Source organism: Xiphophorus couchianus, chromosome 9 (genome assembly GCF_001444195.1).
Source record: "Xiphophorus couchianus chromosome 9, X_couchianus-1.0, whole genome shotgun sequence".
Lineage (NCBI taxonomy): Eukaryota > Metazoa > Chordata > Actinopteri > Cyprinodontiformes > Poeciliidae > Xiphophorus > Xiphophorus couchianus.
This window is the reverse complement of record NC_040236.1, coordinates 11966074-12085346: the sequence shown is the minus strand read 5'-3', so window position 1 is coordinate 12085346 and position 119273 is coordinate 11966074. Positions and strand designations below refer to the sequence as shown.

General features: G+C 37.9%; 2 protein-coding genes across 2 annotated transcripts; one reads left to right on the top strand and one right to left on the bottom strand.

Annotated features, from left to right (window-relative positions):
• The first annotated feature begins 24243 nt into the window (after positions 1-24243).
• fbn2b (fibrillin 2b) lies at positions 24244-97683 on the top strand. Its single transcript, XM_028027679.1, has 65 exons — positions 24244-24374; positions 31659-31964; positions 38002-38084; positions 38199-38297; positions 45736-45831; positions 46474-46569; positions 55977-56174; positions 60041-60166; positions 64289-64414; positions 69669-69821; positions 70761-71006; positions 71123-71266; positions 71441-71560; positions 71656-71781; positions 71874-71996; positions 73192-73467; positions 73553-73606; positions 73691-73816; positions 75023-75148; positions 75304-75423; positions 76629-76766; positions 78557-78607; positions 78770-78895; positions 78987-79214; positions 79320-79445; positions 79554-79682; positions 79780-79905; positions 80049-80174; positions 80304-80426; positions 80517-80642; positions 80853-80978; positions 81518-81640; positions 81798-81920; positions 82320-82445; positions 82532-82654; positions 82988-83110; positions 83818-83979; positions 84069-84137; positions 84234-84359; positions 84450-84575; positions 84667-84816; positions 84917-84988; positions 85088-85213; positions 86039-86164; positions 86972-87097; positions 87184-87300; positions 87610-87738; positions 87834-87953; positions 88509-88634; positions 88721-88873; positions 88967-89032; positions 89127-89252; positions 89509-89628; positions 89711-89833; positions 89948-90079; positions 90611-90736; positions 90957-91163; positions 91541-91666; positions 91813-91935; positions 92123-92239; positions 92349-92477; positions 92685-92804; positions 93117-93348; positions 93442-93595; positions 94212-97683. Exons 2-65 carry the CDS (start codon positions 31786-31788, stop codon positions 94587-94589), a joined length of 8667 nt encoding a protein of 2888 aa, XP_027883480.1. The 5' UTR covers positions 24244-24374; positions 31659-31785; the 3' UTR covers positions 94590-97683.
• A 678-nt stretch (positions 97684-98361) lies between these two features.
• Positions 98362-116996, bottom strand: LOC114150406 (cortexin-1-like). The gene is made up of 2 exons (XM_028026778.1): positions 116886-116996; positions 98362-101366 (listed from the first exon to the last, which is right to left on the bottom strand). The coding sequence occupies exon 2, from the start codon at positions 100442-100444 to the stop codon at positions 100040-100042; it is 405 nt and encodes a 134-aa protein (XP_027882579.1). The 5' UTR covers positions 100445-101366; positions 116886-116996; the 3' UTR covers positions 98362-100039.
• Between the last annotated feature and the right edge of the window lie 2277 nt (positions 116997-119273).

The following is a 119273-nucleotide window of genomic DNA, read 5'->3' as shown; positions in this document are numbered from 1 at the left end:
TAATTAGAGCTTCTTCTTTTTTACCCCTCTTGTCTTAAAACAACAGCATGCTTCTAAAGAGATAAGAATAATGTTAAGAATGTAAGAATATGAAACCCAGCTGGAAACCCAGTTGGTTTATAGTTTTGTTCTAGACAGAGATGACCATTCATAGAGCTGCATGTCCTTCCAAGAACAACTGCAGCACAACAAAAAAGTTGTGGAATAAAGAATGGGGTCAAAAATTTTCATTCTTTTGTCTGGGATAACAATAACACAGCCGGGATGTGAGGAATATGCGCAGGGATCCAGCCAGAAGCAGAAACGGTCACGTTTCAGCAAGTGCAAAGGAGAGGTTTCTTCAATAAACACAAATCTACTCTGGAATCCAAAACCAACTTATACTCACATCACACTAGTTTCTTCTTCACAAGGGAAAACATTTCCACAATTTTTTTTTTGCACCATAAGTAGACCCATGCTTTGGTGTACAATTAGTTTGCCTTTCACTGTTCTCAACATTCCTTGTCCTCTCTTTGCCTTGCAGAAACACTGGAGCTGTCAACACTGCAGGGCCTATGTTTCCTGTTCCCTCAAGAACGACTGGACTCTGAGATCATTTTTTTCTGTTTTTAATTTTATTCCATCATCCTCAAATAATCTCCTTAAGGAGAATTTATTGCCCGTATAATACCATATTATTTTGGCTGCTTGTGTTGCAATAGGATGTCTCCAGACACCCAGAGTCAGTCTTCTCAACACTGCAGCTAAAAGCTCCAAAATAACATGGCATCCTTGTTCTAACACTCTAACTGAGACAAAGCAAAAACAAGGTGCTTTGCCTCATTTAGTAACAAATTTATCGGTGAAAATGTTGCTTTCTGGGTCTTTTCATGACCAAATAGTTGATCGTTCGCTAGTATTAACTAATTGTATATCTATCCACCAGAGGGCACCAGATATCTCAGTATTCCCGGAAGTTGGTCAATGGGATAGTTAAGAAGTTAATAGAGTATGCAATTACGCAATGTAACAGTGCTCATCCCATAAAAACAAGGTTTTTGGTTCAACACTCATCCCCACTGCTGTCAGTTACAATACACATAATTTAATGAGCTTGTATAATGCAGTTAATTGCGTGAGCCTTTTGTGTCTTTTTGGTTTTCACAGTCACTTCAGGAAAGCCTTTAGTTATTCTTGGAAAAAGCATCATAGCCTATGATTCACAGGCAAGCTGATCATCGTCTTTGATGTTTATGTTTGAGTTCATTTGAACAAGAAGGATAAGCAGAAGTGAAACCAGAGAGGCTGTATGCTGAAAAGTAATGTGCGTTTGTTACTTCAGATTTGGAAAAAATAAATCATTAGCTGCATAGGGTCTAATAACAATATAATGCCTTACTTTAAATGTTCTGTGTATTGAGCAACAAGACTGCTTTATGAAGTGTTGCACAGAAAAATGTGCTCAATCCTTTATGACTTGGAAGTCAAAGGAGTTCTGATATCAACATGTGCTACTTCGGCTGCACAGAGGACAAGACTGGTAAGGACTGTTGCTTCACAGAAAGAAGGTCCAAGTTGTGGCGTTTATACGGTCTCTCTGATAATTATAGGACAGGAGGTCTTTGTCCACATGATTCAGTTAGCATGCCTGGCTATGTGGCTCTGGATGCACTGGGAACCTGCCCATGTGGTACCACACCTCTTGTCTGTTGATGTCAGCCACCTGCACTAAGTGGTTGTGAAATCTGGAATGAAAGAAACATCTCACACCTAAAGAAGGCTAAAGTTCTGAATTTTAGCTTTCTCAGTCGGTAAGACGTTGCTTTGAAGGTGTAATTTTTAAACATGAAGAAAACACTCCAACAAGTTATATATAACAAGGCAAGGCAACGTCATTTATGTAGTATCATTCTTACACTAGGTTCTTCAAAGAGCTTGTAAGGAAAGAGAAATGAACAAAAATATTCTGGACTATCTTAACAGGAGAGCTTAATATGTCAAGAAAGAAACATTAAAATCCAAAATTGTGCAAAATTATCCCTGATATGTAATTTTGTCATTAAAACCACAAACTGTGATGTATTTTTTAAATCAAAGTTTCATGTCATACAGATGCTATTTTCATAGCAACTCACATAAAAAGTAAGTTGCTTTGGATTTTGTTTAAAGTTAGAATTAAAGTAGCTGAATGCAAATGCACACCATCTTACTACTCTGTTTATATGAAGCACATGAGTTTGCCAGAGTGCAGAAGTGTGTAACTGGAGAAAAACAATCCCCTCCTTTCTCCAAGGGGGTAAATATTTCTTGACCTCCAAAAGTCAGCAAGTTTAAATGTGAAGTATGAAGTCAGCCACAAAGCCTCCATCACCCATCTGTTTATAGCTTTAATTAACAGGCAAACTTTAAGTTAAATGGAGGCTATGTCATCAAGGTGTGTCAGTCTGAACATTTTCTATGTGGGTCAAAGGAGGTCTCCAACAGAACCAGGCGAGACTCAAGCCAAGACACTGGTCCCCTGAGGATGTTTAAAGGGTTTATTGGTCAGGAAAGAAAAGACGATTTCCTAACAATAAAACATTTCCTTAAGAATTTTAATTTGGCTCTGCAGGTGTATTAATCACATCAGAGTATGGAAACAATATTGTCTCTTTGAACAATAAAGACACACACACACACACACGCACCCCCACACGCAAAACATTTGCAATAAAGACAACAAGAAACAGAAGAAGGAAATCCCACATAATTTGAAACATGTTTTCAGCAGGACATTAAAAAACAAAGAAAAACTACAAAGAAGATCTAATGAAATCCTGCCTTTATCAAATATAAAGGGCTGTAGATGTGACATTGCCAAAATGTTTAGATGTATATTTTTTAAGAAAATCCACATATGATTTATACATCATCCTCTACTTTAGGTTTAAATGTATTTGTCTAAGTTTTTTTTTTTGTTTGTTTTTGTTTTAAAACCTTTCTTATATTCCTGGAATCATGTCCACAGTCGGTTAATCAGCTGTCTCTGCAAGAGTTTATTTAAGTCATGGCTGCTGTATTAGAATAGAATATGCAAATGCTTTATCAGCATCAGAGCTTTGCAGTATACATGGTGTCTGAGAGTTGCAACATTAGTACCATGGTGTTTATCTGCATGTCCAAAATCATCTGGCTCAGATGCTAAGCTAATTATTTACTATGCTGGATTAAATGTATACATGCATTATAGTTATCTTAACAGAATCCTACTCTATTGAAATAAAGGGAGACAAGCAACTAATATGAAAGTTTGGATGATAGGAAAAGATAGTAGCAGGAGAAAAATAACCCATGGGGAGAACATGCAACCTCATCATGTCTAAAAACACTTTAACCAAATGGTAATCCAACTTTACCTTGATCTTTACCTAAATCTATGCCACAAACCACTAGGATTATTGTACAGCAAAGTTTTACCATCTTACCATTTTCTTATTTCACTTTGTGGATCAGTGAAGATTGATTAGATTGCTAATTACAGTTTAAAGTGATGGTTTGTGTAGAGCAATGAAACTCATTTTAGTCTCTGACAACCTCAACAAAATAGTTGAATTAAAGAGGAAGCCAAGAAGTTTCATTGTGTGCAAAAAAAAAAAAATCTAATCCTCAGAGGAGGCGCAGGACTAAAGCGTGTGACCTATCCAGTCACAGCTTCGAGTTTCAGCCTCTGCTGCATGTCTTTCCCCTCTCTTCCAACCTGTTGTCCTGTTTTCTCATTATCCAATAGAGGCCAGTAGAATAGAAAAAAAATCCAATTTAAGTCCGACATGTTCTCAAGCAAATATTTGGAGACTGTACTAACAGCGTTAAAACATTTTTTTAAACAAAAGTCTCTGGGAAGGGAAACCAGGTGAAGTTAAGACAGATCTTTCCAACTCATCCAGCTAGCAGTGCATCTTACTAATGATCTGTTTTTGCTAGTATTTTGGGTAAAAGTCAGAAATTTACAAGTGTTCTTTTTTATTCCATTTTTTAGCATCACCAGCTACATCTCTGTACATCACATGTTCTGATAAGGCTTGTTTTTGTCAGACTAAAAGTAGCTTTTTAAAATTATAACCTTTAAGAAGATTCAGACATACTTTTATGTATGTATGTCTGAAAAGACTTTTTTTCTAGTGGTCTGATTCAGTAACCCACTCTTCTACGAAATGTACTCTGAAGTTTTCATTGGTTGTTAGTGGAAAATTGTCATAATTAATAGAAATAAAGTCTGAAGACATCAGAGTGTGTAATTAATCTATACTATCTGTTCCACTTAGTGAATATGAAATATGAAATAGCTGACTTGAGTTAAAATTTAAAATGAACGTATTGGATTGAAGTCAAAGTTAGTTTATGGTTCATGTATTATTTCCTGATTCTGTTCTGTGAACTGAAATTGAAGTTTCACACACCTGGAAACCTTCATCACCTAGAAATCAAGAACAGCATTGGCTTTGGCCTCTCTGTTTTGTCACCTCCATAACATGCAATAATGTTCAGACTTTCTGCCACAAAATTGTTGAATGTCGGAGAGATACGCTCCTTTCTGAAGAGGCTGCAGCTCAAACCACCAACTCTCTGGCCGAGAAGCAAGCGTCTGAGACTCATCTGCCAACACATTAATCATTCTCACTGTTTTTCATTTCATTTCATTCCACTTGGCACAAGCAGCCTGGAATAGGACATAAATACTTAAAAATAAATTACAATGGGAAATTTCCATCAAAATAATTTGTTGGATCCTGAAACTTCTGTTTGTTTTACAGCATTGTTCATAATTAACAGTCCCCAGATCAAAGATCAAAGATCTGATGTGTTCAGATCTTTGTAACCGTCCAAAGATCTGAACACATCGTTACCAAGGGGCAACGATGTGTTCAAATGCCTTAAAGTAAATGCCTGTTGTACAGACATGGTGACTGAACGATCCTACGTTTTGCTGCAGTTCTCTTAAACTTCAGATTTTTATTTCTTTTCTCTTCTGAAAAAACCTGTCTTCTGTCTCATCATTGCAGTGCTTATAAAATGTTTAATTCCTGCATTGACTGTAGATGTAGGCATTCAAAATGATGTTCAATACTGGAATAGTTTTCCCATTTTGAATAGAAAATATATTTATAATTACCTTTCAAATTTGCTACATAGTGATTTCAAGAGATGGAAAGGTGGAAAGAAATTGCATTTACTTTTGTCTGTCATATAAAACCCCCAATGACCATTAATTTGTGCAGATGTAAGTTTAAAAAATATTTTTTTCAGGGTAAAGAAAAATGTTGCACTTTCTTTTTTAGTACGTTCGGCTTGTATAATCACTACAAAAGAGTTAGTAACATTTTCCTCATGAAATATGTGACTCCGAAATGTGAAAATGTGGCTTGCTGAATTGTTTTCAGTGGTTATGGCAGCATTGAGTGAACTACTATCTGGATTTGAGTCCACAGGGTACCACACGCGGCTTATTGTTATTTAGCTTTTTTCACAGGATTTGTTGACAATAAAGTAAATATAGGATATTGCCAGCCTGAAAAACAGACTGAAAATGTAAAACTCCTCTCCAGTTAAGCAGGAGTTTTGTAATTTTACACACTTTCTCATATACATTAAACTCGCTATTTTAAAAATAGACAAAAACACACACATTTAACCTGTGTAACCATCCAAAGATCTTCCATTTGTCCCTTTTGGTCTGTCAACAACTGACTTGGCTCCAGACTGTTTGCATAAATGTCTGAAGAAACATTTAAAAGATAACTCCCTTTGATAACCTCCTCTCCGGCCTTTTGAGTCCTTGATCTGACCGTCCCCGTCCCCTTGGTTTTGCAGGTCAGGGCGTGCACATCTGTCTCTTCTCTCCTCGGCTTCTCATTGTCTTCTCCTGACATCATCGAATTACACCCAGCTTCACATCTTTCATCGTCACTTTGCTAATGATTATCATTATCATACCAGCAGCCTGTACAGATGCATCATATTTGGCTGACTTCCTTTCCAGCTCCTCAGCTGGAAAAGCCTACTTTCAGCAGAGGAGCGTGGAACAAAGGATGGGATGGTGTTTGGAGGAACATATTTGGAGTCTGGTGGAAAATCATTGTAATTTTTTGCAGCTAAATGCCCTGAGGAGCAACATTGGTCACCTGGGGACTATGGTCACTTATCGCACTTGACCTTCTCTGGTCACCATTTTGAAAATAAGCCTTATCTGATTACGATTATCAGACGTCTCTATTGCCACAGCACCTATCTCTGTAATGTCTCCTCACCAGATGCTGTATTCATTTCTTTTCCCGCCACCTAACAAAGAATTTTACGTTATCTCGTGTCATTAGTTCTGCCTATTGCTCGGGATGGTAATTACTAACCTCTCTATGTGAGAGGAAAGATCCCTCCAGAGCAAAACTCTTATCAAGCATCAGCAGCAACAGCCAGGAATGTGTTGAAGATTGTAGAAAGTGTTTTCACAGCCTGGGGTGGGGTTGCTGTGGCAATCCATACACTACAGGTTGAATGATTTCTAACTTGAGATGTTCAAATCATTATAACATGAATTAGGCTCAGTATAGTTTGGATTTTAGGAGATAAAAACAAGAAAGGTGTTTTTATTTGGATTAGCCACATACGTTTTGGATGAACTTGTAGATTTTTGAGCAAATCAGGTTTTCGTATGACTGAGTGGAATGATCAGAAACTTTTGAAATTAAACTAAACGTCTAAGATTATGACCTGGCTAGCTGAGGAACAAATTCAGGTTTTTGTTAAATATTTATATTTTAACTATTTAAAAAAAACTATACATGAAGTCACAAATTGTTTTTTCTACTTCTCTCCCATTTAAACACACATCTGGCAGCTTTTAAAGAAAATACTCCAGTATGGATGACTCATTGTTTGCAGGCTTTTCCCTGTCTTTTCAGTGTTAATTTCCTCTCCTAACCATAACCAATGACACATGTCTTTTATTTTTTTAAGGCTTTTCATTTGTCATGGTTTATAGAAATTACAAGTGTAATTATTTGACTCTTAAAATGCAGCTATGTGGACACTGCTTGTATTTTAAAAAATAAATCCATCTATTACTGGATAGTCAGAGTGTGAAATGGTGCGTTACAAATAAACCTCACTCGCCTTGCCCTCCGTCTCAAAACATTTTCAGGCTTGATAACATTTTTCTTAATTGGCAGCATCTTCCTGGTAACTTTGACCAGTTTCCCATCCCTGTTGGACAGAAGCATCCCTACAGCATGGCACTGCCACTACCATGGGGGTACTATTGCAGGCCAAACTTTATTTTATTTATATAGCTTCTTTTTTTAACATGAATAATTTTCCTCATATTCACAATTATATAGTACTTTGTATTGGTCGAAGGCACAACATCCTATTACAAGTTATACATTTTTCTAGCTGCAGCTCCTAAAATGTGGAAACAATCAAAGCACAAGACAAACACATGTACATATTCACAGCTGTATGTCTACAACCCCGCAGTCATTTTCTGCATAGCTGGTTGTTCTCTTCAATCTCTGCCGATTTTTTATTAGTTTAATAAAACTATAAGCCCTCTTAAAACCGAAGATTTGGAGTGGATTCTGGGTCTGTAACATTTTCTAGTTCAGCAGTAGATCAATAGTAGTAGAAGTTAGTCAATTAGTGGTTAAGAAAAAAAATGCAAAAATGCATGAGCAGCAACTCACAGCGAAAGTGAAATTTTACCTTCTGTCAGCTTTAGGGTTTGAAGCTGTAAAGGATAAGGTCTTTTTCCTCATTTATTAAGTTAAACAAAAGCTAAAAAAATTACCTTCATCCTTATAGGTAAAAAAAAAAAAGTGACCCTGAAGGGTTTTTTATGTGTTTATATACACTGCTTCTGTAATTGGGACCAGAACCTACTAATTTTATCAGGACAGTTTGGCTTCAAAAAGGCAATTAAAAAGCTGGAAATGACTGTGATAGGTGACAAAGCGAATGATATAGGATTGTTTTTTCACTGTTTAATGAGACTTACACAAAACAGAGAAACTAGACAGCTGTTACAGGCCCAGCCTCTCCCTAGGAGGGGCGGTAGAGAGCAATGAGTAGGAGCACGGAGAAGAAGAAGAGTGAAGCGCGTTAGCTGTTAGAGACTCGAGCGGTGGAGTGGTTGTGGTTGTCCTGTTTTGCCAAGAAGAGAAATAAAGTTCAACAAGTTCTTCATCTGCCTCCTCCTTGTTTTGCCGCCAGCAGAGCAGAGCCTATGAGCTTGTTACCAGCAAACGAGCCGAAATAGACACCAGCCTGTTCTGGACTTACCAAGGTAACACAGCAAAAACTCAACACTGTTGTTTTAGAGAAACAAAAGCAACCAAGTACAAGAACCACTGAGGTTAGAGATTGCAACCATTTCACAAGCTGCCGCATAAACAGGTTGTTTACTCATATGGCAAACATGTCAGCTAACAAGTTTATTTACACATCATGCACTGTCATTTGCTCTCAGTTCATTTCAATATTTACTCTTACCATTTTAAGGTCTTGACTACAGAGACATCTGGCTTACTCAATGCTTATTTGCACAAGTGTCTTGCATTTCCTTGGTTTCTCAATATCTCTTAGCAGTTAACCTTTCAATATGCAAATGTTGATTACATCTTCAAGAGGTTTGTAAAATTCTTCTATATGTTCATTAATGAATTATTAATTTTCATGAATAATTCATTAAATTAATGAAAATTAATTTTCATTAATTGATAATGTAATATCGTTGTGTCTTTCATGTTTTCCTTTTTCGTTTTCAAAGCTACGTCCTTCCAGTCTTCAATGCTCCCAACCCCTGCTGTGTCCAAAGGTTCACTGATCTCTTTCAGGAATTTGCCCTGCATTCTCAGAGTTGGGACTCCTGGCTGTAAATCACATGTTTAGCATTAAGGTATGGCCATAGTGAACACTAACAGACTGGAGGGACCATACGCAGTCTTAGTTGCATTCCTCCAGTTGTAATTTGTTCCACAAACCCGTTGTTTTGCATCGCTGTACCATCCTCTTCACTCTAGTATCAATATTGCTCTTTCCAAGTAAAACTAAGCTGCAATAAGCCTTTGGATTTACCCTCAAAGAGTTTATGAAGTGCCCAGATGCTTAAGAAGATTTTATAGAAAGCCTTAAACATACTTCCTCATTGAAACCACCCACTTCCACTGTCATCTTAGCACCTCTTTTGCATCCAGTTAACATTAGTTAAACACTTAGGGATACGTTTTCTTGCTCTTAAGTATCTGTTTCAAAGGTGTGTCCAACAACTTTGAAGGAGTAAAAGATCGTCCAACCACAAAAACAAAAAACTAACAGCACAGCAGCCTTGGAGGCTCTTTTAAGTGTTCACAGAGTCTGACTGAATGACACTCACAAAGCACCAAATATTGACTCTTCAGTGGCTTAGTGTTGGGCTGAAAGACCAAACAGCTGGACTGCCACAGCTCCATTTTTCATCGTGACAGCCCCTCCCCTCCTGCCCTCCAGGCTCCGTCTGCTTGTGTGCCTACAGAACTGCTTTCTCCATGTGGGGGGCCCTCGACACATCAAAGGAGCCCAACGTTGGAGAGTTGGTGGGGTGACAAGCAGCTACGGCCCAGCTGAGCAGGACCGCACTTGTCTATGAAGGGAAAAACATGGCAGGGACCGTCGGCGAGGAACAAATTCCTAGGTAGAAAGTCAGTGATTGATGCAAGTGAAAATAAACATATTCTGGGTATTCACATTCCCATGGCTAACAATGTTGGAGTTCTTTTAATATTAATGAAAAAAATATATCAAAAAATAATTTAAATAAAAATGTGTCAACTCATCTTGGAAGAAAAATGCAGCTTTTAAAGTAAGTTATAAAATAATCAAGACATGGACTTTAAAGGAATGTATCTTTTTTATAGAAGCAAATAATAAAACCTCCATTATTTTCTGGATTTCCAAATTAATGGGCACCATGGTTTTGTCGTTTCCATTTTAACTTTCCCATTCCATGTTGCGGGAATGGGAAAGTTCATAAAAGGAACAATTAGGAGAGTGTTAAATGTTCCCAGCAACTTCATCTAAGAGACATTACATTTGTTTTAAATATATCAGCTATAGCTCTGGTTCCACAGGAATCATTTAGCTAGTTGAACTTCAAAATTAGTTATCTCAAAATTAGAAAAAGACTGGACAAATGCTTTGTTGGAAGGTGGTATAAAAGCTATTTTTCTTCTAAAAAATATCTTCCTTCCAAACCTAAGTATGAAAATGCTTCCATTCTTTCTGATTAGGCCACATTACATGAAAATCAAACACAAGAATTAGGCAAAACGCCTCATTGCAACTCTCAAGCAGAGCAGTGGAGGAATGTTGACATGCGATTGTTTTGCAGTTACAGGATTTTGGCACATTGCAATCAGTGAAAACTGATGCAATCATTCCTACAGCTGAAACTTGGACAAAATTAGGTCAGGAAACAACACAATGATACAAACCACTACCTCATCAGCAGTTCTGAATCAAACAATGACAGAATAACAGAGGCTGCAGACTTAGTGGAGCAATAGGATATTTGGACAACTGTGCAAACTGTCTTTGTTTTTAATATAAATCTACATCAATGACATTTGCTTTCATAAACAAGTTTGTCTATGTTAAAATAGGATTTAAACAGAAGTAGTTTATACTTTTGTCAGATGAAAGATAAAGTAGAGCTTTTTTGCGAGCAAACAGGATCTTTTTGCATGTGAGATAACAATCTGAAGTGAAAGAACAATATCAAATCTAAAATTTAAGCATGAACACAATGAGTTTTATTCCAAAATAAGAAAAGTTGACTTTTTTTGTATTACAGAAGTAAATGTCCATGCTTCAAAGTTCCAATAACTCATCCAGAACAGTCTGTCCGTGTCTCCAGTTCTTGTTCAGAGCTAAGCTTACTAGTAACAGAACATCTCAATTACAATCATTACGTGTGGCAAATTTTGAGTATTTGGATAGCTCAAAGAAGAAAAAAATGGAAGAAAATTGAAAACTGTGGAAAACTAGAAGTGACAAAACTTGGCTCGATTTTGGCACAGGATAAATGTCTAAAGGAAACGAAACGGAGAGCAGAGAACATTGCGGATCACTTGATAGTTTCAAGCCAAACTGTCTTTAGGAAGAAAGAAGATGTCTGTGGCCTCAGCTTTGCATTGAGTTTATGTATGTGCAAGCAAACATATGTGATGGAGTCGGCTGTTAACTTGTGTACATAAGCAGCCCAGAGTGTGAAAACTGACTCACCAACTCCTCAGATCTTCCCACTTGTTGCTACACATGTTCAACTCTGTGTTTCTGCTCCAAACCTCTGTCTTATATTGGTCTGCGTAAAACTCCTGGGTGGTCCGTTGATATGCAGCTTTAATAAGGCTCAGAGCGCACATGCAAGTCTTATTGCGAGGGGAGTTTGACTCTAAACAAATGTAGCAGACTGGCAAAGCTTGAGTTTCTCATAATTTGGGTCTTAGCTGAATGATTTTGTTTTAAACTCAGTTTATGTTGTGTTTATACTTATAGAAGCATACGTTCTCAACATTTGAAAAGATTTAATTACTTAAAATAAGCATTTCATAGGAGCCTCCTCTTGTTCTTGTAAGTTTTGGTGAACATAGGCAAACGAGATGCCTTCACACATTTTTGCTCAGAGTCTTCTAACAGGGAAAGAGGGCAGTTTGTAGTTAGACTGCTGGTTGGACATCCTGTTCTTTCATTTGCCAATTACAACTGAGATCATGGTTCACACTGCCTGAAGGAAGTACAGCTAAGTTCAGTCTTTTGGATTGGATAAAGCCAGTTTTTCACTGTATGTTGTGCAGACAGTGAGCAAACACTAAAACTGAAACAGAGAATTTGTCAGCAGCAAATCATAAGCACATTAATTTGTTTGAACCCCTTACTGAATAAATATATGGTACCTTCCTAAAATAATGGCCAGTGATTTTATGGCAAAAGTGAGTTTAGCAAAAAAAAAAAAATTCCTTCCTCTTCGTTTTTTCAAAAATATGTTTTAGGCCTAAAAAAAAAGACTTAGGTCATTATTTTAGGAATGTAACAATATTTATGTGTTTTGTAGGTTTTAAATTAAGTACAAATGATTATATTATTAAATTGAGATTGTTCATTTTAATTCAGCACATTTAGGTTGTGTTAGCTACTTTTCAACCTAACAAAATTGGTTATAATTTGGCAAAACTCAAACAGCAGCAAAGAACTTCCAAGATCATCTTGAACACGAGTGGTCTATTTTTTAAAGTATTTATAACTCTTGAGTTTTTTGGGTTTTTTTTACAATTGGCGATGGTACTGATAGCATCATGCTGTGTGGACGCTTCTCTTTGGCAGGCAAGGAGTGTGTCACACCTTGTGTCATTACCGTGCATTATTTTAGGTTAGTCCTCTTGTAAAACACCAACATCTGGAACAGTGCAAAGGTTATAAATACTTATTAAAAGAAATGTGCAATTCCAAAAGCATTACTGGTACTTAATTTCCATGTTGCTAAGATTAAAAAGAAGTTGCTTAAGGTGACCTCAAAATAATGAAGTCTGATTGTTTGAAAGAAAAACATAATGAAATCAGGCTTCATCTAAATTTTTGAAAAGAACCATAGAGCAGCTCAGTTCACCAAAGCTTCTATTGGCACCTTCAAATAACACAGTCCAGTGCAATAAGGCCTCATGACAAAAATCATTTTGACAGCAAGACCATGACTCACTTTTTCTCATATAAAACCCCCTTTCTTGCTAATGTTATCCCCGCTCCAGGCTGTTACACAGAGAAAATATTGCCACTAACTGCAAAAGCTCAAACTGTGTTCTCTCATCAGCTTTTTCAGGAAGATGTTGAAAAGGATTATTTGAGGAAGCAAATGAGGCAAAAATTCGAAAGCTTATGGTTCAAATGAGGCAAATTAAGAGAAGCGTTGCACTCCAACTCTTAACAGAGTGCTCGGCCAGTTTTCATGAAGCAGAATGAAATATTTTATTTATATATTTTAAGTATTTTACGGATAATCTCACTGCAAATTTTAATCTGATTAAACATCAGAAAAGGGTGAATAACAACTTCTCTTCTGTAGCCATAAGAAATTTATTGTGCAATAACTTGCAAACATATAGAATGGAGATAAAAAAAAAGTTCAAGCATTCTCAGTAAAAAGTAACCAGCCTCCACCCTTGCTATTTTGAAATCTTAAAAACAATATAAGAGACTAAGTTTACAATTAAGCAGTTTGTTAAGCCAACTTTAGCTGAAACAATTTGAACTGATAACCTTCGATTGTATGAGCAGGGAAAGTCTTCAAGTCAGTAGAGTCAAAATGTCTTTTGCATAGCTGGGGAAGTATCCACTCAGTACATCTAGGATAGAGAAAAGAGATCTTGGGTATCTGATCAGGTCTTAAAGGAGTGGTGTTATGTGTTTTCCAGGCACATAGAGCCATTTTAAAGCAAAGTCAAGATACCATGTTACCTTCAGCTGCAATAAAAATGCTGTACATATCAAATATGACTTAAAAGAAACGTTACTTTGCAATTTAACATCTTTAAATTGGGTATAAAGACATTAAACCCCAATAACACAAAGCTCCAATAAGAAACTTTGTGACAATAGGTGGCATTTTCTGAGAGAAAGCGTTTAGGCACCCCTGAATGGTTGCTACGGGAGATTAAAAGATTTCTCAAATGTGAATGAAAGAATCAAAACTATACTCCAGGTACGTTTATAATGAGGAAACAATATTAAAACATGATATAGAGACCAAAAAGATTGAATTTACATAACACTGCTCCTTTAACAAATAAGATGAAAATCAGACAACAGCTCCAATGTTGGTAGGAAATGAACTGAGAATTAGGTGTTTTTATCAATACTAGAGAATAAATCTGTTTCTTCTCTAGCTTTGTCTTTACCAGAATCTTGAACAGATTCAAAATGAATGGATGAAGATGGTTGAGAAAATGATAGAAGTAAGATTTTAGCTGTAATTTTTTACATATAACTCTGAATCACTGGTGTAGCAAAGTTTTTTACATGGCCAAGAGGGATTATGCATGTAGAAGTAAAAGAACTAGACCAAAATAACTGCATTTCATGTCTTTATATAACATTTGTGTCATATTAAATGTCTCAAAAAAAGACATTGGATATGTATCCTTTAGGTCATTTTTAATTTTATGCACAATCTTTGACTCCTGCGTTTGCCATAGCCTATAAAAAACAGAAAAACAGTCGCATTTGCATTTGTTGTTTGATATGTTTTACATTTTACATTTGTCATTGCTTCATATAGCGAGAAGACGGAGAATCTCAGGCTGGAAAGGAACAACTGTGTTTTCTAAAATGCCAGAATTTTTAGACCAATAACTACGACATTTCAGATATTTTAAAAAGTCATAGATCATCTTTGTGGTTTATACTGTAAATTTTTCCCTGGCGGACCCATGGTGCAGCATGGAGCAGCCGTATGGGAAATTTAGCTAAGAATGTGAAGAAAAGCTGCTGCTCTCCACCCTCTGCCGCTACACCTCCTCCATTGCAGTCAACTTTACAGTTGGAACAAGAAATGACCTCACCTCGTCCAAGTCTCAGCTCCCCCAAGGTTTGAACAGGAAACATTGAGAGCACAGCCCCCGCCCAACCCCTCGCACCCGCTGCTGCAAGAGAAAACAGGAGCATTACTGAACTTTATGGCGCTCAGACACTTTAAACACGATTTTTGGGAAAACGGAACAGCCACTAGTGTGAAGACAAAACGTATAATTCGTGGTGCATCAGCTAGCATGAGTTAATCATTAGTCTGAGCTGCTGTTGTGAGTTTTCAGCCTATGAATTCCAGCCGTTGTTTGGATTCCTCTCAGAAGGAATGTTTTATGCTCCTTTGAAAATACAAAAGACTTTGCACACATCTGAAAGCCATTAGGCCCCTTACACTGTTCGAAAGCAGCCTGAGGATTCTTTCCTTTTCACGTGGAATCGCTCCACATTTACATTTGCTGTCCTTTTCTTGTCATTTCTTTCTTTTGTGTGTGTGTGTGTGTGTGTGTTTGAGTGGGAGCAACCTTTGTCTTTGCTGTTACAAGGGATATGGGATTTCACAAGCATATCCAAAAATTCGACTCCACGGCCCACTGAAACCAAGCTCTTTCAAGAGCTAGCCACAAATCAAACTCAATCCACACCACTCTTCACTGTATGTTTTAACAGTCATTTAACCATTTCCAAGCAGGCTGTGCAGAGTTGCAGACTGCTGCATCACTGGGGACCAACATCACGTGTATGTCTGCCTTCTTCATCACTTGGTTTCCAAAAGAAAAAAAGAAGCTGTGGACATGTGAAGCAAATCTTTCCTCCTCATCATCATCCTCTGCAGGTTAACCTTGCAAACACACCGATGTACTCATGCTTCATGAGATCACATCTTCTCATACCCCCGTGAACACTGACATCCTTTGTTTCTGCCCTTGTTGGACCTACATTCCACTCCCGCTGCATCATTGCGTTAGCACAGCTGCACAGGGCCTGCTTTAAAGAGAAGAAAGAAAAAAAACACTGCTCAAGGAACGGTGAGGCAAGAAATAACCGGCTTGTAATCAAGGAATTAGCGCAGGGTGTGCCTATCTAAGCTATCTAATCAGTTTGTCAGGCTACAAGTGTTTTTTTTTCTGTGTCTGGGTATGCAGAGCTGACAACATGCTTCCATTCGTGCAGTTAAAATCATCACTGGCCCACAAGATTCCCAGATAAGATCATCCAAAGTCAGTCACACTCCACCCTGACCGTACTGACCCACACCACAAACCATCGGAGGATGATGACATTCTTAAATCAACTTGAAAACGCTGAGCTCCTTCTTACCACAACCCAATTATCTATATGCAGGCCATGCTTCAATGAGGCTAGCCTCTTTAAAACACAATACGAGCCAAAGCAACTGATAGGAAACTCATCTTTCACAATTGGAACCATAAAACTTAATGAGTCACAACCAAACTCCTTGAATTTATTGAATCCCTCCAAAGCTCCACATCCTATTATTGTCTTACTTGATGAAGGGCAAGAAAACTTCAAAAACAATTTGGTTTCCTTTACAAAGACTGAAGCACAGCTTGTTTTTCTCTTACAGAACAAATGCAAAGTCCTGCCGAGTATTTCTAGAAATAGGTTGTAATGGAGAGTGTACCAATCCTTTCAATTCTAAGATATCATAGTCTCAGATGATAGCTTAGATTTCAGTCTCTCAAAAATCACGCATTTGTTTGTCTGCCTTTCACAGGAAGATTCTGGAAACATTTTTTGATAGGACCAAGACCCTCTGTCATTAGTCTTCACTTGTCAGACCAATGAATATTGGGTTTGCCCTTCATTGCTCTTTTTGTCACCGGGAAAGATTAAGACAATGAAAATAAAATACAGAAATATGAAAAGTATCAAAATAAATGAATGGGTGAAATCTGGACAGAGTTTTTAAGCTTAATTACAAATTCTTCATATGGTTTCAATTTGTGAAACCTGAAACAAAATAATTGACACTGAGTGGTTTCTCAAAAATAAAGTCAATGACCCTTTTGACACATACTCATATTCACACAAGCTGTAGGAGGAGGTTCATAAAAGCAAACCACATTATACATCATAAGTCAGTAAACACTGTTTGGTTGTAGAAGAAACTAAATAAAAAGAAAAAAGAGGGCATTCTCCTTTTTTAATGTTAAAGACAAATGTCTTTATTTTTTTCTTCAAGACCTAATTTTTTGTTGTAGTGTGCACAATAATATGAAAAAGTTTAATGACAGTTACATTTTTACTAGCTCACTTGCATAATTATTCCAGTCTGTTTTTCAGAAGCTGGATTCTGCAGAAACAGTTTTTAAAGCTTCATAATGATCTACTGGTTTCTGCTGATGCTGAGAATTACTCTGTGCTTCTGCTACTTCAGTGTTTGATACTGTAAAATATACTTCCTACCTAGAAGCATTAGATTCCCCACAAGTTAAAGAAATTGTTGCTCCAGTATTGTTTGAATTTTATAAACTTTCCTTTGCAGGTATAATGCAACCTTTTAGTATCATCTCAAACAATTTTTATGCCAGCAATATTCGGATCTACGTATGTTTCTTAAACGACATTGCAAAATGAATTACTAATGAAAATTTGTACAAGGGCATGAATTCTTTGCATTGCACCAAGACAGAAAACAACATTTTGCACATTTAACATTTTTTAACAAATGCTTATGATCAGGTTAGAATGACACTTTTGTTCTTGTGGTTAGGGGACTTCAAGATTACATGTATCTGTGATTTTTACAAAAGCTAAAAAGCAATGAGCAATAAAAATAAATGACTTACAAATGTCTGCATATAATGATTAGTTTCAGGCAGAGACCAATGCATGTTAAATGTTACTGCAAATTTAAACAGCTCATAAAAACCAGACATATTTATTGCATTTCTGTCAACGTATATATTATGTAGACAAGTCAAACTTGTGACCGAAGCAAATCTTTATTGGATCATACTTTGGGGAACATTAACATTTGGCTCTTAAATTATGTGGAGTTTTTGTGAATGTACCCAAATAGAAAGGTACTGACTGCTGATTAAAGCTATTTAAATCTCATCTGAGTCAAAACCTAGATATGCACTGATTTATCCTTGTGGGCAGCTTTACATGACCAGTGAATCTCTCTTTGCTGGGAGGTTAGCTGGAGCACTTACAAAGAATTGACTCAAAATCTCTCCTTTTCCATTTTGAGACAAATCAGACATTAATTTAACCCATTAAATTCTCAATAACTAACAAAAAGATTGGTCCCCCTTAATTTGTCAAATGGAACGAAGGACAAATACTTAAATGAATCTTTAGACGGGAAGAATGAGTAAAAATGGCTTATGGTTTTGAAGAATGAAGGATGAAAGAGGGAAGGAGATCCCTTTGGGTTGATGATGATGTCATGAAGTGTAACAGAAGATAAAATAGAAAAGTTGCTGTGAACAATTAATATTGATGAACCTTGTGAAATTGACAATATGGGTGGAAGCTTCTCAGCTAATTTAATAGCTAAGACAATATTGTTGTGTTTTGATGATTGTGTTTATCCAAATTTGTAGAAAAACTTTAAGACAATATCTTTGTGTTTTGATGAATGTGTTTATCCAGCTTTGTAGAAAAAATTTAAAAATTGATCCATTGGCGGGCAAAAATTTTTTTATTGAACTTTTGATGGAGCAAAATAGCCTGCAAAAGCAGACCCAGAAGTATCTTACTGATTTTAAAAAAATTATTAAAAGGAGCTGTGCTTGAACAAAGCAGTACTTTGACCTAAAGTGCATTTATTGTGACATGTATAAAAACTGATACTCAGCACTGACTGCTCTTACTGATGATTGATTAAGACAAATTGACAGAAAACTTCTGATTGGAGTGGCATTTTTTGAGTTTAATGCAGCTTTTGATATTGATGATCACAAACTTTTACTGAGGACGATTTTTATCAAAGAGCATTTCTAAAGTATTCAAAAGAAAATGCATCTTGGAAAGCTGAAATACCAAGTAAAATACTACTTGACACACTGTTGGCTCATTATTGCAAAGCAGTCAATTCAGGAGCACTGTTCATTTTCCTTAGTCTTGCTGATTCGTTGTTTCCCCAAAAACAGAGACGAGGAAGAGTGTTTATATTGGCTCCTGTGGCCATGCCAAGACAGTTTCCACTGTGTGTATTACTGCACTGATTAATAAATCATTAGAACAGGCAGTTATGCTCAAGGAGGTCTGCAACCTCCCATGAATACCAGAATTAATACCAGCCAGAATTAAGCCAGGAAGCTATTAATGGATACACAAAGGATGTGGTGATGCTACTACTCACCAGGTAACATTTGACAAAACATTAGTGGGGATCTATGTGTATGTATAAATTGTTTGCATGTAAAAAAAAAAGTAAAAGAAAAGAAAACAACTTATTGGGTTAATTGTGCACCCAATTAATAATCAAAAGATAATTTAACTTGTAAGTTCCAATTCTTGGAACTTACAAGTTAAATTAACTTGTAATTCTTGCACTATCAATAGAGAAAAATTGTTAAAAAATCCAAAATAAAATACATCTGAGGATGAGTGTATGCAAACGTCTGTCTGGCACTGTGAGTGTGTGCTCATGTGAGGACAATTCAAACCTCATCTGGTTTCTGTTCTGCTGTGAAGTTTTTCACACCATCTGAATGAGACTCCCACATTTATGCTCCTCTTGGACAAGACAAAAAGAAACTAATGTCATTTAGGCGGTGTAAAACAAAAATCTTCATCTTGTCATCATAAGCCCATGAAATCACAATGATGTTGTATGCAAGTCTCAGTAGGACTGTTTTTCATGAATAGAATGAGAGACTGATAGTAAACATGACAGTGTCTGGTTTTTAAAGTGCATGCTTGAATCTTTGTGCCATAAATTGTCTTGAACCCATTCTCATTACATCTTCTCTATAAAATTCTTGACTAAAAAAAACATCTTAGGCTCCAGACACGTACTGTATGTGTTCACAAACGTATGAACAGAAAATAAGTGAGAAACAGAAAGCAATGAGAAAAATGTGAAGAGAGGGCTGGTAAAAGTACTTTTTGCCTAAGCTCTGAAAGTAAAATACAGTCCAGATGACTGTCTGGCAAAATGTAAGCTTTGCCAGGCAATCATCGAGCGTCAGTGAAAGCACCTCTGCCTCTAAAGCTTGATGAATGCATGGCGAAATGTGGTTCTGTTTAGAGGGAGGAGGGAGGAACTGCTTGGAAGGATATGGAAGAGAAAAAAAATGAGACACACACACACACAATCCTAAAGGATTTTGGATTAAATGGGGTCTACTTCTTTCTTGTTATCCATGCATGGTATCAATGTGAGACTCCACAAGAACTCCTGCAGCTCACCACAAATCATTCTGCATGACTTTGCTTCATGTCACGGTTCCACAGCAGACTGATCCCCGCTACAACAAATTCTGAAATAGGATGATAAAAGTTGTAAGTTATAGAGTGAGGTGGTATGCTCAAATCATTTCAAGGCACAAATCAGCAAAACAAAATTCAAATTTCTAAAATCATGTGAATCATCTTTCCCAAAAAACTAAAGCTTTTTCCATCAAAGAATATCTTGTGAGAATCAAGGCAGAAATTAAGGTAATTTCATCTCAGGGAAACTGAATAATGGATTGATTGGGGTACATTCAGATCAAAGATTAAAAACAAAAGCATCACACATATGGTTGCAATTTCCATCATTTAATGAAAACAAAGTACAGATTTAACAACAGAACTTCTCATTCTCTTAAAAGCTTATGAGTGCACGTCACGGGAAATAAAATAAGAGATATCTATGCAGCTTCCTTCTGATCTACCTAATGCCTGATGGTGTAAAAAAAGTATTTATTACCCTGTCTGTCAGTCCCTGTGTGAAAAGGCAGGAGACGTACCCTTGTATAATGACTCAGATCATCCTCCTCCAAAGAGATTGTGGTGACAAACATGGTCTCCTTGTCCTGAACACCGGTGTTTGTTTACAGGTTCCTTTAGGACTCAGTGAAGCTTGTCACGCATGGCAGAAAAAAAGGAAAAACAAACTCAGTGAAAAGTTCTGCATCAGAGCACTGTTTGCTTTTTACACAGTAAAAATAATTGTATTTTTTACTTATATTCCTTTCTGTAAAGAGAGAGTCATATTTCATAGTTTCTTTCCATGAAGTGCTATCTAACCATAAATTACACAAAAATTGAAACCAAACATCATCGAAAAAATACAACAAACCTTAAAGCAAAAGTAAACTGAGACTAATTTCTAGTGAAGATTTGCAGAAGGACTGCTCAGAGACATAACAATGAAATGGTGTAAGTGAACAAAAGGCATAGAGAAAACAACCACCCATGAAAACACAAAGAAATACAGCCAGCAAAAAAATCACAAACACACCCACACAGACAAACAGTAAGTACAAACACAGAAAAGGAAGACATACAGACTCAACAAAGACAAGAGCATTCTTCAAGCAAATGCAACATATCAAAAAAGAGACTAGAAGGATAGCAAAAGAAAGCAACACAGCCTCAAGCAATGACCATGTTGTTGGCAAAAGAGACGCCAAGCTTTCCAAAAGACCACACTCAAAGTGATTTATGTTGTAGCTTTAAGAGAACAGAAAACAAACTAACAGAAAACACTCACACCAACTTTTTTCTACCCTGCCAACTCTGTTTAGGTGGCAAATTGCTGCAGGGACTTGGAACAGATGGTAGATTAATAATCCAGGAAAAAACTACATCTTAATGCTCGCCCTAAGACTGAATCAGTCATTTTATTATCTCCTAGGACTTTCCCAAATGGGTTGTTGTTTTCAGAAACACCAGGGACATTTTCTGAAAGGAATCAGAACAGACCAAAAATTTTATTTTCACACCCCCAGATTTCTAAGTGGCACGAATCATGGAGTATGCCCCAATAAAGCCTCAACGCTGGGTTACAAGTAAAGATGGCAAAAAAAACAAGAACGGCAAATAGCAAAGCGCAAGTGGAGTGTTATATGCGTATTGACAATTAAGTTGAGCTTCTTCTGTATTTCAGGTATAAACAAGAAGACAAACATGTAATCCACTTCTGTTGCTGTTGTGTTTGATGGGTTTATATTTTTAGGTCAGGTTAGAGGTTGGGATAAAAATGTAGTTGTTTTTACAAAAGAGTCTCTTTTTTTGTCTACATGAATAAATAAGGTTGAAATTGTCACTCTAGAACCGGTTTATTTAAAATAATAATAAAAATAAGAAATTGGGCCCTGAAAAATATTTTTCCTGTGTGGACATGAGGCAAAAATGCCTAATAGGGGGAAATAAACTTTCTCATGAGCCTTAATGGGACTTTTAGGTATACCAGTATTGGCAGCTAAACTGAGAAAAAAAACATTACCTTCAGTCTAAACCATTTTTTCACACATTCTACATCTCACTGTGACATTAAATCAGACCAACATGACAAAATAAAGGCACCACATTCATCTCTTCCAATACTTATGCAAAAGTATAAGCAGCATGGAAATGTCCATTCATCTTACAGTTCAAGAAAGAAATGACAAATAATGAAAAACATGTTTTGAAATGCTTGTATCAACTACAAAACAAAAGCAGAAGATACTGGCTGAAGCTGGTAAGGGAGTGAAATGAAAACAACTTAATTTTTGTAGACTCAGGTTAAATTGTTTGGATATAATTACTGTGATTTGGAGGAAAAGGATGAACATTGTAAGCCTGAGAACACCATCCAAACTGAAGCATGGCGATGAAAGCATCATGTTTTGGACTGACACATTTTCCAAAATAGATAAAAAATATGAGGAAAGAACATGAAGTGAACATACTGAAGCAGCATCTCATGACATGCCAGAAAGTTAACGTTTAGACAAATTAGGACATTTACCATTAGTTACAAAGTGGCTTCAGGACAACCAAGTTAATGTCTTGGATTACATAACAAAGACCTGATCTCTGGAGAATTTGTAGATAGAGCAGGACAGGTGTGTGAAAGTAAGACTGCCCACAAACATGCCAAAGTTACACCAGTTATGGAGTTATGGAATGGGCCATAACTCCAGCAAACTATTGTAAGAAGATTGTGGAAGGAAACTGAAAATGGCTGATTCAGGTCAAAGAGTTTAAAAGGCAATTCTGTCACTGAGGAAATCCAATTTCTGATCCTGAAGAAACTAACACAAAGTAAAAACTAGACAAATTCTCTCATTTTTGTAACATTTAGAAAATATTCATATAATTTTGGTAATCCTTATGGATCTTAAACAAGCAAAGTTTATTCTGATTTAATGTAAAAAAAAACATATGCTAAATCATATTTCTTTGCTTTAAAATCAGCATAATAATCCAAGTAATTAGTGTTCACAATTTGGGTCAATGAGATGGTAAAAGCCTACTAAGATGTGTGATTACGTGTCATCCACCCACAAGAAGTTTCATAGTTATTTTAATTTAATTACAGGTCATAATCTGTTACATTATTTCATTCTGGCCCAATATGGGATCAGAACCATTGCCTACATACCACAAAGTTTAAACATGCATTAAAACTGTACATTTTTATAATTATTTCAATCATTCATGAAAATACCCAAAGCAAAGATAAGTAAACTGAGTCATTTAAAAACATGGATACTTAAATTGTTGTACAAAAGAGTGCACTCAGACTGGATGGAGAGTGTTTGTAAGCAACAAATATCTCCAAAGGTTCTCAATTGGATTCGTGTGAAAGCCGTTCACACACGCAACTATGCAAAACTATTACACATGATCCAAACCAGTCTAATGGAGCTCTGGTTGTATGTTTGGAACAATGGTTCTGCTGGAAAGCAAGTCTTGTCTCCTATTTCAACAGTTTTGCACTTTTTAGCATTTTACCTTTCTTCAGACCATCTCCATAATGCTGCTCACGTTGTGATGCTGCTACTGCCATGTTTCACTATCATGATAGGGTGTTCAAGGTTAGTTTTCTGACACCTAGCATATTGCAAAGTTTCAGCTTGTTCTAGCTATTTCACATTATTCAGCCCCTGTTCTGGAAGGGAGGACAGCCAGCAATGAGAGGCGAGATAATTTTTAATCTGGAACTTTCCACTCTTCTAGACTTGCAGCAGGATCTGAGATGTGCCCAGCTGTCTTCTCTCATATACCATCCAGATGGCCACTTTCTCAATGTTAGCTTCCAATCAGCTGTAGAGGTAACAAAGCACAAGGATGTGTCAGTCGCACCAATCACTGCAGGGTCCAGGCAGTAAACAGCAGGAATGTTTGAACAAGAGAAAGCACATTTAACTGTGAAATTAGGATTTACACTCCTACCAACTGAACAAAATCAACCATGCTTTAAAAATGAATCTTAATTTCCATGCTTTAGTGGTAATTGATATGACCTGAAGGTTATTTACATTACCACACTGTTATCTCATCACTCATTTCGCCTGAAGGTGAGTTTTTTTTCCCCCTTACCTCCGGCTTGATGATAGTGAAGCCATGTGAGCCACAGTGGGTTTCGCTGCTTGGCCCCTTGTTATAACAACTCCAGGAGTCTTGAGGAATGTGGGTTTGTCCTGCAGTCCTTTACTACCCCCCTCCTCTGCCTCTGTCTCGCTCTGTGTCCCCTCCCCTCGCAGAAACCGGGCAATTCCTTCACTTTTTTTTTTTTTTTTTTTTTTTTTTGCCTTTTCCCCTCACAAGCCCCACAGTTCAATATTCCACTCTGGGGCTCATATCCCGTTTCAAATTGCCGGGCTCCTCGACGCTGAGGCACTTCGAACTGTTGCAAGGTATTTGTTTCTTTATTAATCTTACCATTTGGATGTGAAAGTGCTTTGTTTGAGACCTTTGTTTCAGGAACCCCGTTGTTTTGTGGCGATTATCCGCTCACGCACGACTGCTTTCAAGATTAGGACCAAAGACCCAGATTAGGATGCGCAGAAGCTGCGGAAAGTTTAATGTTTGACGCCTGCGAGTTATACTTTTTATTGCTTGCTACGGAAAGACGTAGAAAACGCGTTCACATTTCAGCTGCTTAAATGTATATATAATTTTTGTTTTTAGTGTCATGGCTATCTTTCAAGGATTTTTTCAGACATTTTCTTCTGTGTGGGAATATCTTGTGTTTTATTGAGTTGGAGAAGATGTTGCGCTTTTCTTCATTCATGGAGTTCGGCAGGCATTGTCAGATTTTTTTTATTTTACAATATTTTGTCAGCTTTCTGCAGCAGAAACTTTTTCTGACTCATATAGTTTTTTTGTGTGTGTAGCAAATGATTCGCTTATCTCTCCCTGATTTTTTGTTTGAGGTTGTCTGCATCTCATACATCCGAACCACTGATCCAACATTAAATGTTGGGAGATGGACAGAGAAAATAGCTTTGCTGCAACAATGCTCATTAAGGACGGATCCTTTCCCTGCCTTAATTTGACAGTAGTTCTCCTCAATCGGGTCATTGATCATGCATTTCTTTTGTTCGGCTCTGATCCCGCCTCCATATAACGTCCTGACTGCAAGCTGAAGCATTTGTCTCAGATTTGAGGGGATTTAGAGATAACTTTCACTTGTAGAGGAAGCATTAGGAGAGGCAGCACAGACCACCTCAAAGTTTTGATTTCGACTTACATTTATTAAGTATTATTAAATTACTGCAGAAATCTGAATTATAATTATGGTCACTTCTAATTTTTTATGCTTTACTATAAAATGCCGTGCTAATCTAGTCGCTGTGCTTTAGTCCAGCCACATATGTGGTATAGGCTCCTGATGGAGGGGTGGGGGGGTGGGGGGGGTATGGAGTTTGGATGTACTGAGGTTGTATATCATCAGGGGCCCACATTGTGCTGCGGGGAGAGGGGAGAAAAAAAACACTTCATGGCTTCCAGTGCAGCTGGACCAATAATGTCTTTCATTTTAATGTAAGATGTTAAAATTTAAGACATAATGCAGTTTAGTTAGGGTTGTAAAACAATACATTTACAGGCTTTAGAGGACAAATAAAAGTCTTCTCTGGCTTGTTTGGGTACAGTCCAACAATTTACTTCGCTGATTTCAACTATTTTCAGTTTGTGAAGGTTTGGATCAAAAATAATGGAACAGACTAAAGATGGCCATATGGCTTTTATAGTCAATAAAGATATGAGCCAGATGAGAACAAAGTGACACTTTTTGACACCCGTGAAAATATTGTGTGTGGTAGAAAACTAACAATCTGAACAAACACCACAATGAAACATGGCGGTGGTGGCATCATGATGTGGGGATGCTTTTATTTAGCTGGAAAAGAGAATTTGGGTTTAGTTGATGGGATGATAAACGGAACTAATACTGGAAGAAAGTCTGCAAAATCTTTGACTGTGGCAGAGGTTCACTTTCCAACATGACGATGACTCTACCTACACCCAGAGCTTCAGGGAGTGGTTTAGAGTAAAACATCTGAATACATTAGAGTGGCCCAATCAAAGTTTAAACCTAAATCCAAATGAGAATCTGTAGCCAGACTTTGAAGCATTTGATCTCAAGCCATTCTGAATGAACTTGAGGTGATTTGAAAATAATTAGTGTGTAGATTTTCAAAGCTGATGGAAAATGCTCAGATGTTATTATAGCAAAACGTGGTCCTTCAAAGTCTTGACTGAGGGGAACTGAATACAAATGTAAGCAAAAAAGGTTAAATCCCAGTCCTGGATTTTCACTCCATGTCACCATTGTTTTCTTCTCTGTGTTGGTTTGTTACATAGACTAGAAATAAATTCAGAAACTGAGGCTTTATGAAGCACATAAACTCTAAATGTAACTCAATAAATTGGTTTCTCAAATATACTTTAAATTGTTGTTGGTTATTTATGAATCACCTGGGTGAAATTAATTAAGATAAATGAAGTTGGTTTTATTTTTATAGTGCCTGATGACAATTGATATATATTTACCCAACACAGGAGAAGCAGCTCCAGTCCATGTAAAATCCAATATGGTTCATGTTCCATTCAGATGCATCCAGTTCACTAGATTCCAGTTAGATTTATCCAAATAAAGTCATATTAATCAAATTATAATATTATACAATTGAATCAATTTAGCCATTTAATGGGTCTTGTTAAAAAGTTATCTATAAAAACTCAGGTGGTTACTTTAAAGCAAACCCTCATCCTGAACAAACGTCGGTGGACAGAAAAAATAATCTTAGTTGTTGACTTTACCGTAAATTGCTTGACATCTTTGCCCCAGTTAATCTTTCTGGCTCTGCATTTAGTTCCCTGCTTTCCATCATTTTCAGTTATATAATAATATAGTAATATTTTTTTCTAACCAAATGACTTTTTTGCTTTATGCAGCCTATTTTGCAGTTTATTTAGTTATTTAAGTATAAATAACTAAATAGACTGATTGTACCAAAGCTTTGAGGAGGTAATGGGAATAGCATGGATTGCATAAATGTTTTATTGTTTTATAGATATTAGGGGCCCAAATTTTTAACCATAAAAAATAAAATTTAAGAGAGAAAAGTCTGTTGGACGGATTTAGCAACTTGGCGAATGTCCTGTAATAGATGGTGCAAACTGAACTGTGCTCAGAATCGACTATTTAGTGAGGACAAATGTTATGGCAGCCCATAAAATGTAAAAATAGAACCAAGCAAATTGCATGTTGTTTAATGGAGGTCGGAATCATGTCTTTGCAGTCCGACGTTTCTTGACAGACTAACGATGTATTATTCCAGATAGAGAGGAGATCCAACACTCTGCGGAGACTTGAGGAGACTCTCCTAAATACAAGTTCTGGACCCGTCATTATGCAATTTAAGAATCCTAAGTGAAACTTATGTTGAAGTTTTCCATTTTTAGAAAGCTTTTATGCACCTCTTGAATCGTAATTCTGAGAAAAAAATCATCCATACAGAAGCAATGATGGGATGTAATTTTAAATTAAGGATGATAGCAGCTGGTGAAGAACTAGTGTAGATTATTATTACCTTGTTTGACTGAAGGAAGTGGCTCCAGTGGTTTACTGCTAGAATGTGATACTTATTAAGACATTCCCCTGCTCCCAATCATTTCTGTCTGACCATAAATGAAGATTTGTTTCGGCCTACATTCTAGTTTAAATCCATTTATACTCTTAATATGGTTAGAATAAGGGACTCTTCATTATCTTCAGACTGTTGCAGATTTTAAAACCTTGATTTATTCAATGATCGGAAAGCAGCAGTAGTGTTTTTTGTCTGAGTTTTACACTGAGTAATATTTTTTTCTAACCAAATGGCTTCTTTGTTTTTTGCAGCCTAAAGTTGTTTTATTGAAACAGATTAAAACAAATTTAAAAATCTTATTAGTTTCAGGGGAAACGCAAACTGGAACACACCACAAAGTTATTTTACTTTTTTACTGTTGGTTACCGTTCTGCTCTCTTGCGCTGTATATTAAGCTTGGCTATTTGTGTTAACATTTGAAAAACAATAAAAAACTGAGGATCAACATGGTGGTGTCATGGTTAGCCCTCTAGTCTCATAGCAAGAATGCTTCGAGCTCAAATATCAGTTCCCCAGGATTTTTTATTTTTATTTTTTTTGACAGATTCTTCTGTTACAATTGTGGCTTTTCTTCTGGTTTGCTGGTTTTTCCCCACAGTCCAAAAATATGCTTGTTATTTGGGAGAACACGAATGGCTCTTTCTCAGCAAAACATCCAAGAACATCTGTTTCATGACTACTTGACCTTTGGCCAATAGTTATTTTTTATTTAATCCTAGAAAACAGGACAAGTTGACGTATATAGACTATATATTCTCCCTGAATTCAGCCCAAATTGAAACTTTTGATTGGACTGGTTTTGTTGGCCCATCGGAGAAACAATTTCCCAATTTATACCCTATGTTCCCATTTCGCCCCTTTCCTCTTCCAATGTGTTCCCTTAGACAAAAATTGTATAACTTCTATGATTATTTTAATCATTGATGTCTAGTCTGGATGAGACGCCATCCATTCATTTAGGCCACTGGAAATAGACACAGAAACAACAAAAAAAATAATGTAAGCTTATAAAATAACCTGGATTTCAGTAAGCTTTTGACTGGTGTCAGAATAAACAAAACTCTGATTTTTATTAGTCTCTGAAGTGTTGACTAGTGATCAATCAAAATTCAGTAATGCAAAAAAGAAAAAGTGGACATTTATTTATTAAGAAATGTTCATTTATCCAGCTCTTATATTACCTTTTACTTATCTCTGGAAAAGAAAGTGATTTAAAAGTGAACATTGCTTTACTCAGTAACCAAGATATAATAAAACTGATGTCTTCTAGCGAGTGCTGATCACTTTGGCTGATATAAGATCAGTGAGATGCTTCTTATAGTAAGCTACCACTCCCAGGATTAACCTGAGATAGACTTGCCCCACTTCTCACTTTTAGCTGTGAGATATTTGAGGGGTTTCTGCCATGGTCAGCTCAGTTCAAGTCACTCCACAACAGGAAGGAACACGTATTCAGGAATCACCCAGGTTTTCTGGCCTAAGATGAGGATTTGGACTCTCTAGGACTTCGCTCTTAGATCTAGTTTTTCCTGGTTGTTACATTAAGCAAAAAAAGTCACATGCACACGCCAACAAATACACCCCAGTAATCAGTTGATAGAAAATAACTGATAGAAAGTAACTGTTCATTCACTCCATTAAATGAAATGTGTCTTGATGATGGAACTATGCAAAATTTAATTAAATGCCACACAGCATCAACATACAGTGCCTGCAGTCGTCACAGCTACCACATTTTATGGAGAGCATCTCTTTTCTGTCGGTCTTTCTGCCATCTTCTCTGCTTAAGACATTATTAGACTCAGGAAAAAGTTACTAACATTTTCTTATCATAGGATGTCACGTCAGGCCTAAAGTGCTTTGTGAATAGTTGATCTAACTCAGGTAAAAATTGTAGAATTTCCTTGAAATCTAAGAATTTTCCGAAAATGACTTCATAGAATCTTGCGATTCTATGAGAATACGGGCCCAGCTTTTATTCATCATGTTGGCAGCCTTTCTTCTGCTTCTTTACTAGCATATTGTTTAGATAAAGGCCAGTGTTGTCTGCTTTTCCTCTTGTAAACAAGACATATGTTTTGAATGGATGTCTCCTGCTTTGATTTTTCAATGGACAATAAAAGAAAAATCAAAAAACTAATTTAATGACTGAATAAATTGCACTTCTGCTCACACTTCTGCTTGAGGTAATTTCATTCTGATAAAAGCATGTAGTTAACAATATTTTAGTCTGTGATGTTTCAAATTCCTGCTTTCATACTTTTCACCTCAGTAAAACAAACTTTATAAGCAACTTCTTAAAAAACTATCAGCTAGACTAATTCTGATAACACGCAACAATAACACTTAAATGTAAGCGCTAAAGTAAAATTAACAAATGTTTTATCAGTCTGAAGTAAATTAAGCCAGAAACAGAATTGGTTGGTAAGTCCCCTGTCAGCTTCATCTGAGAAATGAGAATAAGACTTTAAATCTTTGGTGCAATGTTTGGGCAGATAAAAGTGTTTATTGCTTTGTGTTTTTCTCTTGTTGTGTGGTTTGGCTGGCTCTCATATTACTTTTTTATGTCCCATCAACTTGGGACTACAGATGGAAACCAGCTAAATCTGACACGTATGCTTGTTTTAGGTGTGGGTCAGCTGATCTGCACTTTCTCATTTCAAATAAACTCAAACCAGTCACATAAAAAAAAAAAAAAAACATAAACTCAAGTTATTAAAACTCTTGAAAACTGCAGTTTCATTGATAAAAAGAATGGATAAATCATAGGTTAAATAGCTCCACTTCATGATCTAAAAAAAAAATCAGAAACAGAGAGACTTAAATACTGAGGAGTTGATTGTTGACGAGATGCAGGTGGTTGATCACTTTTAGGGTGCAGCTGGGAGAAAAGACAAACAATTAAAGGCAAGATGGAAAATGATCACAGAAGTGGATTGTTCTTATTGTGGAGGAGTTGAACATGTGTTGATTTATTGTAGAAAATATATAAGAGAGAGGAAAGAAATGGAAAGGGTAAGGGGGATTTCAGTAACTTTGGATAATTTATTAGGGAAGCAGCAATCAAATGATGTAATTCAAGCACTTATTAAATATTTAAAAGATACAAAATCAGTTGAGAGGATTTAGTATGCATGTGTGTGTGAGTGTTAAAGTATGTATATTATGTAGTTATTTTTAAAGTTAGAAGATATATAGAATAAAATGACTTTCTGAATTACATCTCCGTCCAGTTGATGGCGGTAATACACTAAGTATGTAAACTGCCAGATAACACTAAAGAGGAAGAAGAAAAAGAAGACGAAGATCAAAGAAGTGGCTGAGTGGGGACTTAAATGATCGCAAACCAAAGGGACAAGCTTGATAAATAATCTAAGAGAGGTAAAAATACAAATAAAAAACAAGAAACAGAACCCAAGCATAAACTAAAAGCAAAGGAATTATTCGATAAGGCAAGACCATTTGAACAATAATGAGTACATGAAACTCATCAGAATATGGCAAGATCTAAATAACTTTTAGTGAAAACTTCCAATCCAAACAAACCAAAACCCAAACACTCCTGGATCATGACAGTGAAAACAAAAAGGAACAAAAAGCAATGTGTGTTTGCTTTAGGTAGGAGGATTATGTTTAAGCTACTTGTCATTTAGGTATGTGTTAGCTTGGCAATTGAAAAAAGATTAAATAATTAGGTTTTCAGAAAGCAGGAATTTTACCTTTGACATAGTTAACTTTAGCCTAAGTTTTTACCAACTGAGACACTTGTACACTTGATGTATCATCACTCTTTACTACCAAAATTATTCCTCAAAGCCTCATTTTACAAATAATTTGCCACCAGAGATAGGTAATGTTATATCTTATCACTTATTTACTGCTATAAACCTGTCTTCAAAAAGCTGGTAGGGGAGTTTATTTGACAGTGGGGATAAATCTGATCGCTTCAAAAGTTTTGTCTTTAACAAGAGTTGAACTCCTGGACCACAAAGTGTAAGTTTAACACTTCTGACATGTTTCATAATTTTTCCTCTTTCTTTCCAGCCCCTGCCCAGGAGTCAACGCCAGGCCCGTTCTGGATGTAGATTTGGTTCCTGGAGCTACATCATACAGAGAGAGAGCCTTAGCAAAGCAGGGGGAGCTCCAGCAGGGGGGATAGCCAGACCGACCAATGGGATCAGGGAAGCTGGCTCAGATGCTGCTGGGATGGGCGGCAGTGTGTCTCAGCGCCATGCAGGTGACCTGTGCTCAAACTGGAAGTGGACCTTACCAAGCTAACCGCTTCACCGGGAACATGGACCAGAGGGAAGCACAGCGAGTCCGGCGCCGTGGGCAGGACATCTTGAAAGGGTAAAAATTGTTGTCTTTTTCAAATCTCACATTTCCAATAGTGCACTAAACTAGCAGGAGAGATTTTTTCCCCCTCTTGACTGTCTGACCTTTTTATGGCTGTTTTTCTTCTTGGACTCAAACCGACCTCATCTTACACTCATATTCTGCTCTTGTATGCTGCAAATTACTTCTGGACTATTTTCTCATAAACAATACAACCTTAACAGGCTGCTTTACACACTGAAACCTCCACATATATTCACTGTAAATTAACATTTTCCTGGGGAAAAGGGAGAAAAGAAGAGATTCATATAGGCAGCACACCCTGATGAGTAAAACGTATTCCCCACATTCTTGTGAGTGTATGAAAAGTATTGGGTTGTTTTGGACTGCTGTTTGGAAATATTACAGGATCAGTTGTTTCACATTGATTTGAAAGGCAGACTTGGGGATACATATGAATACATATTTCAAATATTTATTATTTTATGTGTGGAAAATACTTGGTAGAAACAGGGATCACCTCTCACCACATGTGTTCTCCTCCAGCCTCTTTGTTTCTTTTCACGTCCAACTCTTTCACTTTGCGCACCGGCCTTAATCAGAGTGGTAGCAGAAAACACGTCAAAGTAGCAAAAAGTTCACATTTCCTTGGAAAACAAAGGATGTTTTTTGGAGCCAGTTTTCAGCGTCTCCATCAGTTATTCCAATCAGTATCCCATCTGTACCAGCTCAGGCTTCCCCCAGTGCCAAGCCACAGGAAATGAGGTATTTGTATCACCAGTGAGGGATATGAAAAGGGGCATTTGTTTCACGGCTGTAGGTGACAAAGCGCCCTGAAAGTAGAAGAGAGCAGAAACTGTATGAATGAATGCAAGGCAATGGGATCTTAAAACCTAGATGAAAAATCGACACACGTCTCAAAATGTTATGTTTTTGTTCTGACTTCTTATCCTATAAAGAAAGCAGGGGTGGGCAATCCGGTCCTCGAGGGCCGGTGTCCTGCAACTCTTGACTGTCTCCCTGGTCCAACACACTTGAATCCAATAGTTGAATCACCTCCTAAGTGCAGTCAAGTTCTCCAGAGTCCTGTTAATGACCTCATTATTTGACTCAGGTGTGTTGAAGTAGAGATACATCTAAAAGTTGCAGGAGACCGGCCCTCGAGGACCAGGATTGCCCACCCCTGCTATAAAGGGACATTATTATGTATATTCCAGACACATAGAGCCATTTTATAACACAATTAAGTAACTATGTAACCTTCAGTTGTTCTAAAAATGGTGTGTATATTAAACATAACTTAAAAGAAATTGAAATCTGTCTCTTTAAGAATCCGCTACTCTTTCTGACACTCTGCTTTCAGCAAGTCATCAGGCCAACATTCCTCTATTGATGGTTTGAAAACAGTTTTACCGGCGTCTCAGTGAGAAGTAGCTTGTTTAATGAGCTCTGCTCAGTTACCCCAAGTGTTTGTCTATTGCTGCTGCCACTAGTCTGAAGGAGCTGAGTGGGGGAGTTGAAGTTGTAGCGGAGTTGTAAAGTGGAAGCTTGGCTGGGGACTTTAGCTCCAAGCAGGAGGTTCTTTGAAAAGGCAGTGCTTGGTTACACTAGGGGAGATTAAATAATTCTTAATTGATTTAATCACAATTGAGAATTAAATCATTCCAGGATTGTTTCCTGGAATGATGCATGAAACAATCAAAGCAACATTCCAGGCATGTTTTCAGTGAGAAAACAATGTTATAACATGATGTAAAGCTCAAAAAACTTTACATTATGTAAAGTATAAAACTAAATTTTATATACTGCCTCTTTAAGGTGAACTAAGTTAAAGGCTTGACTTTTTGTTGACTTCTTTCTGGACTTAGACATAAATCAAAAGCAAAACTATTTTTGAAGGTTTTAGGAATAAACTTTTCTATTTAGTTCTTTTTCTGTTTATAACCAAATGACAGAAGTATTACCTGTTAAACTATGCAAATCTCTAAAGAGGGACCAATTTGGTCGCAAGTTCAACCTGATTTTGCAATAGCCTAGCCGAAGTCCAGGCCTAAATCTAATTGAGAATCTATAAGGAGGCTTAAAATGGCTGTTTTAGATGCTTTTTATTCAGTCTCCCTGAGCCTGGCTTTCGCTTTTTTTATTGGGAAAAATGGTTAAAAAATGTCAGTTTCTAGATTTGAAAAGCTGGTAGAGACAAACTGCAAAATGACTTGCAGCTGCAATTGTCATAACAAATGGTTCTAAAAAGTATAAATTCAGTGAGACTGAATGCAATTGCACACCACAACAATTTCTATTTGTAAACAACTTTGAAACCCCTGTCTTGTTTTCTTCTGCCTCACAAATATGCTCTTATTTGTGCTATTGGATCACACAATATTCCAGCAAAGTACACTGAAACCAGTGTTGCATTACAAAATGTGAACATTTTTTTTTTACCACTAATAAATATTTTCTGAACAGAATTGTTAATTGTTCTATCCTTGATGCACACATGTTTTGAAAATGACTTTGAAAATATATTACCAACACTAAAATGTTCTTTTAAAAAAAAGCATTTTTTTGTTACTGTGAGTACAATCAATCAGAAATACTTAAAGAGAAGCTCTAAATCTTCTATCATTTTATTATATTTGCTTAATGTTACTCAAATTAACCGGACAGAACCGCCCATGAACTGCTGCTCTGAGCCAAAGCACATAGGACTGAAGTGATAAATTTACTCTCAGTTTCTGTGTGAGTTATTGCCGGAAAATGATCAGCATTTCTTCAGAACTGAGTGAGATTAGTCATCTACACGTGAGTTGTTTTGTCTGACCAGAAGTCCTGAGAGAGTGGGAATCTCATTTGTAATGAATAAGTGTTTTGGCTGTTTGTTCCGCTTTGTTTAATATAAGCCAAGGTTTTCTTTCCCAGGAGTTGTTGAATTTTTATGTGGCTTGTTCTCCCCAGCTAACCATAACCCCTGCAAACCCATGCTTGTACTTTCATCTGAGGATTGCACACACGGAGGACTATCAGCAGCTCAGTATGGGTTTCTCAGGTTGTGTGTGTGGGATGTGGAGAGAGGTTGGTTTAATGATGGTCATTATTCTGACCTTGAGCTCAGCTGCAGTGTTTATTTGCTGGCTGAAAGAGCGTATTCCCTGGTGTTTCTCTGGAGCTCTGGGTCTGATACTTACTGACTCTGATTTATTGGCTCTCACAGAAGGCTGCAGGCTGGCATAAGTCCACTCTAGGGTGGTATTTGATCAGACCTCAGGCTGGCTTAATGACTTTCTGGGCTGCTTTAATCCACTAGTGATTGACTGTCTGCTTGTTAGAATGAGCGAGGAAAAGTGTGTGGCATAGGAAACTGTGTTTTTTTTCCCACCTACCTCCTTCTTGTTACTAGTTTCCTGCCAAAACAGAGAGAGAAAAAAATCCATTGTTTGATAAGATCACTTGAATATTGAGTTAAAAATATGATAAAGTCCTGCTTTTGGTGCAGCTGCCTGTGTTTTTTTTTTACTTTGCCCTTCTTGGCACTAATTTGCAAAGAACTGGCAGACAGTCAGCCCCAAAGCAGAAAATTACATTTAGTCACTGCAATCTCTTCCAGGATAATGTCACTATTCTCCTGAAGATTGGAGGAAAACCTGAGTTTACAGTAGGCCTTGTCAAATGTGATGAAGACAAAAAAAATCCACTTTTCTTTGCTTCCCTTTTTCTGTGTGTGTATGCTTACAGTTAGATTTGGGATGGCTCTGTATGAAAGTCTTATAATCTTGGATGAAAATACTATAATTTCACAAAAATCCATAACTGGTGCAATTTAGTTTACTTACAACAGCAATGAAAAAGCAAAAGCTTTCTGCTTGATAAGCAAAAAGGAAACTCTTTTCCTCCTGCAGAGAAAATATTCTAACATATGCATTCCTATTGTTATAATAATTGTATCATATGGGATTTATTTGATTCCTGAAACCCTTAAAAGGAGAAGCAAGTATAGTTAATGAATGAATTTACTGGTTTTAACTTTGACTTTTTAAAATAGATATAAGAAAAAATAAAGCAGCCATGAAAAATAGTTTCATTCCACAGAAAACCCTTTTTGTTTTTCTTTAGCAAAGTATAACAGGGTCATATTAATTAGTCAGGCTATGTGCTAAGGTAGTCCACCCTCAGTCTGTTTCTGCTGCTTGTAGCTTTTCAAATGTACTTTTAAACCAACTTTTAACAACTGAGATGTGAAAGAAAACCTTTTTTAGTATCTCTGTAAAATAATAAACTATTGAAAACTGTAACTAATAAAAACTTGAGTGTATCTTGATACCAACCACTTTTCATTAATGCCATAAATTTCAACAAGTGTAGAAATAAAAAAAGAATTTGCCATCGACTCTGTTTTTAGTCTTTAGTATGAGCAAGTCAGAGATGGATAAAAAATGTGGAGGAATGAGTGATTTCCACTGGATTTGTCTAACGTATTCATTTAAATGTGGGGTTCAGATTACATCATTGTGTCGTGTTTGTATTTATTTAGATAACTAAGGGTTGTGGAATAATACTAAAGATGTTACACAAAGCAACATAAGGTTCATCCTTAAAATAAAGTTTATTCTGCTAAGAGGATATCAATGATGATATCATTGATTAGCACAATTCCCCCATACAAACAAAAAGGAAATAAACATATAAAAACAAAGATGTGTTGATTAACCATGTGACAATCAATTGTCTGTTAGGAACCTGTGAAAAAGTATTCATCTTTCATAGATTGCATCTGGGTTATGAAGTCTAAAAGATGGCACAAATTTTACATTCTTGAACATGTAGTTTAAATATTTAGTGTGATTGAAGAAAAACATCAATGATGACTTAATAATCAATCAGTAAATGTTATTACTTTGTTGAATAAAATGTTCAGCAATGTCACAATTTTCTTCAACTTTTGTACAAAAAATGTTCAAACCTGCCTGTGAAAGACAGTCTGAAAGTCATAGAGGATAAATGGGGATCCTTTTAAAAAAAGTTACACTATATAGTTTTGTTCCACTCTAGATGTGACCAGACATTTATATGCAAAAGTCCAGTGTTAAACTATCTAAAGAAGATACAGATATTATAATATAATTCACTAGATATTAATTTACCTTTTTACGTTGCCTGTTTCTTTACTAATTTAATCTCTGAAAAAGTTAAATGTTAAATCTTCACAAATTTTATTCTTCCCTCGGGGACATAATTAATTACAATACTGAGACAGAAACTGTACACACACAATATGTGATCTGACTGGCAAACTACTTTACCATAAGGACCCTAATTTATCATACAGCTGTTCTTCAGTTCTTAGTCAGCAAAGGCAAATGATGAACCACCAAATCAAATGACCACAATTCCCCTTCATTACATGGTTTTAAAGCCACTTAGTGCCACCACATAACTGGACTGCATTCGGTTTGTTAAGCTGCTCTACTAAGCTTGGGTGTTTCGCTCAAGTAACCACAACGTCAAATCCTGCTCATTAAATGTTTGAGAGTAGTACATGATGAGGTTCTTATTCTGCCTCCAAACAAACTGATATATAAATAGTTCTGTGATTATGAATAGATGGCAAAAAAAAACAACAAACAACACGATGTTGTAAAACAGCTGCAGAGCTCAAACTGTGTTTGTCAGTGTGTGTGAGCTCAGTCAGTCATCTCTAGATGTGGTTAAGCCATTTCCTCTCAGGGAAACTTTGTGGCTAACCTGCCAGGCCAGTCGAGGGCTCCATATGCTGTGATGACTCCTACATCTGTCGGACTGGTTCAGAGTTAATTACTGTTACTCGACCAGTAACAATCACAACAGTTTTGAATGGATGTGTTGGAATATTTCCAGGAAACAGGGCAGCCAGGCATGGATACTCTTTCCTAGTTTACAAATGAAACAGGCTCATCTCTTTTCCTTCCTCTCACTCATTGTGATTTGGTGCTACAATGGTTTATAATAAACAAATAACTCATACTTATATAAGGATGTTCACAAAATATATCTGCTCTCACCTTTTCACTCCCAATAGACCCAATGTGTGTGGCTCTCGCTTCCATTCGTACTGCTGCCCAGGCTGGAAGACGCTCTCGGGAGGCAACCAGTGTATTGTTCGTAAGTTCCCTAGAATCCACATTAAATATAATTACAGCTACATGGAAAGTAAAACAACCAGTTTAATTCACTGTCCTTCATTCTCCCTGTTTTGTTTTGTTTTTTCCTCAAAAGCAATTTGCAGGAACTCATGTGGCGATGGGTTTTGCTCCAGACCCAACATGTGCACCTGTTCCAGCGGCCAGCTCTCTCCCAGCTGTGGAGGTGGAGGAGGTGAGTAATATCACAAAAACACACACAGTTACTGGAACTTAAACTTTAAACACTATCATACCAGAAAAAGCTGTTAAACTCAAGTTTCTGGTTATTCAAGCACTAATGAGGGGCACACCAGAAAAAGACTGATTTATAGCTACACCTTATTGATTATCCGAAGCTACTTCCATTTATTGGTGTAATAAGTTACAGTTAGGTTTTTAAAAAGTTGGAGTGTTATATAAATGTTTAAAATGTTTTCATAAAACCATAAAGTAATGGTACTTATCTCCTGTACAACAAGTGTAGAACCTTCTGATTAAGCAGACATAACTCAAAGACAAGGGCTCTGTGCCTATAAAGCACAGAGACAGACAATTATTTTGCAGCCAACAACATGTTGCTGTAATGGGGTAATGGTGTAAAGTCAGATCTGCATCACAGCATCGAGGTCAGTGGGTTTGTCAGAACTGAAAACCTGGCTGCTTCAGCTCCGTCTTCTGGGTTTAGTTACAGACCACTAAGGACGTCAGCTTCAAGTGCAGCAAAGTATTTTTTTTTTATAGAGTGTGGGAAATTGGCTTTAGCTTTATAAGATTACTGCAGTGTTTCCGTGTAAACAGTCATGTACTGGACATGGTGAAGACAATTGCTTGGGGAGCACGCAGATAGTGCGACATGAGGTGTGTTTAGTTTCAGAGCTTTATTCGTCCGATGTCAGCTCATCAGTCACGCCTGAGCCCAGCCAGACCTTTTACTCATGCTCACATTCCAGGAAGCCTGCAAACGCACATACTTTCATTTACTGGGATTTGTTCGCACGGATAGACACATACTTATACACCCAAATTCAAACTGACACTCACAGAAAATCTTTTGGCTGTGACCCCGATGTGTAAAAAAGGATTTTTTCTTTTCCAGCCGTATGGAAGGAGAGCTAGCAAGTGAAGACCGAAGGGGGTGGGGTGGAAAAGAACTGCTGTGATTTGGCTAAAGCCATGACCTTTGGGGGCATGACTGCCTACAGAAAGTGAAGCAATGCGTTAACTATTTGGCTTCCCTCTGCAAGGATTTGTCCATATTTGTTTGCAGATACCAGATAAAGTTTGTTGTTCTGTTATTATAAACTAAGTGAACGCTCATCTGGGTAATAGGTGCATTACAAAAACCTGATCACCAAATACTAACTGGGCTTGAACCTCCTATATGGGTCGGAAAGCTCCATGAAAGGCAAACATTATTGTTGTTTTCAGTTTCTAAGGCGTAGTTGTTCCATAGATAGGGAGATAGTTGTTTATTTTGCTGCAACAGTGTTTGTCTACTCTATCTGGCAAAAGACTGGTTAGCAGCTGCTGTTATGTTGTTGGTCAGAAACACTTTGAGAACTGCCCTCTTAGCACAATATCCATTTATACAGTATGGTTAGCTATCATATCTGTAATCTGATCTGCTGTTTATGCATTTTCTAGTGGTTTTCCACACTACATACCTATTTTGTCCAACAGTTGTGCAGTCTTGCCATAATGTCAGCAAAAGTGATTATGTGTATTGATGCTGATTGACTAGTAGAGATGGGTGGAAGTTTATCATGATATTTTGTGATAGCAAAATAAGTATTTGTAAATATATTGCCATTTTGTTTTTGTTTTGCAATAGGTTGTGTGGCTAGGACTGGATTTTGCTGCTTTCTCAGTTTTTTTTTGTTTCTATCACCACATTTTACTATCTGCTCCATGTTCAAGTACCTCATCTGCTTTCCTTTATATATATACTCCTAAAACGTGGATGTGTGGTTTCTGGTCCTATATTACCTATTTTGACATTGATATTTGTTATTTTAAGCAAAAAGGTTTGCTTTTTTATTCTTTACAATCAGCTAATCACTTTTATTAAACATGTTTATATTATTAGGACAAATTTGATAGGGCAACAGTGTTGACTGACTCAGATTTAGTAGAAAATGTTAGGTATAACACCTGCTATCAGAGTAAACACCAACATGATAACAGAAATCATCTCACCTTATCAAAGTGCCCGTCTGACATTTTATTAATGTGAAACCACAGTGTATGTAACTTTTTGTCCTAATTTATACAGATCAAAATCAAAGCAAGCTACTGAGTTTTAAGCATAGCAATCATAACATTTTGATTTGTTCATCATATAATCTTGTCTTGCAAACAAATTCTGTAATATCATCAACCTAATTTATTTGTGTTCTTTTCAGTAACAGTCTGATTGTCATTTAATCAAAAAATACACTCAGTGTTTCAAGCAAGTTGTTTATTGAAACAACCTGATGATATTGGGCATCAGCAAAGCAACATACAGTGCTTTGACCTAAACATAAATCCATCATGGTTGATAACCGCAGTGGCCTTAAATTAGACAATCTGGTCCAGCTAAGAGGTGATGGTGCAGGCATATGCTGGTAAAGTTGGTGCAAGTGAAGCTGCAGTCTTGTACTGCGATTGCTGGTACTTGCAGCAGGAGAAACAGAAAGTAGGGGTGGTAACCAAGTACTCCCAGCAGTTTGGTAGGAAAATCCCAACCTTGTGTGTTCGCACCGAAGCTTCTGATGTAGAGCACATCAGATGCCAGCGAGTTTAACGTCCTGTGATTTTTAAAGCCTGTAATTTCACCTCCACTACTTAAATTAAGCTTTGTCTTCATTCAAGTTGTTAGTCTCACTTATTGTAAAATTGTTCAAGCTATTAGAGTGAGAAAAAAGCTCATCACAGACCTGATCTCAGAGCCCTTCAATCACGACCAAAGTAGACACTTTCATTGTAGCTGTTATCCTCTAAAGAAGGTGCCAACTCCAATTTGGAGAAAGTCCCCCATTCAACATGATTAAGTGTAGTTGAAACAAATTGCAACTTTAAGTAGATTTATTTTTCCAAAGTCAAATTTTTCTGCTTTAATTACACAGTCTAATTCTGGCACCGTGGTAAGCAGGTCATTTTGAGAGCATCTTTATGTCTTGCGTCTTGCCTGTGGAATGTAGAGGTTGAAATAAATCACCAGCACATTTCTTTTTATTTTTTCTTGCTCTACATGTTGGTGAGTGTTGCTTTGCCCATAAGTCTATGATGTTTTTTTCTTTGTTCCTGGATTCTGTGCTGCTGCCAATGAACAATGCAAAACCACTTTTCTGTGGGAGACCTGACAGACTTGAAATAGAAAAGTTCACTCTTTGCCAAGCCAAGACTGCTTTACAAGAACTTGAGTCGCAATTTACGGAAATCTGTGTCACTTCCCAGATGACGAGGGTTCACTCTGCAAGTCCCCCCTCTAATAAACGCTTTCAGGACAAAGCAGCTGTGCTCAGGTTTGTGTTAGGTTGTCTTTGTAGCGTCGTCTTCCTGTAACCATAATTACAAAATCCTGACAAGGAATACTGAATGCTTAAAAACAGATGTCTTAAGAGTGACAGGCTTCCACTGGTGATTGACTGGGAGGAGCAGTGAGTCCTGGGAAAAGTAGAGGCAGAGCTTTTTAATTAGGAACCATACATCTTTAACATGATCTGTCTTCTTGACCACAAAGTAATGCTCAGTCCTTTAGATATGTGGTCCACAAACAGCTTAAGTGAATACAATACACTCCCATTTACCAGGAAAACTGATGATATCTGTGCAGTTAAGGAATAATACGACAAATAGGGGGAGTTTTTTTGTTCTTGAATGGAAAAACTTAGCTTTTAAACTTAAGACAGTATCCTATAGTTTGTTCATGTCGAAATTGAGGCAGACTTGTCTCTGTTTCCTGGGATTTATGCAAATTCAGGACAAAACACAGGCTGTAAAAAGCTCCTCGGTTTTCCAGCAGGCGCACATTCTCCCTCACTAGCCGGAGCTTCCTGTGTTACTCGGCCTGTCGTAAAAAACAACCAGATGTCATTAGCTCACCAACAACAACACCAGAACACAGAGGTGCATTGTATCAAGATAGTGATGGCACAATCCACAGCACCTTGCAAGAGTTTGTATATCCACTGAACTTTTACACAGTTTGCCATGTTAAAGACAAATATGATTGTTTTATCAGGATATTATAAAAGACCAACACAAAGTACTTCATTACGGTGAAGTGGAAGGCAAATTTTCAAGGGTGTTTTCACACCTGATTGTCTGATTTGATTACCAACCAAATTTGCAAGATTTGTTACATTTTGAGTTTGTGTGATTTGCTTTTACACTCCACTGTGTCAGACAAACCACACCCTTTGACACACCTGTTCACCTTCTCTGCTCCACTGCTTTAAGAACTACTGATGAAAACAACACAAAAGCCTCTGAAGAAGACATGAGCACAAATTTCTTCTTCACAAAATGGAGTGACGTCAGATTTTAGTGGTAGGATAATTTTTTTTTACTTTGGTGAAGGACCCCATTTTTCCCAGTAGTGCTTGACTCACGCGTTTGCTTTAGTTGTTCTTACCCAGAATGCCTTGCGCAGTAGTCTGCTTCCTGCTTTTGGAGCGGTTTCCTGCTCACTTGACATTCCCACATGAATATGAGCCGCACCAGAGTTCTGAACCAAGAACTAGGTTTTTTCATTTTTTGGAAAAATGAAAAAAGTTTGATTGAGCATTCACAACTCCCCAAACACACCGGACTTTGTCGGTAAACGTACCATCGTTCAATTAAAGTGAACTGTCTCTTGCCATCAACAGCGTGTAAATGTGCCCTTTGAGATTTCAATTTAATAATAAATAAAACTGATTATTATTAATATTGACTATGCAGGCCTGGTGAATATACCATAAAAGAAGGACAATCTGAAAAGTGTGGTGTGCATTTTTTTATTCAACCTCTAGAATTGGTACTTTGTAAAACTGCCTTGCCTTTTGCTACACTTAGTCTGACTGGTTGAATAGTTACTGTGAAAGCCAAAAGCCAGATTTTCAACTGGATAAAGGTCTAGACTTTGACTGAGCCATTCCAACATGGAAATATGACTTGATGCAAAGCATTTCACTGTAGCCCTGGCTACCTATATTTGTCATGTCGACAGATTCTTCCAACTACACTGTGAATCTCTGCAGCATCTCCAGATCATGGGCCTCTTGGCTGCTTTCTCTCATTAGTGCTCTCATTTTCCCACCTGTCAGGTAATATGGAGGTCCTCGTCTTCATAGGTAACTTCTCTGCTGTGTTTCTTGGTCTTCAGGTTGATGTTAAAACCTGTAAGGCCTTCAAATAGCAGCTTGATTTATACTGAGATTAAATCAAACACTAGTGGACTCTTTTAATAAATTGGTACTTTTAAAGGCAACTGGTTTCAATGAATTTTAATTTGCATATCAGAACAAAGAGGCGTGCCATCCAAGTGGTGGAAGGAAGAACGTTCTTTGTAAAATATTTAAAACCATATTCTTTTCCTTCTACGTTACTTTTATGCACTACTTGTTGATGGTCCATCATATAAATTTACGTTTGTGCTTGTAACATGTCAAAAAGTATAAAAAATCAAGTTGTATGCAGACTAAGATGCCGTCCTGTTGCTATTCACAGACAAGTGTCCAGCCACTTCCTTTGCCTCTTCTATTGTCGCATATCCACCTCCACTTCTGCATTTAGAGAGTATAGTTTGGACAGAAACAATCTTATTCACTTGGTCAATTTATTTCTCCATACATCCATGACCTATTTAAAAGTATGATATTTTTTATGAAGGGGAGTTTGCTCAAATTGCCCTTTTGCTTTGGAGAAGTCTTAGCTGCTGCACTTTGGTGCAGTTTTCTTCATAGTTTGTTCCACAACAGGAAAGATTTGCTATCATTCAGTGTAATTATTCTTCATGTTTCACTTTCCAGTGTATATTTCTGGCTATGAGGGAGAAAAGGGAGTCCTATTGCCATTGCCCACATGTTTTATATAAAATAGAGGACGAAACGTGAAAACAAAGCATGCTAAGTCTGGCATTATAGTGGACAAGAAATAGGGTGAGAAAGACATGAGCATGCTGACCTATAAAGTCATGCTTCTCTGGAGTCCCAAAGCACTTGCATTAATTCATCATCACTCACTGCCAGACAGAAGTAGGTCCAGCCAAGTCTGTACACACAGGCTGCCAAGTTTTTCACATGAAAATGTTTCCTGGAACTTCATCTGAATGCTTTAAACTACATGGAACAAATTAAACTGTGACTATTGTTCGGTGTTACAGTTACTCCAACATGTGCAAAATGCACGCTGGATGTGTTTTGACTCATGCAAAAAAGTTGTAACAATTTGAGCTTCCAGTAAGACAGGCACAGGTCGTCAACAGCGAGAAGCGCGCTGAGAGTCTACCCACTCTTTTACTCACGGAAGTGAGTTAAATCAAGTGGCAGATTACAGCGACTGAAATACCTCCTGCTGGCAAGTGTGCAAACTCCAAATATGTTGTTGGGCAAACTCTACTACAGAGAAGGCTTTCCTCTCTGCATGCCAGAAATGTTGAAGAGGAAAAAAGATGAAAGCAGTGCGATGGTTAAAGAGCAGAAAGACGATAGAAAGAGAGGAAATTAATGTTGTTGAGAGTGGAGCATAAAAGGTGTAGAGTACATAAGCAAAAGTGGTGGAAGGAAGAAAAATAAAGGCGCCAGAATGATAAAGAACAAAATAAATCAATGTAAGGCATTGACAACAATAAATACATTTGATGGATTTATCCTAATGGTCAACTCTCTGGGTGTCCAGAGTAGATATATGTTATATGAATGCTTGAACGTAGACATTTAACATGTCTCCAAAATACTTTAGGAATTATAAAGATTTAATAAAATGTGGGACTTTAAATTGTACAGGAACAGTTACTCCTGTATGTTTATATTATCACACTAACACTAGAAAAATCCCCATCTCAATCAGAACAAATGTCTTTTTTTTCTCTAATTTACATGTTTTCTTTCCTTTTTAAACTTTTCTATTGCTCCTAGTTTTTGTCTATTATTCCTTATGGTTTTATAGTGGCCCAATAGTAGCCTTTTTTGGTACTCTGACAAGTAACAATATTTTAACAAGGAAAATGTAAAACAAATCAGCTGTAACCTGGAGATAAAAGGCCTAAAATGCAAAGAAGATGAGTAATTGAAGCAGATTTGACTTGGCTTAAAAACAGAAATTACTCAAAAGTCAAGTTCACTGGAGCATACTTGAACAGGACTCTTTATACTTTAAGGAGTAAGTAGTAAGTAGATTGTAGCAAGTAGATTCTTGCTTCAAAAAGTCTTAAAAACCAGCTGTGTTTCCAGCTGTTGTGCTGCTTTGAATAATTCATACATTTATATTATTTTAAATCAATCTTTTAAACTACGACTAACTCCTACAGACAACAAGGTTTTGTTGTCTGAGGGATCTGCACATCATTTGAAATCCTCTGTATTGCATAAGGTAGAAAAAAAGCATCCTAACCCTCATAAGGGAGCATAAATATTTATGCTTTTGCTTGTATTTTTCTCTTACAGTTCAATCCTGTAATATCAGGTGTATGAATGGAGGCAGCTGCATGGAGGACTCCTGCTCCTGTGCAAAGGGATACACTGGGAACCACTGTGGACAGCGTGAGTATCGCTCTACACTGGCCACATACCTGCACTTATATTTATGGTTAAATCATAGTTTGGCCTGGAAGAAACATACAGATGTCATTTTAAATTCAAAAGAATCAGTTTATTATAAAGGGTTACCAACTGTTAAAATTTTTGTGAGAATCAATTTAAAGATTTAAAGATGAAATAAAAGGAATGAGAAATGAAGAAGACTGTTGCAGCTGTGCTCAAAGGTTGAATTTAAAAGAAAAATTATGTAAAGCTTCATCCAACTTTCAGCCAAAATACTTTGTTTATTCAAAGGATAAAAAACATTAATTTAGGTGAAATTATACATTCAGATGATTTGTATGCAAAAGGCATGAAACTGGAGTAGAAGGAGCTGACAAGTCAAATGTAGTGTACCCCACATTTAAAAGCAAATGTTTATTTTAAGTTTTTCTTTTATTTTGTAATAATTTAGGAATTCATGCTACATTTTAGGCCAGAGTGGAAATGTTATTTAAAAAGGAAGACATCTCCTTCCTTGATGCTTGTTTTAGTGTAACTTATTTGATGGGTTGTTTGTCAAAAGCTTTGTCTTTTAGATACAGAGGAAACTAAACCTGGCTGATATGAAACTAATGTTGAATATTTACCCTTCACCTCTGCTAGCTGTGTGTGACAGCGGCTGCCAGAATGGTGGACGCTGCATCGGGCCCAACAGATGTGCCTGCGTCTACGGTTTCACCGGTCCTCAGTGTGAGAGAGGTAAGATATTGTCATTTTAAGTTAGCATTTTAAAATGAGAGCTTCTGAGTAGATGTGGATTGCACCAAAAGAAGATTGAGTGACCCTTTCTTAGGACAACACAGTTCCTACTCACACACTCCTCTTCTTTAAAGAAAGATATCAGTCCAGGAAGGCGCTGATGTTTCCCTCTTCCTATCAGTCCAGAGAGGCGCCTGGTTCAGCTCTTTGACAGAAGCGTTGATGACTTCATAGAGTCTGCTCAGTCAGACAGTGGGTGTTTTTATCTCCTGTGTTTTGAACTGTGTGTGGTAAAAGGTGGTAGCTAAAAATGTTCCCACTGATGATACTGTTTAATTTCTGTCGGTCTCAGAGGAGAGAAAACATTACTGTCGAGAGTCATACCTGTCAGAGCTCGTCACTTTCCTCCCACTTTTACAGTTTTCTGCTTCTGCCTTCACCCTGCTGGTACGCACTTCAAGGACTCCCACTTATCTCCGTTTTTGTTTTTTCATACATTTCCCATTTCCTCTGTATGTATGTGTATGCCAGTTTATCGGCATAAAAACTGCCTAAAGCCTTTTTAGTTTCACAAACAGAAACCGGCCTTCTACACTGTCTTTTGCTTTCATCCTTATAAACTTTGCTTTAGCTACCACTTCATAAATTTCTTCTTGCTAGACATGATCACTTTCTAAACTCTTGGGTCTGATTTTCTTGGAAAATACATCATTTTAGGGTGCAAAAGCCTTAAAAATGAATAAATCCCTCCCCGTGCTACCGGCATCCCCACAGGACAGATAAAGTACAGTTTCTTTGTGGACTTGCTGAGGACATTTCCTCAAGAGAAGTGTAACAAGAGACAGAAAGAGAGTCATGAGGAAAAGGGTTAGAAAGAAAATGGATTCCCCAGCTGTGTATACAAAGCCTGAAAGTAGGAACCACAAACACTCCCCATGCTGGAGGAGCAGCGTGACCAAAAAACTGTAAGGTTGCCAAAAGGAGAATGCATAGAAATCGGTTTGTCTTTGACTGTTTCCTGTGTCGAGTATACATAGAAAGAGGGTGATTGGCAAGATTTGCCTTCACCACATCTTTATCAAACAAGCCTCAACATAACCTTATAACCTTCAATAGGGTTTGAGATCACTTTCAACATTTCTCTGGGATAACAGATAATCCATCGTTAGAGCAGAAAACATTTTACCGCATCCTTTGGAGTTCTGTCTGTAAATCATTGTTCTAAAGTTTGTGTAATTGAGGCCACGAGTCATTAAATTTACTGAATGATTCAGTGGGAAGACTTGCTGATGGGATGTGATTATGAAGGCAGTGAAAGTCGACCAGTGAGAGTGAAATGGGTGTGGGTGAATCATGGGAAGCCTTTGCATGTGTGGAAAATGTGTGATTTGTTGTTCCTGCTGACTTAGCAAGAAACATAATCTGACAAAAAAAAAAAAATCCCACGATCTCTGTGGTCCTGATGTCAGAAATCTGACAGCAAACATCAGAAATCTGACAGCAAACATAAGGTTTGTTTTTGGTTTTGGCTTAAAATCTAAACAATGTTGGATTCACTGTTGTTAATTTTAAATATACTCTATTATTTCCTTAGATTTAAGTTTTCTGTCCACTACCTTAAAAGTTATTTTTAAAGGGGACCTATTACGCAAAAATCACATTTTATAGGCTTTTGTACTTCCATTGGGGTCTCTATTGCTGATAAAAACAGCCAAGTGCAATGTTTTTTAGTGTCAGGAAAATGAGCCATTTCAAAAACCTCCTGAATGTAACACCACAATCAGCAGACACAGCCCATCACCTAACAACCTAAAATGAACTCAAGGAAATTTGGTTAGCCAAATGTCCTGGAGCCAAGTGTCCAGTGGCTGCTGGAAAAACAAGTGTGTTGTTGACTCACCGTACAGAAACCACTTACTACATCCTTGTTGGTTGTGCAGGAGGCTCTGCTTTTGCTTTTCAAAGATGTACGGCTGTATAACTGCACATCTGTTTGCAGCTATTTTCATGTGTGAGTGTAAATGTTGTGTTGGGGTGTGTGGCCAGCTGCAGATTACTTTATTTAAAGTGACAGGGAAACAGCTCATTTTGAAAGAGGCTTAAAATAAGCAGATCTGACCAGATGAAAATCTTATTATCTAGGAACAATTTTATGCAAAGTGTAATAAACATGTTTTGTATAGGTCACCATTATGTTTTTCATTCTATGATTATGAGTTTTCTGTTTGTTTTTTCATCAAATATCGGTAGTAGACTGAAGTGTCATACTTGATGTAAATGCAAAGAGGATTAAAGGTAAGCAGAGTGGAGGCAAATGAAGCTTAATACTGTAATTACATGACTTACTGAGCCAAGGATGAAGTACACAAGGAACTGATCTGTGGGAAAAAACAAGGAAAAACATGGAAAAAGTAAACGGTGAACCAGTAACAAAAGAACGTGGCAAGGAGGGGAAAGAAGAGTCTTTTACCTTCTGGGAGAGTCCATGACAACTAAGTGTAACTAATCAGGGGAATGTGGAGCAGCTTAGAAAGAGGCAGGCCAGGGATGACTGAGGTAAGGTGACTGATGAAAAGCACAGATGGAGCTGTGTTAAAACATAAAGGATCTACTAACCAAAATAAGAGTAAGTGCAAAGACACAAAGAGCAGAAATAAAGACAAAGAAACACAAAGAAATTAACCTGTAACCTGAAAAGGCATCAATGACAGCGTATCAATACTTATTAAAAATACCCCATGACACTCAAATCTTTGTGCTGGAGGCAATGATTCATGTTGTGGCTAAAAAAATAAGAACTTTAAGTTTGGAGCTTTAAATCCTCATCCTAACTACTTCACACTCAATCTGCTCCATTCATTCTCCCATCAACTGGACGTCTGTGTTACTTTAGTTTCCATCCAGTTGCAACATTAAATGAAAAAATTTATTACCCAACTATTATAACTAATGACCATATCATATGTTTGCACAATGCTTTCTGTGGAATTCAACTGATGTTGTTTAGTTCATTCCAGCTGAAATTAAGTAACGGACATTGGGAGTATATGGAGCCGCAGCAATTGGTGTCTTCCCATGTGCTTTGAAATGGTATAAAAGTTGGAGATTGTTGTCTTTTGACTCTGGATAAAAGAGAAAAGCTGGGCAGGACTCCTACACTGTTGAATGGGTAGGAAGGACTCGAGGGCAGGGACAGGTTGTTCTGTGGAAAATATCCTCCAGTGACAATTTAGTTTGAGTCAGCCACTTTGGAGCCTTGTTAAATTTGAAGTACAAGAACAGTTTTTTTTCTGTATTTAACAGTGAGTCCATGTGCAGACCTGTGCACCTAAACTTACAGGGCAATAAGAAAAGAGGATGACAATTATTAGAAGATCCTTAAGTTTCCCTTTGATTTAATCCATGTTTGATCCAAAGTGTTTTTGGATCATTCATGGTCTTGTACAGTATGTCATAGATACCTCAACATGGTATACAATAATCATAAGTCTTAAATCTTTTAGTGGAGGTCTTGAAATAACTTGATATCTTGTTGATAAATGATGGTAGGATGTAACAGGAGATCGACAGATGGACTGTAGCTTCATCTGCAGTGATATGGATGCAACTCTTGTGTGTTGAACAACCCAAGCAAAGCTCTTGATTTTCCGGTTAATTTATATTCCGACATATTTAGTCATTCACATGGCCTTTCTCCAAAGTGTGGCAGGACTCTTCCCTAAATATAAGATCTGGATGGAAAAGAAAAGCCTCAAACACCTTCAGGTGGCGTACAGGATTGTCTGAGATAAGGTGGCTTTTTCAAGATGCACCAAAAGTTGAACTTGAAGGAAGAAAAGTGTATTGATCGCATTCATTAATGGGTTAATGTTGACTGCCCTCTATGGGTATGCATACATCTCTTTTGGGCAGTAAGCTGGAGCTGCTGCATGAAGTGATGTACTGGATTTAGTCTGAGTTTCCCTCCTGCAATATTAACCCCAGCTACCTATAGGAAGCAGAAGACAATGCATGGAAAGATGAATGGAGAATTGTCTAAAAACAAGAACTTTTGAGATCTAGTTAAGGAAAATCTAATGTTATTAAACCCATTCATCTCTATTTAGATATTTTTGGTTCTGTACCTCAGAATGAGGATGATGATGTGAGCTTTCAGCTATCTTGGCTCAATAAGTTGCCCATTTTCTCTTGCTTCAGCTGAGAAAGCATAACAAAAACCTCACTCTCCTTTTGCTGGAATATGTAAAACGTCCCCTGAGCGACTGTTATTGATGGAGACTGGAGCCCATTGGCCCCCACTGCCTGGCGGAGTCTGCATCCAGTTAGGTCTGCTGTATTGTTCCACTGCTGGGGAGTGTTGGGTAAAGTTTCCCAAAACAGACTAAAATAACTGTAGATGTCAAGCTAGATTTTATAGCACAATGGATGAGGTACAGAAACAATAAGAGAGGAAGTGGAGCCTTTCAATGTGATGTAGTATCTCCAAGTAGCAACACACACAAGTTTTGTGTGTGAACCATGCAATCTGTTCGGCAGTTTGCTCAACTCTGGGGCCTTCAAATCTGCGATCTTTGCTGGATTTCTCCCACAGTTATTTCCCTCTGTAAGTGTGTGTTTATGTGTGGAGCACATTTAGTCACGTTTGACCGACTGTGTTTGCGGAGAAATAAAGAAGCGGACTCTTTTAGGAGTGATTACAGCCAAAGGAAAAGACTGATCTTAAGCCTGTTGATAATAGCACTGATAGCGCTAAGAGGGGCCGCTACGGTTGGCCAAGATGGAGATAAACATCCAGACACACATGCACACACACCCACACATAAACAAACAAGCACACATATTTGAATGATCTATGAGCAGAGGGCTCCCAGCAAAAGGCTGCGGTTAGATTTTCTTAAAGACATGATGCCCTCAGAGTAATGAAAGAATTTCCTCACAGGTGAGTAACAGTGTGACGTTCAGCCTCAGAGTAAATCCTCCAGCTGTATAAAGTCTGGGAAGGCCATCCGGCTAAAGCCACACCACACACGCACACACACCCCACCACACACACTGAGGACCTTTTACACATAGTATTTCCTCTACTTTCTTCTGACCTGTTGAACTTTGACCACAGAAAAGTATGCACAAACACAAGTGACATTGTTTTTATGTTACAATCCCATATTTAATGTCTCTTATCTTTCCAAACTTCCATCCTTTGGGAATTTATAAGTGCCCTGGCAGTTATTAATGAAAGGAAAATTATTTTTTTCCCTCCTCCTCTTGTGCTATTTCTTTTCCAGTCGTTCCCCTCCCACAGCTCAGGTCAGTGCCCAGTCTCATGAGCTGTGATCCCAAAAGCTGGACATGACTGATGGGAAAAACTTTCAGCTCTGGACAGGATTAAATATTGCCTTCTTTAGTTTTCCTCAGAGCAAAGTGTAATACACTTGTCCATGAAAACTCTGTCATACCTGAGTGAGATTCTTTGGCTCAGTTATTAAGACATGCTCATGTTTTAAAGCTGTAACCCAAAATAAACACATAAAGAGTGGGAAGACTTTCTTCAGTCTAACCACAATGTGAAGGTTAGCAATGCTGCTTATGGACTTACTGGTTGTGAATGAAAATAGAGGTATTCTTAAAAGTCACAGGCCACCACAAGCAGATTTAAGGTAAAAAGAATAATGAAGGGTCACAGGGAACAGTTTGATCTGCTCTGCAATCTGAACTCCAATTAGACCAAATTGCTTCCAGATGTTGTCAGCTGGACTAAGACAAAATGTATGGTCTCTCTCTTGTCCCAACCTGCCATAGCCTTTGCTTTCAACTGGTCCATTACTTTCACCCACATAGTCCAGGATGCTCTGCCATCTGTGCTAACGTTTTGATTAATATTGATTAATATGGATACTGGAAGGTGGGTCTTGTTTAGACTTTTGATTGGGGCTCTTAAGCTTCTTTTCACTTGCAGCTCAGTAATGCTCTGAAATATGATTTGTACTACGAGTCTGTAAAAAACTAGATCTATCTATCTATCTATCTATCTATCTATCTATCTATCTATCTATCTATCTATCTATCTATCTATCTATCTATCTATCTATCTATCTATCTATCTATCTATCTATCTATCTATCTATCTACCTACCTACCTACCTACCTACCTACCTACCTACCTATTTGTCTCCACATTAGGCACCAAGGATTAATGTCTGAGAAAGAATGTGAATACATATTTAATTTAGCACAGTTGCATGTACAGCTGACCTTGGATGCCATGTGAGGAATTTGTTTTGCTGTTTAGGATTATTAGAAGAAAGTCTGTTCATTCTCTTATCCCTCGCAATTTTAGCCAGACACTCAGGAGGAGCGTGGCAGTCATGATGGTCGGACAATGGGGAAATGATGAGGGCATCGCATCAACTTGTTAGTTCCCACAACCACACACAAAATAAAAAAAACCTTATAAAAGCGTTCGCAGGGTCAGTATGACCCTGTTGGGACTGCACACAGGGCAAGAAGGGAGGGTTAAAGAAAAATAAACGCTCATAAATAAATGCACATTTCTTTACACAAATACATCTCTTCTAGCTCATATTGAAAGAAAAATAATTATTCATTTATGTAATTTACTCTCCTTTGTATGAACAATTTAAATTTATTAAGGTAATAGTAAAAAGTGTGTTCCAATACACTAAAGCATAGTTCAAAAACCCTCCTGTTTAAAGTGATCATGGCCAATAAGTGGCCCATGTTCATTAGGAACTCCTGTCTCTCTAATATTTCATGGGGATTTGTCAATAAATCTTAGATATTATGAAATCGTGTTAACATATTGTTGCTAATTGCACATTTCTACTATAAAAATATACTTTAGGTATATCTGTCTTCTATGGAAACAATGAACAAAAGAGTTTCTCCATATTTCCTACAACAGTAATAAAACGATTATTAATGATCATTTTAGTTCACTAATGGTGAATACTTTCACAACTATACAGCTTTCTGCTTTCTGAGTTTTTATATTCTGACAATATGATCTAAACTATTGTTTCTTTTGCTTATAACATTTAATTTAACATAAACATTTAACATTTTTTTATTTTATCTAAGGAATTAAATGTTAAAAGCATTTAGTTAGGGTTAGAAAAACAAATTTGGACCAAATGACATTATAAAAATCAAACCATAAAGTTCCATATATGGTTTATTGTAAATCAAAACAAGGGGTTGTTTCATCCTAAATAGTCATTTCAAGCTTTTAGGCTTGTATGTTTTTATTAGAAGTGATAAAAAGTTGTTGCCCATTTATACTTGGGTGCATATTATAATGCAGGTATGGTTTGAATAAGTCTCCTTTCCATTGTGCCAAGCAGGTCATATGAGGCTGAAACATCAAAGAGCAGCTGACAGATAAGCAGAGTCAAAATGCAGACAGGAAGACCTAAAGTGGACAGAAATGAAGACAGATGCACGGGAAGGAGAACTGGCTTGTGACTGGTTTCTGCAGGCTCGGTTTGACCTACTTTCTTCTTTAATCCCCTTTACTCTTTTTCCCTTCCTTGCTCTTTGCCCCATCCTCAATGACCTCTTTCATATCCAGAAGGAACTAATGAGGGCAATAAGTCTAGTGAACAATTCCCATCAGACACCATCGCTGACTCTTATCTTTCCATCTCACTCTGCCTATCAGAGCTAAGCAGACTTTTGCAGCTTTGGCTAGCCAACCATGCAGTTTACCTTTCATCTCCACTGTGACAATCTAACAATCCAGTTTTTTTTTTTTTTTAATGAAGGCTATATTAAGTTTGGCGCCACACTAGAGAATTTAATAAGGCCTTCTCCCACAAGGGGAAGCCATCATTAAGCTGGGTGTGATTTGTAAGGACGAACACCGTAGCAGCTGAAATGGTTTCAGCATGAGGTAGTTATGTCTGACTTGTGAAGTGCATTTCACAAGATTGAGACAGTTTCACTCACAAGCAGCACCATTGTTAAAAGGAAAGGTGATTGTGAAGTGATATACACTTTGTTCCCTTTGTGTGCTTTCATGCAGAGAAAGAAGCAAATGTGAAAGTTTCACAACATTACATGATGTCAGGACTATATTTCCATTACTGTTATACACCCCTCTGAATGTGTGTTGGATTGAAAAGTACACAAATGCACTCTGTCAAGAGATTTATCTGAAAGATGATGATCATTTCACCCCTTTGACATTTTGTACCTTTCTGGTTTTGGTCATTTCATGACTAAAAAGGGCAGCTTTAAAACATGAGAAACACTAAAAGTAACTTCACTGTAATAAATGTGAAGTCATTTAATTTGGAAACAAAAATTGTACAGAGTCCACGTTCCTCTATGCCTTCAATACATATTACCAGCCAGCAGTAGGTCACTTAGAGTTATTGTTAGTCTTGATGAAGTGTCATAATTTGTCATATTTTAAAAGTGAGTGAGTTCAAGCAAAATAAATGGAAACAGAAAATACTATGACTGTTTATGATTCATGAAGAAACTTGCAATGGTTCTGGTTCACACTCCTGTCAAAATGTTTGTTTTTGTGACGTCTTTGATAAATAGTAACATACACTTGAACATTTCCTGGATAACTCAAATGAATAAGAAAAAAATATAAAAATACTGAATTGTAATTTGTGGCAGCACCTTCTGTCAGTACTTGGTTTCCGTCATAAGGACTGAAAAGAGCACCCCTGTAAATGCTGACATTAATGCTGTGTTTCATTAACCTCAGAAGACTGAATTTCTTGGAATATCTTCACACACGGCGTGTGTTTGGTCTTGCTGTTTATCTCCATAGCATATATGCATATCCGTCTTCCTTTTATGCAGTGAATAACCGTGGAAACATGTTCACTGATTAAAATTATACAGCTCTTCTTGCGTGACTGATTTAATAGGAAACAGTCCAACAGCAGTGCAAATAATCTGTGTATTTCTGAAGCTATCAACACTGTTATAGTACATGGTGACCATATTTGATTTTGAGGCCAGAGCTGGTGAGATTCTGACTTTCTAAGCTGAGGAAGTTCTTGTTTATTTTGGGTTTAGTTCTTAGTTAAAATCAAACATACCTTAAGTAACAACTTACTACAGAGATATTCCAACTCTATTGTTGCACTATAATCTGATTTTCAGTTTAATCTGACCAAAGTTTATAGGGTAAGATCTGAAATCACATTTTAGACATTCCCTGCAATGCAGTTACCAACTCTTACAGTACTCCTTAAGTCCTTGTCAAAGAAAAAAAGAAAGAATATCCTATTTTTAACTCAATCTGGTTTTGTTTAAAGAAATACCAGATGTGAACAAGGAAATGAATCAGTGGTTTTTCATGAAATTAACTGGATGCTACCCGAACAGTTGACTAATGCTGATTTCATGTCCCTCTTTGACCACAGACTACAGGACAGGACCATGTTTCACCCAGGTGAGCAACCAGATGTGCCAGGGTCAGCTCAGTGGAATCGTCTGCACCAAAACTCTTTGCTGCGCCACAATTGGTCGAGCATGGGGCCACCCCTGTGAGCAGTGCCCCGCCCAGCCGCACCCCTGCAGACGAGGCTTCATCCCCAACATCCGCACAGGGGCCTGCCAAGGTCTGACCTTCATGATTACACGCCTGACAAATCTTTATTTTTGACTTCCTGTCAACAACATGGGGAAAAGCACAAACATGACTGCACACTGCCACAAGGATAAACAATCCAGCTATTACTTTATCCATCATCGCTTTAGCAGAAATTCCTGCTGTATAACATCCTTCAACTCGTGTCAACAATGCTGATGGGACATGTAAACAGCCAACCTGTGATTTCCTGTTTAGATCATGTAATGTACAAACTGTTAACAGGCTGCAGGAATATGTGTTCCTGAGTTACAGTACATGCCAAAAATCACTCAGCTGGATTTTTAAAGTCAGGAATCTTTCATTCATTTAGTAAATCAAATACAGTACATAATCAATATGTGGTATGTATTAACATATGCTGACACATATAAACAGAAACAGGTATTAGTCGCTCAGAGGCACCTACCTTTTTCTCACAGCTGAGATTTCTTTTTAGTAGACCACTGAAAGTCATAGTTAGACAACAAACATGGTTTTGTAAAGTAAAAGTGACGTCACCTCATTCCTTTATGTTTGTTTGGGCTTGGAGACACAAAATTTAAACAGAAAACCACAATTACAGAGTAAAGATGGCGTATAGACGACAGGGCCTTTAAATATGTGGCTCCCAGAGCAGGACACTATAGACAATGTGTTTAGAGCTTGAACCTCCTGGGGGAATCTCCCTTTGATTTCACTTTTCTAACTCAGTAGACCTGCAAAACAGCTTTGTATACACATTTTTTTTGTTATGCTTTCATGATCTGAGGGATTTGGAGTTTATTATTGGTAATTTCAGCCTGTATGTGGCTTCTTATATTTCAGTGGTTTACTTGTGTTACTCTTTTCACTCAGCTACCTATTCTCTCACATCTGTTCCTCATCTTTGCTCACCTGTGTAACATTAGGTAATCACATTCCACAGGATAAAAATCCTTTGTTTCAGTTACTTATTGTCTGATCTTCTGTCGTCCTCAACCTGAAGACTGTTCCTGTCTTCTGAATTATTGTTAAAGTCATTTAATTGCCATGCTCCTGCTGTCCCCATCTTTGTATTTCAGTCCAAAACAACACCAATATTCTACCAAATACATTGACAGGAAAAAAAAATCTGCAGACCAGAGACTTGGTATGTCTCTCCAATAAACCATGGCCCAGACCAAGCTAAGATATAAGATTAAATTAATATATGACACATGTGGAGGTCAAGTCTCAGGTTAAATTAACCCAGCTTGCCCTTTCGTTGCCTGCATCCAACCAAGAACCACAGGTATTTATTTCCTTTTTGTTAAACAGTATTTGCTATGAATTTGTGGTATGTAAATTAAGTGAATTAAATTTAATCTTGAAATGGGGATAAAAACTTTATATCATGGTAATAAGAAAAATCTAATGTGTTTTTCTGGGGGTTTTTTTAGGTTTTACGTCCAGGGATTTAATGGTGAAACCCTTTTAAATTATTGTTCATAATACTTCAACAACACTTTTGCTCAAGTAAGTGTGGCTTTAGCCTTTAATTTGAAGTTACAAGAAAAAAATATGCAAATGTCCCACTGCAAAAAGGCAAAAATATTTGAAGAGGACACTCCATGTTGACTTCTTGGATGGATATTAGTACTGCATATTTGTATAGTCTTTTAAATAAGGTCTGCCCTGATATGTTAGAATTCAACAAAATATAAATTACAGTGATTGTCAAGGCAACAAAGTCATTTGAATTGAGGAAATATTCATTTTAGAATTTTTTTTAAATAAAGATACTAAACCCAGTATCTTTATTTACCTTTAGTCATCAAAATACATTAAACTAAACATGTTGTTTGTTGTTGCTGAGAAGTGGAAGGCAAGACAATGTATACAAGTGTTGTTTTCATTTTGTAAAGGCCAAATAATTATTACTATTACAAAAGGACTGGAAAGACCTTACTGGCAAGAACCTGTAAAATGTATTGGTAGGACTATAATGTTTGATTAATTAAAGGCTAATCTCTGTGTTTATTTGGTCATTTCTTAGTTTTTGGTATTTGAGCAGCAATCACTGGTGCGTCATGATTGTCATTAAACTGACAGCTGGAGGTTGTCCTAGCTTCATTTACATTGTATATACGTATCATTGGATGTAGTATTTGAGACTATTTCGGGTTTGCTCTAATCCATACTGGGTCAAAATTTTACATACAGACTCATATTTGCAAAATATTTGGCTGAATGTTCCTTAGCACTTTGCATATCAACTACAGTATGTTGTTCTTGTAGCCATCGGTTAGCATCAAATAGCATCTGGCTTAATTCTCTCTTGGCAGTGTCAATATGAATGGGTTTGCTTCCCAGCACAAACACCTCTTCAAAACGTAGTTGATAAACTTACCATGGGTTAGTTTTATTTGCGAAGCCAATTTTAGAAGCTTGCCATGCCAAGAAACATTTTAATGTGTTCTTGGTATCATTATCCTTTTGCAACACTAACCGCAGTTCCAACCAGCTGACTCATACTGTCACCCACAAATGAAAGAAAATTGATTAGGGAGTTCAGAAAAGTTCAGGAACCACCACTAACCACCTAGAAACCACCAAGGCTTTTGCTCTTAACTGGCGTCTCTCACGACAGTGAAGCAACTTTTTCATCATTGGAGGGGGTTGATCAAGAAACTCTTGCTCCAAAACCGACACCTTTAAGTTCAACTCAAATTTGTCCTCATGGACAAATATCTTCTGGAGAAAAGATTTACACACAGAGGAGACAAAGGTAGAGCTACTTGGCCACAATAATGAGAAATATGTTTAGAAGAGTAAAAGTGTGAGGCTTTATAATCAGAGAACACTGACATACCAAGTGTCAAAGATGGTAGTGGTAGTATCATGTTGTATACCTTACTAGATTTCAGTAAGCTAAGTAAAATGTCCTGTCTGAATAAATCACCATAAGCCTAAACATAACAGGGAGCTGAGGCCAGACTGTGTATAAATTGTAATTTATTACATAGATCATCAAACTCTCCTTTTGTTGGTGCTGCCAGGAATCTCATATGCTACACGTATGCCAGTTCATGTGACACACCCATAACTTCAGACTTTATTTTTCACAATCTGTTCTTCTGTTTCTGAATAGAAGCGTCCTTTTTTTTTTTCCTTTTTTGAGCACTTCTCCTCACATGCTTCCATACACAGGCACACACTAAAGACACCTAATCACCAGAGAGCCAAGAGCAATGTCTCTCTGGCAGCAGTACAAAGCACACATGACCATGAGTCCAAATGTACGGATTCCAGTCTGGGCTCCACATCAGGATGTTAGCCAGAAGTCACTTTCTTTTTTTTTTTCTTTCTTTCTCTCTCTTTTAGACTTTTTTGCACATAAAACCTCTTAAACACTAGACATTGCTTAAAACTGTTATAATCAATGGTGAATTCATGGTTTAGACAAATAGAAACAGGCTGTTGAAATTTTGTTTGCATGCGTACAAAATTCGTTCAAACGGCTTTTGATTGGATGGGTGAAAGCTCAGAAAGCTTAAATGCTGATCATTAACTGATGCTGAGTTGTGTGTTTCTTTGTGTGTTTCACCTTTGACGTAATCGGTAGTATCCACAGTTTAACAAGAACTTTCCCACTGGCAAATTCCTAATTCCTAATTCACAATAAAACTTTGGGGGAAAACACACCATTAAAATGTCATTTCCTGTTTAAACAATGGCTGAACTAAGTATTTTATGGACAGAGTCTAAAACCATACAGCTGGTGCCGTGGTAAAATCTTAATATTTTTGTTTGGTTTGAGTTATTTCAACATTCAAAGCTTTTTCTCCTATCTGCCATTGCCTTTTTTTCACCAATATTTGCCTCTGATTCTTTCAGATGTGGACGAGTGCCAGGCAGTGCCAGGTCTGTGTTCTGGAGGCAACTGTATCAATACTGTCGGATCATACGAATGTAAATGCCCCGCTGGTCACCGTCAAAGTGAAACCAGTCACAAATGTGAAGGTGAGTGTCAACCCAACGTTTATACATCACTCTCTATTGGGGTAAATGATGCACAAAGACACAGAACCAGAAGAAAATAGCACTCTGATCACTGAGCAGGAAATTTCATTTTCAGAGGGTTGGTTCACTAAAATAAATTAATAAAAATAATATAAAAAGATTGGTGTAAATATTTTTTGATGTTTTACTAATCAGCCAAGCGTTTAAATTTTACTACTTTAGTAGTAAGGTAGATCCTGATTTTCCTTGGATCAGCCTAACAAACCTCCATAGGGGCTTAAAATTTGATGATGTGTAAGGAGGTGAAGCAGTCCCGACGCGTGCACGCACAAACACAGGGAAGTGTCTGCACTCAGCACAGAGGGTTTCCACTGCAGCGTGTTGATTGACTGGAATTTGAACAATGCACAAGCTAAACAACCTGATAGTTTTCCAGGCAGGGGTCTCGTCTCTTGGACTGAGACTGATATGGTCTTGGTCTTCTGGGAGGATTACTGAGAGCTCTTAAACTGTTTCAGCCTTGTGATAGTTAGGCTGCTGGAAAAAGTGCAGGCCTGTACTGTATCCATGTATTAGTAATGACTTATTATCTCAATGAGACTTTTATTGGCATGCAGTACGGCTGTTCATGTTTGCTGTGAAATGATGTTTCCACCTTTAGATTCATGGGAAGCAATTAATGTGACACACTGAGTTGATTTATGTCTCTGGATAAAGGAGGAAATTGGGAGGATGACTTCTTTAAATTTGCCAGACTTTTGGTTTCAGTTGTGGCTTTGGTTTGGATGACAGTTTCCAGAGACACTGAGCTTTTGCTCAGTGAGATTTGGGTTTGGATGTGGTGATAAAATAACAACCCAAGCCTAAAACTAGTTAACAACACAAAGGAGGATACGAAACTCCTATCTTTCCTCATGAAACCAAAACATTTATGCTTCACTAGGGGATCACTAATGACTCCAAGGGTCATTAGGGCAAAGAATCAGCATGGAAACATAACAACTTCAAATGGAAATTCAGAGGCTCAGGGTCAAATGATTGCCATTACCATTTTATTCCACCCCTCTTACATTTCATACCCATAAATAAAGTCTTTGCTATCTAGTAAGTCAAATTTGCATTTTTTAGTATCTTTTTCTCACCTGTTAGATATTTTTCATAAATTTTAGGGGTACTGTTGAAAGTAAATATAAAAAAATCCATATAAAATCTATATATAATCTTTTTTATCAAATGAAACTTTTGATGTTTTTGATCAGTCAGAATTACCTAACTGATTTATTGTTGCTATTTGCTAGAGAAGTGAAAGGGATTGTTTTTTATTAATTTCTTTAAAGTCAGAAGTTTACATGAAAACAATTAAAACAATTTGGGAAAACCCAGATGATTATGTCATGGCGTTGTATGCTTTGAGTTAATTCACAACATACAGGCTAATTGGAGGCACACCTTCAGATGTGATTTAAGGCAACACATCAACATACTGATTCCTCGTGACATCATGGAGAAATCAAAATAAATTAATCAAGAAATCAAGAAGAGAATTGTGTGCAACTATAAACACCGCTGGAGAGGGAGACCTGTTCTTTGTGACAGGAATATATGTGTTATGGTGAGAAATTTGTGAATCACAGTGTAAACTTTTTTTTGGAAGTGCTGAAAAACGTAATTGCAGCATTCAAGAATACCATGATTGTTATTAAAGACTGAGTTCAATCATAGGCATCCAAGTGTTCCACTGACTGAGTAGCCAGCAAAGAACTCAAATATGACTGAAAATTGGCATAGCCTTGATTTTTACCGAACTCAAATCCTCCTGAGGAACTCTGGGGGCTTCTCAAATGTCATATTTAAAGTAAAGAGAAAATAAACCAACTCTTTGAACAAAATTTGAAAGCAGTTTCTTCATGCTTTAGTGGAAGCTGATCTTGAACAAATCATAATGGGCAAACAGACTCTGGATAAAGTGCTGTTAAAAAAAACTCTACTATTTGTCACAATACATCTAAAAGCCTCAACATGATATGTAGTTTTCAGAAAAATATAAAACATTCAAGTTCAAAACCTGTCTGGGATCGGTGACCGGAGCATTTGTTTCTCAAAGCGTTTATTCCCGACTGTAAAAGCATTTAGATTTATTGACTTCCTGGTGGGCATTGAATCATGATGCATAAAACATCCCGTGGAAGACGGCACCATTTTGTACATGACAGTAGTCATATGAAAATTAAAATAGCAAAGGTACAAAATGGCAAAGAGGAGGAAATGACCAGCAACCGCAGTGGCAGCAAGAACAGCCTTGAACAAGCAGACAGAAAACAAAAAGAAAAAGCAATCTTCAAGTTTTTTCAATTAAGTCAAATTCATTGATTGGTTTTATTAAAAAACATAGTGATTCAGCTTTTTGTACTTGATCAAAGAGTCATAATTCTGAGGATAAAATCAGCCGCAAAATAGAATAAAAACGTATATTTTCCCAACTTAAACAGCTTAGACTACAATGTAAGAATGACCCAAGTCTAGAATTATACCAAATTTCTGTTCTGTAGGGAACTAATCCAATTATTTTGATTTCAAAATGTTTTAATCTTTATTTATATTCAGAAAGCATAACTAACACAGTGATTATTTTTCTTTTGTTAATTCAACTAGTAAACATGAGAGCAGAAAGACTTCAGAGTCTTGAAAAGTTGCTAAAACAAAAGCACGGTTGTGAGATGTTTCTATGGTCGTGTTTGTGCAGGAAACCCATATTTAATGAACTTTCACTAATGATCAGACCTTCAGTCCTTTGAGGGTAAGCCTTTACAAAAATGGCTGTATTCTGCAGCCAACACACAAGGAACCTTACTTAGAGCGACTAGTGTGAAATTAGCAAGGAGTTACGATAAAGTGCGGTTAAGATGTCAATGTTGTTTGAACAACAACAGGCCACCTGTGATTTCATGGCTAAACTGCTTTTTTGCTCTGTTTGTTTCTGCTTATTCTACATTTTTCTCCAGTTTTCCATGAACACATAATGACTGAAAAGCAGCTGTTAGTGTTGACTAAGAAACACTTACCGTGAGTGAGGCTGTTACGCACACAGAGCTTCTTGTTACGTGGATACTCGCAGATTCTCAAGTACGAACTTTATACATACCAACTGATGGCTTCATTTAGTTTTAAACTGTATTCATTTCAGACAGAAAAGCGAAAACAATGTAATGTTTAATAGTCTTTTAATTACTAATGTTTTCTGTGCACACACCTTTACGAGCACTTGGCCATATTTATAACTCCCATTGACATTTATGCAGCTGACACATTTCCCCTTGTGCAGACTGACAGTCCCTCAGCACAACATTCATCCAAAGTAACGTCTGGTGCACCGTTGCTGCTTTTTGGCTGTGCTCTACCTAACTTTACGAGAAGGGCTTTACTGCACATTAAGAAGCCGATCCATACCGGCTTCACAGATAATCATGTGCCTCTTACTTTAAGTAAGAGAGACAATTAAGTGCCTTTCTCATTTTCAAGCTAAACACACGAGGCACGCTCTCAGTCTGTATTACCTCGGCATCAGTACTATAATTGTGCTCAGAGTGGCTCAGTAGCTACACAGGACACATTGTAAAAAGCCTGGAAACTTGAAACATCACGGAGCAACGAAGACCCCCTCTCAGAATAATATAAGCCAATGCCGTCATAAAGCCCACCACAGAGATGGGGCCCCTGCCAAGCACTGTGCAAACACTCACAGACTTTCAAAATGTTAGACTGTGGTATAGTTGTTTCAATAGAACAGATGTAAAAGTATTGCATATTTTTATACTTTTTGTCTGAAAATTGTTGAATCCAAATTGGTTTATTCTCCTGCAGTATGTGTGTTAATGGTTCTTTGTGACCTGAATGAAGAACATCAGCAAATGTTCTGAAATTTCTGGCTCAGAGATGTCTTGTGGTTATTTTGCAGCCAACACTCCTAACTCCTAACTGCTTTCACAATGCTTGCAATACTTACCTTTTTTTGACTTAAAAATGTTTCAATACATTTTCATTGCTGCTCTTCCTTTCAAAGTACATGAGCATTTACCCTGATGAGATGAGTGAAAGTGCTAACGATGGGACTCTGTGTTTTAGATATTGATGAGTGCAGCACCATTCCTGGAGTGTGTGATGGAGGAGAGTGCACCAACACTGCTGGTAGCTACGTCTGCACCTGTCCACGAGGCTACATCTCCAGCACAGATGGCTCCAGATGTGTGGGTGAGTCACCCGCTAAATGACGTGAGCCACACATGTGGCTGGGAACTCATCTTCACCATTTCCTGAGAACAGTTTTGATGAGCAAACCTATGATCACCATGTGCAAACACACTTGCATTCACTGTTTGGCCTTGACTTCATTAATCTACCATTATGTTAGTGCTCCTCTGACTCACACACAGCACATACTTCACTGACATCAGCAATGAAACTCCACTAGGTGCTAATGTATTCCTGCAGTTCTCCTCCATCATGGCAGCTACACTGAAACAGAGCCGGTTATTTTACAAAGCTGCTTCAAAATGGATGCTGGATATAAAATCTCATACACATCTTGTACATTTTCATCCTGAGTTCTAAACTCAATAAGCATCTTCACCTCTATCAAGAGTTTTATCAGTGTCTCCTAAGCCTGTGGAAACAGATTCTTCCAGGCTAATTTTGTCTGCAATTTCGTTAATCTAAAAGGGGGAAAGGAAAAAAAACCCAGAATAAAATAAAACATGTTTTACTTGGTCAGATTATTGTTTACTTTTATAAAACAAAAATATAAAGAAAAACATGTTGTGTTTTTTGTTATGCAGTTCTACCATCTCTGTCTGTCTCAGCTGCAGGGATAGTAAGCTTTTCTGCTCCAAAAGTGTTTCTGTCTAGCACAGACTCAGCTCTGGCCCAGGTTTTGGATGTTTGGTTATTTATCACTTTGAATCACTCCCTTAAAGAAAAGTACTGAGTGACCCTGAGAACAGGTTCAAGGAGAATGAAAAAACAAATCTAAATCTCTTAGGAACTTCACACAGAAATTGGCAAATGTAGCACAGTGACCAATGCACTGTAAGAACAAAAGAAAACATTGCAACTAAATCTTCTTTAAGAGACACCAGGCTTTGTTCTGACTTGGCTGGGTAAAACCTTTTTGATGGATTTTAAGTTTTTGGTCTGAGTCTCAGAGGTCTCCTTCTTCAAAGGGTGATGTCAGAATAGAGTGGTCAACCAATCAGAGGCAGAAGAAAGGTAATACGAGAGCTACGTCATTTTAGACAGCCAATACAACAACAGATTCTACCTCAAACAATTGATTTTGGCTAAGAGGTAGAGAGCATAGAGAGCAACCTGCCACTATAAAAATATTAACTTCTGACTTTTGTTGTCTCAATACCACTGTCTCAACCATTGTGTCAGAGACAATATTTTTCATTCAAGGTCTTGTGACATTAACAATCGATATTTTGAAGATATTGCAAACTGAAATTTTTCAGAATTTCAGAATCTCTAAAATGAAGTAAAATGAAGTTATGTGTACCCTGAAACCTTGATTTTTGATTTACCAGGCTCTATACAATTTGGCTCTCACTTAAGGTAAAAAAGATGAATCATGACAGAAAGGACTGAGACCCCGAAATGAACCAGTGTAATGTTAGGAGCTCCATCATCTGGGGAAAGCTCGTAGTACAGCCAATGATTCAGCTGAGTTGGTTCTGAATTTTCAGGATGCTCACTTGGAACCTCTCGTTGGGGTTGTCTGGGCAAATCCCTCTTGGACAATACATCAGTACAAACCCATGATATAGTGAGTGTACTATAGCTCCCTTCTGGCCAGAGGATGTCCAGGAGTTTCCTGGAATGGGCTGGACAGTGTTGAGATTGCTGGGTTTTTCTTCTGGACATGTTGCCACCAAGAAAGCAGAATGAAACATTTGGCATATATTCAGGCATTTAGACAAATGCTTATGAGCAAACAATTGAGGAAGTCAATTGTTCCACATATTGTGAAGATCTCATGAGGGCTTTTGCGTCAAGTAAGAGGTTATTTTGACACCTTGAAGTGATCTGAAGATCAGCAGATTTTGTCAACAGAGACATCTGATACCATATCCTTAAATATAACTAGGCATTCAGTATTTTAGTTTGAAAACTCCAGTTTCACTTGTACTTTCTCAGCGGAAATTTATCTGGGTAAAATATTTTTCCACCAAAAGCGTGCATCAATAAAACTAGCTATTCTCGCCAAACAAATAAATAAAAAAAACACGTTAGCTGTTTGGTTATCAATCGTTTTAATGCTGGATCTTGAACTGGTTGTGTCAACAAGTTCAAACGTATTACAAGAAACAAGGCTTATAGCTGGCAGCTGGATTTGAGCTTTTTTGGCAGTTTGATTGGAGAGTTTCCTTAACACAAGACAAAGCTCAAAATGTTTGTTAACTGAAGTTTTTTTTTCATGTGAATGTTTTATGAGAAGAGAAAAATCAGTCAGCTTTGACATAAACAGTGGAGGAGTATTTGTGATATTTTTTTTTAAAAAGCAGGAAGAAAAATTGTTGCACATTCACAGAACTTCCCAATGAAATGAGAGCTGAAGTCAAACAAAATACAGCATCTTTTCTGTATCTGATTAAGGCCTTTCATTTCTTTTTTCTTGTTTCTTTTCTTTTCCCTTAGTGGATGTATTTCTGTCACTTTGTTTCCGTCTTACTGGTCCAATCTTTCTTATTTTTAAAGCAATAAAATATTCCCTTGGTGAACATCTCAAAAGATTTACAGTAAAGTGTTGCTGTTTTAGTGGATATGAGCCCATTTCCATCTCCTTTAAGTTCTTTGTGTTGCACTTAGTCTCCAAAACTGAGACATTCTCACACTCTCCCACTGAGTTAAAGTTTTGTGCCTGTTTTTTATGTTCTCTGCTTCCTCCTCTTCATCTGTCCTCCATCTTCTTTCTTTCATGGATAACTGTAAAGCAACCAACAGAACACAAAAAAACTAAATGCATAAGCAAATGAAACAGGTATCTTTCATTATTTTTCTGTTCAAATTGACAAACAAGGTACAAATCTGTAAATGCAATTACAAACTAGATCTTTTCATTGTTCCAAACCAGCAACCCACAACAAGAGCTACAAACCACTGCAAAAGTTTTCCTACCCATTGAACTTAATCCTACAAATTACAAATGTTATGATAGAAGTGTTGCATGATTAGTTGGAAGGAAGATTATGTATTATTTTCAAAATGCTTTAACAAGAAAAAATCTATAAATTGTGTTGGTCATACCCAAAATAAGGTGCAATATACAGATGAGATCAAAATGTTTCATTTTTTACTTGCATTTGTCGCCTAAACTTGCAAAAGACTTGAACTATAACTGCAGTGAAAACCTATAAAACCTTTCTTTGAAAATCATGTGTGATTTTCCTCCCACAGTTGTGCTCCAGTTTGTGTTAAAATCCCAATAGAGTACATTGAAGTTGTTTGGCTGTAACTTGCAGACATGTAAAAAAAAATCCTCGTCTTTCTTTTTTTTTTTAAATCCTAACATAAAGAGAATAAATGAGACTGATTGATAGCTTTCTGTGTCTCTTGTTCTTGAAACAGGAAGTTTGTCCTGGCTAGGAAACCTTACTGTGTGTTTTGTGTATTCAGGGATGTTCTGCTCTCTGGTGAAGTAGGCCAGTGGGAGCCATTTCACTTTAAAGGCTGGGGAAGAGTTAGCAATGGGCACCGACAGTAATCAGACCCTTATATCCTGTCGCATGGTAAAGGCATGAATAAAGAAGATTTGTCCAGTCAGTCAGTCTGTTTAAACACCCCATCAAACGAAAGTATATACTTCTGTGATGGAGCAACAGAAGTGAGTAAAACGTAGTCTGGATCTGATTTAAGTCATCATCATCTTCATGAGAAAACCCCACACACCACAACTTCACTCACTCTGTTCCCTCTTTCCTCTGCCTTGCCTACAGCTCCGTCATTCTGTGGTTTGTGTACATGCTGGTGTATACATATGGGGGAATGCATACCTATACGTCAGTGTGCCTCTACATGCGTACGTGCGCTGCTCTATATAAGCTCCCAGACACAGCACAGCCCCTCATGTTCAATCTAATTGGCAGGAATTGCTCCATATGGAACTGATTAATTCCAGACTGCTGGCTCATTAGTGGGTTAATCGACTTGAGACCCTCCCTCCTGTCCTCATTCACTCCTCTTTTTATTTTTTCTTCTCCACTTTTGCATTTCTTTCAGCTTCCAAGTTAATACTCACATGCTCACTGCTACTCTCTCCTTTTATTTTATATGGTTATTATATTTATTGCCCAGCTGTACCAGATCACCCTCTCCATGTATGCAGGTTCACTCTCCTGTCCCACTGACCTTGACCTGGAAAGCCGTTACAAATGCAACCCCTTTTTCGGAGGCCCTTTAGATATTGGCATTTAGGCGAGGCCCCAAGCAACCATTCCTGCTGTGAGCGTATAAAAAGTCTTCCTCCTTGGGGACCATCGAGAGGGCAAGCCAGTCAAAGGACTTTTATAGTTCCAGTGGGTCTTGCTTTAGGTGTTTGAATGAATGTAACTCAATGTTCACAACATCACAGTATGCTGCAACCTCATTCATACATCTTGAACTTTTCACACTTTGTCATGTTACACCTACTTTCTACAGTGGTATCTAGAGAAACTACTTATTACCTTGCTCCACATTAACAAGAATACAGAGAAACCCCTACTAGTTTATAAATCACAGACTACTTATTCTTTAACATGGGGTTATATTTTTTAAAATTTTTTCTTCTTTTGCTCTTTCCTTTGGTTTATTGTTTTGTTGTATTTCCTCCTAATTCATGTAAAGCACTTTGAATTGCCTTGTTGCTGAAAGTGCGCTATATAAATAAAATTACTTGACCTTAGTAGCTTCACTGTAGTTTATGTGATAGGCCAACAAATTAGCACGTGATAGTGGGAAATGATACATGGTTTAAACGTTTTCTCTACAGAAAAAGTGACTGTGCATCAGTATTCAGGATTGGATTTACGTCAGTACTTTGAGTGGTCCATTCTAATACATGATTCCTAAATAAAATACATCAGCCTTTTTAATGCTATAGGACAAACTGAAAAGTTTAAAGGGGTATCAATATTTTTATAACGCACATTAAATCATGCAAAAAATAAAAACATTTTTAAACACAGCTTTTGGATTCACAGATTCTCCACCTAAAACATGTACAGTCACTGTTTATGCAGTTTATTATTAGATTTTTTAAAACCTGGAAATAGACAAATACCTTAGCAGTTACAGTCAATAATCTAAATAAAACCCAAAATTGAAGCTACCTCATACACATTCAAAAACGTTCCTTCCTTTAAATGAATGTTGTTTGTGTAGCTTTGAAATTTTTTAGATTTTCTTTGTCAGATTATGTTGTTGTCTGATTTGTAATTTTGCTGTTTAATCTTTTTCCTTTTGCTCCCAGATCAGCGTGTGGGCACCTGTTTCTCTGCTCTTGCTAATGGTCGCTGTGCTGCTGAGCTGAATGGCCAGTACACGAAAATGCAATGCTGCTGTGAAACAGGACGCTGCTGGGCTTTGGGCCAGATCCCAGAGATGTGTCCTGTCAGAGGGTCCGGTGAGTATGAACCTTTCACAGAACAGAAAACATGAATTATGCTAAGGTAATTCCAAGCAAAGGCTAGGTAACGGACAGTCCAGACTCTCTTGGACTTTCTCTATATTAGCGTTCTATGATTGGATGTTGCTACAACTGTTATCTAAAACCAAAACAGCGCTATCGTCAGCCAAATGAGAAAAGACAGTTGCAGGTTTTTTCGATCCGGAGCAAAGATTCAATCTGAAATGATGTCATGAAAGTCCAAACAAAGAAAGATGGAAAGTATTCAGTCACCCAAAATTTTGTCATTTAAACAATAATTTGAAAGTATCATTGTGCGTCAGTCTTTTACTCTCTGCTGATCAGTTACAGGAGTGTCTGTTTCACCCGTAAACTAAAATGTGTTTTCAATTATTTTAGATAAAAGATATCCTCAACTTATTTTACTTGTAAATGGAATAAACCTGTAGAAATAATATAGAATATATGGTTTATCTGTTAACAGATCAGACCATTTATTTTTCTCACAGGTAGAAAATCTCATGCCTGTTAACTCAGAACTGTTTCACAGACACTGGACAGCGCTTCAGCTTTATACAGCCAAATTTCCTCCACAGCAATGGTTTGTTGATTAGACAAGTGAAAGGCTAAATGATGTTCACAGATATCCACTGATGTGTAAATCAGTTTAAAAGTTGGTTGGAGTCGGTGAAATGGGGTAGTCTAATGTGATGTTCAAAGGGGTTGGTTGTTTAAAGTAAATTTTGATGTGACCTATTGACTAAAAAGTCACATTGTTAACATTTTTTCCTACTGATTGCCCTAAAGCAAGCTGGTTTGAATAATTGAGTACTTTGAGGATTTACATGAGCCATTTTGTTCCATGCATGAATCGAGTGAAGCAAACTGATCACAGCAAAACTCTAAATTATTGTTTGCCATCTCTTTTTCTACAAGATGAGTTCAGGCGTCTGTGTATTGTGGGTGTCCCACAAGGACTCCCTCACACCTTCCCCAATGGATACTTCCCCAGCAACAACGGAAACTACGGATTCAAGCTCCCCAGTATACCAAACGGTAACGGGAATGGAAGGCCACATACCAATGGCGGAGGGGACAGCTTTGGAGAGAATGGAGGGACCTTTGTGGGCAATGGAGGGACATTTGGAGGGAATGGAGGAGGCCTGAATCACCTGAACATAGGTGAGTCCCTTCAGTTGATTTGAATGATTATGTTTACTGAAACAAAACAGAAAGTGTGGTACCTACACAATCTTTTTTGAACGTTTATTCTTTTTTTGTGTCCGCTGTTTTCTAAGGCACCGTTTCTGTAAATGAAAGCCTTGACTTTTGCCAACATTTTACCCACCTGTGTTTAAATGGACGATGCATCCCAACACGTGGGAGCTATCGCTGCGAGTGTAACATGGGATACAAGCAGGATGTCCGCGGGGAGTGCATTGGTAAGAAACATGGCCATGCAGTTTGCACTGGAGCATAGAACCACATGTGATGCAGTGAAAGTTACAACTTTATTTCAGGCTCTACACTGCCATCTCCTGTAAGATTAAGGAACTTAATTATTGTCCTGGTTGATTATTTGTGATTTTTGCTCTGTTTTTATTATGTACTTGTAGATGTGGATGAGTGTTTGAATAACCCATGTATCAATGGCGATTGTGTCAACACACCTGGGGCGTACCACTGCAAATGTCACGAAGGATACCAGGGGACCCCTACCAAACAGGCCTGCATTGGTACATCTGAAAATGCCTTCAACATGCACAAATTCATCATAGCAGAGGCAAATGTTTCATAAACACAATTAACAGATAGTCTCACCTCTTTATAGATATTGATGAGTGTATCGTGAATGGAGTAATGTGTCGTAACGGCCGCTGCGTCAACACAGAGGGCAGCTTCCAGTGTATCTGCAATGCTGGCTTTGAGCTTACTCCGGATGGGAAGAACTGCATTGGTGAGAAAGAAGCAAATGCAGAAACATGGCTGAACTTCATATGGAAGAGGTCATTGTCATGAAAATCATCAAACTTTTATTGGTTTTGCCAGATCACGATGAGTGCGCCACTACCAACATGTGTCTCAATGGCATGTGCATCAACGAGGATGGCAGCTTTAAATGCATCTGCAAGCCGGGCTTCACTTTAGCACCCAGTGGCCGGTATTGCATCGGTATGATTTAGCATGTGTAAATTTGGTGAAATCTTAATGATCATTTATTTTTTAAAGAGATTTTGTGTATTTTTTTTAACTTCCTCACATGTTTCTAATTACCACTGTCCAAAAATAACTATACAGACAAGAAAATTAACAATTCTTTTAGGAATATGTTATGGAATTTTTCCAACTTGCTACCAGTTCATTGCATTTGTAACAAAACATGTATTTAAGAGCTTTGTTTATAAATGGATCCCAAGTTTCTTGACCAATAAAATAAATAACACGATATAAGTAAAACATAATAACAGGATATGATCCTACAATTACATTTTCTCTTAAGAAGTTTTCACAAGACATAAATATTCATTTTTAGAATTTTTCCTTTTTCAGTGTTAAGACTCTCTACACTTACGTTCACATTCAAGTCCAAAATAAAGAACTGTGTAAAAAGAAGATGAGCACAAGCTGAAAACAAATTAAAATTTGCTGAAGAACAAATGCCAATCTGGCGCATAACACAATGGCGCTGTTCAGGATAGAAAAAGGGATAGAGTCTGCAACACAACTTGATTTCACAATGTGAAGGTTTGTACTGTGATGTATTCAGAGAGGAGAAAAAAGATTGAAGGCCTAATAAACTGACACCCTAATGAAGGAATTAAATGCTCTGCAATAACCTGATATATCAGTAAAAAAAAACTACAATTCTCATTGCATTTTTGTAGACGTTGCATTTCTGCTGCAGTTCTAGCCAGCATAGTAACTTTTATGCCAACAAGTGACAGTATTGGATTTCAAATAAGACCGGTTCACCAAAAACATTTTTCATTATACAGTATTAGGTAATTCAGCGATTGTGAATGGCATGACTTCACAGATATTTAATCTTTCACCTAACAGGTTTTATCACTTCTGGAAAGAGTCAAAAGATCCTCATGAAACAAGAGAAGATGTCTGATTGCCTTCTACTTAAGCACTTAAGATCACATACCCAGCCTGTATTTTCCTTTTGAGTTTTTAACTACACTACCAGTAGCTGCCTGCTGGCTAAGTATATTGGAAGACAATTATAATAAAATTCTGATCTAAAAGTAGGTTGGGATAAAATTGTCATGACAGGTTATGAAATTAATTTATTGGCATAAATCTTTAAATACTTGGTATTTGCTTCATGATGTCCTTCTGTTGCACCCTCTCTTTCCATCAGACACTGATGAGTGTCTCACACCTGGCATCTGCATGAACGGCCGCTGCATCAACAGCGAGGGATCCTTCCGCTGCGAGTGTCCACCGGGTCTGGCCGTTGATGTTGATGGAAGAGTGTGTGTAGACACACACATGAGGACCACCTGCTACGGCACCATAAAAATGGGAACGTGCTCACGTCCGTTTCCAGGAGCAGTGACCAAGTCTGAGTGCTGCTGTGCTAACCCTGAGCATGGCTTTGGAGAGCCCTGCCAACCCTGCCCATCCAGAAACTCAGGTAGTATCTTTGTGTCAAAGTTGAGAGTAAAAAAAAAGAAAATCTGCTTATTTAAACTGTTTGCTGTTCAATGTTTCCCATTCAGCTGAGTTCCAGGCTGTATGCAGCGGTGGTATTGGTATCACAACTGATGGAAGAGGTAAGCCTTTTACATTTAGAAAAATCAATGCTTCATTCATTTTTATCTCCAACATCGTCTGAGTTACATTTGATGGTTTCTTAGACATCAATGAGTGTGCCTTGGACCCAGAAATCTGCCAGAATGGCATGTGTGAGAACCTCAGAGGAAGTTACCGCTGCATTTGCAACATTGGCTACGAGTCTGACACGAGTGGAAAGAACTGCGCCGGTGAGTCTGCGTTTGTTTTCAGAGCTTAACTTTATGGGACGTTTATAATATTTCTTCCTGTAAAGAAAGGATTCACAGATGTTTCAGGGCTGCTGTGATCATAAGTGTGCTACAAATGCTAGTAAAAGTCAAGTAGCTGTGTCTATGACTTGTATGTTTGGACATCTGCAGTGCCAGGAAAAACTATTCAAATCCCCTGAATTGTTTCTCATTTTCTGTATTTTACTGTCATTCTATCTGAGAAGCCAAAAGAAAAAATGCCTAACTTTAAAGTGGAAAGAAAAATTATGCATGTTTTTCATTGTGTCAACATAAAAGCTGCAAGCAATTCTTTGAAGTCTGTAGTTATAATGTAACTAAATATGTTTACCTGTGTGTGCACTAGCATAATATAAATGCAACAATTTTGCTCTTGCCAAAAGCATTTCAGGGGCTTCGTCCTTTTCCTTTTATGGTCTGTGGTGCACCAAAGACTAGATCCAAAACATTAAAGACTTATACTTTGGTACAGTGTTGTAGACTGGAGAAACAGTATCATGTACCATCAATAGTGAAACTTTGACTGTCTTGTGAAACTTGTAGAAATCATATTCTAAACAATTACTGAAATAAGTAAGTTCAATAAGTAATCATTGATTATGATTCAGCACTTTCTAGAGATGCTTAAAGGGCTTTCAAAAAAGCTTTAATTGCTTCAAAATATTAACATTTTGCTGCAACTTAAGTGAAAGAAACAGTGAACTTTGAATCTTTCTTTTAGAGCTCTTACCATCCATCTCAGAAGCTGTGAGTCCTTCCCCAACCATATTTGTCTCTATCCTTTCATTTTAGATTTTTTAATTAATTATCTCAGTTCATAAACAGACACATTCGGTAGAAAAGTTACTTCCTTAGAGCCACCTCCTGCTTAACTAGAATGTAACATTTACTAAAGTCACTTTTTTTAGCCAAAAAAAATGTAAGACTTAAAAATTAAAATAAGCAATGGAAAATGCTTAAGATTTATTTTATGGTACCTAAAAATCATGAAAAGTGTGTGAAAATATACCATGTCAACAAATATGCATTTGCTTTGCGTCTTAATACACCTTTTTACAAGGAGTGTTAACAGGTTTCTAGTGATGAGCCTGAGCGATAATGATAAGTAAACAATGCAAATAAAACCTAATGATGTTGAAAAGAGTTTTCTCTCTTACCTACTGGCAGATATCAACGAATGTCTGGTGAACCGACTGCTCTGTGACAATGGACTGTGCAGAAACACCCCGGGCTCCTACACATGCTCCTGTCCCAAAGGGTTCGTCTTCAAACCCGACTCTGAAACATGCGAGGGTGAGTTATCTCTCCGCTAAAATCATGTTTGTTTGTTTTTCTATTGTTTGTTTCTAACTATGGATATCATCTGCAGGTGGTGTTACTGCCAGATGTGCTAACTTACTGAAAGTTACTTTTCCCTGATTTCAAATGTGTGTCTTTGCCTGTCGCAGATATCAATGAGTGTGATTCCAGCCCATGCATCAACGGACTCTGTCGCAATGTGGCCGGTTCCTTTAACTGCGAGTGCGCCCACGGCAGCAAGTTGGACTCCACGAATACCATCTGCGTTGGTAAGACAGTCATTTAATGTGAATTATGGCAGCAACATGGCAAATAAGAGATTCTGGTGATTGATTTGTTTACCTTTTCTTTTGTAATTTGTTAATTTTCCATTTTAGTCTATTCCGATTTCTCCTTAAGAAATAAGCAGACCAGATTCATCTGTACAAATAAAACCCAACTTAAAAGAATGACAGCATATCAGCCTTCTCAGACTATAGCTTTCTAACATTTTCTCCTCAACATTTAGAAGTTTGCCATGTCACAAGATTATACGTAAGGTTTCTGCTTTACATGACTCACAGGAAAATATAAGTTTATATGTGTCATCAAACACTTAAAATTGTGTGGGTGTTTCTACATGCCTCTGCCAAAACAGGTGTGGACACAAATTACTAGTAATTTAAATGAAAACTGGGCCAGGTGCACACACACTGTTATTTAGAAAATATACCAAAATTAGCTTTGGTTCAAATAGAGATTATAATCATTGAGACAGATTAGAAATAATAAGGTGAAATGAAAGATTATATAGTAAAGTAAAAAAATATTTCTTTCAGTTTTCAAAGCCATATGCTTTGAACAAAAATTTTGATATCTACTACTATATTAATCACAAAGTTCACACATTGCACAGGCTGTTTCTTTCAGAGGTCTACTGATTCCTCTAGCTTTTCTGTTTCCTGCTCTATATTTCCCAGTGGGAAGAGATTAGGGAAGTAAAGCGTGCTTTTGTGTTTGGGTGGTCGTCTGGATTTGGTGGGGAAATCTTTGCTGTCTACATTTGTAAGGAATGCAGGGGTGTGGGATTAGAAAATAACAAAAATGCACATATTTATGGTATTTACCTAGCTTAACCTTTAGCCTCAGACAGAAATGATTATTATTTAAGAGTAAAATATGGAAAGCTAAATATTATTAGAGTTTAACATGATGTTACTCAAGTTTATGTGATAATATTAATGTGCTGAGGTCATCTCTGATCAGCTTAGCTGCTTGGTTTATATTTTGTGTCCCACAAACATGAGTTTAATAGGGAAAAACTGGCTTGGCAAATGTTTTATTTGGATTAGAAATGTGCTCACCACATTTCTTAGCCTGTTGTTTAGGCTTTTTGGCTGGGAAATCCTGAGTGTTAACAGAACTGTTTGTTTCACCTAAAAACACCACAGAGTTCTTTAAATCAAGTCTTCTCTGCTCTGCTGTGGCTCCACAGACAGCATGAAGAGCACTTGCTGGCTCACGATACAAGACAACCGCTGTGAGGTGAACATCAACGGAGCCACGCTGAAGTCTGAGTGCTGCTCCACGCTGGGAGCCGCCTGGGGCAGCCCCTGCGAACCCTGCGAGATCGGTTAGTTCATTTATCCCAAAACACAACTTCATGAATGTTTGTTAGTTTGTGTGTAAAGTTGACATTCACTGGTTATTCAGTAAAGCTACATAATCTGATGGAAATATTTTTATTGCGATTATGTTGCTGGAAATCTTTTGCACACTTGACTTTGTTTCAATTACACAATGTCCCACCACTCTGCATGACCTCTAGCATCTCTAACCTGTAAAGAAATGCTCTTGTGGGCATTAAGCCACACTGGAGTTCATTTAACTTGCTCGATATAATATAGTTATGAGCATAAATACATGACATAAAATATCCTACCTGACCAATTATAACAATATATAAAACAATTGTGATTCAATATATTGCAAAACTTCTTGATTGTAGTTATGAATACCTTTAATGAAATTGTTGTAAAAAATATTTTACAGCAAATAATTTCATACTCTGACTTATGCTGTGATACAAAGGCATTTTTGTTTTATTGGTTATGGCTCCCATGTTTGAAGACAGTAATCAAAGTCATTTACCGCTGATTTCTGAAGTATTAGTTTGATACTACATAGTGGTTGAAGCCTTACAAAGTGGAAAAGTTGAAGTGACTCAATGGAAATCTGAAATGGAAGATCTGTCTATTTACAAAACAGAAATATTTCTTGAAGATCTTTGTGTACAACAGAAAGCATCAACATTATAAATTCAAATAATTTAAGTCATTAAAGTTATTTTTGATGAAGTATGTGTTAATTTATGGCTAAGGCAATGCCACATTTTCTGAAACTTCCAGGGATGAATGGCAATAAATCACAGCAAAATTAAACCAAACATCTAGTGAGCCTTTAGTTCCTGTTGCATATGAGAGATAATTCTGGTACCGAGGAATCAGTCTAAGCTTCACAGTGGAAGATGAAGAACCATTAATACCTTCACCAGCAGCATGAGAGAATGCAGATGACTGGGTCTTCTGTGCAGAGTGCAGCATATTCATAGTAAATACTATACCAATGATCACTTGGTTTAAAAGCAACAAGCATATGCACAATTATTTTTACCAGCTGAGTCACATTCCATTGGAAGCTGGGCACATACCAATCTCTCTGTACAAAACACCTGATCGTAGTAGCATCGCACATATTCGAAGTTAGACTGTGGATTTTTTATTTCAGCTGCTGCTGAAATTTCAGCTGTAGCCAGAGCCGTGGTGGGATTCAAGGCACCCCACTGACATGTTGCCAAGACTAATATAACAGATTACCTAGAGTTCTACCAAGAATGGACCCTTGGCACACAGCACGTTTGTTTGTATCTTTAATTGTTTAAAACTCTGCTGTGGCAAACCAAGCAGTTAATTTTGTCTGAATGTTTTTTAAGTGAATCAGAGTCTGAGGTAACACGTTCCATTTTCTCAGAATAATGAGGGGAGCAGCACAAAAAAGTCTCTCTCAGCATGTTTCTCCATTAGTGGTTCAGTCTTAATTCTCCAGATGCAAAAAAAGTTACCCAACCCATTAACTTATCTTTGACGCAGCAAAGAGTTTGGTAACAAACAGCAGATATTCTGGCCGCAGTGCTCGTCTGTTCCCTGCGGCATTCACAGTTTTCCAATCAATAAACTATCATTTAGTGGCCTAATGAGATCACTCAGATGTTAAAGATATGTGTATGTGCCACGAAATTCATACTTGCACTTTACATAACATTGTAAAATGTTATAAATCTACGCTGGTGTAATTATTAACAAAAGAAAACTGTATATATTATTCATTAAGAAATTAGGATTACAACTTTATTTGTTTTCTTAGACACGGCTTGCTCTCGAGGATTTGCTCGCATGAAGGGCCTCGTCTGTGAAGGTAAGTGTATTTTATATCAACGTGTGTGTGATGACTCTGTGTGGCCCCTTTAGTTGCCACTGATGATCCTGTGTTTTGTACATTGCAATTATACCTCAGCCTTATGAATTTTATTTTATTTTTAATGTTTTTCGCCCATGTTAAATTCTTCTCTCCCTGCAGACATCAATGAGTGTGAAGTGTTCCCTGGAGTGTGTACCAATGGGCGGTGTGTGAACACCCAGGGATCGTTCCGCTGCGAATGCGCTGCAGGCCTGACTTTGGACAGCAGTGGTCGCACATGTGTGGGTAAGAACAACTTAGATGATAAAACCCCCACATCTTCAAGTCTAAATGCAGAAATCATTTAGACTCATTTGGTTTTGTGAACTTTCTCCAGACATGCGCAGTGAGCAGTGCTATAAGAAATGGCATGAGGATGAGTGCGGTGAGCCTCTTCCGGGAAGGTACCGTGTGGACATGTGCTGCTGCTCTGTGGGTGCTGCTTGGGGGATTGATTGTGAGGAGTGTCCTAAAGAAGGAACGTCTGAGTTCAATACCATCTGTCCCAGAGGTCGCGGCTTTGCAAACAGAGGAGATATTCTCACCGGCAGGTCCTTCTATAAAGGTACTTAATTTTGACTGCGGATGGGGAGCCAGTTTGTGGTAGAACCGCACTGAATTCACTGTGTGAGTTGGTTGTTAATCACTTTTTAAACGTGTTTCTTTACAGATGTGAATGAATGTAAGGTCTTCCAGGGTCTGTGTACTTATGGAACCTGCAGAAACACAATCGGCAGTTTCAAATGTCGGTGCAACAGCGGTTTTGCTCTCACAGCCGAGGAGAGAAACTGCACAGGTTCGAACTGGGTGACAGAGGCTCTAAATTTAAGATAAAAAAACTGATAAAATGTCCCCATAAAATAAAACAAACTGTTTCCTTTTCTTCTGTGTGCATTTATTTCAGATATTGATGAGTGCCGAATCTCCCCTGACCTCTGTGGCCACGGTACGTGTGTCAACACACCCGGCAGCTTTGAGTGTGAATGCTTCGAAGGCTACGAAAGTGGCTTCATGATGATGAAAAACTGCATGGGTAAGTCTGAACTACAGAAAAATGTTGTATGAGCTCATTTGTTAACACTCGTTGAGTAACTTTTTAAATTATGTTATGGTTTTCTAATTAATGACAGACATTGATGAATGTGAGAGAAACCCCTTGCTGTGCCATGGAGGAACCTGCCTGAACACAGAGGGAAGTTTTGAGTGTGAATGTCCTGCAGGATATGTGCTCAGCAACGATGCATCTGTCTGCGAAGGTAGGGGGTAACAAACACAAAATGTAAAGATGCAGTAACAACCAACAGTTGCATCTATGAAAGTCAAATGAGTTTATTGCAAAATAATCAATACATTCTTGAATTTCAGAATGTATTATGTCATTATTTTTACCTTGGTTTAGATATGAATGAATGCCAGCTGAGTGACAACTTGTGCAGAAACGGACAGTGTGTCAACATGCCCGGGACCTACCAGTGCTCCTGTAACACCGGGTACCAGGCCACACCTGACAGACAGGGCTGCGTCGGTACGTGGAAAATTTGTTCTGATATTGAATAACGTTTTGATAGAAGTGGAAATCCATTGAACTTTAGGTTTTCTGTTTTCACTGAGACTGTGCATGTCCAATGTTTAATGATGATGACCTCTTCTCCAGATATTGACGAGTGCACCATCATGAACGGAGGTTGTGAGACTCACTGTACCAACTCTGAGGGCAGCTATGAGTGTAGCTGTAGTGAGGGCTATGCTCTGATGCCTGACCTCAGGACTTGTTCAGGTAATTAAACGCTGGATATGCTTTACTGAACACTAGGAAATTTGTGTTTGCTTTTAAAAAAATTTAAAAACTATTCCTGCTGTTTGATAGATATTGATGAGTGTGAAGAGACTCCAGAGGTCTGTGATGGAGGCCAGTGCACCAATATTCCTGGGGAATATCGTTGTCTGTGTTTTGATGGATTTATGGCTTCCATGGACATGAGGACCTGTATCGGTAAGAGGAGAATTCTTCAAAATTCATCATTTTATTTTTGGCTGACGCATTATTTATTTTCTCCCTGACCTGTGCTTAAGTTCAGACATGTTATGACTCTGTTTTGTTTTCTGTGGGACTTTCTCTGTCAGTCTCACTTTAAATCACTCTGAGCTCCGTCGAGAAAACTCTACTTGTGTAACCGGTCTGTATCCATCCCTGTCTGCCCAGATGTGAACGAATGTGATTTGAACCCAAACATCTGTCTCCACGGTGACTGTGAGAACACCAAAGGCTCGTTCATCTGCCACTGTCAGCTGGGATACTTTGTCAAGAAGGGATCCACAGGCTGCACAGGTACACACACACAAACACACACACCAACAGGGGGAAAAAAAAAACATCAGTGGTTGTCTGAGTCAAGTGTTTAAATAGGCCAACCATTTATTCAAATTTTTCAGTTCTACATTTTTATGAAATTATATTTGTAGCTCTAGAATGCAATCAAGAAATAAGTAACAAGTTGTGGTAGATGGTGAGGAAAATTTCCTTTTTAATAATGTATTGTTATCAAACGGACAGAAATAAGTTTTAAGATACCGTTCTGCTGCCAAGGTTCCTTATTGCCATAGAAAATTGTTCTATTCTCTTCGTATGTGCTGCTTTTTAAAAAATGAAAATTCAAAACTGTTCAATTTATTAGAATCTAGCAAAGTATATTCTCCCCTTTCCCGGTTAACGATGCACTGCATTTGTGTTGTTTTTTTTTCTGGATGCTTTCAACAAATTCAAAACCACTTTGTACTTATGAGAGTTTGTGTGGTAGTTATTTTTTTAAGTTCACATAACATAAACAGTATAACTGTTGGGTATTTCTGCTGTTTATTTCTTTTCAGATATTGATGAGTGTGAGATTGGAGCTCACAACTGTGACATCCACTCTGCTTGCATTAATGTGCCGGGGAGCTTTAAGTGTCGCTGTAGAGATGGCTGGGTGGGAGACGGCATCAAGTGTGTGGGTGAGTCTATACTCAGATTGTCTCTGTAAATATTGAAGTTGTGGATTATTATTTCCCAATATTTAAATCAATTTAAATTCAATATAATTACCTAATTTTGTCTAGAGCTGTATTTTATTGCCAAGATTATGATGACATGATAATCTTTTATTTCCAGATTATGATGAATGTGCCTCAGAGGACCACAGTTGCCACCTCAATGCAGATTGCGTCAACACACCAGGGTCACATAGGTGTACATGCAAAGAAGGCTTTAATGGAGACGGCTTTTCATGCTCAGGTAAGAAAACTACTCTGATGTTAGATGCTCACTTGAGAACAGGTTTGGTGAAATAGTCTGTGATTGAAATGAAAGTTTGACTTTTAATAAAGAGAATGCAAACTTTTTAGAAAAAGACCGATAAACATGGTTTAATAATGTGAATAGTACACCTACCACTTTTCAGACCTTGCTAGCGAAGAAATATTTAGGCATTTTGCAAATAAGAAAAAAAATAAAATGTCTTGAGCCAAAAATAACACTACAAATATTTTGAATGTAAGAACCAAAGGCATCAATTGTTGATGAAAAGTAAAGGTTGTCTTTTCTAAATTATTCCTTTTGTTTAAGTGTTTAACTTTATTTCATTCAAGTCTAGTTTGGCATTGTTTAATAACTCATTTCTTTGCTTTATTGCAGACATGGATGAATGCGCAGACAACGTCAACCTGTGTGAGAACGGGCAGTGTCTGAACGCTCCTGGAGGCTACCGCTGCGAGTGTGAGATGGGCTTCACGCCCACTGAGGACAGCAAGGCCTGTAAAGGTGCAGCACTAATTCTGGCAGACTGCATTATTTTTCCATTCAAGTAGGGTAGCATAATAACCTTGTCTTTGGTATGTTCCCTGCAGATATTGATGAGTGTAATTTCCAGAACATCTGTGTGTTTGGAACCTGTGAGAACCTTCCAGGCATGTTCCGCTGTGTTTGTGACGATGGCTACGAACTGGACCGCAGTGGAGGAAACTGCACTGGTAGCTGTCACACTAAAGTTTAAATAAATAAAACAAGGCCTCATGTTCTATTTTTTTCAAATTGACCTCATGGTGTTTAACCGAGTCCAATAAAATAAGTGATAAACAATAAAGAAACAAGCTACCATCTTACTTAGTAAACTTGATAAGTTGCTGATTTCATTATTACAAAGTGCTGTGAAGAACAAAATTCTCTTTTATCCTGAATTATTAGTTTGTGTGGCAAGATTTTTTATAAAGACAATTGCCAAAAATATAAAACTGTTATACTTCCCGTGCAAACAATTAAGTTGGCATTTGTTCAAAAATGAGTGTTCTTTGTGTGTCTTCCAGATATCAACGAATGTGCTGTCCATGTGAACTGTCTCAACGGACTCTGTGTGAACATACCAGGGAGCTACATGTGTAACTGTCCACCTGATTTTACACTCAACCCCACTGGTGTGGGCTGCGTGGGTGAGTCACATTCAGAAGATTTCAAGACAGTTCTCCAACTGTAATCTTGGATATTATGAAATAGGTGAATGAACTTCATACCAGCACAGAAATTGTGCCAAATTCATCAAAAGCTCCAAATTATGTTTACTCAAAAAAAAGTGTTTTAATAAATAAGAACAATTTAAGTAGCACTCCAATATTTAAATTAATTAACCAACTAAAGGTTTTTCACATTGCACACATCATCAAATCAGGTGTGGTCACAGGCAAACCTGATGCAACAAGTTAATAGATTTATTAGTTGCTTAATATCGGACACATTTAAATACCTAAACTGTTGATGGTGACATTTCATTGCATATTGAGATTTTCTTGCATGTAACAAGTTTAAAGCATGCCACCTAGTGGCAGAAAGAGCAAGCTCTCAGCAGCTGCCATGAAATGACAACAATTATTTCCATGTCTTTAATTTTTCTAAAGGGAGCAGTTGTACATTTTAGTTAAAATCAGTGGTGCAAAAACATAATATTTCCTTACTTTTAAATCTGGGGGAGGAGTCTGCTACTTGCTCCATAGTCTAAGTGAAAATATTGCTTTCCACTGCACGCACAAAATACCCTGTCTCATAACTACATATGATAAAACCTGAAGAAATTCAGAAACTGTACTGCTTGCTGTTTAAATATTTCTATGATTTATTTAGACTTGCTGTTTACTCCTGTCAGATACCCGTGTTGGTAACTGTTTCTTGGACATCCTTCCTCGGGGTGACGGAGGAATCTCCTGCAGTGTGGAGATCGGTGTGGGTGTTACACGAGCTTCCTGCTGCTGCTCCGATGGAAGAGCTTGGGGAAACCCTTGTGAACTTTGCCCAACATCCAACTCCTGTATGCACCTCAGAACCAAAATCCACTCATTTACCCTGTAATATTTTGTTTTAAATCACAGTGGTTCACTGTTTGTTATTTCCCTGTAGCCGAATACAAGACTCTCTGTCCAGGAGGGGAGGGCTTCAGACCGAATCCCATCACTGTTCTTCTGGAAGGTAGAACACACCGCTTTCTCCTTTTTGGGTGATAAATATTAACAGAAAAGAAATAATGTGACAAACACTCATTTCTCTATTTGCTTAATCTTTAAGACATTGATGAGTGCATGGAGTTACCGGGTCTCTGCCAGGGTGGGAACTGCATTAACACATTTGGTAGCTTCCAGTGTGAGTGTCCGCCAGGCTACTACCTGAATGAAGAGACTCGCATCTGTGAAGGTATGTGCTCTTCCTTTAACGGTGAAGACATTGCAAAATGAATCCAGTTGAATGAATTTAATTTATTTAGATTTTTTTTTGTTGTTCCAGATATTGATGAATGCACTGCTCATATTGGGATCTGTGGGCCTGGAACTTGCTACAATACACTGGGCAACTACACTTGTGTGTGCCCTCCTGAATACATGCAGGTCAATGGAGGAAACAACTGCATGGGTGAGTGGTAGAGGTTCCCTCAAATAAACAGATTTACTGCAAACAGCTTTGTAGTATATTGGAAAGTTCTCATTTGTGCCTTGTAATGCAGACATGAGGAAAAGTGTTTGCTACCGCAACTTCAATGACACGTGTGAGAATGAGCTGTCGTTCAACATGACCAAGAAGATGTGCTGCTGCGCCTACAATGTGGGCAAAGCCTGGAACAAGCCGTGCGAGCCGTGTCCTACTCCTGCTACCAGTGAGCCACTACAAAACCCAGAACAATGCATTAAATAGACTGATTGAACACAACATGTTTCATTACTGTCACTGAGTCTCCTCTGTGCTGATTTGTCCAGATGCGTACCAGGCACTATGCGGTAACCTGGCTCCTGGCTTCATCATTGACATCCACACCGGCAAACCAGTTGGTAGGTCATGGTGAATCCAGCAGCGGTTGTTAATCAGTTTCAAATTATCACTTTCAAAGCTTGTTGATGCTATCTTCTAATTGTGCTTTATTGTCGCAGATATTGATGAGTGCAGAGAAATCCCGGGTATTTGTGCTAACGGAGTGTGCATCAACCAGATTGGAAGCTTCCGCTGTGAATGTCCAATGGGCTTCAGCTACAACAACATACTACTGATTTGTGAAGGTTAGTCTCAGCTCAAATATTCCTTGTTCTTCTATCTGCTGCATTATGAATATTCCTGGGGACGACATGCAAGTAACCATACAATTCCTTTAAAAGCATTCTAAAACTAAAAGTTTCATCCCTTTAGAAGCTTTTGTAATGTTAGTGTAACTTGTCATTTTTGGCTAAGTCCTTTTAAAAAAGAAACCAAAACATACCATTTAATGTTAAAGTGATGTTCATTAATAAAAAATGAACTCAAAATGAATTCAGAATAATTAATTTGCTTTAATAATTCCATTCACTAAGTGATGCATATTATATCGATTAGTTGCACACAGACGGCCCAAAAAACAGTTTTCATTTTATATCAAAGATGATTGTTTTGCAAATTGCTGTCAAAACTATATTGGCCTTGCATGCATTCTCACACCACCCATACCGTTTTTCCAATTTTGACAGAACAGACACATGCTGCATGCACCAATTCATTTCATATCACAAAGAACTTACGAATAGAAGTGCTGGTTAAATAAATCAATAACAAATGAAGTCGTACCAGGACATGCATGCTCAGTTAAAGCATGCACATCTCTTACTCACTGGCAGTGAGATATGTTTACAAGCCTCCCAGTTAATTTCTGCTTCATTTATCTTGAATTATGTTCTTGTAAGGGCAGCTGTGTCCTGCAAAGCCATCAATCAGAACCTGGGAGTAGCTTCCTGAACTCTACAACTCCATAATGGCTTTTTTGTCCTGTTGTACACAGTCTCAGAGCCAAATATGATGAGTTATAGAGCTGGTGATCGATGTCTAAAGCTTGTTATTTTCTATCTCCATCACAGATATTGATGAGTGCAACAGTGGTGACAACCTGTGCCAGCGCAACGCAAACTGCATCAACATCCCAGGCAGCTACCGCTGCGAGTGCTCCCAGGGCTTCAAACTGTCCCCCAGCGGGGCCTGTCTGGGTGAGCTCATGTTTACCTTCACAGATTACCTGCAGAGACTAGCTGTTATTAAATTTGCATTGTATGATAACCTAGCTGTAAAAACACTGTATTTACTCAAAAAAAATTTTACTAAATAAATTACATGATGTAACTGTTTTTATTTTTAAAAGCAACAAATTTGTACAAATACTTCTAAATTTAGTATTTTCAACATGTAAAATATTCTTTTTTCACAGAAACATGTTTTTATTTTATTTTGTGGACCATTATGAATATAACTGGATATACTCTTTTAGTTCTTGGATGTGTTTTTTTTTTTACCTCTTTCTGACCAAGATAAAAAGTAACATGTTTTTAGCCACCTGACATGCAATGCAGAGTGACAAGCTAGGGTGGAGTAGTGCTACATCACCCCAAAAACCTGGAAAAAATCTAGACCACTTAAACATTTAAAGACCAGACGTTAAAGAAATGTCTGAGGTTTTTGGTACATCACTGAATATGTAAGAACCTCCTCAGGAATGTGGATGCACAGTTTCAGATTACATGATTATGCAAAAACATTAGATATTTTATTATGACGTCAAGAGAAGGCTGGCAGGTAATTCAGACCAATAATGAATCAACACATAAGGTAATTATAATGGTATAATACATATTACTGCAAGTTAATATTAAATGCTTCTCTTTTCTCAATGTATTTCATTAGTTTTTGTGCTTGAGTTCATTTTGACAATAATATTTTTTAAATTAAAACTTTCAGCCCTAGATGGTAAGTTCATGATTGAATATGGATAAAAAAAAATCAAATATATTTATTTGCAGATCGCAATGAGTGCCAGGAGATTCCTAACGCGTGCAGCCATGGACAGTGTATCGACACACAGGGCAGTTATCGCTGCCTCTGCCACAATGGCTTCAAGGCCACTGCTGATCAAACCATGTGCATGGGTAAGAGTACAATCTCAAACTTTCTGATACATAAAAATGCTGTATGTTAGCTTCTCACAAATGAAATCCTGTTTTTTTATTTTCAGACATTGATGAATGTGAAAGGCAGCCGTGCGGCAATGGTACCTGTAAAAACACGGTGGGATCGTACAACTGCCTCTGCTTTCCTGGATTTGAGCTCACACATAACAATGACTGCATGGGTAGGAACTGTTCACTGTTCTGCTTCAAAAATGCCAACAGCAAGCTGTGTACTTTAAAAGTCAAAGTGTTTCAGGGATTCAGCTACTGTTATATTGATTACATTTATATGTCTATATTTTAATAAAATAAACTGCGTCAGCATAACATTTAGCCACACATAAAGTTATACTTGAATATGCAGCTTTCTTTCTATTTTTTGTGTGTGTGGTATAGCCACGAGAAAACTAACTTAGCTTAGCTTAGTTTTCAATTATTCTTGTCAAGATTTTTCATCGTTTTTCCTAATCACTGTAACATCTTCTTTACAGACGTAGATGAGTGCTTTGCTCTGCAGGGCCAAGTGTGCAGGAATGGACAATGCATCAATGGGCTTGGTTCCTTTCAATGTCTATGCTATGAGGGTTATGAAAACAGCCCTGATGGAAAGAATTGCATTGGTAAGTCACAAGTTCTAATAGATGTGTGAGATAAATGTAATCCATTAAAAGTCACACTGAATGTAAAATTATGTTTTTAAAATTATTTCCCACAGATATCAATGAGTGTACTAGTCTGCCTGGAACATGCTCTCCAGGAACCTGCCAGAACCTGGATGGATCTTTCAGATGTATTTGCGCTGCAGGTTACCAGGTGCAAAATGACCAGTGTTTAGGTAACAGGAAAAATCTTCAATACATCATGATTGTTGACACACACCGTGATATATTCAGTAAAAACAAACTGAGGTATCTGCAGGTATCTTCACTTTTTAACAACGCAATCAATCTATGTTTTACTTATGTGGATATACAAAACTGTGTTACAGCAGTGAAGATGTCAAAAGTTTATTCTGGGGATTATGTCTGCCCCACTACTCTGCAGTTCTGCTTTTACACAACAGTGTCTTTTGGTGTTACCACCAACCCACCTCACATTTATTTATAAAATTTCTAATAGTAAGATCTTTTTTGGCAACCTCGCCCTCCTCACCCCAAAAAACTATCAGTTTCTGTATGAAAAAAATTAACACTTACAGTGTATTGATACGTCAGCCATATCTGGTAGTCCATTTGTGCATTTGAAAATTCCTGTGGCTGAGACACTGCATGGTTTCTTTTTGTCAGTAAAGTGCAGCTTTAAATTATGTGCTATTATGTCATTACTTAAATGGCTGAAATCTTGACTAATATCTTTTTCTATTTTTTTCTTTTGCACACCATCTTACTAGATATTAATGAATGTGAAGTAGAGCCCAACCTCTGCCAGTTCGGCACCTGCACCAACACCCCAGGCAGCTTCCAGTGCTCTTGCCAGCCGGGCTTCGTACTCTCTGACAACAAACGGCGTTGCTACGGTAAGAGTTATCACAATCCTGAAGATCAAATTGTAGCAATATTTACCGTTGTGCTTCCTGTTGAAACCACTTATGTTTTATGGTAGACACCAGAGAGAGCTTCTGTTTCACCAAGTTTGAGGCGGGCAAATGCTCAGTCCCTAAAGCATTCAACACCACTAAGGCCAAGTGCTGCTGCAGCAAGATGCCTGGAGAGGGCTGGGGAATTCCCTGTGAGCTGTGCCCACGAGAAACTGATGGTGTGTAACACACACACATACTCACCCCTTCACACATACATCTGTACATAATGTCAACCATAAAACATTGGCATTTTGTTGACACTTCAACAGCTGCTTTCAACACTCTGTGCCCCTACGGCCTTGGAGCTCTGCCTGGACTGGGTGACACTCGAGAGGGTGAGTGCTGCAACTGTGATCTGATGTCCTGAATATAAAGAAAGAAAAATGACAGATTTGTTGAAATGAGCTAGCTTTTTCTGACTGTGTGCAGATATGAACGAGTGTCTGGATAATCCTGGAATTTGCCAGAATGGAATATGCATCAACACAGATGGCTCTTTCCGATGCGAATGCCCCTTTGGATACAACCTGGATTACACTGGAGTCAACTGTGTTGGTGAGATGACTTCTAGATAGATGTTCAGTTTACAGAACAAGACAAAGACAGAGTTATGGTGTTAAAGGTTTCTAGCTAACAAATTTAATCTCTAAAATCACTATTATCACTGAATTTAGCTTGATTTAGACTGTGGATTTACCTGCATGTAGGGGTGATCGATGTAGGGTTTTGGGGTGCTTTTTACTGGTCATAAAATCAACTTTTTTTAATGTATTTATCTTGTGTGTTTGCTCCTGTGATTCGGTTTCTTCAGACACGGATGAATGCTCCATTGGGAACCCTTGTGGAAATGGAACCTGCACCAATGTAGTGGGAGGCTTTGAGTGTTCGTGCCAGGAGGGCTTTGAACCGGGACCCATGATGACTTGTGAAGGTTAGTGGATCACTTCCAAGAATACTTATTATATGGACATTACCCCTTAGTAATGACTCTCTGTCCCTCTTCTTGGCTCAAGACATTAACGAGTGCTCCCAGAATCCCCTTCTTTGTGCTTTCCGTTGTGTCAACACATTTGGGTCCTACGAGTGCATGTGTCCTGCCGGCTATGTGCTGCGAGATGACCAGCGCATGTGCAGAGGTGAGATGGTAGATCAGAAATAACACTCTCATTTTACTTCTTCTTCTCTGTTCTGGTTTTTGTATAAATATGAGTAATAGTAACACCAGTTGCCATTTTTTTAACCCTACACAGATCAGGATGAGTGTTCAGAGGGACTAGATGACTGCGACTCTAAAGGCATGACCTGCAAGAACCTGATTGGAACCTTCATGTGTATCTGCCCTCCTGGCATGCAGCGGCGACCAGATGGAGAGGGATGCATGGGTCAGTAGAAATGTGCCAGGTTATAGTTTACAGGATTCCTGCAGAGTCTGGAAAATTATGAGATTTTATTTAAGTATTTTCGAAATCAGGATCGGGATGGAAAATGAGAATATTTAATTTACTAAAAGTAAGTAGCTCCTATTTAGGCTCTTTTTATGTAAGTATAAAAAATACTCACAGCTTGTTTCTGCTTGTCTACATGAAGACTTGAGGTCACTAGTTAGCCTTTTCAGGCAACATTTTTGTTAATCACTGACTGAAAAACAAAATATATATGCATACTCTATAGGTGTTCTCGATTAAATATGACTCAGATGAACAGATATCTATCGTCATTTATGTCCATCTGGCTACTTTTCCATCTATCCATGCCTCTGTCCATCCACCCAGCCATTCATCCATCTGTTTTCATCCCTCCATATTCTGTATGTTATAATTTATTCATCCTGCCATACTGCAGCAACTTTGTTGCAACAGAATTCTCCCTTTTCTTCAGACTTTTCATTCCTTCACCTGTTTGTTCTGCTGCAGACTTGAACGAGTGTCGTGCCAAACCTGGAATCTGCAAGAACGGTCGCTGCATCAACACGGTGGGAAGCTACCGCTGCGAGTGTAACGACGGATTTGAGCCGAGCTCAACTGGAACTGAATGCATTGGTAAGACCTATGCTGCCGGCTGGCCCGCGATTGACACTAATTAGTCTTTCTTTGCTTATTTTATATTTATGTCAACGTAGCCTCCTTTTTGAGTCAGTTTTTAATAAAATAAAATTTTTGTTTTTTCTATATGACCTCAATAACGTTTCAAACTACCCCACAGTTTCCTAAATCCAAGAATGCTTTCACAAATAAAAACACTTCTTTTCTTTTCCATTAGACAACAGAAAGGGATTCTGTTTCACAGAGGTCCTGCAGACTATGTGCCAGCAATCGTCAACCAACAGGAACACTGTGACTAAGTCTGAGTGCTGCTGCAATGCGGGTCGAGGCTGGGGGTCACAGTGCGAGTTGTGCCCTCTACCTGGCACTGTGCAATACAAGAAGATGTGCCCTCTTGGACCTGGATACACCACAGATGGTAGAGGTGAGTAACAAACTATAATCTGCACCCACAGTGTGTTACTTTGAAACAGGAAAATTAAAACAAAGATTGTAATAATATTTTAATTTTCATCTGATTTGTGAATGTATTCACACAGCAATTAACTTCAAAGTATTTTATGTGTTCTATGTGAATTTTATAAGACAGTTCCAGACAGTTTGGGAGTGGAAGGAATATTGCACATCTTTTTAAAAAATTTTCAAACTAAACATTTGAAAAGTGTTGTGTGTATTTGTACATTGGAGAACCAACTGGATCTGGACTTGAGAGTTGACTTTGACTTAAAAAACTGACTTGTGAAAATCTGTTGCAATAGCAGTCTGTGCAGATTAATATAAAGTAGAACTTTATTGTTACAGATATCAATGAATGCCAGGTGTTGCCAGATCTGTGCAAGAACGGTCAGTGCATCAACTCTATAGGATCCTTCCGCTGCCACTGTAATGTAGGATACAAAGCTGACTTCACCAGCACTTCCTGTGTCGGTAAGGCTAATCTTTGCTTTATTTCCATCCAATTTTTTCTCACTTTGAAAACATTAAAATCTTTCACTGGTTTTGACTGTGAAGATTTGTGATGGCATCCTGACTCACCTTTCTTCTACTTCATGTAACTTTGCTGCATATTGCAGATGTGGATGAATGCTCCTTGTCTCCAAAACCCTGTAACTTCCTGTGTAAAAACACTGAAGGCAGCTACCTGTGCTCCTGCCCCAGAGGATACAGCCTACAACCAGATGGAAAGACCTGCAAAGGTGACAGAACTCTGTAGTTGTGCTTAAGCCAGCGTAGCCTTTGCAGATACATGATGATTAATATTTACTTTTGGACTAATATGTAATTTGCAAATATATTCACACAGCAACTAGCTTCAAAGTTACGTATTACTTGTTTATGTTTTAAGCTAAATTAGTTTGCATGCCTTGCTTTTTTTGCATTAAGATCTGGATGAGTGCTCAACAAAGCAGCACAACTGCCAGTTCCTCTGTGTTAACACCATCGGAGGCTTCAACTGCAAGTGTCCAAATGGCTTCACTCAGCATCAGACCGCCTGCATTGGTGAGTTCAGTTACAAGTAGTCGAACCTCAGGCTCTGTGACTCATTTGCTAATTATTTGCCACTGAAGCAAATAAAAATCATGTGGGTTTTTTGTTTGTTTCTTTGTAGACAACAATGAGTGCACAGGCCAAAACAGTGTCTGTGGTTCTCGAGCTTCCTGTGTAAACACTCCTGGTAGCTTCAACTGTGAATGCTCTAAAGGTTTCTCCCTGGATAGCACTGGCATAGAGTGTGAAGGTGAGCAAGCAGGATATGTTCACATATTCAGGTCCTGTTGGGTTCCATATATTATTTCTTTGGGTTAAGCTTTTTAAAATTTAAGGATTTGTAATGAATCGTTCCTACAGTCTTCCATCCATCTTTGATAGCTGTCCTTATGTTGACATTACTGCTGATATTTGTAAAGTAAGTTATCAAAAGAAATTTATTTTCCCCTTTCCTTAGATGTGGATGAGTGTAACAATAACCATCGCTGTCAGCATGGCTGTCAGAACATGCTGGGAGGTTACCGCTGTGGCTGTCCTCAGGGATATGTGCAGCACTACCAGTGGAACCAGTGTGTGGGTGAGTCAGTGTGTCTTCAGATCTGTCTGTTCATTTGGCCTGATTGAGAGTCATCACCCACTAGGACCATTTCAGAAGGGAGACATTTTTTGAAATACTTCAGAAATCTCTTGCAATCCACTGTTAATCGTATGATAACTGGAAGCCATTATGAAATCTTAGGGATTTTATTAAACTGCTGTCATGTTTAGCTTGGTGGAGAAGTTCCGAAAAATGTATTGCTAAAAGTACAAAGACATTTTTGATGTCTGGGATCACTGCATGTGTTGTATGTGCATCATCATCAGAATGAATAGGTTTCTCTTTCTGCAGATGAAAACGAGTGTCAGAGCGGGACTGTTTGTGGCTCCGCTTCCTGCTACAACACCCTGGGCAGCTTCAAGTGCGTCTGTCCTTCTGGTTTTGACTTTGAGCAGAATGCTGGTGGCTGCCAGGATGTGAATGAATGTAGCACAGGCACAAGCCCCTGCATCTACGGCTGCTCCAACACTGATGGAGGCTACTTGTGTGGCTGTCCTGGAGGTTTCTTCAGAGCTGGACAGGGGTGAGGAATTACATCATCATCAAATAAGTGAACCATGTTTGGTATTTGATGTAATGATTATTAAAATGATTTTCTCTTTTTGTCTCCTCACAGTCACTGTGTTTCAGGCTCAGGCTTCCCAGGCCAACTCGTGGATGGTGATGAGGATGACAGTCTGTCTCCTGAAGCTTGCTATGAGTGCAAGATCAATGGAGGAGGAAAGAATGGACGTCACAGGCGCAGTACCAATGAAAATGAACTGAATCAGGTACACACAGTGACACAAAGATTTCTAAGGATCTTTTCACTCTTGATAGTTACATTTTCAGCTGGTGCAGTTCACTTCGACACTGCACCATTTCAAACAATTCAAACCCTTTGAGAAGCCTGTTCACCCCCTTGCCTGTGGTGGCGCTGCAGCACAAATAACAGAGGGGAACGACACAAAAACCTCAGAGGAAGATAAACGCAAATTCTTTCTTCACAGAACGAAAAATGGAGTAGTGTCTTAGCAGTTCTATGAATTCATTTTTGTCTGTAAAAGACCATGAGACATTTTTCTTAATAGCATTAGACTCTTGTGTTTGTTTTGATTGTATTTACCCAGAATGTCCTATGGTATAGTCGACTTTCTGCATTTCATCAGCTTGGCTTTCACATATGCAATTGAACCACACCAGTGTTCACTTCAACCAAATCGAGACTTCGATTTGTATTCAGACCAGAGTTCACTTTTTTGGCCAACATCATATAATGTGTATACAGTACATTACAGAAGCATTTATGTACCTGAACGATATTACATTTTGTTGTTCTGCAACAAAAAACTCCAATTAGTTTTATTTAGATTTTGCGTCATCATTTTCTTCTTTTCCTTTCTGTAGGAACCAGTTGTGAGCATGGCCAGTGTGGACACGCAGGCCTCCATCCCCATGAACCTCTCACTGACCTCACTGCTCAATAAGGAGCCTCTGATTGAGCTCCTCCCCGCCCTGGAGCCACTGGAGCATCATGTACGTTACATCATAACCCATGGCAACACCGACGAACACTTCCGCCTTGTGGAGCGCCGGGACGGAAAGAGCATGCTCCGGCTTGGGAAGAGACCGCCTCAGCCTGGGTCCTACCGGCTGGAGATCACCAGCCTGCCTCTGTTTGGACCCCGCAGACTACATCAGCTGGAGGAGCAGCACGACTATGACTACCTACAGGGGGAGATAGGGGATGCTCTGCGGATCAAGCTCCACATTCACCTGCACTGAGCTCAGTGTATGTGTGTGCAATCCTTCTCTGGACTTATTTGTTAACCATCGAATTACTCCCCCGCCTGAAAGGACCATCAGACTAACAGAGGGAGAATTACGGGCTATGAAAAACTGAGTCAATAAGCCCACCTCTACCACCACTTTGTTACTCTGCAAGTTATATGTTGATGTTTTTTCCTTTATTTGTTCCATAACTATAATTCTACCTGACCCAGCACTCATTTCTCTGCTGAGAGGCAGCGGAGAAGAAGGCAAAGAGATGCTTTTGTGCTTGGGCCTCTCCAACTCCATCCAGAAAACTTAGCAGGTCTGTTTAGGCTAGACGGGGGTTTTATTCAGTGTCTCAATGTTCCAAGGGCTGAGCTAAAATGTTTTGGGGGTTTTCTTAGTCGTGTGAAAGTACCTGATCTCGGGATTCTTTCCCAACACTTGAGGATAAAGGTTTGCCACATTTTGTCCCTCTCAGTATTCAAGTGTGCCATTTAATGTATTTGTGCTTTTTGAAAGATTATCACCACGAAGGACTGCAACATTTACACAGCATTTCAGGTTCTTACGTCCAAAGCACTCTGTTCTTTGCAGCTCGGCAATGACCGGTCCTCAGATCCAGACACGAAGAAGCTGCGTTCTGCTCTAATGCGACTGATTGTTGCTCGTGCCCGCAAGCGGAGAGCTAAGCAGGGATTGGCGTGTTTGCGTGCGTGTGTGCTGTCATGTTTGCTTACCTCAGTATGTCTTGCATAGTGTGGACGCCATGCTGTGATGCTGACTTTGAAACAAAAGAGGGTGCTAGCGTCCCTCAGCATCCATCACAAGCAGGGAAACACCATTTAGGAGCTTCTAGGCTTTTAAAGAAGATAGATCATGTTGAATTTGTTTTTATCTTCACTTCAGGTGTACTGATTCTCATCCTGAGAGCCAGATTTGTCGTTGAGCAGGAAGTCTTCTGAAATGCTTCAGGAACTGTAGCTGAAATTAAGCTAATTTTATCTGACTTCTTTGACAACTGAAGGCTGAGCCTAGTTTACAACGTAACAGGAGCCATCTCAAAGGTACATGACAGCTATAACATTTATTGCTGTGGAAACGTTTTTGTCCCCTTACAAAATGTATTCTGCTTTTGTCAGTTAAATGATTCAGATAATCAAGTTGATATTTTTTTCTGAGCCATTTAGAGGGAAAATTTATGGTTCCATCATTTACAGCAACTCCTTCTGGTCCTGAAGCAATAAAACTGTTCCAGGCCATCACTAATGGTGGGATTTATTTTTCTGAAATCTAATTCTAAATTCACATCATGATACTATGATGCACTCAAAAATGTTCACTTTAGTCCTGTCAGTCCATATATTATTTTTCTCACCTTCTCTAAAATATTAAAGGGGACCTATTATACAGAATTAAAATTTTTGACATTTGGGCTTCCATTTGGGTCTCAACTGTTTCTAAATATTGTCTTTAAGAAAATACCCAGCAGTTTTTCGGCAATAAGTTGGTGTGTTTTTTTGGTGTCTGGAAAAGGAGCCTTTTCAAAAACCTCCCAATGTTGAGTCACATTCAATGGACACTGCATCATTACCTAGCAACCCCAGCTGAGCTCCAGCATGTTTGGTCAGCTGGTTTTACCACTATATGCACTGTACAATAGCTGGTAAGTGTTTTGTTGTTGACTTATTATTCAGAAACTACTTTCTGTATTCTTGTTGATTGCGCAGGAGGCTCCACTTTTGCTTTTCAAAGATGCATGGTTGTATAATTGTGTTCTGTCAGCACCAATTTTCACATGCAAATTTAAAGTGACAAAACACTATAAAGCAGCTCGTTCTGAAAGGAGCTCAAAATAGGCAGAACTGAACAGACTAAAATCTCATTATGATTTTGTTCCAAAATTTGTATCTAGTGTCTTTCTTGTGGTTAAATCATGACAGCTGACCTTTTATGAAGAAAAGATGGATGAGTCATTAATGTGCTCTTGGAATAAATTTGATCCATGTTTTCTCCAGCTTGTCTTTGATTATCTGAATCATTTAAGTGTCACAAAAAAGCAAAAACAAGAAATCTGCAAGAGGGGAAAAACATTTTCACGACACTGTAAATTAGTGACAGAAAGGAGGGAGGGCACACAGGGCGAACACAAAACCTCACAAAAAATATCTGTCAGGTCATACTTATTTTGTCTCTGAAAGAGAAAAAGGTGCTACATTACGCCATCTATGTTGCTGTACAAAGTAAGCGCAGTCTTGAATCTGCTAACTTTTTTTCCCTACGTTTTGTTGTAGTGTATGTCTGCCTTTTGAAATGTCTGACAAACATCAAACATGCTTGTTGAAATTAAATTGTATATTTCAAATGAAATTTTTTTTTTTTTACTGTCAAGTCAACAATATAAACAAAACAGGAAGATTGAAGTGAGTGTGACATTCTGTTTCAGGACAGCCCAAGAAAAAAAAGCAAGGTAAAAATATATATCTGTCGATCACTGCTCATATCAGTGATCAACAAAAAGGTAATAAAACTATATGCTTATCTGTAATCTCACACACAGGGAAACATACACTGTCTGTAGGATGCCAAAGATGATGAGGCATATTTGCAAACAATGCTGGGATCTACTTGGTGCTACAATAATCCTTCTCTTTGAACATTCAGGGTTACTGCACTTCTCCACAGCTAACAGTAGACCAATGTTTATAGCACATAACCATTTTCTAATCTGAAAAAGTTTGTATACTTTGTATCTTTTACTGTCAATCTGTAATTTTTTTCTCTTTGCTAAAAAGGCTGTAACCCACCTTCAGCGTCAAACTTGAATACTGCCTTTGTTATCCTTTTTGCAGGTTTTTAGTAAAGAAATTGAGTAGCAGGAAGGGGAGAAGGGGCGCGGAGGGTTTAACTCAAAGCTGATGACAATCACTCTGTTGCACCTACAACAACTTTCATTCCTGTTGGAGGATTTTTAGTATCCTAAATGATTGTGTGAAGATGGAAACCAAAGATTTTTACAGCCAGTGTGGAAAAATGTAAATGACTCGCATTGTACAATTTTGTCCGGTGACGATTATGGCAATAAAATGTTGTTGTTGTATTTTTACTTACTTAATTATTTTTTTAGGTTTTATGATGGCACATCAAACCAAAAACCTCAGCAGAATGATTTGAGTTTATTTAAAGGTTTGGTGCACGTCTCAAATCATCCCTGACATTTGCAAAAGAGTACAGAAAATGCATTTCTCAAAACTATCTAACAAATCTAGAAAAATGTCATTATCCCCAGGTAGCACTGTTGCCTTGCAGCAAGAAGGTCCTGGGTTTAATTCCCGGCCCGGGGTCTTTCTACATGGAGTTTGCATGTTCTCCCTGTGCATAAGCGGGTTCTCTCTGGGTATGTTGACTAGGGACGAGGGTGTACAGAAAATAGATGGATAGATGTCATCCACATACACAAAAGATAAGAAGCATCATAAAATCTTGCAGCTGTAAGCACAGACAGGCAAACAGAATTTGACTCTGGGGGTCTGAATACAAAGCTAATCTACTCTTGGAGGTTTTTTGTGGGTTTGTCACATAAAATCCCATTGCAACACATTTAATAGTTGGAACATAGTGTGAAACATTTGAAAAGACAATCTACATTTGTTATATGCTGTATATCATTTAAGTATAAATTTTGCTTTTTCTTTTAAATTTATATTTATTAAATACACTATGCATTAAAAGTATGGGAGCACCACTGCGAAATAGGAACAAAAGAAAAAGCAGCACAAAGAACTTGAATGTATTAAGTAGAATTTATTTTTATTTAATTTCCCACACGGATTGTGAACTTACTACCTCAGATAAGCACATATGAATTCTGCAAGAAATAGTTCTTATCTCACCGATTTAACCCAGCACTAAAAAAGAAAGCCAGCTGTCAGAAAACACACTCACAAAAAGCAAAGCTGTTTGTTTTGCCTCCTGTTAAAACAAGGCTGCATGATGGCCTTGAAAGTTTCTGTCTAAAAGTTGGTATGTTAGGTTAGGAGGAAGAGACAAAAAGATAGAAAAAAGGAGACTCCAAAACTTGAGTCGAGATTAGAAAAATAATTTTTGTCCTAAATGATGCATTTTGCTTCATTGCCAAAAACAGGAACATAACCCTTCAACATAACCCTCTGCATGCAGTAACAAACTAGTTTTTTGTGTGTTGTTTTTAATATGGCTTCTCAGTGTGGACACAACACATTAAGCATAGACTGTCAGGGTTTTATGGAAACTATTTGCATGGATTTTTGAAAACATGTGAAGCCACAGCAATGTTCAAAAATTCAGAATCAGCGAGTAAAATGAGCTCCTGGATTAGAAGTGAAAACTTAGACACTCTACCGGATCTAGTTAAAGGGGCATCTGCTTAAGAATAACTTTTTTCTGAGTCCATCCAACACCTGAGTTCTTTTAACTGTCTGCATTAAGCACAGAGTGAATTAAAAAAGCAGCATGAGTTTGTGAAGTAAAGTAATATTGTTTACAACCAAGAATCTCTGAGCTTAGATAAAAATAGTGATGCTGTGGTTGGATGGTGAAATAGACTGTTACAGTAGGTCAGGTTAAGGCAGTTGTTGTCTGTCTTTTAAAGGTCCAGTTTCTACAGTACTGTGGGGAAAAAACCCTTACAGATTTGTTTTTGTTTTTGCTTCTTCACTGTCACAATAAAATAATGTTTTAATTTTTTATTTAATTTTTTTAAAGGTGAACTCATTTTCAGTCACCTCAGAATCGTGATTCCTCTCAGACCTGTTGAATCAATGAATCACCAAATAATTCAACATGAAGTAGGATAAAATATCTCTAAAAACGTCACATCAGGCCCTAATCTAAAGACATTCAAGATCAGATCAGAGAGGTTTTCAAGTTGATCAATTTGAAAAAGGCTACAAGGCTTTTCCTAATGCTTGGGTATTTTACACTACAAACTATCCATGCTTAAAAACTGTACAGTATGGCTGAATGAAAATAATTCTGCAACAAAGAAAGATACATCATCTGTTATTGCAAATGCTCACCTAGACATATTGCTGCCAAAGCTATTTAGATTTAAGAGGTTTTTTTCTCTAAACAAATTAAATCTTTTGTAAGTTTTTTCAAGTTATCTTGGTTTGATATTAAATGTTTTAAATTATGAAACTGATTTTAAAATGTGACAAGAAAACAAAAAGCAAAAACAGAATAAATCTGCAAGTGGGTACATACTTTTTCACAGCACTGCGAGGGTTTGCCTGTCAAGGTGAATCCTGTATTGAACAACACTTGATGTAAATAAATAGTCCTGCAGCATTAATTTACACCAACAAAAGGTCTACCCATCTGCTAGTGCATTTACAACAATACAGCATGTATCATCACTTTCTGAGGAAAACAACAAAAAAAAAAATAATAATCTTTGTGCAAACAAATGTGTAATCTGTAGCCTACACCAGTGCATAATCAAACTGACCCCTCTCTAGGCCCTCCTTGTGGTCAGTCCAGGATGATGCAGGCATGCGACTGTATGGGTCCAGCAGGATCCTGAAGCATCTGACGAGCAGGAAGACCAAGAAAAGCAGGAGGAGGCCTACGAAGGCCAAGGCGGTACGCTGCTCTGTGTCCACCGCAACCAAGGCAAGGGGAGGGCTGCTGCCGCCATTGCCTGGACTGCTGGGCAGCGAGGAGCTGGCCGGGGACATCAGCGACTCATAGTCCAGGGTGGGTACATCGTTCATTCTCCACGGGGCCCGGAGACAGGGCTTACACACCGACTGGATGGTGGGTATGTTGGGTTGAAGTGTGGAGAAGAAGGGGAAGGCGTTCATGAGAGGTGATGAAGAAGTCAGCATGCAACTTTTATATTTGACAGACAGGCAGACTGATATGATGTATTCGTCTAAGATGTTGGTATTTTTGCTGTGTCACACATTTTTTTCTGGTGGCCACTTGATGCTGTCAAAGCTAAGTAAGTCAAAGTGACATGACCGACAAAAGGTCTGGCTTTAATTTGCTCTGACAACGCGTCAGACAGACGCACGTGTGCACTTCGCAATTAGCACAAGCTATGTTTGTGTGTCACTTATTTAAGGATGCAACTCTAAAAGTCTGATGATGATCAGCCACCTTCTTATTTGAGCATCCGTGCCTCTGGCAGTAATTCTTCCTCCCTGCTTATCAGGTGTCTTTGACACTCTCAATCATAGCGCACAGGGCGTGACACCATCTTCCGCTAATGCAAACAAACACAAACAAACATCTCTATTCTCCGCCAAGGTCAGTGTTGTCCGAGAGAGACGATACAATGCAGGAGGACATCTAACACCTGACTTGGTTTGGCGGTTTCAGAGCTTGTCTGCGTCCTGTTACAAACAGACTACCTCAGCAGCCAGATGCAACTGTTTGTGTACGTGTGTGGCAGCTAATTAGAACTGGAGGTCGCTTGATTAATGGCCCTGCATGTTAAACGGCCCATAACCTTCTCTGATGCCGCCTGCTAAATGCAAAGTTTCCTCTTCACCCAGCTAGCTGGAGCATGAAAAGTGGGTCAGTACAGTCATATATTGAATACGTTTCTTTTGCCGTCTTCCCCTCTGGATGGTTTCCTCAGAAAAAAAAGCCTTTCTTTTTAAGTTGAGAAGCAACAAAAAGCACAAAATATTTGGAGAAACAGAATCCACTTAAATGCTTGTTCCAGGTGTCCTCAGCAGTTCTCAGCAGAGTGTTATCGGACTTATCAGATGTTCCAGGTGAAGCTGAGCCAGGTTTCTACACCTAAAAACAATAGAAGCTCCTGGTTACAATCTGTGCAAAACCGCACAAATAAAACATTACAATTACACACAAAAAAACACTACTCTTAACGCCAAATGTTGGTTAACACCAATTTGAAAGAGGTTGTGTAGTTTTGACCAAGCATTGGGTCAAAACATGCTACCTATAGGTCTGAATTAGAGAAGACAAAACAGTCTAAACACTGGACATTCAAGAAAATCAGGACTATTTAAACTCAGTCCTTGTCTTTATTTAGCACAGAGAAAATACAGTGATGTGAAAAAATTACCTTTACAAATAATTTCAAAATCATATTTGGTGACGCGTCCTACATTTTAAAGGAGAACCGAACAAATTTATTAGAGGAAAATAATGTGTATTTATGGCCTGACTATTATTGAAATGCTTTTTGAAGAACCTTTAAAAGATTACATTTTAGTATTCAGTCGTCTTGGCCTTACTTGTGCCATAGTTACAGTAAATCTGATTAAACTGAAAAGTTTTGCTGTCTGAGGAGGATTTTTCTTACACTCCATCCTTCAGGCAAAGCCATAGTTTACATAGCAAGATTTATAAGAATCTAACTTTACAAATGTATCTCAGGAGAAGCCAACAAAAAGCTTCACAGCTTAGCCCAAGAGTAAGGAAAATTATACATTATTTCTTTCTTGCAGTAGGGCTTTCTCTCAATGTAGTTGGCTTGTAATGATGGAAAATATGCTCATTCCCATTTAAATTTTGACAAATTTGTAAGGAAAATGCAGTAGGGTTTGATTTGTGGCCTAAATCTCCATGTAAAACTCTCCAAATTTCCAAGCCAATGCCAAACAGCTTTTGTAGGACGAAAACATATTTGAAACATTGAAAATAAAAAGCTCTTAAATCAGGAGACTTATTTAGAAGAGTATTATCTCCCTGTCTATCGTGATGTATCTCTTGCATTAAAACCTGGTTCTGATTGGTCGATCACCTCCTTGTGAAGTCTCCTGCCCTGGGGCTACAATTCAGAAGACAGAAAACGAACCAGAACCAGGCGCATTCTGGAGTAATCTAGATTAAATTAATTAGTATTGATTGATACTGAAAAAGTCATAATCCGAGAAATATGCAGGCACCTGCCATCTCCTCAGAATCTATTAAATATCTTTTGATAGTTTGTGAGAGTGATTTTGTTTACAAGCATTGATATATTTTACTCTAGCTTATCAATACTACAGATTTTAAAGATCAGAATTACTCCTTTTTATTACAGACTCACTCTGTGGAGTCCTTAATGTTGAGATATTAGTCACTTTAACTCCTTTTTGAATTGAAAAATAATCCTAGTATTCTTTGTGAACCCAAGGCTTGATCCCCCACCCCGAGTTGTGTTCGGCCCAGCAGTTTTTAAAATGTACAGTTAGCCCAATGAAAATTCACAATTAAATCAGCTTCATACATCTGTCTGATTGGATTTAATGAGATCCATAAGCAGAAGATGAAGTCGTTCCTCCATTATTTCATCATACTGTGGGGTTATGGTGATTCTTTGCTATTTAAGTAACAGTGACATTAACCATCTGCATGGAGAGCACAGCATCAGCACTCCCCATGATGACACTCAATTAGGAAGCTGATTATGGTGTCATTACGGCCACATTAGCGGTAATGAAAGCATGGTTATAAACAAAGCTGCATTACCTCACTCTCATTTGTCATTGCATTGTTAAAAAGGAGCACTGGGTCCTTAACTGACCCTCTTTTTGTAAATTTGGCAACATTATGGATGGAAAGACAAAGTGTTGTGGAGGGTAATAAATAATGTATAATCACATCACCTGCAGCGGACCAGGTTTCGAATCATTGAAGGAATGTGATACACAAACCATTTACACCTGCTCACCGGTCCGAACAGAATGACAGAGCCATTTGTTCAGACAAATGTAATGCAACACAGGTAGCGCTCTGTGTGTGTGTGTGTGTGTGGGTGGGGGGGGCTATGCAAAATGCATTTTATCACGTAAAAAGAACCTGCAGAAGGAAAGTGGAGGAGGATGGATGTTAAAAGATTGGCAGACGAGCTAAAGATGCATGAGGAGAAGCTCCTGTGGAAAATGGGCAGCAGTTCAGAGGAAAGAGGAAAAGTTCACTGGCACAGTCTGGACTGACTCTCCTCTGTGTGACCATGGCAAAATGCCCTCTCCACAAACTCCCTGCCTCTGTGTCGTGTTCAGTTCAAAGGTTTCCTGTCTGCTACTTCATCAGCTGGAGTCTCCAGGGTCCGCTCTGCACCAGGCTGGCTGGCAGCACGATGACACACCTGGGAGCAGACACTCACTGTGTGAATGAATGTGCACCTTTGCATTTGAGCAAAAAATAGATCTGCTGCGTTTGTGCAGCCAGTTCCAAATTTACGCTGACTTTTAGCCCTGCGAGATAAATTCTTTATAATAGAAATGACAAAGAATTAAACTATGGGAAAGATACCTGCAGCTGTGCATGCAGAAGACTCAGTTATTGAAAGAATAAACCTTGAACTCAATTTTCAGATTTAGAGGCAATATTTCTGCATAGTGACAGTCAGAAATGTGCTGATTTTTGTTATTTTTTCACCTGCCAAAGTTGAAACTTAAAAAGAAAATAACCCTGCAGTCCTAGTGTCAAATATGCATCATTACAAAAAAACATATACTGGTAACAAAATTCAATTTCTGATTCACTTCACAACCTCTTGAATTTGTGGACTGTTGGTAAAAGATGTTGTACATTTGTGCTACACAAAATTGCAATACTATTGAAAACTGCATTGAAAATATCCATTTTGAGTAACACCCCATTTACAATCGCTCCAATATATTATCAAAATCCAGTAAGTGAAAGCCTGACAATTGAAGTCAAAATATTACCAAATATTACATTTAAGAAGTTCTTTGCAATTGCAATATACTTAGCAAAAACATTGAAAGAAAAGGAAATGCTACGAAAAAAATGCTAAGGTGTTTTTGTGCCCCAAGATACTGATGTTACAGTGTTCAGTCTGTTTAGGGAAAGAAAGAAGCAATGTCAGCCATCTGGCCACTTTGATCATGTGTTGAAAAGTGTAGGGAAGTTTCTATATATCAAATCAAACCCATCTATCTATCTAGAGAGAGAGAGAGATTTACTTATTCATAGCTTTGAGAGTAGAAACCTATTTTTATAAAACGAAAAATGCAATTTCACAATTGCATTTTTTCTGCCTTGCAACAAGCCCACACACAGTTAGAGACCCAGTAGTTATGATATGTGTGTTGGCATATGAAATTGGGTGGTGGAAGGAGGGGAAACATAGATTGCTCAGCTTATTTTCCTCCTCGTTAAGTCATACCTATACCATCTCACTCTGTCAGTCCTAACACCCATGCAGCCACGCACACACACACGCACGCATCTCTCCTCCATGACACTTCCTCGGAGCACCAATGAGACCCTTGTAATGAAGAGCAGTGAAGCAGACACTTGTCAGTCTTCATTGAAAGGTCCTCAAATTGACATCTATTTCACACATGCATACACACCCACGCCAGCAGGCAAATACAGGAGCAGGCTGAGCACGGGGACTCAGCCTGATCCAACAGCTCATGTCCTTCATGGACAAAATTGTTTTGCTCCTAGAAGATAACATGCCTTTAACCATTACTCCTGTTTTTTTTGGCTCTCATAGAAAGTAGTCCTGGTTAACCTGTTGTCCAATTCCACAGAAAGTATTCCTGGCTCAGTGCTTCTGTGTTTTGCAAAGTTTTTCTTTTCCCCTGGATAAAGCCAGTAGTGCAACTATTGCTACTAATTACGCTCTGTACTTCCCATAAAATACTTCTGGACCGGTGCCTGTGTGTTTTCTTGCCTGGTTCTGGTGTTGGTTTCTTCCTGTTAAATTACAGTTCTTCCCCTCCACTGTGACCATACTTGCTCAGGTTGAGTGATTACCACAAAGTCAAAACCTTTATTCAATCAGCTAAGATAGATACCTTTCCTGATATATAAATAACTATAAGGTATTACTATGATTGAACTGGAAAGTTATATGACCTGAATCTGAATGATTAAATTCATTATATAAAAATTAACTGGATTGGATTTACTCATAAACCTGTTTGTCTAATGCACGATTCTGGTGGCAATTATTGTGAATTGCTTCTAGTGAAATTAATCGTTGATGCATTTTACTTTATTCCTCAAAGGTAAGATAAATATTTGTTACCTTGAAGGAACACCAAGTGCAAGAAGAAAAAGTGGAGAGCTATCACGACACGGTAAGCAAGGTGGAGGTGTTTGACTTGAATGTGAATGTGGCCTTTTCACTTAAATCCAGAAACAAAAATACTTTACTAAGAATCAAACAGATCTGACATGTGAGCCCAGCATTATCTTGTTATTGGACATTAGTGAGATGATACTTTAAGCATGCAAAGAGCCAGCCAAGCCAGTCTCCATGTTGCTCTGAGTCATGATCTGTTGTTATGTATAGGCTGAGTAAAGCCACTTTCTAAAAGTAATTATACTTTAGCAACAAAGAGGCAGGGAGGAAAAGAACATCAGCGAACAAGTGGAGAGAGGAAGAGACAGAAATGGTAAATGTTCGTCTCAGCTTCAGCCAGCAGGGAATTGAATTAACCCTTTCCAATTTGTTGTTTATAAAGATAAAGTGGACTTGGAGAAAAGGCTGAGGGGAGCTCCATGTGATCCACAAGCTCAGCCGGGTATCCCCATCACATCCACACAAAAGTAATCGAGCTCACAAGACAAATATGGAGCATTCAGAGGACATGGCAGAACAAGAACTGCACAGAGAAAGAGGGGAAACCCTAATGGAAACGTATGGCAACATGTCATAAGGCTTATTGATGTTAGATGTGTTTTTCTCTCTTCTGGATACATGTGATTCATTTGCCACCTCAGGGAGTTGGTCCCTGCTGTTTTCCCAAATCTAATGAGGACAACAAGGACCAGGTCACCTTGAGCTGCGCAAAACAACAAATTTATTTATTTATTTTTTTTCATACATTAATCACAATTCTTTTTTTTAAAACAGTAATTACAGGAGAATTCAGAGAGATTTAAGAACCTATATTAAAACAGCATGACTCTATTGTTGCTGATTCTGGTTTTATATTGTGTGCAGCTAAGTGTGTCTTACTTGATTACTCTGTTTGCTTATAAGTCGATGAAAATGGCCTGTGTGTCATGTGTTCAGTCAGTGAGTAAATTTCTCCTATTGGGACAATAAAGTATTTATTCTACTCTACAGCATGCCAGGTGTGTCTTACAGCTGTGAAGACAGACTCTTAGATCATTCCTTGTTCCACTTGGCATGCATCCTGGCTCACCACCAACCCATTCCTCAGATGGTCCTGGTCATAATTAGGACGTCAGACAGTCGACAGCTACTGTAGGGGTAATAAAGTCTGGCAGTTAAATGTCCTGCATTTTTCACATACAGCCAGCCAGTCGGCTCCGACTGTGCATGCAACACTGAACAAAAAAAGTGTGTTTGTGTATGAGACATTCAGTGAGCATGCATGCAAATGAGTAGCAGCGCTGCAGGAAGAAAGCAGTGTACACTACCAACCTCTGAAAACAAAAAAAGTCCAGCAAGTTACCAGCCATGCATGCAGTATGTGTCTGTTTTACATAACAACTGCTACTTTTCTACACCTAACATTTTTCTTTGGTGGCTATTTGCTTTAGTTGAGTAAATAAAATCTTGGACTGTGGCAAAGCCAAGCTATTTTTAATATCACTGAATAATTTTAAAGTTAGGTCATAGAGGATATATGTAAGAAGCTTTTCTAAAAGGAAGCCGCAGTTCTTACTAAGTGTGGGGTAATGTGTAAAAATACAAGATGGTATAAATCTTGTGACAGACTAAAAATAACAGCTTCAAGCAGCTATAAATCTGACAATCTAATTCTTAACATTCAGCTGAAACACTGAATGCCTTTAAATCTAAAACCCCACCTCTTTAGAGTTGTATTTGAAACGTAATCAACTACAAATTTAATGATGGCATTTGGCTTAATGTAATGTTTTGATTGTTGATTCTATGTTGCATGACTGTGTTTTTGTGTTTGTTATGATGTAAAGCACTTCAAAATGCCTTGCTGCTGAAATGTGCTATACAAATAAGATTTGATTGATTGATTAATTTCTCTTAAGTATATTTTGATGATCTGAATTCATGAAATATGAAGATTACACAATCCAGTTTTTGGACTGAAACGGATCTTTCCCAAAGCTGATGGTTTCATTATTCTTCAAAATGGTCAACCAGAGAGCAGTGAGACCATCAGTATCCCTGGAGCTTTTCTAGCAAGTGTTGCAGGGACTTTCAGTCACACTGCAGCTGCCACACCAAGACGTGATGCAGCTTGTCAGGATGCCCACAGGTGCCCCTATGTAACGCTGGTGAGGAGGAGTGAGAGCGCTGCCTTTAGTCTTTTCACCTGAGAAGCTCTGCTGTCAAGCTTTGAAAAACTAAAAAAAGAAAAACTATTCGGGTCTTAATTTTCAAGCTTCTCAAACTGCTTTATATTTTCGCTTCCATAATGATTCCTTTGAGCAGCCATAAATCTGATGATTTGATTATGCTTTCATTTTTCATCTCATAATTGCCACTAACAATCTAAGATCAAGAATCAGGTTGTACATACAAGATTGAAAAAGAGATTACCCTCTTCATTAAAAATAAATTACATGCATTTTCTTAATAGTTTATCTTTACTGCGGGAATTTTGCTTGAGGTGCCCAAACGTTTGCATTCCCTGTTGAGGTGGACAAATGGAGCAGAGTACAGATGAAAGAGCAAAGGGGAAGAAAAAAAAACAAGCCCCTCGAGATTTTCAACAGCACCAATGAAGCTGAGTAATTCCATCTTCGGGGCGCCTACAATCTATCATTTTAACAGGTGAACCCAGATGAATATCTTTTGTCTTTATCAGCATATTTAGAGATTTACTTGAATGCCCCTCAGCACCAACTGGGAGAGAACTCAGCATTTCAGATAAAGATGATTTTTGGACAAAACAACTTTCTATTTTACCTAAACACAAAGAAAATTGTTTTGTGATCGAAATACTCCCATCATAAGATCACCAGCTGTGTCCTAAATAGCACATTTCCTCAAAAGACAGACTGCTGAGAGACTGCTACGATAAGATATATATATATATATATATATATATATATATATATATATATATATATATATATATGCTTGTTTGATTGTTTATGGCTATTCCTATCACTGCTAATCTCAAATGATGCATTCATTAGTCATTTATAATATTCTTCTATCCATCCAATTGATGAATTCCATCTTATATTGAGCTAGTTCTCAAGAATGGAGGGCAAATTAATTTGAAATTGGTTTGCCATTTTTCTATAATTTTAGACCATAGGCAGCACATTAGTTGTGTATTTGACTATACTAAAGTGTTCAGGGATGGAATGTTGTAGAGATCAATACTTAATACTTACCAATCAAATAGTACATAAATAGGCTACTTGTTATTTCTGAAAGTTAAAGACCTGATCTGCTGTCAATAGCACATTAATTCTTTTCAGAAGCAATATTCCCCCCCCCATTTGTAAATCATAGTCAAATAATAAGAGGGGTAAAGAGCTTTAGTTTAAATTACTAGTGAAAAAAGCAAGCTTACATGATTTTCAGAGGCCTCTGCAGCTGAGGCTACTTTCTCTAAGATGCCATTAAAATGCTTTTAATGTGTAGACAGAGTTTCAAAACAAGATTGTGCTATTATGAAACTAACTTTATCGCAGTAACTAGTCTATCCCTTGTGGGGGAAAACATGTAGATGGCAGTAAAAAAGAGAGAGAAAGTCCATTATGCCAATAAGTCTCAATTGTCCTTTCCCCAGGATATTGTACCAATCTATTTGGCAAAAGTGAGCACTCTGATGAAAGAAATACTTTATGCTTGTGAGGAAAAAAGACACAAAAAAGGACGAGAACTTAACAAGGTCTTCATGTGTAAGAAAAAAATTAAATATTTCTTCTACATTTGAGAACGGTAACCATAAAACACAAAGGTTATTTTTTTCTACAGAGAAAGATGCTTCAATTCACATCAAATTCTGTAAGTATTTATAGAAAGAAAAGCATCACCAAGTCCTAAATCAAGTCCCTTTTCAGTCAATAAATGTCACCAGAGAACATTTACGTGTAAATTAAACATATATTATCATTGCCAGATGTCTTTAAAATAAAATAATTTCCAACAACAGGTAAAGCTCATACCACTGTTACCTTTTCGTGACTTCTTTATAATTTTTAAAAATTCATTTAAGGGGCTCTCCTATGGTGATTATCTAATTTGAGCTAAGTTGACATTTCAAATTTTGAAAATGTGTTGCAGCGGCTGATGGTGGGATGTATTTAAGGCTACCAACAAAAATATCCAAAAAGCCAGACCGATAAATCCATGAACACTTAAATGAAACAAATTGTGATTAAAGGACTAAATTTCTGCACATCCTCTAGTTTCAGGTCTTTTGAGAGGTATGTTTGGCATCCACGTGGTTTCCTGCCATTCCAACAGATAAATGTCAAGAAAAATATTCATAATAGGAAAAATGAAAAATGTATTAAACTAACTAAACCCACAGACTACAAACATGATTTTAGTCTGTTGAACTATTATGCTGCAAGCATTAAACTCAAAGACTCTGAGACATTTGTCACCTGCAGGCTTCTACCTTGAAGACTGAACCCACCTTTGTGTCCCGTTCAAGATCACCACTTTAATCAGCTCTAAAAATCCCTCTGTCTCACCAGTCAGTGTGAATAAATGTCAAGCCAATCATATCCGCCCTATATTTAATTCACAAATCACATACATGAAATATTCACACCAGGATGAAGATGAGTGGAGACTGGTTCACAAATGTTCGCAGGTCAGCAGTGAGTGGGCAAAATCTATTTGTGGACAGAAGATGAGATCAAGAGCGAACACCTGAGAAAACCGATCTGATGCACCAGTCAGAGTTTTGTGGTCGATCTCTAATATCTGATTTTTGTAAAGTTTTTACCCACTGATATGTATGCGACATATAAGTTTAGCTGTTCTGATTTCCCTTTCAGCTCTATCATATAGGTAGACATAAGATCTGCTGTTATCAATCCCACCTGCTATGAGAGTTTATTAATTATAATAGAAAGCAGATGGCGTCATAGTGTATGAGACCGCATCAAGTTTAAGACAGGTTTACTGTTATATTCAACTAAAGACTAAGTGTTGTAGGATTTTAAACCTGCCTTTGCATCTGGTCCGCTTGGCCAGTCCCAAAGAAGGAAACCTAACCTCAGCTCTGAGAGTTCCCAAAGGCAGTCAACATATAAACAAAAACATGCTTAATAAATAAAGCAAGTTACATGACAGACAAAGGTTGAAGTTTGAGTCATTTTGCTGTAAGATACTAAGTCTTTCTATTATGTATTGAAGTTCTTGCTCTCAGTTTCTCTCTTGGAGCCTGAATGAACTGCAGACATTGTTGACATACCATGGAAAATACATTTTTTAAAGAATTTTTCTTTACATTTCTGTGTTGTCGTCTATTTCATCTTACACTCCGTACTGACACTGAAAATAGCAAACTTTGAATGTTATTTCTTTGGTGGCAACAGCATCAACACTGAAGAGTGTTGTTGGCACACCCTGCGACTCTGGCTGTTTTGTAAAAGCAAAATGGACGATGCAAAGAGAGAGTAGTTCCATTTATGCATGGATTATTATATAGAATTTAATAAATATGAAAAACACTTTAATATCTCCAATTATCCTTCTGTCTTGCAAAGCAGAAGGATTTTGCAAGGCAGAGTCATTGCAAAGCATTTGCCTTGGAAGAGATGCTTGTACAAAGCACATGATCCTTGCACAACTATAGCATGTTAACAGAAATTATAATAAATAATTGTTTTGAATCAATTTCAAATCGAACCATAGCTCCAAAACTTGCAATCAACTCAAATCAAATGGTGAAATAGCAAAAGATTTTGATCGTTGTCGCTCTCTTAACAGCTTGTCAGTATCTTCACAGTTTTTTTGTTTTTTTTTACTTTTGTTCTCGTGTTTTTACACAAACACACCTAACCAGACCACATCTGTCTCTGGAACGCAGAGCCAGTCTCATTCCTGAATAATATAGTTGTGCATTCCTATGGTGTTTGCTCTCTCATATAATTGTTTGAATAGATAAACGTGGCACCTTCAGGCATCCGGACTGGTGGAGGTACACAATTTCTTCTTGATTGCTTTTGATGTCAAACAAGGAAATCGTGTGTTTGAGATTTTGCGACATCCATATACTGTAGCTACAGTCTGAAACCCAAATGTTTCGAATTAACCCAAAGCTTACAAAAGATGACGGTCATCTTCATTTTCCAAATTATTTAGCCCCGAATCTAATCCAAGTCTATGTAAACTTCTGAATTTTAACAAATAATACACATTCCTCACCTTATTATTGTTGCATTTAGCAAACATAAAGAAAGTTGGCACTTTTAAATGAACTAAAACACTAAACATGTAGTCTGATTTAATTCAGTTTTAGCCACATTACCAAGTGAAACCAAGCTGAAAGATAAGGAAGACAGGACTAATGAAATAATATGTGGCAAGATATGGTGAAAAGTTACAGAGCTATAGCAGGAGACATTACAGGAAGATCGGTAGCTTGCAGAATGTTAAGAACCCATGATTCATGCCTGCAGTCAGATAGACCTGAACTCTGTAGCTACTTGGTGAGAACGAAGGGTCAGAAAGGATAAATCAGGTGAACGTGAATGTAAGAAGATGGAAAAAGTATTCAGGGAGGTGAAATCACAAAAAAGACACTATGAAGAAATAAAGAGTGTATGTGTGTGTATGTGAAGGCCAACATGGAGATGACAGAAGTACTTTCCTTCCATCAGGCAGCCGTTCTGTCAAGTCCACCGAGACAGAACGGAGCCAACCAACTCGCCCGCTATGAAGGCCATATATATTACATGCTCTGCCCACACAACACTTGCTCAAAACCAAGGTGGAAGAGAGCCCAGAGTCAGCATTAAAAAGTCAAAAACTTTCCTGCAGCCAGCAAACGAAGTGAGCTGAAACATCAGAGCAGCCTTAAGCCAGGAAGTGAAGCAATGCCTTTCAGTCAGCGAGGCTAAAATAAAACAAAAAAACCCCCCACCACACCCAGGAGTGACAGAATAGAGTATTAGGGTCCAATGTCTGAAAAATACAGTCTACAAACTATTAATACCAAAAAAGTGAAAGCACTGACTCAAGCACAGAGTGTGAAATAATTTTGCTGACTGCTCCATTCCCAAGAGGCTAAAGAATCTACCAGTTAGAGACCTTACCATGCATTAAACACAGATGAAAATTCATGCCCTAAACTCAAACACGTCACCTTGTGGAAGTAAAGGTTGCCTGTTCAGTATGTTTGATTACCAGACTTCCCTCTGGGTAAAGTAGGCGTTTCTACAGCTCACGTCAGACCAAACTAAAACCATCCAAGGCAGAAGAAAGGATGTATTTTCTGTTTTCTTCCCTCCCCATTCCTTCAGCAGATTTATTTCCAGTAATCCAACTGGAATCAGCACATTTTTTAGCACTTCTAAAAAGGTTAATAGACATATGTTTGATAGGCTGCTGTGGTGTCTCTGTCTTCAAAGCCGAGAAGGGACAATAAATCCCAGACCCTGAGTCACCAACCAAAGACTGATAGATGAACGGTTGATAAATATTTGATGGCTGATCTTGAACAAGAAATCAAAACCACTTACTGGACCAACTCGTCAAGGTTGAAAGCCCTCAACAACTTTCTTACATCCCCTCTGTACTGACATGAAGTCATATTGGCAGGAGCCGTCTTCCCCTTCCTCCCTGGTGGATTTGCATGAGGTGGCTCTTCAGGACACCAACAAGAATGTTTATTACTTGTGTGGTACCTAATAAAATCGTCTAAACTGTACTAAACTAAATGTAACACTGCTAATAACTTAGGGATAAAAACACAGGTGATGCTGTCAAATGCATGAAGTCATTTGAGAAGCGCGCAGCGTGACATTCGAATTAAACATGTCAGAGTGATGCAGCAAAGACACATTAGTGGCTTCACCTCCTCACTTGACTGCTTTTAAATGACAGCTGAACAATGAAATAAAACATCCACCTTGGCGAGTAGCAGAGAGTGAATGATATCCGATATCAGGGCTAATAACAGAGACTGGCGGTGACATAGAGAGATAGCTATGTGGCAGAGAACCTGATTCTCTAATGTGCTCCTTGTAATGGTCTGTCTGCTGACAGGGAGGGAGGTCAGGAGCTCTATTTTTTCTTATTTGTCTCCATCTCTCCTCTCATTACAGAACATTACATGATGACTGTCAGCTTTCTGCCAATCAGCATCAACCCTAACCCTTTCATTTATTAAATTAAAACTGGCAGGCTGGTAGGTGGCAATATTCTTAAACCTTTAGACATAAATGTTTCCCCATTTCCAGTTCCTTTGATTGTGTTTGTAAATGTCAAATATGAGCTAAATGTCAAGTTTGAGTGGGTTTGTCTCCAAATGGCCATAATTACAAAATTAAAGATCCATAATCTAGCACGAATAAAAACTATTACACTTCAAGTTTGAGTTTTTATTTTCTAATGAAGCTTCTAAATTAGGTTGTGCAAGCATTTTGTCCTTAAACCAAGTGACATTCACCAAGCATTTCTCCTCTCATATCTAACAGCTGATGCATCATTTAGAGTAAACTTTTCTCATTCAGGTCCAGAGTGTTCATAAATATAAGCAGCTTGAGTCTTGTCAACAAGCATACCATATTTGCTCTATTCCAGTTAAAGTTCCACTCAGAGCTATACAGCTTTAAGTGCAGTCAGAAGAAAAGCTGAAAAGAAGCTGAAAAGAAAGCACAAAGTCACAACAATCTGGTGGATGTATGCAAAGAGTCCCAGCAGACCAAACGGGAAAGAACATGATGAAATTTATGTCGAGCAGGCTTTGCTGTCGAGTGGGCGGGAAATGTAGTGAGAAATTTTTCATTAATATGACTCTGCAAGCACAGAGGCTATTCTTACCAAAACAACCACATAATACCGTAGCATAAAAATACTCAATTTTTGAGTCTTATGTAGAGAGGACAATTTAGACATAAAATGTAAGACAAATAACAAAAATAAGCAAGAAAAAGAAACAATAAAAACAAAAACTAATAGAAATGAAATAATTAAATAAACAAGGTTTTGCAGGTAGGGTTGTAGGACTGAGGAAACTAAAAGGGAAATAAAAGTACAAATTCACTCAATGCAGGGTAAAATTCAATGGTACTAAATTATCAAAGAAGGGCAACTAAAAGCCAGGCAAAAAAAGATATCCTTTTTGGAAACCATGGACAGTCTCTACTGGCCTCAGGTTTGTACAAAGTTGAGAGCTGTAATAAAAAAAATAACTCCTCACCACAGGTTTTTGTTCATTTTCCAGGTTACCTGATGAATTTGAAATAATTTCTACAAACAAAGCAACTCTGAAAAAAATTGTCAATGGTTAAATACCATCAATTGATTAAAAAACAAACATTGAAAGCATCATTAAAATAAATTCTAAAATACAAAAGTAGCAAATGCAGAGACTCTGAGAACCACATACAAGCATATATATGTGCATCGGCTTTGCACATCACCACGTAGTGATGTGCAATTTCTGAAAACGTGTCCAAACCAATCGGGTGTAGTCTGGCTCAGCTTCAGAATGAATGCTGGTGAGTTCACCTGTACTCTAATCTGTATTTTTGCAGATATGGTAATTTCATGCACAACTTTTTGACTCCAGGAAATGATGCCCATAAGACAGACTTCACTTAGTGGAATATTAGATTTGTTCCAGGGTCCTTACAGCTCAATGGCCCAATCAGGACATAAATAAAGGAGAGCAGAAAACGCAAGACTCATTTACTTCATTTGTGAGGTTTAAGCTCTCTTAATGACAGTTTCTATAAATAAAAATTTTACAACAATAAAAAAATAAAAGTAGAGATTGCCAAAGGGCTGAAGGAGCCAAAGTGTGAAGATTAAAGAGATGAAAATGTAACAGAATCAGTAGGAAAGCATGGCAATACTGAAACGTTGCCATAAAAAGCAAAGCTGATATGGGTTCAAAAAAGGTTTTCATTTTTTCCTGGTTGTAGGAGAAAATCCTAGAAGCTACAGACAAAATATGATCTGGACTTTGCAGTTTCAACAAGTTGCATTTTAGGCTTGTTTCAAAATCTGGTGTGGTTCTCTGTTGTGCACGTGCTCAACCTCTCCACCAAGTTTTCATAAATTCAGTCCTTATTAAAAAATGAGAAACAAACAAAACAAACAGCAATACAAATATCTGAGTGCTTTATCTCAGTGGAAGAATGACACATTATGGGCTGTCCTGCAAAAAAAGTTATCTCTAGTACCAGCAAGGTAAAAGAATTCAGCTCTACAGCAAACACCGGGTGACAAAACTTAATTGGTCGTCCTGCATAACACACAAATCAATTTGCATTTCTTACTGAAATGAGACATCAAAAAAATGATTGAAATCAAGAAAGCTATTTTCTGGGCTCCACAATGTCTGGGACTGGTTTCAGAATGGTTTGTACATTGCACATCTTATTAAACAGAAACTAAATCAAAATAAGAAACTGGTGTTTATGATGAACTAAGTAATGGTTCAGCAACTAAGTCCTGAAAAAGCTTATCAAATGTGGAAAAACATTACAAAGAAAAATTTTAATGCTAGCTGACAGTTTTACATTAGTCAACTTCTCTTTCTAAGGGTCCCATATAGACCACAGAGAACCTGTTTTTCCTGACTTGTCCACTGTGGTCCACATGGGAGGTCAGGAAGGATAATATTCACCTGAGCAGGACAACGGGATCCATATTTCCTGAAGGTGACTTGCTCAGGATTGAGACTGGAAACACATCTAACCACAATCCACGTAATTCCAGTGTACACAGACCCAGTTGCTTTATGTAAGGAACAGGTTTTATTTTGATTGAGTAGTTTAATGTAAATTTAGGAAAACATGAATACATAAAGGATAATTAAGAACACAGTAGACTATAAGTCTGATATAACGTAACATTTCATTTAAACACCAGTGTGTGAAATTATTCCGTCATTTTACGTTTTGCTTAATCTGTATAGTGACTTTGAGTTTTCCTTTGCAGCTCTAGATTTTTTTAAATCCTTTATTTTTATTCCCAGAGGAACTTCTTTATGTGTTTCATCTGAAGAATCACCTCACAGGACTGAGCTTTAATTTCCAAAGTTCGATGCAAATTCACTGATTAATGGAAACAACACCCGAACTTTAAAACTCTGCAGCACTGCATTCTAAATGGACGTGAAGAGGCAGTTTCGCCTTTGGCACATATTTTTGCCTTAATTTTGCAAACTCTTTACGTATTTTAAAGCCGGCTTTATAAGTTTCAGGTTTATATTTACCAACCTGGTTCCGGAGTTCAGCAGGGATGAGTTTCCGCTCTGTCCGGACCGCTGTGGCATCAAACTTTAAAATCTGCTCCTCCTGCTCAGCCGCTGCTGCTGTGCGCCGCTTTTTACTCTGAGAAACAACACTGAAGGCAGGCGGAGAGTCTTTAAAGCTCCCCGCCCACCCCTGCTGACCGCACAGCCAATCACAGAGGCAGACCCTCCCCAATATGTGTCCTCATAGTCATAGTAATACTAATATGATTGAGCATTAGTAGCTTTTAAATCTTGAAGCTTTTGTATCAAAGGTGACCCTTAAACCTACTGCATGATTTTCTGTCTTTACAGGAAGCTTGTTTCAACTGCTTATTTACCTTAATTTAAAAAGTACTACATTTTAAACAGTAAGTCACTTTCTTTGAGGACTCAATGGTTCTCAAAGATGGGGGTGAGGCCTCACTTTGGGTCAACAAATAACAAATATGAGATCCTGAGATAATTCCCAGAAATTAAAAGTTAAACATTATTCAATGAACATTTTTCATCCATCAACACTGCATGGTGGAGCAGTTATTACATCACAGCAAGAGAGGCCAGGGTTTGAATCCCAGATCCCATTTTCTCCAAGTTATGGGATCTGACCATATTAAAACATCAGTGGCATAAAAAAGCTACAATAGCCCCATTTGTGTCATCATTGTATTTACTTGGGTTATTGCCACCGATTGTCTCTTATTTAAAAAGGGTACTGTTATACTCTGGGCATGCTTTTCTTTAGTAAGAACTGGAAGCTGGGGAGATTGGAGGAGACTATGTATGATGATTAATTCTCAAACTCATGTTCTTTGACAACAATGAAACTTTAACTGCCTATAGTCGTAATGCTTTGAAAGTTTCTGAAGTATATTTGAATAAGGATACAGTATTAGTCAACAAAGGACCTGGCTGAATTTAGGGTTGATTTTAAGTGGGAAATTTGTAAAATTCATCCAGTGGCTTAAATGTATAAACATTGCAAGCGTGTTTCATAAAATCAAGAGTCATAAAATAGCATTGGCATCCTCACATCTCATTAACATCTGTAGCACAAACTCTGTTCCAGGTTTGTGCCTGAAACTCTTCACCCTCCATTTCACAGCAGGTTCAATCTGACCAGCCAGCTCAGGTGTCCTCCTACCGTTATAGTTTGAGTTTTCCCATGAAGGAAAGAATGGCTGGCATCTGTGCAAACTGTGCCATCTGTGCCATCCTCCTCTTCAGCACCTCCCGCCATTCTCCTCAGCAGAGTGGGTCAGGGTTTATGTGCCACTCCAGCTGGGAAATGTACTCATGATATAGATATCTAGTCTAAGAAATATTTTTTCAAAATATTTTTCCTCCAGCATGTATGAGATTAATGGATGTTTTTTTTTTTTAACATATTGACAACATTATTACTGAGTAAAATCTTAATTTGGAAAGGAATGAAGAAGCTAGATCATTTCTAAAACTTTTACATATATTCTAGTAAGAAAAGTGAAATTTTTTAACCCGCCGCTCTGTAAGGTGCTCCCAGCAAATTGCAGAAAAATGTCAGCCACTCGCACCTGGTTCAGCTCATGATGGTGAAAATGTGTGGGCCAAACTGGAGGAGTGTTCAAACCATCAACAACTCAGCTGGACTATTATCTCTGTTTTGAAATAAAAATACATTTCTCTTGGAACAAAATGGCAGCTTTACGTCAGGGACTCAAATAATGTCAGTGAGTTTGTGAGAGATTCCGCCTTTTCATACCCAGTAGAGTGGCTGTGTGGGCAAGAGAAAGTGCATTACGGATGTTGAGAGAGCCATTTTCCCAGGTGAGTTTGTCCAAATGTGTCAATAGTGAGTAGGAGGTTTGTACTGACAGGACGAATACAGGCTGACAGCAGTTTCCTGTCAGAAGACTGGGCAGATGTTAGTCTGTCGTTCCTTAGCACTCCCCTGTATGCAAATTGTAATGTGTTTTATCTACTTCTATCTGCATATGTGATTGTGTATCTTTGTGTGTATATGGGTGGAGGAGTAGGTGGCCATGACCAATCAATAATCCTGATAATTAGATCTGAGGAGTGTCGTTACAGGGGCCCCTCGGGCGAGCGACGTCTCGTCTTTCGTAAAGAGCATTGTTGTCTCCTTTCCTCTGAGCTAGCATGCACCTCATTAACCTTTAGGACAAATCCAAATCTAACTGGATGCCAGAAGCATTTCTTGAAGATGTTCTTGTGTATAAAAGATACATTTTTATTTATCGCTACCATTTACATTATTGACTACATTGATTTGAGTTGAATGTGTGAGGATTATGAGGAATACAATTATTAACAATTTGAATAAAAAAATTAATAAACATCAAAATAAAAATAATTTTATATTTACATTTCACAA

Coding starts and splice junctions, on each gene's coding strand:
- fbn2b (XM_028027679.1), top strand. CDS start 31,786: ATGGGATCAGGGAAGCTGGCTCAGATGCTGCTGGGATGGGCGGCAGTG. Junction 84,817..84,916: donor GTGTCCTACTCCTGCTACCA/GTGAGCCACTAC, acceptor TGATTTGTCCAG/ATGCGTACCAGGCACTATGC. Junction 88,635..88,720: donor CAACAAACGGCGTTGCTACG/GTAAGAGTTATC, acceptor GTTTTATGGTAG/ACACCAGAGAGAGCTTCTGT.
- LOC114150406 (XM_028026778.1), bottom strand. CDS start 100,444: ATGCTGACTTCTTCATCACCTCTCATGAACGCCTTCCCCTTCTTCTCC.